The sequence below is a fragment of the Mustela putorius genome, unplaced genomic scaffold (genome assembly GCF_011764305.1).
Source record: "Mustela putorius furo isolate JIRA1106 unplaced genomic scaffold, ASM1176430v1.1 tig00000242_pilon_pilon_pilon, whole genome shotgun sequence".
Classification (NCBI taxonomy): domain Eukaryota; kingdom Metazoa; phylum Chordata; class Mammalia; order Carnivora; family Mustelidae; genus Mustela; species Mustela putorius.
The window spans coordinates 19,665,869-19,787,764 of NW_025421325.1; the positions used below are offsets into that span (position 1 = coordinate 19,665,869).

Sequence of the window (121,896 nt, forward strand, 5' to 3'; positions counted from 1 at the left end):
ATTTGAAACATACTTACACAGAAAGTTATTCATCACCTAACTGAAAGTCAAATTTAATTGACTGTCTTATATTTTATCTTGTAACTCTACTGGTAAGACTCCATAGACTACTCTTTCAGTGGACTTGGCTTATTAACATGGATAAGAGTAGATAATGATGTGGTTGGAAAGGAGGACCCCAGGGCTGTGCTACTTTGCCATGTTAAGAGGTCTTCCTTGCTTTGGAAGGCAGCTTATGGGGTACCTGGATAGCTAGGTCAGTTAAGTGTCTGACTCTTGGTTTCAGCTCAGGTCATGATCTCATGGTTGTGGGATCAAGCTCCATGTCAGGCTCTGTACTCAGTGCAGAGTCTGCTTCAAACTCTCTCTCCCTCTCACTCTTTCTCTCTCAAATAAATAAATCTTTTTTTAAATTAACATATAAAGTAATATTTAATTCAGGGGTACAGGTCTATGTTCTTCAGGCTTACACAATTCACAGCATTCACCAGGGAATAAATAAAATCTTAAAAAAAAAAAGGGGGTAACTTATCCAGCCATCTCCTACCTTGTCATTAAATAATTAAGCTTTGTGCCTTGACCTGTAGGACTGCTAAGAGCTGACATGATTGAGTCTTATCACTCTACACTCACGGTGAGGTGGATATTATGACCCTGTTTTTACAAAAGAGGAAACAGAGTGCAGGGAGATCAGAAAATGTGCCCAGTTCACCCCCAGGAGAGGTCGCTAGAGCAGGCCAAGGTCAACATAGGAACATGTTCTTCCTCAGGCCACCACGCTGGGCAGGATGGGGACAGAGATGGACAGCAGGGAGACAGAGGGACATCCAGATGCTGGTGGATACATCCAATAATATGACACTTACTGGGGGAGTTGAGGAAGCTTCAGGGCCAAAGGAATTTTGGAGAAAATCAGTAAGGTAAAAAGAGAGGATTTAATCGGAGGGAGGTGGAATGGGTGTCAATCTGATTTCTGAAAACTGTGATCCCGACTGCTGTCAGACCCTCTGCTTGGTAAACGTGTAGCCTCTCCCATTGGGTTTACACCCAATCTATAGGAAACTCAAGCTAAAATTTTAGAAACTCAATCTCCTCAACCTTATTACTGGAAAAGGACTCCCCACCACCCCTCCATTTTCTCACAGGACCCCCTTCAGCACAAAGCCTCCAAAATGGCTGTTCATCTCTGATTCTGTTCTAACATCAACATTGGTGTCATGATAACCTACAATGCACCAACAGGGGCGCCCGGATGGCTCAGTTGTTAAGCATCTGCCTTCGGCTTGGGCCATGATCCTGGGGTCCTGGAACTGAAACCCACATCCCCATTAGGCTCGCTGCTCAGCAGGGAGCCTGCTTCTCCCTCTCCTCTCTGCTCATGTTCTTTCTTGCTATCTCTATCTCTATAGAGATACTCTATAGAGTATAGAAGTAAATAAAATCTTTTAAAAATCATAATAATCCCTTCAGCTATTTCACACCAAGCACATCAGACAGGGGGCGAGATGCTTGGAATGTGAGATAAATAAGGCAAGGTCCTTGATTTCATCAGCACAGAACCAGGAAGACACAGAACCAGAGCATCTGCAAATGCTAGCTAGTGGTTGTGCACAGGACTGGGGAGGCAGAGAGAAGGGGAAGGACGATCGTGTTCCTGGAACGTCTAGGAGGCCTTGCAAAGGAGCTGTAAAGAATGAATAGGAGTTTGACAGCAGGAAAAGGAGGAAAATACTCAGGGAATGGGCCCACATCGGGGGCCCAGGGGCGTAAGAGTAACATGGCACATTCCAGAAACTGTGAAGGGTTCCATGCGGCTAGAACATAGCCTGCAGCAAAGCACAGGGGTTGGGCCAAGCAGGTGGGGAAGGGCTCAGTCATGTGATCACATTTTAACTTGAAAAATTAACTTGAGTATAGAGGATGTTCTGGAGCAGAGACAAGCACGAGAGGACACTGGGACTATAATGCAGAGGGAGAAAGTGGCGGGGGGGGGGGTTAGGACAATGAGGGGAAAAGCTGGGAGATTTCAGAACTTAGTGACTGATGCTCTGGGAGGGTAGGGGGGTGGGGAGTCCTGCATTTAGAAGTTGGAAGAAGTGGGCAAAGGTTGATGTGGTTGGTGATGAGGGGAGTCTGGAGCAGCTTTGCTATGGGAACGTACATGAGTTGGCTAGGCCTGCCATAAGGAAGTACCACACACGGGAAGGCTTAAACTTCAACAATTTATTTTCTCCTCGTTCTAGAGGCTGGAAGTCCAGAAGGAAGTCAGGAGGGTTGGTTTCTCCTGAGGCCTCTTTCTCTTGGCCTGCAGACAGCCATCTTCCCCCTGGTTCTCTCGTAGTTTTCCTCTGTACGTGTCTGTGTTCTAATCTCCTCTTCTTATAAAAACACTAGTCATATTGGATCAGGGCCCACCCCAATTACCTCATTTTAATGCAATTGCCTCTCCAAGGCCCTATCTCCAAACATAGCCACATTCTGAGGTACTGAGAGTTAGGACTTCAAAATAGGAGTTTGGTGATGGAAAGTCACAAATTAGCCCATAGCAGGACGGGAATGAGCTCTGTCTCCTTCAGCCCAGGGACCATCAGCTTCTCACTGGGCAACACACCCACCTGATGACAGGAGGACTGCAGCAACTTCCCACAGACCATGCTAGCTAGTTCTCTAGTCCAGAAGGGGGAAAAAAAAAACCCCACATTTATTGAGCAACTACTATGTGACAGGCATGTTATGTGCAGCATGCTTTTTTATCCTCACAGTAATTCCATGGGGAGCTACTGCTGTCCTTGTTGTACAGATGGAGAGACTGAGATTCAGACAGCTTCAAACACTTGCCAAAGTTCTCATCGCTCAGATGAGCCACAGTAGCCTGACCACTGCCTGGTCTTCCCCTGCACATCGACGTGCCTGCCCGCCAACCCCAGTCTCCACTGGAGGACCTGGCACCCAGTTCCTCAGGGACATGCTTGACCTCTGTGTTGCCCATCTCTTGGCTGGCAGAGCCCAAGCCTAAGGTGTCCCCACCGCACCAGAGATGTGGCCGTGAAAACAACAGGTAGCTCCTGGGACACCAGAGCCTCGGGTCAATATTTACCCAGTAATTCAAGCAGGCAATAAACAGCTTACAGGTAGCCTCCCTCACACACCACACAGCCCTTGGACTAGGCCCAGACCAGCAAGCCTGGGCTGGGGCCTCCTCGCTGTGGCCCCGAAACAGTGGCTTTCTAGCAGCTCCCAAGGGAGCTTTGAAAAATCCGAGGGCCCAGGCCATCCACAGACGGTTGAACTCAGAGCCTTGGGAGAGAGACTCAGGCGCCAGTAATCTTGTAAGCCTCCCCAGTGTGCAAGCAAGGCTGGAAAACTGCCGCCATCTACAATGTGGTAAGGGTTCCTCTTGTCTTTTGTCCCTGAGGGTCATGACATTCAGCACAGCGTCCCCTCCCCTCTGCATTCCCACCTCCAGCTCGTATGGACAACACACTGATGTGTGGATGACCCACCCCACTGCACTGATGTGTGCAGCCTGCATACACCAGGACCACTTGTCAGAAGCCCATAGGAGAAAGGGCCATCGAACACGAGCTCCTCTGGGGCTTCCCCAAGTGGGGGATCATGAATCACACACCCTGGCTTACCCCACATCACTCCAGCATTGACAGTCTCAGCAGAGCAGTCCCAGCCCTCACTGCCAGCAGAAGAAAGGGTCCAGCCTGCCCCTGAGATGTCAGTTCCAGGGTCTGGGAGGGTGATTCCCATGGGTGGCTGGCAGGGAACATCACAGTTCGGGGAGGACAGGGACCTTGGCAATGATCCCAGCCCCTATTTTCTGTGTGGGAAAACTGAGGCCCAGAGATGTGCAGAGATGTGCTAAAGGTCACCCACAAAAGGGCTGACCATCCCCAGGCACCAGCGCGTAAGATGAAACTAACAACCCTGGCTGCTTTTCTCAGCTGTTAGACATGTTGACACATTCAACCCTCATGTCCTTGAAGGTAAGGAGAGGTTTTGCCCAATTTTAGAAAGGAAGAAGTTGAAACTTGGGAATTTTTTCCCCTCTCTCTTCTTTTAACTACAAAATAACATATAACACGAAATTTACCACCTTAACCATTTCAAAGTATATAGCTCAGAGACATGAAGTATCTTCACACTGCTGTGCAACCATCATGCCCACCCAGCTCCAGAACATTTTTTTAAGTGAGGGCAGTGGGGGAGGGGCATAAGGAGAGAGAGAATCTGAAGCAGACTCCCTGCTGAGCAGGGAGCCTGATGCGGGACCTGATCTCACATCCCTGAGATCGAGACCTGAGCTGAAATCAAGAGTTGGACACTTAACCGACTGAGCCACCCAGGTGCCCCCAGAACATTTTCATCTTCCCAAACTGACATTGAATGATAACCCCCCCCTCACCACCTTCCCCCAGCCCCTGGCAACTACCTTTTTTTTTTTTTTTTTTTAAGATTCTACCTATTTGACAGAGAGAGAGATCACAGGCAGAGAGAGGGGAGGAAGCAGGCTCCCCGCTGAGCAGAGAGCCCGATGTGGGGCTCAACCCCAGGACCCTGAGACCTTGACCTGGGCCGAAGGCAGAGGCCCAACCCACTGAGCCACCGACGCGCCCCGGCAACTACCTTTCTATTCTGCCTCTATGAGTCTGACTACTCTAGGTACCTCATTTATGTGGAATCATACAGTCTTCTTGGCGACTGGCTTATTTCAACTCACATAACTTCCTCAAGGTTCAGCATGCTGTAGCCTATGTCACAATGTCCTTCCTTGTGAAGGCTGAGTAGTAGAATTCCATCGTACGTATATATCACATTTTGTTTATATCATCAACTAACACTTGAGTTGCTTCCATCTTTGGCCATTTTGGATTTTGCTGTGAACACGTTATACAATAGCCATTTGAGTCTCTGCTTTCCGTTCTTTTGTGTTTATTCCCAGAAATGGGACTAATGGTGATTTTATGTTCAATTCTTTGAGGATCCTTCACCCTGTTCTCCACAATGGCAGCCCCAGCCATTCCCACCAACAGTGCACAAGGGTTCTGATTTCTCCACATTCTCCCCAACACTGAGTTTCTGTTTTTTGGATAACAGCCATCCGGGCAGGTGTGAGTGGGGTGGCATCTCAGTGTCACTTTCACCTACATTTCCCTAATGGCTATTGATGTTGAGCGTCTTTCCGAGTGCTTGTTGACCATCTGTGTATCTTCTTTGGAGACACATGAAACTTAAGACTTTTAAGTTAACTTGCCCAAGGCTGCGGAACTAGTGGTGGGAGGGTGGAGTCCACACTGAAACATCTAACTGTAGGAACTTGTTCTTAACCATTAACACTGGGAGAACACACGGAGAGGTCTTGAACCAGTGCCTTGGATGCGTTAGCTCGATAACTAGCTATTGCTATCATTGATTCCTACTATTATTGCTACCATTAACATTGCCACTACTATTGTAACCATTAGTATTAGCGCTTCTATTAGTATCATTAATATTAGCATTACTACTGGGTGGCATAGTCTACGGAGTGAGTGACTCTTGGTTTCAGCTCAGGTTATGACCTTGGGGTTCTAAGATTGAACCCTGTATCAGGATCCATGCTTGGGGGGGGGGGAGTCTGCTTGAGATTCTCTCTCTTTCCCACTTGTGCTGTCTCTCTCTCTCTCAAATAAATAAATCTTTATTTTCTTAATTTTCTTTTTATTTTTTAAAAGATTTTATTTATTCATTTAATTGACAGAGAGAGAGACAGCAAGAGAGGGAACCAAGTAGGGGGGGTGGGAGAGGGAGAAGTAGGCTTCCCGCGGAGCAGGGAGCCCCATGCAGGGCTCCATCCCAGGACCCTGGGACCATGACCTCAGCCAAAGGCAGACACTTAACAACTAAGACACCCAGGCATCCCCAGGATAAATAAATCTTTAAGCAAATATTAGCACTGCTGCCATTAATACTGCCATTACTATTACTACCATTAATAGTACTATTGCTACTACTACAAGGCCCCTTAAGACTAGAATCAGCTAGTTCACTCTCACCACACAGCTGTGACCCCATCACAGTATCTGAGGTATTGCTAGCATGGTTGGCACTAAAAGAGAATAGATGGAGGACTATCAGGGCTTTGTGATGCACTCTTTATTTTAGCATTTCTCAAAAAGTAGGCTGTGGACTGCCTGGATCAGAGTTTCCTGGGAATATGGTGTTTTATTCTTCCCCAAGATTTTACTTCTGAGAGAAAGAGAGGGAGAGTGCACGTGTGTGTGCAAGAGTGCCTGAGCAAGGGGAATGGGAGGGCCAGGGGGAGAGGGAAAAGCAGACCCCCTGCTGAGCAGGGAGCCCAATATGGGGCTCGATCCCAGGCCCCCAGGATCATGACCTGAGCCAAAGTCAGATGCCTAACTGACTGATCCACCCAGACGTCCCCTGGTTTTAAACTCAGCTTCCAGATCTCCGTCTCAGACTTCCTGGGCCAGAATTTCCAGGTGGGGGAGCAGCTGGACATCTGCAGGACACTGGTGCTAGGGGACCCCACACTCAGTATGACTGAGCATCTTGGTCCAGTGATGCTGTGCAGGATCCCCGGTCACCAGTGAGCCTCAGGCAACAGTTGTGGGTTTGGTAATAATGATCCCGCCATCAAGAAACAAAAACAGATTGTGATTTGCTTCATTTTTCCTGCTTTCATGAATTTCTAAATTTCTCTGGTGATCCTGTATTAGTTTTACACTGAAAAAATAAACATGTTAAAAAAGCAACCCCAAATTTTGAGTCACCGATAAACTCTTTTTTATGGAAACATAACTCCTGTATAATAAAGCTGCACCATTTAAGTATACAATTTGATGAGGTTTTTTAAGATTTTATTTATTTATTTGAGAGAGAGAGAGAGCACAAGCTTGGTGGGGATGGGCAGAAGGAGGTGCAGATGCCCCACTGATTGAACCCATGGGGTTCGATCCCAGAACCCTGAGATCTTGACTTGAGCCAAGGGCAGATGCTTAACCAGCCAAGCCACGCAGGTACCCCTACAATCTGATGGGTTCTGAAACATGTATGAGACCATCATCAGACTTGCAATAGCATATTCAACACCCCAAAAAGTCTCCTCATGTCCCTTTGTAGAAGCACTGGTATTCATATTGTATGCTTTCCTTCCTTTCTGCCCACCGACCGACCCCCCACCCGCTCCTCCCTAAGACTTCAGCATCAGAATGCATAGACTATATAGGGAAGGGATGTTGGTACCCTTTTCTAGGGATCACTGCCATTGAAACAACCCTGGTAACACCAAAGGGAACAACAGACCAGGTCTCTGCAGCTGGCAGTAAAGTGGCAGGCCTAGGCTAACATGGGCTTCAGCGCTCAGTGGCATGGTAACAGGAGCAGAAGCAAGGGGCTAAATCACCAAACACATTAGCAGGCACTGGTCTCTGCGTCCAGGGTACCCTCCTCTGGCATCGCCACTTTCAAATTTCTATCCATCCTTCAGAACCCACCTCTTCTTTTGGGATGGCTCTCTTGGCCCACATCCCCACAACTCCCTTGTGTCAGGGATGGTGCCCAATGGCAAGGAGTATCTTTTGCTGAGCATTAAATAATGCTGAGGGACACCAACCTGGCCACCTCACAACAATGGGAACTGTGATTTCCGAACCTACACCCAAAGGCAGACATCTCTCTCTCCTTTTGCTTCAACTTTCCAAGGAAGATTCACAAATGCCCATCTTAGTGCCTAATAGTGTCTTCATTTCACTCCAGCTCCTTGCAGTGACAGCCTAACACCTGGTCATGCTCACCCACCCCAGATCACCTGCCAGTGTCTCCTGGCTGGTTCTGCTGCCTACCCAACCTCAACTCTTGAACAGTGTCCCTGGAACCAAGACTGGAGCCTCTCCAGCCACCCTACCCTCACTTCAGCCTCCTATGGGGAGAAAGCAGAGGGGAGGGAAGGGGGGCAGGTCTGCAGAGGAGGCCGATCTGTATCCTGCGTGTTCTCAGTAACAGGACGGAAGTGGTGCGGGGCCGATGGGCTGGATTTCCCTAATGACATGACCTCTCTGGCCTCCCTACCAGGCTTCACCTTCTTCTATCCAGGCACTTGGGCACAACTCCGTGATAACCATCATCATGCCTACATCTGAGTTTTGCTGAGCACTTCCTGTATACCAAAGGCTTTTGTCCACAGTATGTCACCGCCTCCTCACAAACAGCCCCATGACGTAGACCATTACTAACTCTATGCTTCACAGAAGACACAGAAGGGCTAACTCACCTAGTGGCCTAGCAGAGATGGGCAGAACCAGGATTCATGTGTCTACTTGAGACCTGACCTCCTCACCCCGAGGCTATGGCACCTCCCTCACCTTGAATCCCAGAACCGACAAGAAACAGGTGCAGAATCAGTGTCCTTCTGCACATGTGGCAGCTGAGCTCTCCATCTGGGCCTTCGGCTTCCACCCCAGGAACCCAGCCCCAGGCTTCGGTACAGAGCACATCTCCTGTGCTGCCTCAGAGTCCAGGCCCGCTGGGAGGGCATGGGGGCTGTCCTGACCCTGTCACCCATGTATGTACTCTGCAGCTATGGCCCCAGGGCCCCACTCATCAGGGAAGCAGCCCCCCAGTCAGGGCCAATGAGGAGGCTCATTGCTTGTGTCTGAACCTCATTCCATGCCTACATCACCTCCCTACCTTCTCAGGAGACACCTGACGGGGGCGTCTCAGAAGAGAAAGATGTGTAGCACCTCCCACATCCCCAACCCCAGCCCTCAGGAAGTATGGCAGCTAGACACAAAGCTGCCCAACCAGTCTGCCGCGCATGGTAAGGTCAGAGGAAATTCGCGTTTCTGTGCCATCTGACAAGGAGGAAACAAAGACTCTGGGCAGAAGGAAAGGTGAGAGCAAGAGGAGGGTCTGGGGAGAGGGGGTACAACATGGCAGTTGGTGTTAAATTCCCTAGTGAGAGAAAATTCTCTCATAAGGGAGCCACAGAACCCCAGAACCATACTGCCCACTGTCGCATTGAAGTGTGTCTGCCATGCTATCCTGCGAGATGAACTTCCCTTCCGTGGCACCCAGGCCTTCAGGAAAAGTCAGTCTCACAGAAAAGGGGGATTTCTCTGGTGCTCTGGGGCATGAAGGAAGAGGAACTGCATCCAGCAGGGGACAGCTGACAAGGGTGGCAGACACAAAGCTGAGAGGAGCAACACAGAAGGTGGGCCAGTGGGTGAGATGACGAAGAGTTCTGAGGGACACCAGAGAGAATTTAGACCAACGATGGCAGCATCTGCCCCGGGGCTCAGCCCACATCCTCCCCTAGCGCCCAAAGTCCTACTGAGAATCGCATGGGCGAACTCCTCCCTGGACTGGAGCCAAGGGATGACCCACACACCAAAAGTCTAGAGGACCTGTGTCTTAAGGACCATGGTTAGGAAGAGGGCTTGCAAACCCCATCCTCCAGATGAGGGAACTGATTCTTCTGCCCCTTTGCTCCCTCCACTCAACTACAACCCCCTCCCTCTACTTCTCTAAAACAAAGCAGTGGAACTTCAGGTCCCTCCCCACCCTGCCTCTGGCAAACCTCACCGACTTGCTCCCTGCCTGTGTCTACCTGCACCTTCTCTGGGGAGAAGACCCCCATCAGCCTTTCCTTAAGAACAGAGGCCACCCGTCCCTCAGAACCTCCTGAGTAAATTCTGCACCAATCCATGGCCACAGCTCTATTTTATTTTTAATTAACTGTGGTAAAATATATACATAACAAAAACCTACCCTTTTAACCCCTTGTAAGCATACAGTTCAGTGGCATTCACTGTTGGGCAACCATCATCAGGATCCATCTCCAGACATCTTTTTTTTTTTTAAAGATTTTGTCTATTTATTTGACAGAGAGAAAGAGACGGCGACAGAGGGAGCACAAGCGGGGGGAAAGGGAGAGGGAGAAGAAGGCTTCCCGCAGAGCAGGGACCCTGATGTGGGTCTCGAGCCCAGGACCCTGGGATCATGACCTGAGCAGACACCTAACTACTGAGTCACCCAGGTGCCCCTCCAGACTTCTTTTTATCTTTCTGAACTGAAACTCTCTATCCATTAAACAACATCCTCTCGCTGACTCCTCCCTGCAGCCCTGGCATTCACCATTCTATTTTCCGAATTCTATGAACTTGACCATTCTCGAAATGTCAAGCAAATGGAATCACACTATTTGTCTTTTCGTGGCCAGCTTATTTCACTCAGCATCATGTCTTTGAATTTCATCCACGTCGGAGCCTGTGTCAGAACGTCCTTCCTCTTCAAGGCTGAATAATATGCCAGGGTATGGCTGGACCACATTTCTTTATCTGTTCATCCACTGATGGACATACAGGTTCCTTCCACCTTTTCGCAATTGTGAGTGACGTTACTCTGAACATGGACACGTGAATATTTCTTTGAACCCCTGTTTTCAATTTTTTTTTTTTATATATGCCCCAAAGCATAATTTCTGGATCAAATGGCAACTCCACGTTTAACTGTTTTTGAGGGACTTTCCACAGTGGTCGCCCCGTTTTACATTCCCACCAATAATGCACAAGAGCCGGAATTCTTCCATGTCCTCTCATTATTTTTTATTCCCTCAGCTCTTTTCACCTTAGTGGAAAAGCATAAGCAAAACACTTATGCTCCCTACTTATGCTGGTGAAAAGTGGGAATGTTCAGCCTTCCCATGTATTTTTCTGCTAGATTCCCAACTGGATGGTTCCTAGTGCTTCGATGTTTTACATCATATAAAACAAAGTCTGGATGACAATACTTCCTGCTTCACCTCGTTTGGCTTTTGGCCTGGAGCTGGTTGGAGGTCACTTCGCCCTGACTGTGGGAAGGTCAGGACACCTGTTCTGATGGCTGCCAACTCTGGGCCTCAGCGGCTAAGGGCTGGCGGTGAGCCTGGGGCTATTGCAAGGTCTTCCCCTCAATAGCCAATTGGCTAAAAAATAAACTCGCTGCTCATTGGTGGAACGTGAGGTTTTCATAGAGACAGCCATAAACTCGATCAGAAAAATACAGTCCTGAAGAAGCCCTCACACACAGAAAAGCCACACCTGTGAAAATAGGATTTTAGAGTCAGAGGATCCACAGAAGATATCCTGTCCTTGACCCCCCCTCCAAAACTTCATAGCAGAAAGACATCTGCCCTCTTCTTAAAAATCTCAAGGGAAAGGAAGGTGCTTTCTGTGTAGTTCTTATATTGTAATGATATGCGTGTTTGTAGTCCCTCAAAATTCATATGTTGAAATCCTAAGCCCCAAAGTGAAGGTATGCCGAGGTGAGGCCTTTGGGGAGTGATAAGCAGGATTAATACCCTTGTAAAAGGGACCCCACAGAGCTCCCTAACCCCTTCAGCCATATGAAGACAAAACAAGAAGATAGCTGTCTATGAGAAAGTGGGTCTTCACCGGACCTGGAACCTGCTGGCACAATGATCTTGGACTTCCCAGCCTCCAGAACTGAGAGAAAGAAACCCCTGTTGTTTAAGACACTCAGTGTATGGTATTCTGTTACAGCAGCCTGAATCCCCTAAGACATACTCCATTAAAAAGTAGGGGAGGTGGCTAAGGAAGGTAAGGTGTCTGCCTCCCTCCGTGTTTTATATATTTTATACTACAGAACTCTCCAGATCCTGAGGGATTTATAATACAGAGACCATTTTACAGATTAGGAAGCTAAGGCTTACGGGGTTAACAGCTTTCCCATTAATGATGGCGATGCAAACCCAGACATGTCAGACTCCACCTCCAGCTGCTTCTCACCAACACTCTCTACTTCTGTTTCTCGCCTCCTTGCTGTGGTGGGGGTAGGGGAAAGGGGGAAAGGTGCTGTGGCTTCAGACCCTGGGCCTCTACTTTGCAGGTTCGGGCCTGGACTTCCACATTTCCCCCAGAGGTGAGCAGGCTCCAGAGGTTTGCCCGCACCCCCCACCCCCACCCCAACAGAGGAGATCGACTTGAAAACAGGGTCAGGTTTATCCACGTATTATGACCAGATGGTGACAGTTTGCCTGACTCCCCATCAGCCACCGTCCACTGGCTCAGAGAACAAATAAGGTCAGAACCAGATCGGGAGGAAGAAAGTCATGCTGAGTGATTTTCGGATTTTTTAAATGCATTTTAAAATGTAAGCGGGATGTCTGGTGGCTCCATCAGTTAAGGGTCTGCCTCCAGGCTCAGGTCATGATCCAGGGTCCTGGGATCGAACCCTGCATTGGGGGTCCCTGCTCAGCAGGGAGTTTGCTTCTCCCTCTGCCTCTGCCTGTCACTCCCCTGCTTATGCTCTCACTCGTTCGCTCTCTCTGTCAAATAAATAAATAAAATATATTTTTTTAATCCAATAAATAAAAATGTAAGCTCCCCGCAAGATGTACTATCTTAACTATTTTTAAGTGTACTATTCAATAGCATTAGGTACACTCTCATCATGGTACAACCCTCAGCGCCATCCATCTCTAGAACTTTCTAGTCTTCCCAAACTGAAACTCTGTCCACAGGAAACGGGAACTCCCCACTCCGCCTCCCACCAGTCCCGGCAGCCCCCATTCTACTTCCTGCCTCTGGGGATTTGACTGCTCCAGGAACCTCATGAAAGTGGGATCATGCAGCCTTTGTCCTTTTATGGTTGGCTTATTTCACTCAGCATGATGTCTTCAAGGTGGAACATACGGATTATAAGACCCTTCACACACCGTGTTGAAGCCTGGTAAGTCACCCGTCTCAGCTGGGAAATCCAACACCAACCGGCCTGCACTAGAAAACCACTAACAAACCCACACCACACCTCCAACAGATCTGTGAGGGGGACATCCTCTTCTCCACTTCTACACTTCCAGATCTTGCTAAAGTCCCTAAATGTCCAGATCACTTCTCACTAACTTGTTTTAGTGGGCGGGGAGGGAGGACTGAAGGGTGAGGAGGGGGGATGGTTCCCTGTCACATCTGCATGGGCCCTTCTTCTCCTCAGGGTTTAGCACATCCCCAAACTCCCCAGGGGCGGTCCCCCGGGGAAGGCATCCAGAATCGGCAGCCACCTCTCAGGAGGAGGGGCACTTGGCAGCTTCTGCCATACAGCTGGGCACCTGCTGGCCTTATTTGAGTCTTCTGCCCCCTGGTCCTGTCCACTCAACTACAGCCCCCAAACTAAAGCTCCTCCCAAATAAAGACGACCTCTGGGTCCCTCCCATTCTGCTTCATTCCAGCTACTCCACCGTCCTGCTCCCTGCCCATGCCCACCTGTGCCGACATGCCATTTGTCCCCTCACCGCTCCAGTCATTCCTTGTGGGTTGAGGCCACCTGTCCCTCCCAGTGACATCCTGGCTGCTCCAGACTGCCCAGGACGGCTTCTCCCTGACCTCCTGGAACACACACGGCCATGAGATTGCATCAGGCACACCTTTAGACTGCAAGTGCCACATGGGCAAGGACTCTGCTATTTGTCTTGGCTACACCTTTTTCTTTAATTCCCTGCTGCCCTCATTTACGGCCCCATAAAACTACAGGATTAGAAAGAAATAAATAACCAATTGGCCGTTGGTGCTCCCTTTTCAGGGAAGAGGTTGGGAGGGGTCCTACTTTCCAAGTTCAGAAGTGAAAATATCACCTTTCACCTAAACAAAGAGAGGAACCCAGGAGGCCTTGCAGAACTCCCCTCCGAGCCCTTCTTGTCTGCTTGCAAAAGGACTTCTCCCGAGTGAGATCTTCTGGACTCTTCTCCATCTCCCACCTCATCCTGCCTCCTCACTCCCAGCTGCCCCGTTACTCGTAAGTGTCCAGAGCTGCCCCCAATCCCTACCATAAACCCTCCCCACCATTCATTTTCCCTCCTGGATCCTAGACTTCTTCCTCCACCAAGACCTCTTTCCTGTTTCCCCAACAAATCCCTTCCGTGGGACCTCTCTCACCTTGTTTGTAAGTGAAGGAGAATCAAACTGAGGGCCCTTCCCCTGAAGCATCCTCCCCACCTCAGCACCTTGCGTCACCATATCCTACCTGCCCCCTCCATGGGAGGAGGTCCCACTGGTGGAAGGGCAGGACCAGTCCCTGGTGCCCAGAGAACCTCTCACCCACCGTCAGTCACTCTAGCTGACCCTTGGAAAGGCCCAGTTGACAAAACCCTTATCACTTCTCTCCCTGGTGGGAACATTCCATAATCCGCTTCCCACCTCCACATTTTAGAAACCACCTGTCTTTTCATCTTCCTCTCAGGCCTACTTTTAAGAAGTGAGAGCACCCCATTTTCACAAATATTTCATCCCACTGTTGGAGGTGTCTTTTACCCCTCACTCCTTCTCCACTCATCTCCAACCTACTTTTGTGACTTAAAAATTCGTAATAGATCAGGTCTCTTGCAGAGCATTTCTGCTGCGTTCTACAGCTACCTCTGCCACTGGGGGCCTGGTCCTCTCTGGCCGTGGCTGGGGCACCAACCAGCTAACAGCTCTCCTGACCCCCTCCCCACTGCTGCTAACTAACCTCAGCAAGCCAACACAGGAAGCCTCCATGCCCCTCTTCCTCAAAAACCCGAAGTGATTCCCCATCTTTTCTGGAATAAAGCTTGCGAAGCCAACCTGACCTTCCCACAACCTCAGTGCACTACAGCTGAATGTACCTACTTCTCCTTCATAGAATGTGCATGGTTTATCTCCTGCTTTCAGCGGACTGGACAAGTAAGAGAGAATTTAGTTTTGAAAGAAGGTAGCTCTTCTACCATGGCTGATGGCAGCAGGAATGAATCAGAAGGAGAGAAAGAATGCGTAAGTCAAAGGAGAGAAGGGGGGGCGTGTGGGTGGCTCAGTGGGTTAAGCCCCTGCCTTCTGCTCCAGTCATGATCTCAGGGTCCTGGGATAGAGTCCCGCATCGGGCTCTTTGCTCAGCAGGAAGCCTGCTTCCCTCTCTCTCTCTCTCTGCCTGCCTCTCCATCTACTTGTGATTTCTCTCTATCAAATAAATAAATAAAATCTTTAAAAAAAAAAAAAAAAAGGAGAGAACAGAGGTTTTGTACAAGCCACCCTTGAGCATCGGGAAGGAATGGGGTCCAGTCCACAGGGGAGGAGAGAGAGGCCTTCCAGAAGAGCAAGAGCAGTGAGGCCACATGCAGATGGGAAGAAGGGTCACAGGCAGGCCCTGAGAGAAGTAGGTGGGTGGATGTTGAGGTAGGAGCACGTGGATGTCTTCTGTTTTCTGAATGAGATAAGAAGCTGAGAGGTGTGGAGTTCTGGGGAGAGAGACGGAATGAAATATAGGATGACATCAACTATGAAAATATGCACCCCTTATGCAGCTATGTCTGTCTGCCTAACTGTCTTTCTGCATACCAGCCCACCCCTCCCTCTACCAAACCTGGAGAGAAAAACATTGGAATGCAATGTGAGGCTACATCCCAACAGAGGTTGTACTGCTGGCTTCTGCTCTCTTCCTTGTATGTTTCTATTTTCCACCATTTGTGGAAATTCCGTGTGCATGGAATTCATTTCATTGTTAAAATAGAATTTTTCAGAGTAAAAACAAAATGAGTTACAGGCTTGTATCTGAAGCTGAACCACAGTCAGAGAGTTCTCAAACAGAGTCAGCCTTGAAGGGAAAAGGCAGATTCTGGCCCAAATATGAACAGAAGGGTCTGCCTTCTCCCTGGGGAAGGAACAAAGTAGCTACAATCTTTCCCTTTCTCTCTCTGTCTCTCTCTCTCATACACACACACACAGACACACACACACACACACACACACACACACACATATGCCAGGACCCACCGGGCCAGAGGAGCACAGGGCTATAATGCTCTGTTCTCCCTCACCATCTGGGGCCCCATGTTCATGAAAATCCCTGCATCCCTGGCTCTCTGAGTCCAGCCCACGTCTCAAAATCCTTCCATTTGACACTGTAAGGACCCTGAAGTTGTCTCTGAAGTTGTGGTCTCTATGATGTGTCTTAAGAGTCAAAAAATCCAGAAAATAGTGGCTTTGGGATGAAAGATGACACCATAGTTGAAATAAGGCTGAGCTGGCTGAGCAGAAAGGAAATTCAACACCAAGAATGAATCTCAAATTTTGCCCGTGGCTTCGGAGAGAAGACAGTCCTGGATTGTCACCATCTGTCCCTCCAAGTACAGGACAGTAAATGTTGTGGAGATACAGGACAGAATCCTTCTCTCTCCAAGCTGGGCCAATGTTCAGAGCCCTGACTGCCTTCCCAGGACCAAAAAGAATGGCTTTAAACTAAGAAAGGATGGCACTAAAGGCACAGGCAACGAGAGAGAAAAAGAAATTGGACTACATCAAACTTTAAAACTTTTGTGTGCCCAAGGACACAATCCACAGACTGGGAAGGGAACCTACAGAATGGGAAAAATATTTGCAAATCCTATATCTCATAAGAGGTTAACATCTGGAATCTCTAAAGAATTTTGACAACTAAGGGCACCTGGTTGGCAGAGTCGGTGGTAGAGTTTGCGAATCTTGACCTCAGGGTAGTGAGTTCAAGCCCTACTTTGGGCATAGAGCTTACTTTAAAACAAAATCTTAAAAAAAAAAAAAAAAAAGATTTCTGCAACTCAGTAATAACAGAGAAAAAACAAATAACCCCATTAAAAACTGAACAAAGGACTTGAATGGACATTTCTCTAAAGAAAACATAGAGGGGCACGTGGGTGGCTCAGTCGTTAAGCGTCTACCTTCGGCTCAGGTCATGATTCCGGGGTCCTGGAATCGAGTCCCATGTCGGGCTCTGTGCTCTGAGGGAGGCCTGCTTCTCCCTCTCCCACTTCCCCTGCTTGTGTTCCCTCTCTGGCTCGCTCTTTCTCTGTGTCAAATAAATAAAATCTTTTAAAAAGAAGAAGAAGAAGACATAAGAAAGGTCAATAAGCACCTGAAAAGATGTTTTGCATCACTAACTATTAAGAAAATGCAAATTAAAACTAAGGAGGGAAACCATATTTAGACCAAGTGGCTGGAGGGAAGATTCAGACCAGCCAGCCTAGTACTGAAGTGGTTTCCCCAAGAAGAAAGAGGCATCTGTGTCACTGGGTCATCTGAAACACGAGATTAGACCCCCATTCTTTGGGGGAAGGGTGGGGGTACTGTGTAGTTCTCATAGGGTGCTCCTGGGTCATTCCAGGCTGCCCCAGGGTTTTCACTGTGACAAGCTCATTACTTGTATTCAAAAAACAAGTGCGCCTAGAAGCCAGAGAAAAGGCCAAGTCAAGTTGGATCAGTGGAAAAGACTCAAGGGGGAACAGCATTCCCCTGGCTCCCTGCACGCCCTGTGTGAGCTCCGGGGCCATCTACCTCAAGCCGAGCCATGCAGTCATGGGTTGCTGCCTTCCTGCACCTCAGGACATGGGGCACCATGGAGCATGGTCCTAAAAGACCAGTTCAGGAACCGAGAGTGGGAGAGAACCTTGTTCAAGGCTCCCAGCAGGTCAGGGGCAGAACTTCACGCAGGTCTTTGACGCCTCCACCTGAAGTCCGCCCACCACCCCCAGTGACTGCCTGACACCAAGCCTGAGAGGCCACCAGCTTCTTTGAGCAGGGGCCCCAACATCTCAGCAACTTCATCTTATCTAATGCACGTTGCTCTCCCCACTTGAACCCTCTTCCCTTTTCTGATTCTGTCCCCATCCCTAATGTCTTACCACCCAAAGCCTGCCCTGCCCAGGGCTCCCCATCTCATCACTGTTGCAGGCATTCTCATTTCTGGGTGCGTTGGTGGCGGTGGCGACCCACGGCCTCCTCTCCTCCTCGGAGCTGTGCTCTCTCCCGCCGTGGCCCTTGAACGTCACAGAGCAAGTCTGCAGATCTTCTCCCATCAGGCGAGATTCTACCTGTTCTTTACCCCTGGGGTAGTCTAAACAAGCATCTTAAGAAAAAGACATTTATGGTCCGGACAATTGGAGATAAGCCAAGATCATCCGTCTGCCCGAATGGCCCGAGCTGAGCCTGAGCTGCGGCGTTGTCAGAGTGATTTTAGCACAGACCCCGCTAGACGTTAGGCTCTTACAAACTCGAGATAAGGCCCTCGTTTTTATAAGGCTTGGAGGAGTAGAAGGGAGACGGGAGTTTCATGATAGTTGCCACTGTAGATAAGGAGAATATATATTTTGTTTAACCAAACCTGTCCTTTGGCTGGAGACTCCAATGAAGTAGTATCCATCAAATCCTTTTCTGATTTACACAAATACCTGATTCCCCCGATAAGGAAAAGTGTAAGTCAACACTGCTCTGTTGTAATTGGGTGTTACCTGCCCAGATACCGGACTTTTTATCTCCAGATCCTTCTGCAGGCTCCCTTCAGCTTTATCTGCCTCCTAGGTGTGACCAAATTGCTGTGTGTGTGTGTGTGTGTGTGTGTGTGTGTGTTGGTTCCAAGGGTCCATTCATGAATATATACCAAAGAAATGCCACAGAAAAAGAGTGACTTGAAATCTAAAGAGGAGAAAAAAGGGAGCTGACAGGACCATGATAGATCTATTTAATAATGACGCTTAAGCCGCCTGGTATTGTCTGCTTTTTGGAGATCTCGTCTGGGATCCATCACCCATAACACAAGCAACCGAATCCCAGGGCTGCCCTGATAAGAGACCGACACTGTGGTAAGTCATCCCACACCTCCGGACTCAGTTTCTCCTTCTACAAAAGTGAAAATTCTATCTACCACCACGTGTCTATTATGAGGATAGATGAGCCGCGTTACGCCAAACAATCTTACAACAGAAAGGCTGGTGGATTAAATAAAGATTTACAAAGAATTATGTCCAAAGGATCATTATTTATGACATGCTTCGTGGAGGTAACAGATGACACCTGGAAGGGACCCCAGAGAAAACCGACTTCCGATGCCTCATTTACCAGATGGAAAAAGGGAGGGGGGAGAACCCCCCCAATCCCTCCCACTCCCACTGCTGGTCAAGGAAGACAAGTTGGTGATGCAAGTCACTGGTAACTCAAAGTCCATCCTTCCAGTGACTCTTAGGATTTATAGCAACATAGAGAAACAGCTGTGATAAAATTTTGAGCACCATAGCAGAATACAAAGTAGCACACATTTTATGACTATAGCTGGGCCATGCGTGAGCATGGGAAATGCAGTATTTCAAAATGAATGAAAATAATTGTGTTTGGGAGTGGCTTCTAGTTTAGAATTTGGCCTCTAATTTTACCGCTTAGTTACTGGCCTATCAAAAAATCATTACATTTTCTTTGTAAAAAGATTTTTTTTTTTTTTGGCATGCAATACAAACGTGTATAAGGTATAAAAAGTACAAGTGCCTACCCCACTCTCACGCCCCAATCTCTTAATCCCATCCGCCCAGGTTCCCTAGCTTTGAATCTGCAGTGCCTTTCCAGACCTTTCTTAGATAGAAACCTAAAGCTCAATGTTTGTATTTACGGGTTGGTTGGTTTGTTTTAATTTTAATGAAAAGGGCATGCCCTTTGAGATGCTGACTCTCAATTGCCACACTATTTAACAACTGGGAACAAATCATCCTGTGACAATAGGCTGTCAGAGGGTGCACTCTCCACCAAGTGACCAGGAAAAGGTGACTTGTAGAGCAGGGCAAGAAAAGAGTTCATTCACCTTCCTAAGAGGAGACTTTACTCCCAGAAACATACCAACTCAGCATGGCTCCTCCTGGCCCAGCTCCTTCCCTTTCAGCCTGAAAGCAGCACCAAGTGAGTTAGTCTATGGACTCGATCCCCCTCAGCTTAGTCACAGACCAGCTTGAAAGAGGGAGGCTCTGAGGCATTGGTGAATCAGTGTGCATGAGTGACTTGAGAAAAACAAATCATAAAACAGGAATTATGGGAACAGTAGGTGGAGCAGGCAGGGATTATGTCCAACATTTTATGTTATGTACTTGGATAATATTCCTGAGAAATCCGCCATCTTTCATGACTCAATTCATAGGCCACTTTCATTAAATATTAATTTATTCTTAACTCTGGGTTGTCATAATGTACTAATCCAAATTCTGGAACTGGGTACTTCCATAATGCAGTGCCCTAAGTACCCCCTAACTATAAAGACACCCACATTTACACACCATGCCCATCAACACATGGCCCCATCTACAGACCCCAAAACAGTGGTAGTGGGTTCTCCATATTTAGAGTTGCCAGATTTAGCAAATAAAAGCACAGGATACCCAGTTAAATTGGAATTTCAGACAAACAAATCATATTTTAGTCTATGTCCCATATAGCCTGAATTTTACCTGACATCTCTCTCCAAATGCTATAGTCTCTGCTGCCCAGATGATTTGGTAATTTTATCTGATAACTTTAGTTTTTCAGAAAGCACAGTCTGCGGGTACTTCGGTGGTTTAGTCAGTTAAGTGTTCAACTCTTGGTTTTGGCTCAGGCCATGATATTAGGATCATGAGATCGAGCCCCCACATAGGTCTCTGCCAGGTAATTAAAACTCTGTATGGCAATTTTTATTCCTTTTTTTGTGTGAGATGTCTATTCATATCTTTCATCTAATTTTGTATCAAAGCCTTGTCTTGTTCTTACTAATTTGTGAGAACTTTTCATATACCTGTCATTCATAGGATAGTCTTTCCTTCCCTGAGTTTACATAAATGTTCAGTGTATGTTTTCTACAACTTTTGTGGTTTTATTTTTTTATATATTCCATCCAACTAAATTTTATATATACAGTGTGAGACAGCACTTGTCTCAAATGTTTACATTTGTTTACAAATGGTTAGCAGTTTTCCAAACACTTTTATTACATAATCTGTTCTTTCTGAAATGCCACATTTATAATGAAATGACACATTATAATATAGCAAACACCCATGTATATTTCTCGACTACCTATTTCTATTCCATTAATCTTTCTGCAAATTATTACATCAACGCCAAATTGCTTTCATTTTTATAATACCTTTTTATAATACTTTTATAATGCTTTATAATACATTTTATAATGTTTTATAATACATTTTAACATTTAGTGGTCCCCTATGATTACTCTTCTTTCATCACTATTTTTATTCCTTTAGTGTTTTGAATAAATGTCAATATAAATTTGTGAAGTTCTAAAATATCAGTGTATCTTTCAATATTGAGTTTTCTCATCTAAGAGAATAGTATATTTCTCCATTTATTCCACCTCTTCCTAGTAAGAGAGGATAATAGAGCAAGGCTAAAAAGGTATTTTTAAAAAAGTATGAAAATTTCCAAATTTGGCAAAAGACATAAACTTATATATTTGAAAAAACTGAGTGAACCTCAAAACAAGATAAATTTCGAAAAATTCATGTCAAATTTCATTATAGTTAAACTTTGGAAAAATAAATACAAAGAATAAAATCTTGAGAACTGTGAGAGAACAATGACACTCACCTGTGGGGAAAAACAACTGAAATGACAGCATATTTCTCAGCAGAAACCATGGGAGCCAGAAGAAAGTGGCATATTTTCTAAATGCTAAGAGAAACATATTGTTAACTCAGAATTCCATATTCAGCAAAAATATCCAATAAGAATAAGAGTAAATCAAAGCATTCTCAAATGAAGGAAAACTAATAGAATTTTTTGCCAAAGACCTACATTAAAAGAATGGCTAAAGGAAGTCCTTTAAATAAGATAACAGAGGAAGAAAAAAATCTTGGAACCCAGGAAGGGAGAAAGAACACCACAAATAAGGGTAAATACAACAAATTTTTCTTCTCTTTGAATATTTAGAATTCTTTTTTTTTTAATATTTTATTTATTTGACACACAGAGAGAGAAATCACAAGTAGACAGAGAGGCAGGCAGAGAGAGAGGGGGAAGCAGGCTCCCCACTGAGCATAGAGCCCGATGTGGAGCTCGATCCCAGGTCCTTGAGATCATGACCTGAGCCGAAGGCAGAGGTTTAACCCACTGAAGCACCCAGGTGCCCTGAATATTTAGAATTCTATTTGGCAAAAAATTAAAAAAAAAAAAAGAATTCTATTTGGCAGTTGAAGCTGCAATTATAACAGTGATATGATTGGTTTTCAATGTATGTAGAGGAAATACTTAAGAAAATACTATAAATGGGAGACAGTAAAGTAAGGTTTCTACATTTCACTCAAACTGGTAAAATGTTGATACCAGTAGATAGTGGTAAGTTATGTACATATAATGCAATACCTATGCAACTACTAAAAAAGTTGTACAAAGAGATCCTTTTAAAAACACAGTAAGGGGAACATGGGTGGCTCAGTGGGTTAAGCCTCTGCCTTCAGCTCAGGTCATGATCTCAGGGTCCTGGGATCAAGCCCCACATCAGGCTCTCTGCTTGGCAGGGAGCCTGCTTCCCCTTCTCTCTCTGCCTGCCTCCCTGCCTACTTGCGACTTCTCTCTCTTTGTGTCAGATAAATAAAATCTTAAAAAAAAAAAAAAAACACAGTAAGAACACCATTAACCAACAGGATATAATGAACACATACACAGCATCAAAATACACATTTTATTCAAATGTCCATGGAACTGATATAGGCCATATCCTGACTCATAAGACAAACTTCAACAAATTTAATAGAATTGAAATCATACAGAATGTGTTCTTTGACCATGATGAAATAAAAACAAGAAATCAATAGCAGAAAAATAACTGGAAAATCTCCATATACTTGGAAACTTGGCAACACACTTCTAAATAATACATGGTTCAAAGTGGATGTTTCAAGAAAAATCATAAAATATACAAAACTGAATGAAAATGCAACATAAAAAATTTGAAGGATAAAAATACTAATTCAAAGAGATACATGCAATCCCATCTTCACTGCAGAATCATTTTTAATAGTCAAAACAGGGAAACAATCTGTGTCCACCAACCGAAGAGTGGATAAAGGGGCGCCTGGGTGGCTCAGTGGGTTAAGCCTCTGCCTTCTGCTCAGGTCATGATCTCAGGGTCCTGGGATCAAGCCCTGTATCAGGCTCTCTGCTCAGCAGGAAGCCTGCTCCGCACCCCCCCAAACGCCTGCCTCTCTGCCTACCTGTGATCTCTCTCTCTCTCTCTTTCTGTCAAATAAATAAATAAATAAAATCTTTAAAAAAAAAAAAAAAAGAATGGATAAAGAAAGTATTGTACATGCATAATAGAATATTACCCATCCATAAAAAAAAAGAATGAAATCTTACCATTTATGACAACATAGATGGAGCCTGAGGGCATTATTTAAGCAAAATAAGTCAGACAAAGAAAGATAAATGCCATATAATCTTACTTATATGTGGAATTTTTTTTTTAATGAACTCATAGATACAGAGAACAGATTGGTGGTTGTCAGAGGTGGGGGATGAGGGGTAGGCAAAATGAGTGAAGACGGTCAAAAGGTACTAACTTTTAGTTACAAGATAAATAAGTCATGGGATGTAATGTATGGCATGGTGACTATCATTAATAATACTGGATTGTTTATTTGAAAATTGCTAGGAGTCTTAAAAGTTGTCATCACAAGAAATAAACTGTAGCTATGTAAGGTGATGGAAGTTAACTAGACTTACTTATAGTGATCATTTCACAATATAAACAAATACCAAGTCCCTACACTGTTCACCTGAAACTAATATATTTTATCTCAATTATATCTCCATGTTTTTAAAAAAAACACTGAGAGGGAGGCAAACCATAAGAGACATTAAATTCTAGGAAATAAACTGAGGGTTGCTAGAAGGGTGGTGGGTGGAAAGGATAATTGGGTGATGGACATTAAGGAGGGCACTTGATGTAATGAGTACTGGGTGTTATATGCAACTGATGAATCACTAAATTCTACCTCTGAAACTAACAACAACAAAAAAAAGAGTACACTTAACTTGATGATCACTAATTAACATAGAGAATTGTGAATCACTATATTGTTCACCTTAAACTAATGTAACACTGTATGCTAATTATACTTCATTTTAAAAAAAACAATTAAAAAGAAAAAAAGGATATAGCTGGGTGGCTCAGTTGGTTAAGCCACTGCCTTCGCCTCAGGTCATGATCTCAGGGTCCTGGGATCCAGCCCCACTTCAAGCTCCTTGCTCGGCAGGGAGCCTGCTTCTCTCTCCTCCTTTGCCTGCCACTCTTCTTGCTTATGCATGTGCGCTCTCTCTCTCTCTCTCTGATAAATAAATAAAATCCTTTTTTAAGTAAATAAATAAATAATAAAAAGAAAAAAAAGCACTGTGGTAAAGTAAAATAAAATCACAAGGTAAGCTGTAGAATACAGGAGAAATAACTAGTCCTGGAGTCAGAGGTTTCTCTGCCACTGGCTAGTTGTGTGCCTTGAATTGCAATCTTGTTGTGACTTAGTTCTTCAATTTGTAAAGGAGGATATAATTTTTTAAGAAAAATTTTGAGGGGCATAGCCTAAGTAGTGCTAAGAAAGAAATTTATAACACTAAACATTTGTATTTGAAAAGAGAAAAAGTTCTCAAATAAATAATCTAAGCTCCCACCTCCAGAAACTAGAAAAATCAGAGTGAAATAAACACAATGCAGGTTAAAGAAAGAAATTATGAAGGCAAGAATAGACTTCAATGGAATTTGAAAATAAAAAGATAACAGAGAAAAAAATCAATGGAATAAAAACCTGATTCTTCAAAAAAGTCAGTAAAATTGACAAAACTCTAGCAAAATTGAAAATTTTAAAAGGAGGTGAAGAGACAAATTGCCAAGATCAGAAATGAAACAACAAATATTATTTCAGACCCTACAGACATCATAAGACAAAAAGTGAATACTACAATCCATTCTACACACGTAAGTTTGATGACTTAGATGAAATGGACCAATTCCCCAAAAAACAAACTACCACAACTTACTTACTATTAAATATATCATTTAAATAGCCCTATAACTCTTAAGAATATTACCTTTGTAATTTAAATACCCAAAAAGGAAATATCCAGACCCAGATTATTTTATTGGATAATTCTACCAAATATTATGAATATGAAGAAATGGCACCAATTCTACACAATCTCTCCCTAAAAACAGAAGTGAAGGAGACATTTCCCAATGTATTTTCTAAGGCTAGTATTACCCTGATACCAAAACAACACTAAGAAAGACACAAAAAGAACATTACAGACTAATATCCTTCATTTGTATAAAAGCAAAGTCCTAAAAAAATAAATAGATAAAAGCAAAATCTTTTTTTTTTTTTTTAAAGATTTTATTTATTTATTTGACAGAGAGAAATCACAAGTAGATGGAGAGGCAGGCAGAGAGAGAGAGAGAGGGAAGCAGGCTCTCTGCTGAGCAGAGAGCCCGATGCGGGACTCGATCCCAGGACTCTGAGATCATGACCTGAGCTGAAGGCAGCGGCTTAACCCACTGAGCCACCCAGGCGCCCAAAGCAAAATCTTTAACAAAATATTAGTAAATAGAATACAGCAATATATAAAAAGAATTACACATCATGACCAGTAAGATTTATTCCAAGGATGCACAGCTGGTTCAATATTTGAAAATCAAAGCATAATCCACCACATTAATAAACACAAAAAGATAAATAATATTATCATATCAATTGGTACAGAAAAAGGCTTTTGAAAAAATTTGACCCCATTCACAAAGAAAACTCTCTGCAAACCAAGAGTTCTCTCCAAGGGGAGAATCCTCACTTTGATAAAGATCATTTATAAAAGACCTATAGTTAACATTATACTTAATGGTGAAAGACTGAATCCTTTCTCCTTAAGATAGAATAAGACAAGTATATCCACTCTTACCACTTCTGTTCAACGTAGTATGAGGTCTATCCAGAACAGTAAGTCAAATAAAGAAAACAAAAGGAATGCAGATCAGAAAGGAAGAAACAAAGTATGCCTATTTGCAGGTGACATGATCATCTACATAGAAAACCCCAAGGAATCTACAAAAATAATTTTCTAGAATTAAGAAATGAGTTCAGCAATATTATAGGATACAAGATCAACAATTATATTTTTATATGTGTTACAATGAACATGAGAACACTGAAATTAAAAGTACAGTATTGTATACAATTGCTCAAAAAATACTTAAAAGTAAGTCTAACAAAACATGTATAGACTGTATATTAAAAATTACAAAACACTGGTGAAAGAAATAAGAAAGATTTAAATAAATGGAGAGATATACCATGTTCATGGACTGAAAGACTCAACATAGCAAAGATGCCAATTCTCTCAAAATTCATATTTAGGTTTAATGCAATTCTTGCAAAAATCTCGGTAAGACTTTTTGTGACTACAGACAAGATTATTTTAAAATTTATGTAGGTAGGCAAAAGAATTAGAATAGTTAAAATAATTTTGAAAAAGTGGACAAACAGGAGAAATCACTTTACTTGATTCTCCCAATTTCTCTGCTCCTCCCCCTCACCCCTATGCACACACTCTCTCACTCTCTCTTTCTCAAAACAAATAAATAAAATCTTTTAAAATAAATAAATAAAATAAGAGATAAGTTAGAGACAGGAAAAACTTATTTGCAAGCCATATATCTGACAAAAGATTAATATCTAGAATATATAAAGAACACTCAAACTCAACAGGGAAAAAATGAAACTACCCAATTAGAAAATGGGCAAAAGACATGAAGAGACATTTCACTGAGGAGAATATACAAGTGTAAATAAGCACATGGAAAGATTTTTGAGAAACATCACTAGCCATCAGGAAAGTGCAAATTAAGACCATGGTAAATATCACTACACACTTATCAGAATAGCTAAAATCAAAAATAGTGTGATACCAAATACTGATAAGGCTGTGAAAAAACTGGATCTCTCACACATTGATGGTGGAATATAAAATGGTACTGCCACCCAGGAAGACAGTTTAGCAGTTACTTACAAAACTAAACATACAATTACCATGTGATGGAGCAATCACCCTCCTGGGCATTCATCCCAGAGAAATGAAAACTTATGTTCACACAAAAACATCTACACAATTACTTTAGCAGCTCCATTTGTAATGCCAAGAAGTTAAAACAGCCAAAATTTTTTTCAGCTGGTCAAATAAACAGTGGTGAATCCGTACTATGAGATTCTACTCAACAATGAAAAGAAATGAACTAATGATATATCCAACAACTTGGATGGATCTCAAGGATATTATGAAGATTTTAAAAAGCCCATCTCAGGGGCACCTGGGAGGCTCAGTGGGTTAAGCCTCTGCCTTCGGCTCAGGTCATGATCTCAGGGTCCTGGGATCAAGCCCTGTATAGGGCATCAGGCTGTCTGCTCGGCAGGGAGCCTGCTTTCCCCTCTCTCTCTGCCTGCTTCTCTTCCTGCTTGTGATCTCTCTCTCTGTATCAAATAAATAAATAAAATCTTTTAAAAAATAAAATAAAATAAAAAGCTAATCTCAGAAGGCCATATACTGTATGATTTTATTTATATAACATTCTCAAAATAACTGAATTACAGAGATGGAGAAAGCTAGTGGTTGCCAGGAGTTGGGGAGGGGGTTGGGTGTGAGTAGAAAGGAGTAGTAGTACAAGGGGCAGGGGGTCTTTGTGGTGATGCTATAGTTCCTTATCCTAACTGTAGCAAGGGTTATGTGATAGGATACATAGGATAAAATGACACAGAACAGTACACACACAACTGTCCAGTTTCATGGTTTTGATATTGTACTTATCTATGTGAGACATAATCATTGAAGGAAACTGTAAAGTATAAGGAACATCTCTGTACTGTCTTTCAATCTTTCCATGAATATATATAATCTTTTAAATCAAACATTAATATATTTATTATATTAATTAATTGTTAATTAATGTATGTACATATAATGTTTATATATTAAACTTATTAATTATATAAACTTATTATATTAAACATTATTGTATGTACTCCGTGGTGTATTAGCAGCCAAGAGACTTTCCTATGACCTAAGGCCTATAAAAGGAAGAACCTTTGGGTTATAATGAGTCCTTTCCTCTATTTTCTTTTCTTTTTTTTAAGATTTTATTTATTTATTTGAGACAGAAAGTGAGAGAAAAGATCATGAGCAGGGGGGAAGGGTAGAGGGAGAAGCAGACCTCCTGCTGAGCAGGGACCTTCCCCCCCCCAATGTAGGACTTGATCCCAGGACCCTGAGATCATGACCAGAGCCTAAGGCAGATGCTTAATTGACTGAGCTCCCCAGGCGCCCCTCCTCTATTTTAATTGTACACATCTCTTTTAATAAACTACAAAGGATGGCCAAAGATGAGAACAATGATGGCACTATCTTCCTTTTAAAGTATATAATGTCAAATGAGGCTTGATCACTTAGAATTTGATAGAAATTGTCATACAATGAAAAGAAAGGAAATTCTGTTTCTTCAATTCCACAACCTCCTCATTCATACAGGCTAGTCAGTTAATGAAATTCTAAATTATTCTGTGTGTGCAGACCTATGTTGGTACTCATCCCATTTCAAGTGTCTAAAAAAATTCCAATCTGCTTAGTAAAGGTGTAGTTGCATCTAGGGGTTCAAAATGAGTCATCAATGTCCTCATTACCTAGCAGACCCTCTTCCATGTGTGGACCTTGAAGATGCACATTCCACCAACTCTGGAAGCCCAAGAGACAGATGGCTTTTTCATCATTCACCCTGGCTGGAAATTCTCAGGAAAACTCTGAGTGCATCTTCAAATTGGCCAACTTGGGACACTCGTTCCAACTAAGCCAGTAAAAATAGATGTCCCATAGGAAAGAGGATTCTGCCACTTGAGGAAGGGAAGAGAGAGGCCAAGTACTGGGACTAGTCTTCCATAAAAGTCCTCTCCACCCTTAAAAAAGGAAATTTTCAGACAGTCCCTAACCCTGCAGACTTTATGTTCCACAAGGAGAAACAAGCAAACCCAAACATGCAATTTATATAATAAAGAGAGGAGCTTGCAAATATGTACACATTGAACCCCGGCTTTATGAAAAGACTGATCTGAATAGGATGTCAGTTACGTGAGAATAACAAAATGTTGCCTTGGTCTTGGACACAACTGAAACGCCTGGAATCTGATGGATCTAGTCGGGGAGGGGGCATCTAGTTTCCAAGGAGGGAAAGAATTTTGGCTCTTGTACATACAAGGTTAATGGGTCACATGAGAGAACAGAGGTGAGTGCTTGCCAAACTGTAAACTGCTACACAAGTATTACCTAGCAGAGAGCACGAGGCGAACATCCTTGAGGGAGGGCCCAATGAGGTTCAGAGTCCGCTGGCACGGCAAGAAGAATATCAGGGTTGAGGCTAGCAGTCCCGAGTTCAAGGCCCTTCCGTGGAGTTAGATAAAAGGGTAAGAGAAAATGCACACGAAGTGCTCAGCCTCATGCTTGGTACATGATGAGAACCCAAGGAACTGTCGCCATTCATAGGGACCTGGCTCGTCAAGTCAAAGTGCAGGACAAGAGGGAGGGAGACGGGGGGTACAGACACAGAAGATCAAGCTGCAATGAAATGAGACTAACAAAACCCCAAGGACTGCTCTAACTAGAGAGCCTGGGATTGTACTGAAGAAACTTTCAGTAAACATCTAGTGAATCCAGTTGAATTGCAGTAGGGTGATAGAAATGTTCTGGATTTAGATAGTGGTGATGATTGCACAGCCTGTGGGTACACTAAAAATCACTGAACGGTACATTTTATAAGAGTGAATTTTAAGAGATGTGAATTGTATCTTAATTTTTTTAAAATTGGAAATGGAGAGGCTAGAGAAGAGAGAGAAGTCAGAACAGGGTGGAAATGCAATTAAGTCAGAACCTGGCCCCGCAGACCATTGTTTTCCCATTGTCCTCCCCTCTGCCCAGGCCACGGGGACTGCAGGTGCTACTAGAGTCAAGGAGATCTTCTAAAGACCCAGGCCCAAATAAGGTACCCACCCTTACCAAAAGCTAGTCACCCTAGGGCCTCCTGGTCCCAAGGAGATACTTAGCAACAGTAATGTCATCACAGTAGGAGGAACTGCCTGGTAAGGACAGAGCAGCCATTAGCTCTCGAGCCTGGAAGGTTTCTTGGACAACTGGTCAGCACTTACCAGGCAACTGTTCACAGATTTCCTGCCTGGACACAGGTTGGCACATGTGGCCAGAGCAGGGTCACTGGGCTAAAGGCAAGCCTCCTCTTCTGCCCACAGTTAATAATATATATAATATTAATAACAATTCATTCACTCGTTTGTTCATTCATCCATCCATTCATTCATTCATTTAATGCCAGGCTTCACACTAAATGCTTCCCATCTCATTTAACCTTCATAGGAACCCTGGGGCGTCTGGGTGGCTCAGTCATTAAGCATCTGCCTTTGGCTCAGGTCATGGTTCCAGGGTCATGGGATTGAGCCCCACATTGGGCTCCTTGCTCGGAGAGAAGCCTGCTTCTCCTTCTCCCACTCCCCCTGCTTGTGTTCCCTCTCTCACTGTGACTCTGTCATATAAATAAATAAAATCTTTTTTTTAAAAAAAGAAAATATTTTTTGAAACCCTCATAGAAACCCTACAAGATAAGAACCGCTATCATGCCCATTGTATAGATTTGAAAACAGAGGCTTAAAGATGTTAATTAATTTACTCATGCAAGAGGAAGAAATGTAATTTCTGGAGATTGTCTCTTCATCATAAGTTCACTGTCAAATACCCCAGAGAAAGAACAGTCTTCAGAAGGGAAGTCAGAATTTAAGAGTTATTTGGTGAGAAAAGAGGGGCAGGTGGTAAGAAAGACTATCGCTCTCCACCTTCTAGAGTACTTTTATTTTTTTAAAGATTTTATTTCTTTATTTGTCAGAAACAGGGAGAGAACAAGCAGGGCAAGCAGCAGAAAGAAGGAGAAGCAGACTCCTCTCTGAGCAGGGACTCTGATGCAGGGCTCCATTCCAGGACCTGAGCCGAAGACAGACGCTTAACCGACTGAGCCACCCAGGCATCCCTACTGTCTATAGTACTTTCAATTTTAGCAATAAATATGTAACACTGATAATAAAAAGCTAATGAAAACTCTGTGTGTGTGTTTGCGTGTGTGTGTGTGTGTGTGTTTTGAAGAATAGGGAAAACAGATCTAAAAACAGGTGTTCCTGAGATCCTCGGAAAGTCTGTCTCAGGCTCTCTCCCTGGTGTAGGTCTTGAGTGATTTTTAGAGAGTTCTGGCTGCTCTTATTAGTAGTTCTGTCATCTTCTTCTCTGGGGTTACCTTCTGACTGAATAGGACAAGCACATGAGCATGTCTGATACTCTGCTTTTTTTCCAGATGTGCACACTGAGTAGTAGCTGGCAGGAGGCTTTGCTAATTCTGAGCCCAAAGCATAGCTGACTTTCCTGGTCCTGTCTCACCACGTCACCCTTCACCATTCTGGTCAGTGAGGGGCCAAGGACTCCTACCTCTTCCAGGAAAGGCCTGTGGTAGCCTGGACAGAGCCCCAAAGCAAGTCTCAGGACGGTGAAGTTTCAGGTTCCCCCAAATACATAAAAACCTTTGGAAAGTTTGAAACCACAGAGGACCAAAATGGGCTTTCCTCCACCTCACGCACACACACAGAAAAAAAATCAGAAATGGAGGGAGAAATTAAAACATGTGAAGTTTCATGAACTATCCCATGATTGTTTTTATTTTTAAAATTTCTGAACACACACAAAAACGTGCAGTCTATAGCTTGCATTTCCTGGGCATTGCTGGCCCCAGCGGTTATGCTGGGAGGCTCCTGGGTTCTTGTGGTCACGTGTAGAAAATCGAGGCAAAAAAGATTTCAGAGCTGGAATTCAAGCCCAGATGCTGTGGTCACTGCACCTTGATGTCAGAAGGCACGTCCCTTAATCTTTTAATAAAGAGGTAAGTGTTCTCTCTGCTGCAGTGTAATTCACAAGAGAATCTCATGCGCTACCTCCTTCTGTACTGCAAAATCCTTCCCTTTGACAAACTTCTGAGCAAGCAGGGCAGTCTGCCCCTGGACAGAACCCTAACTAGGATAAGTGGAAGCTGCTGCTTCCAGGTCTTTGCTGCTTAAAAGGATGGATAGCTCCTCTCCAAATTTTAGATCAGAACTCCATAAGGAGTGGGAAACAGTATAGCACTTCCTCCAGAAATTAAACATAGACTGTTTTATGGTCCAGCAATTCCACTTCTGATGATATGCCCATAAGAATTGAAAACAGGTATTTGCATACCCATGCTCAGAGCGGCATTATTCACAACAGCCAAAATGTCCATCCATGGATGAATGGGTCAACAAAAGCCATCTATTCATATGATGGAATTTTCTTCAGTCTTAAAAAAGGAAGAAAATTCTGGCACATGCTACAACACGATGAACCTTGAAGACATTATACTAAATGAAATAAGCCATTTATAAAAGGATAAATTCTTTATGATTTCACTTATCTTCCACATAGAATACTCAAATTCATAGAGACACACAGGAGAATGGGGGTTATGGGAGGGGCTGGGGGAAGGGGAATGGGGAGTTAAATGTTCCATGAAGACAGAGTTTCAGCTTGGGAAGAGGATACATACTTAAAAATGGTTCTGATGGTAAATTCTATGTTATGTATATTTTACCATGATGATTTTTTGAAAGTCCATTAAGGGAAGTCACGTGGGAACAAGGCAATCCTCTCGCACAGACACCCTGCCCCAGGAGAAAGAAGGTGGACCCAAGCTTCTGCATCTCAGCCTTATACTCTTCAGCTCACTCTTTAGGAATTTTAATGATCTGACACCACAGAGAGTTTTACACTAAAATCTTCCTGTGGCGTAGTTTCTACAAGCTATTTGGCGGGGGAAGAGTGTAAAGACAGATAACAATAATAGACACCTTATTCATCACTTACGAAAACATTCATAACGGAAAATTCTTAGAAGAGAAAAATATTCATTTTCCCCTTATGTTTTCCCTTTTTTTCCCAGGCGTTCATCTCCCTTATTTCTTTTCCACCGTACATGTGCTTTTTAACTTCTGGCAGTTCACTTCCCTTTTCTGTTTCAGGTTCCCTGGTCTCCATGTGGAAAAAAAAATCATTGCTTGCACGTTCTCTCCTCACTTTGCAGAGGATTGTTGTAAAGATTCTGAGAGTCTGGGAAGTGGGAAATAGGCTAAAATATAAAGGTGCTGTGTTTCTCCTTCTTATTAAGAATTGCCTTTGGGGGCGCCTGGGTGGCTCAGTGGGTTAAGCCTCTGCCTTGGGCTCAGGTCATGATCCCAGGGTCCCCGCATCAGGTTTTCTGCTCAGCAGGAAGTCTGTTTCCCCCTGTCTCTCTGCCTGCCTCTCTGCCTACTTGTGATCTCTCTCTGTCAAATAAATAAATAAAAATTTTTTTTTAAAAAAAAAGGAATTCTTAAAAAAAAAAAAAAAAAAAAAGAACTGCCTTTGGGAGATACCAACTCCACAGATGAAACTCACTCTAACTCATGCAAGGCCTGAGTGGGTAGAATTCTCACCTGGTTGCCTGATGTCTCCAATCAGGCCACAGCCACCACCTCATTTCTTCTTGTGTGACTGGCACAGCCCTGCAATCTTGCATCATTTGGGGGACTGGGAAGTGTGGCAGCCAATAGAGCTGTACCTCCATGCAATGTAGAGTGATGAGCTCCCCATACCGGGAGTATTCAAACAGAGTACAGATAATCACCTCACTGGGGATTCCTGCTCTGGATAGGAGACTGGAATTCTGAGGATTCTTCCAACTCTAAAAACGTAGTGATTTCTTTATGGCCAGGTGAGGAATCAATGAATCACATACCCCTTCCTTGCCGGGTGACTGGGCCACGGTCCCATTTCTAACCTCTCTGAGTTCAATTGTCTCAATTCTCTCTTACTGTTACATGATCTGCCCACCTGCTCCTGTTGTGAGGAGCTCTGGAAATTCTACAGGAACTAGTGCTTTGAAAATCTGTTATTTTGGATTGCCATACTAGGAAGAACAGTACTGCCTTTACTGTGATTTTGACCCTCAGGGGTCGGTGGCACCAAAGCTGGCCATGGGAAGCAGTCAGCATATACCTCAGGAAGGCAGGAGAAGCCTCTTGAGAGAGACTTGGGGTGAAGAAGCCTCCTGCTGTGAAGCCAGCACTTTTCCCCACAAATGGTGATTCCTTAAGTTTGCTTCCTGCCCGTCTCAGTCCTTCTGAGTGACCTTCCGGAAGCATCTCTGGAACCTTGTGAACATTGACTTTTTAAAAAATGTTCTACTAGGAACATGTTCCCTAACAGGGTTTCCTTCCACTTGTATACAAACCACCCCTCCCCCCCCCAAAAAAAATGCTTGCTGAATTAATGAACCACTTCTCTTATCTATTTTTCCTGTTATCTAATTCCGAGGGGAAAGCTGGGAGCTCTGAGGGAGCTGGGAGACGCAGCTCACAACGCCTCCCTCCCACCGGCTGAGAGCAGCCTGGAATCCCTGAGACTGAGGGAGGGAGACCGTTCCTGAGAGTCTGCCTTGCACTCGGCGGCGGGGAGCCTCTCCCACCGTGGGTAAGTCCTTTCCTGGCCTTCCTGGGGGGACCCTCCATCGGGGGAGAGAGGGAGATGCAGGCTACCAGGAGGCCACCAGGAGGGCCCAGAGCCGCTAAGCGGAAGGAATAGATGGTCGGTGGGAGCGCCGAGTCGGAGACTGTGGGGAAAGGGGAGGTGGAGGAAAGGGGGAGAGAAAGGACCTACCAGTGCGTGCCTGAGGATGAGCAAGAAGCCCTCAGACTTTCGAGGACAGGAAGAAAGGAGGAGAATATTGGCGGGCCTGGCCGCGGAGGCAAAGGCAAGGTTTCCTTTCCCACTTTTTCTCTTTCTCTTTCTCACAACCTGGTAGCATTTTAGTTTCTCCATTTCCGGGTTCAGCCTCCCACTCCAACAACCAGAAATCGATGGGAATGGTCCATCTCCTAAGAAAAAGTAAACAAATACATACCACACAATTAAACGCATTTGACCAGGTGCTGGGGGGGGGGGGGGGGGGGGCTCTTGCCTTTGCTTCCCCGGACACACCCAGATCACTAGGCTTCCCCCTCACCCAGGGGGCTGTGCTGCTGATGCTCTGTCTTGAGAACCCCTGAGAAAACTAAGGCAAACCTTCCTGACCCATGTCAGACCTGTCCAGTATGCTTTCGGGGCAGAAAGTCTCACCAGTGTTTCCTGTTGGCTTCATTGGCTAGATCGTGAATAGGCCTCAGAAGTTGACACTTTGCTTTGCCTCTTTATAGGCCAAGGGTCAGCCAGGATAGGTGTAGGGTTTAATTTTTCATTTATCCTGGAGCCAGGTATGTAATGGGGAGGAGGAGGAGTGGTGGGTTTTGCAAGTGAACTGCAATGATTGTACAAAGCCCACGTCATGCTTTGAAGAGCTTGGCTGCATATGCTTTTGCTCCCAAGTCAAAACTACCTCTGCTTCCTCTAAATCCAGAGCTGGGGCAAAGGAGCTTTGAATTCTATCTGGCAGAGGAAAGGGCTGAGTCCAAAAGAAAAGGACAGATGAGGGTAAAGACAAGAGGAGCAGCTTTGAGAAGACACAGTGGAGAAGGAGAAGACTGGGAGTCACAGTGAAGCATTACCTGACAGCTAAGGCTCCGGCAGAGTTCAAAATCAACTGCTTGTCTGATAGTCCTCCCCTTGCCCAAAGACTATGGCATATTTTAACTCTATAGGACTAAGCAAATGCTATTTTGGAATTGGATAGGATTTAGTGCAAAGCTTCTTGGTGTCTGTGCACTGACTACAAATACTAGCAGAGAATGGAAAATTGTTCCTTCATGTTTCCCTCTCCCAAAGCCTTGCTTCCAGCAGGATGAATTAAAAAGCTGTTTCAAAATTTACACTCATCTGCTTTACTTATCTTCCCCCGACATAGCTCCTGTTCCCCCTCCCTCTCCCCCCACTTCTCTTTTCTTCCCATGCAGACATTCTCACTCTTCTGCATATTCGCCAAAATTAAAGGAAATTGAAAGGTCTTTAGCTGTGCAAGATTAAGGAAGTGCTGATCTGAAAATAAGGGAAAACCTTACTGTGAAAGGCTGCTAGAATCTCACACTCTATCATCACAAAATCGGTTAGGTTTGTTTATTAGTAGTAGTGATCATTGTTTTGTTTCTATTAGTCTTATTTTGATAAATCGGCCTGTAGTAAATGGATATTTTTAAATCCCAGTTTATGAATTTTTTACAGAATACATTGCAGGTCATTTTTAGTGACATAGACATTCCCTCTGTCTTCTAAAGAATTTGTCTGTAAAAGTGATTTTGCATTGGCCCGTTCAATGCAGGGGGGAGGTAAGAGTTTTGTGGGGTTGGTATTGAGGAAATGGTAGTACATTGCTCTTTATCCTTGTTCTAGTTTTCAAGCCCAATAAAATATCCATTTCAAATGACTTTCTAATGCCTAGTTATATTTGCCAAGCGATTTATAAGACGTAAATTTACAGTCTGTATGTCTAAGCCCAGAGATGTTTTAGGGCTGGGGACAGTAGAGAAGAGGGTGTTGAGGGCTGAGGTAGGACAGATACTGAAGAAATTCAAACGATCAATCTCCAACTGTCTAAACACAGCACCAAGTGGAGATTCGAGACAATTATCCGAATAATTGGGAGGGAGGGAGGCACTTTCACCTGCCTTATCTAGATAAAAGGGCGACACGGGAAAATGTCCGTGGCCCTCAAAGCTCTGCCTCGGTTCTCTTCAGGATCACAAGAATCAGGCGATTTTTCTGTGGGTTCTGGGAACGGAGTCGGGATGGGGCGGCATGGACAGGTTTCTAGAAAAACTTAAGAAGGTCTCCCACCGTGCCTCTGGGGGTTGGGGGGTAGAGGGTGGTGGGTCGTGCGCCGCGGGACTCTCGGCCGAGGTTGATAAGCCCCGCAGCCGATCTAAGGTCAATAAACCCGGCGGCGTCAGGCTCTGGCGGAGGGTAGGAAAGGGAACAGCCCTCTTAAGGCTGCCGGCGGAATGAAAAGCAACCCCGGACTGCTGAGTTCCAAGTCTGGGCGCCAGCATCGGGCGCGCAAGGCAGGAGCCCTGGGCCACAGTACGGGAGGCAGCCGGAGCTGGGGAGAGGGACCCGGTCCAGCGGACTGGGTGGGATCCTCGTGGCGCGGCCTAGAGGGAATAACGACCTTGAAAATGTCCCGAGCGGGCCTTAATGGGCCGGGTCTGGGACGACCAGTCCTAACCGCGTCGAAAGTTTGGAGAGGAATTGAAAAATAACTTTTTTTAAGGGACAGAAGAGCGGGGAGTGGGTAATGGACACTCCCAAATAAGGTGAACACTCAATAAAGCTTCAGGGACCCCTCAAAGAGGCGGAGAATTGCCCCTAAAGCCAAAAAAAAAAAAAAAAAAAAAAGAAAGAAAGAAAGAAAGAAAGAAGAAAGGCGATGGCCGTATTAATCAGTGATCAGTTTTAAGCCCTTTTGGATGGTGCTTCAAAGTTTACAAATTCATTTCACATCGAGGTGGTGTTTCTCCCACACCTCGTTTGACGGGAGAAGTTACTCTGCCCAAAGTTACATTGCTGGGGTGTCCCGCAAAGGGCCTCAAATCAAGGACCCCTGATCAGAGACGACCTTGCCAAGAGCAAGCCCCAATGAGAAGTACGCAGCCTGGGATGGAAGCCCCAAAGAACGCTACTGTCCGGTCGGGTGCGTTTAACTTCCCTGAGCCTCTGGTCCCTCCGGCTGAGCCTTCCGTACAAAGCCCGAGTGACCAGATGGAGAAAGAGGCGGTGGTGGTGGAGAGGGCTCTTGGAACAACAGGAGGCTCAGAGGAAACCCTGAGCGCGCGACACTACCTTCTTGAACCAGCGGATCTTTGCAAATAAACAACTAGACCGTTTGAGCTCTTTGCCACTTAGCAGCGGAACTTCCTCTTATCATTTCTATTCCTGGCGAGGCCGAGGTTACATTGGTTTGAATGCCTTCAACCATCATGGCGCCGCATAGGTCAGGTCACCTCGGACAGGGATCGCTCCAGCTGTCTCCAGGGTCTCGTCTCCAGCCCCAGGATCCAAGCGGGATCCAACGTCCCCGAACAGGGCTAATGGCTGAGAAAGCCCAGGCCGCAGACTGCAGAGTCCAGGTCTCGATCAGTCTTGTGACCTCGGGCCTGGCCCTGGTACTGCTCAAAACGCGTCCGGGATCGCCCTATCCGCGGGAGCCCTTTGGCGGAGCTCAGAGCCCGGGGGATGCTCAACGCGGAGAGGGACCCGGGAGCTGCGGAGAAGGGGGACAGAGCATGCACCCGCCGCCTGCACGCGCCTTTCCAAGTGCGGGGGCTGGCGCGACCCTGGACCCGCTCGCCCCAACGTTGTTGCCCCCATTCGGTCAGGGCAGCAAGGAGGGAGCGAAGCCGCGTCCCTCTGCTGTCTTTCCAGGCGCTACCGCCCACGTAAGGTTCCAGAAGAGGCCAAGAATTACAACAGGAGTTTCATCTAAACGGGAATTCCTTACACACGCGCGCGCTCACACACGCACGCGCGCACACACACACACACACACACACACACTCCCCACGACTTAGGCTGCTCTACATTTCAACATCCCTGTGCAGAGAGACAGCTCCTTCCCACCCTAGTCGAGGGTCACAGCGAATCCGACTCCAGTCCGCAAGGCACTGGTTCAGTCCTTTCTCGGAGGACTACTAAGGGGCATGGATGGCACCCCGAGCAAGAGGGCTTAGTGGCTACAGACACAGAGTTCAGAGATTCTCCCTCAGCCCGGTTCAAAGAGCCTTAATATTTTCAGTTCGTCCCTGGCCAGCGCGGAGGCCGGAAGTAGCGATTCTCGACGCTTCGGGACCTGGGGCTTGTGCAGAAGCCACTGCATTCCCAGGCCCGGGCAAGCTGGAGTTCTGGGGAAGGACACTGTCTTTTTTTTTATCATTTCTCGGCCGCAAACTCGACAGCTCTCCAGCACCCGTCCTCCCGGTCTTAGAAAAGACTGTCCGCAGACCCTTCCCAAACCACACAGTTCGCTAAGCCCAGGGGCAGGGGCAGGGGCAGGGGCGGCAATCCCTGGAGCAGATGCCCGCGCGGGGGGCCGGGTGTCCAGGCGCCGGGTGAGGCGTTCGCAGGGGTCGGTGTTCGACAGCGCGGAGTTTGGAATGGCTGCGGCTTTTTTTTTTTTTTTTAAGATACTGTGTTGTGTTGTTCTCTCTCATCCAGCCTACGCAAGGGTCTTAGGGATTTTCTTTATTCGTTTAGTATTGTCTTAACTTTCCTCGTTTTCTCCTTTCCTTCGTTCATCCTCACCCACCCCCGCCTCCCTCTAGGATTCTCGTTCTTCTCCCTCTAATTCAATTCCTGCGTTTCCTTTCCTAGCTTAATCAAAATCCTTCCCCTTTACTTTGTCCTTTATCTATAAAATTTGCCCGCCCTTTCTTTCTTTCTTTCTTTCTTTCTTTCTTTCTTTCTTTTCTTTCTTTCTTTCTTTTAACCTGAGTGCCTTTCAGTTTCGCCCGGTCCTTGTTGGCTGCAGACCCTGCTGATTTTAGCGACTGCGGGATGATCCCGGACACACGTTCCACCTTTAAAATTTCCAGTGTCTCGTTTGTTCTTTTCTCATCCTAATTCTAGATGATTACTCCTCATGGTAAATTCGTTTTTATTAATTTGGATGTGCTGCTTCCATGTAGAACTTACTGGATATAGATGTCTTGTTGGGTGAATGAGAAGCCGTCCTGTTGGCAAGTTATTTTAATTTCTGGATATTGAACTAAACAGTAGCTGTGTGTTTGCCCTTAAGAGATTTCTTAAATTTCCACCTCTAAATAAATAGCACACTATAAAATCATTTTCCTATGACTAGGTGGGGTGCCACTGATTCACAAAAAATAATAAAAAAAAAAACCCACGATGCAGGGTTTTTTCTTTTAATGTAGAAACATTACATACTGAGCCAGAAGATTTGTCCTGCCACACCATTTATTATGGCTTTTCACTAACTGCAAGATTTAACAGGAAATTGATACGGTATAAATAGATAACTTTCCCTTGTTCACCAGCTAAGATTTTATTTGCTTTCTGTTATATCACAGTAATTCTATCTTAGTAACGATAGAACAATTAGTATATCCTTGTAGATAAATAATGATTTTGAGCATTTGTCATTGTTTTATGTAGAATTTGTTGTTAGAGCATACATGAAATTTTCTTTTTATAAGTGTTAATAAATAGATCTTTTTTTACTTTTAGATAATAACTGGAGACAGAAAAAAAATAACTCATAAGAAAAAAACTTAAGGTTTCTTTAAGACACTTAAAACTAAAGAAACTTTTCCTTAAGAAGCAGTCATTAACAGGTAAAAACTTGAGCACAGAGAATTAGGAAGGGAGATCAGAAAGGCAGCTATGCTTCCTCTGGGGTAATTTAAAAACAACAAAAAATTTAGGAGAGATACAGCCCTCCTGATGTAGTAGTCGCTGTGCAAATGCGCCTCTCTGATATCAAGGGTGGGGGGGATGTCTTCCAAGTGTTCCTAGCTTCTTGAAAGTTGACAAGCAGAATTCAGGAGTTACTGTCTTAGTACTCCCTAGAATTCAGATAGTAACTACTGACCACATCAGATATTTGCTTCCTTAAATGCTATGGGAGTGGGTACAGGATCGAGGGTCCTGGGCAAGTTCTGAGAAGAGGCTCTATGTGGAAACAGCCTTGGGGCCCCAGGATTTGTCAGCAGCTCTCTGCTCTCCTTTGGCCTCTGGATTCCCCCCAGGCTTCTCAGGGCTGCCTTAGAAAGCTCTCATCGTAGTGGCCGCCGGGGTTTGCTCCAGCCACGATAACGAAGGGGCTCGCTATCTAATCTGGACAGCGGCTTGAACAATCCATTAGACCTCGGCATTTATCGGGGCGGGGGTAGAGGGAGGGATGCGGTCTGGCTGCCCCACCCTGTTCTAGGAGGCTTTGAGTTGCCCCATTTGGCGACAGAAAGGATTAATGAAGTAGAGAATTTTGTGTGGACTCAAAACTGACCGCTGCATGGTATGCTTCTTGACACTGGTAAATAAAATTCTACCCATTGTCAGTATAAAGATGAATTAGAATCCCTTTGGGTTCAGGGGATCGCGTTTCCTTTTAAGAAGTTCAATATATTTTATATTGTCTCTTTCAAACTCCACACCAGTCAAAGGGCACTGGAAGAATCCAATATTCACCAGTATTCCTCGGGACTTGAGAGACTTAAATCCATCCACCATTCTTTCGTTCATTCATTCAGCAAACATTTACAGAGCTTTCCTCTGCGCCAGGCATTGTGCCTTGTACTGACAGGTTAAATTATTTGCCCAAGATGAGAACTCCACTGGCGACTGGGGTGGGACCCTAAATCAACTATTCCAGTCCCGTGACTGCTCACTTCTTTTACTCCAACACATACAAATCAGAGACGTCGGGAGCTAGAAGGGCCCCAGAGGTTATCTGCTTCAGCCTTCCATTCAATGCAGGAATCCCCTCCCCAGAAGGCCGGCAACAGTCTCTACCCTCAACTGGCTCAGTAATAATCACTCCTGCCTGGGTTTTCCACTTGAAAGTGACTCACTGGACTGGCAGGTCTCCCCCCCCCCACCCCCCCAGAGAAGACCTTCACTGCCTGCCCACACCTAAGCTCACAGTGCTAAGTCTCTCAAGCTGCTGCAACCCACAATACCCCAAGAACCCAGCTGTGCCACTTCCCCTTCAGAAGTCTCTTGGGAAGGGAGATCCCAGGTTCTGGACACCATCCCCGTGAAACTTTAAGGCTCTATGGGCCTTAGTTAATCCTCATTTGTCCAATAGAGGATATCTGTTAGCATGGAAAACAATATAGGCAGTAGCCAAAGAATCACCAGAGTCTGTTTCTGGTCCTGATGCAACCACCTGCAAACTGGGTGACATCAAGAGAGTTATTTCTCCTCTATTTCTGGCATATGCAAGAAATAAGATGTATGAATGTGCTTTTCAAAGTTGAGAGCCACCTTCTTCAAAGATAAACTTTCCCTTTGTAGATAATCCGAGATTATTCTCATTTGCTGGTTAAAAACATAAAGGCTATAAAAGGCAATTTCTGGACAATACGATCATGACAAAGAATGTCCTGGAAACTTTAGATCTGATGAAACACTAAGTGCAAATTGTCCCTGGGTCAGAGGTAAAAGTTTGGACTCCAGTGTTACAATAATATGATTTGAATCCCATCTGTACTACTTACTGGCTGTGTTATCTTCGGTAAATTTCTTAACATTTCTTTTTCATTTATGAATTCCTCATAAACTTTACAGTACAGGGCACGTGGGTGGCTCAGTGCTTTAACATCTGCCTTCAGCTCAGTCTGTCCTGGGACCAAGCCCTTGATCAGACCCCCTGCTCAGCTGAGATTCTGCTTCTCCCTCTCCCTCTGCCCTTCCTCCACTCAGGCATGCTCTTGCTCTCTTAGTCTCTCTCTCTCTCTCTCTCAAATAAGTAAATAAAGTCTTAAAACAACAACAACAACAAAAAAAAAAACTTCACAGGACAGGCAGAACCTCTCCCTGGTCCCGGAAATAATCTTCATAGTGGGATTTATTCATCTAGGCACCACTATCCCCCTTGGTTTCATGTGGTTTTGTTAGTTTTGTTTCTTGCACATAGTCTCAAAGCCCTTCAGAAATTAAATTTGTCTGGTAAAGGATGGAAATTTGCCTGACAAATTGATAAGTATATTTTTAAGTTATCTTACACAAAATTGAGTGCTGCTGGTGGTACTGGAAATTTTGGAAGCAACATTTCTAGAAGGCAAGTTTGCAATATGGATCCAAAACCTAATAAGTGTTCATATTCTTTGACCCACTTTTCCAGCAATAGAAATTTACCCCAAGGAAATAATCAGAGGCTTATAAGGTGCTCTACTTACCAAAATTTATATCAGTTTGACAAGGATACCTCAAACTTCTATTTATTGTAGCAAAAAGCAGAAAATAACATGAACTCTCAACAGTAAGAGCTTGTTTACATAAGGCAAAACCCATAGTTAGCCATCACACTGTTTCCTTAAAATACTTAATGACATAAAGGGACACTTGGGTGCCTCAGTCGGTTGAGCCAGCCTTGGGCTCTCAGTTTCAGCTCAGGTCATGATGTCATGGTTGTGAGATTGAGTCCTTCATGGCAGTGGGCTCCATGTTCAGCGCCCAGTCTGCTTGTGCCTCTCCCCCTGTATTCCTGAGCACAATCTCTCTCAATCTCTCTCAAATAAATAAGTAAACAAAATCTATAAAAAATAGTTAACGATATAGAAATGTTACATATTTAAAAAAAATAAAGGGGCACCTGGGTGGCTCAGTGGATTAAGCCGCTGCCTTCGGCTCAGGTCATGATCTCAGGGTCCAGGGATCGAGTCCCGCATCGGGCTCTCTGCTCAGCAGGGAGCCTGCTTCCCTCTCTCTCTCTCTCTCTCTCTCTGCCTGCCTCTCCATCTACTTGTGATCTCTCTCTGTCAAATAAATAAATAGAATCTTTAAAAAAATAAAAATAAAAAAAATAAAAAGAAGATTGCAAAAACACTATGCAGTGTGAAACTGGTGGAGAGAGGTGGGGGGAGGGAAAACACTATTGTCAGTGGGTGAGTGGTGAGGGATAGTTTTTCTTGTTCTTAATATGCTTTCCTGTATTTTCCAAATGAACTACAATGAGTTCCTGTTTCTTTGAAATTAGAGAAAGAAATGTTTTGAGAGGGGTGGGGAGGATTGATCAGATTCAACATATGTCTCTTCCTAAGATTTCATGACTATTGTGCTTACAACATAAGTTTATCTATTTTAGAAAATTCAGGGTTCACTTTCCTAAAACTCAATGGACTCAAACTCCAAGAATAGTTCTCCACACTTGATTCCTGGCTGAAGACATTTACAATTAGTAGGAGTGATTTTTCCACAAAGAGATCTCCCCTCCCCCCTTTAGAAAATGTTTTCACAGCCATCCAGATTGTCTCAGAATTTCACTTGTAACCTTGAGTGTTTCTAAAATTGAAAACATAGTCTAAGTTCTTGTAACTTTTTGTCTTCTCAAAACTCCCTTTGCTGGCAGAAGGATGTGCAGGAATGTAAGGCCAGGTGCTGGTCCAGCTGCAAATAAAAGCTGATTATTCTGGAAGAAAGGGAGGAGAGTTTGAACAGGGAAGGGAAGTCCGACCTTTAGGGGTGGCCCAAAAGCTGGAGAGGGTATTCAAAAAGAAGACCTTTGTGGAAGCAAAGTTAGCCGCTAAGAATGAGACTGAAGACCAAATGAGTTACAAGACAAGTTTTAATGAATGTCAGGTGCCTCTATTGAACTGAAATAGTTTTAATTTGTAGGTAAAGGAGTAGTTTATAAAGGAGCAGTTTATAAAGATGAAGGCTGCTTTCCTCCCGCTTTATAAGCAGAGTGTGAAATGGAGTTGGAGGAAGAATGGTAACAAAATAAATTTAAATTTAAGGAACCATAAACTTACGGAACCTTCTAGATGTCTGGGAGGCTCAGTGGATGGAACACGGAACTCTAGATCTTGGGGTAGTAAGTTTGAGCCCCATGCTGGGTATATAGAGTTTCCTTAAAAATAATAATTATAAAAAACTTCAAAAGATCTTTTACTGAGATTTTTAATTGAATGTAACACATTTGGTCAACAGAAGATAAACGTAACATCAAACTAGAGGTCTGTTTCATTGTTGTTAGTTAGCCAATAAACATTTAGCAACTAAAAATTGTAGTCTGAGTACAGCAGGAAATATAGACTTGAAATACCACTCCTATTCTCTTTCTCCACACTTTTTTTTTTTAACACCGATGTCAGCCTTTGTGTGTAGGTTTAGTTGGCTGGTTGGTGGTAAGGGAATATGAATAGAATTTTGGTGGAACCACCAAAATTAGTTTTTGTAGAATTACACTTTTATAGACTATTCATCTCTTCCCTTCTCCTCTACAAGGCAGCAGAACCCAGTCAGTCACCATATTTATCTTCATGTCACATTTGCTAGCCCCTGCACATTACAGACATGGTGGTAGTTCTGTCTTGAAGAATAATTCTCAGAAGAGGGATGTTCCAGGCACTTTTGCTCACTGAATTCACTATGACAAAAATCTTCCACAGTTACTGTCTTCTCCACACTTGTCTCTGAAGGAAATCAAACCCAAATCCTTGGGTAGAACTTATGTACTCTTGACATGGCCAGGGTGCATCCCAGACCAAAGGGTAGGAGATGTGAGGAGAACCAGAGCTGGGAAGGGCACATATTTTCAAAACCTTTGGAAAATGCTTTATTTTCTACTAGCTGGGAGTTCCTAAGTCTCTAGGCCAGTAAGATATTGACTGATTTTCTTACCACTATGACTATCCCAGAAATTTCCCATCAGACACCAGTTTTTCTTAAAGACTCAACCTTTCTATATTTTTTATATAAAGATTACATAATCTCCATATAATTTTTAAATAATTTCAATATGTAATCAAAGTAGAATAAAAGAAGTCAAACAATTTTTCCCTTGACCCTGCTACAGACCAAACGGTACCTCAAATGGTTCTCTCATATGTAAATTTGGGGAGAGTGAATAACATCTATCAAAGTGCTTTCACACACAGGTCACACTTATCTTCACAGTTGATTGCTCTCTGGAGTAATCCATGTGTTATTGAAGTATTGTGTCCGTTTTATAGATGAGGTCACTGAGACTCAGAAGTGTTGCATTGCCAAAGGTCACAGCACTAATAAGTAACAGAATGCAACTGAAAATGCCCTGCTCTAACTACCAAGCGCTGCCTCCCACACCCACCAGGGATATGCCAAGGATTCATGGGATAGTCCATATAAACTGATTTGTAATTGCTCTAATAGGTGTTCCCAGGATCCCTTAATTTCCTCATTTGAAAATCATGGAATAAAGGAATAAGAGAGCTGCACGTCTCTTAAAGCTGATCTAGCACATTGCCCCCCTTGCTGCCGCACCCCCTCCCCCGCCTTCATTCTGCAGGTGAGCCCCAAGGAGGTTAAGTGATTTGCCAAAGGTCATCCCATGAGTTAGTGGAAAGTGACCAATGTAATTTTTAAAAATTAGTTTAAAAAACTGCCTACCAAGCCCATTTTTATGGCTTATTTTAAGCAGGTTAATAAGTATACCAGACATAGCTTTAAACCCAACTGAGTAAATGCTGACACTAGTTTATAGATTTAGCAGATAAGTAGCAATAAGGAATTATTCATCTCTCATTTATCATCCAGCCTCTCCAAGGTGCAAGGTATAAAGTGAAGCAAATAGCATTTTAAGAGCCCCCACACACGTGAGATCAAAACAGTAAAAAATAAAGTGGTTTACAAAGTCCTATGTTTACAATGTGGCTCTGCCTGAAATGTGAAAAAAAAAAAGAAAGAAATTGAGGCAAATTTTTGCATTTCACAAATAGGCAATTTCTTATACAGAACTCCAGATTCGGACTCTAGATTTCCTCAAGCATTAATTCCTTCTTTTACGCATGTACTGAGTACCTACTATGTGCAGGGCATTGTGGGAGATCTGGAGAATTACTATATACTCTTCCAGGCATCAAGGACTTCTTAAGCTTAATGAAGTGACAAAATAAAGCACACACACACTTGAATTTCGAAGGGAAGAGTCAGTGGGTGTAAGGGGAATGTTTATATGGGAAAAGGAGGAAAGGGGAGATGGCTGACTGCTGGGGTAGCCACAACAAGGAGCACACTGAGGTGGCCTTGCCACAATCTTGTCCCCAACACCATTTCTTTATCATGAAAACAGGGTTGTGAAACCACATGGGCAGGGAAAAAAAAAAACAAAACAAAAAACAAAATATGAGACAGTGAATTGACTATCCCAATTAAGAACCAAATCAGAAAATCCTGTCTCTTCCCTTTAGCTGGATATTAAATACAAACAAACTGGTAGGGCAATGGAAGAAGGACTCACAGGGGGCCGAGAGCAATTATAATATTTGTAACATATGCCAAAAATGAATGAAATTAACATGATTTGTTCCTTCAGAAAGTGAGCTCTAATGAATTCTCACAAATTATTCAGAAGAGCTGGTTTATTTTATTATTTTTAGTCAATCCCAGGTTGTCAATGGTGAACCTGAAGCCCAAAGTTCAATGTCAATAACAGCAATCACCAATCCATAGGTGACTTTGCTCTCAGCTGCCCAGACAAAAGAAGCTAGGAGGGTTCTTTTGAGCTCCACATTCATACAATTGAAGCATTTTCCAATGAAAAGAAAACAAAAGATATTTACTCAAAACCTTTTACTTTGTAGATGGGGAACTGAGGCTCAGAGAGTTCAAGTGACAAACTGATTATGTATGCTACTAATAACTGCTCAGGATAGCTGGCATAAAGTGGAACACAGGATCACTCTGTGAAATGATGAGACTCAAAACTTGATCGTTGGATCAAGTCCAAAACCCTGCCCATTACATGGCCTCCAACATTGCTGTCTTATTTTCTTTATTGTGAAGCCTGGAATATTTGTAAGTCCACAGGGTATTTGGAAGATACTCAATTTGGAAATGTAATATGTATTGAGAGCCCCTTTTGTCTTGATTTATCCTCAGTCAAAAAGAGGCTTGGAATGACTGGAGTTTGAATGTCTATGATTCCTTGAGACCCTGGACCACATCCTCATACCCCCTTCTCTCCCCACTGCAGCTAGGCCAGACTCACTCCCCTTTCCAGCAAAGGGCAAGCCCAGCAGTGCTACCCCAGAGCTCAGGGCTGCCTTATCGCTAATCTTCTCACCCAGGTGATTGTATCAGGATGAGGAAAGTGTGGCCTTGGGGTTCAGATTTATAGAAAGGGCAGACAGCAATTCCTGCAGCAGCATGTTGAAATGGAAGAACAGGGCACATGACCTGGGTTTCAGAACTCCTGTTTCCAGCCCTGCCGTGAAATAGCTGTGTGACTTTGGATAAGTCTGTAGCCCTTTCTGAGTTCTTACTGCCTCATATATTGAATGAGTGGTTTAGACCAGAATCCCTGAGGTCGCCTGCAACTCCAGCACACCACCTCAATGTTAGTGTCAGAGAGAGGCTGTCCTGTGACCAATAAGTGAACCAAGGGTATACACGTGGAGCCATAGTCACCCTACCAACAGGTACACTGGGCATCTCCTGCACATGAGCTTTTTTAATGTTTTCACTGAGTTGCTCTTCTTCAGTCATAAAGGAGAGGGATTTTACACTATGGAACAACAGTTTTCCCAGTTTAACTCAACAGACCTCTTAAAACATCAGCTACCTGTTAGGAACTATGGAAAATACAAAGATATCAAATATAAGCTTTCTGTCCTCAAGAAGAGTGAAATTTGAGGAAGGGGGGATGTGGAGGCAGGCCAACATGTGGAGATAGTAAACTGAAATGCAGTATGTAAAAGGTTGTGAAACCAGAGGGAAGAAAGGGATTGATTCTGGGAATAGACGTTTAAACTATTTAGAAAAAAAAAAAAAAATTTTTTTAAGATTTTATTTATTTATTTATTTGACAGAGAATACAAGTAGACAGAGAGGCAGGTGGGGGGTGGGAAGCAGGCTCCCCACCGAGCTGAGAGCCTGATGCGGGGCTCCATCCCAGGACCCTGAGATCATGACCTGAGCCGAAGGCAGAGGCTCAACCCACTGAACCACCCAGGCGCCCCATAGAAAAAAATTTTAAGAAGGATATATAAGGAGGAAGCCCTTGCTTTTTGCCTTCTGTGTCCCTCACAGTACCAGTGCCTTGTTCATATTGACGGTGTTTGAATTCTGAAAGCAAATTACTTGCCTTTGAATCTTGGCTCTGTTATCTATCAAGCTGGATGAGTTAATAGCTTTGTGCCTCAGTTTCTTCATCTATAAAATGGGGGAAATGGAGTGATCGTGTGGATAAAAGAGCTAATCAATCCATGCAACAGACTTGGCACCATGCCTGGCATATAGTAACAGCACAGTGTTAGCTGTTACTCAATAAATGTCTGCCTAGTAAATGGATTGAAGTTTTCCTCTGCAGTCCAAGCCTTTTATCATACACACTCAGACGGGTCTCATATTTTGGGTTCCTTGCTCAACATGCTCATTATCTGTGGCTAAGATTAGGTTTAGCCTTAGAGGCCTGGCATACTCACCCTTCTCCTGTGCAGGATCAGGAATGAGCCTCCTGGTATCAAATCTTTGGGGGGCACAGAAGGGAATGTTTTGGTGATCTCTACTCCAGAAGCCTTTTATGTTACAAATGTTGATGTAGGAAGGGGTTCAGTCTCTTCATCTTACAGACAGGAAATTAAAGCTTGGACAAGTTATGTGATTTGCCTGCAGTCTGGCTGCTCACTAGGTGGCAGTTACCCTATTTGAACTCAAACCTCAGGACTCCCAGAGCAATGAGCTTCCACTACCTGCTGCCTCGACTTTGCTTGACCCTGGCCTAAGGGGCATACTCCAGTGAGTTTCTTGGGCCACATCAACCTCTGCTCTCTCTACTCTCCCGCAGAGAAAAGACTACCAGTTTTCCAGTTCTTAGGTCACATCTAATCTGGAATTCGGGCCATTCACCTGTCAGCCTAGTCCTGCCTCAAGGTGGGGAAGACAACAACTTGTGCCCTTTAGTACTTCAGGTTAAGTTGTCTCCAGTGTTGACTGACTTCTTTAATTCCCATTAGCTGAAGGTGCTTTGCAGGTAGCCTGTCCATGATCCTCACCTTCCAGACAGAGAAGGTGGCCTTGGGCGCTTTCACTAGAAAGCCAAGGGGCTAGGGCAACCTGCCTGTCAGGCGCCTGTCAGGCGCCCACCCAAGAGCCTGGCAACCTTTCTTCTCTTCTGAAAGGGCAGTGGGAAGAAAAGGAGGCAGAGCAAGATGGAATAAGGAGGAACTGGGAGAAATGAAGCCGTTGGCCTGAGAATGAACGAAGCTCGGTCGTATCACAAGGACAGCCAGGGAAACGTCTTTGCTATTGTAAAAGAATACTTGCTCAATTAGAAAATAAGTGTACAAAACATGGGGGGGGGTGCCATGTGGGAACATTACCATCTTTACGTGTAGATGTACTTACTTTTATTTATCTCTGTATCTTCTTATCTATCACTGTATGAGTGTCTACTGAGCTCTTGGAATATTCGCGGGCGTCCTGACGTCTCTCCACCCACGCACGGCTTCATTGCCATGAAACTACTCGCCTCCTAAATTGTGTCGCCTTTGAGACGTGTGGCGGCGGCCGAGTCCCGCCTCGCTGGGCGCGGCCCCTCCGCTTAGGGAAAGCACTCTTCTCCCCGGGCCGCGCCGGCGGTAACCGCGGCCTCGGACGCCAGCACCGGCCTCGCCGCCCGGGGTAAGAGCGGAGGTCCGGGCGCGGGCCGAGCCGGAGAGGGGGCTCCGCCCGGGAGGTGCCGGCTCCCCGACGAGGCTGCGGCCGCGGCCCCCGAAGAAAGGCTCGCGGGCGAGCGGGGGGCGGGAAGCGAGGCGACCGCGGGGAGGAAGCGGGCCCCGCGCACCGGGGCGCCAGGCCCCGGGAGGCGCTTCCGCACTGGCCGCCCCCTCCGCGGAGCCGGGCCGGGGCGCGCCGGAGGGGCGGGCGCGGCCGGCCGGGGGCTGACCCCGAGCGCCGCCGAGTCTGCGGCCGCCGGCCGCCCCGCGCTCGCCTCCTGCCGCCTCGGGTTACGCGGCGGCCGTCAGCGCGCACCTCATCAATAAGGCCTGACAGGCCGCCGGCTCCGCGGCCATCCATCACGCCCGCCCCGCGCGGGCTGCGCGGGCGGAGGCGCAGGGCACCCCGCGCGGGGGGAGGGGGCGGGGAGGCGGTGCGCGCGGCCCGGGAGCTGGCGACCCCCTTGGAAGAGCGAGACCCGGGAGAGGCTTGCGTTCACCAGGGGGCCGGGCCACTCTCTGTGCGCCCCCGAACAGCCCCGCGTGGCTCGGAGGAAGCATTTTTCTATCAATCAACAAATATTTGACTTTATTCCACCTCTTAATCCTAGTGTCTTTTAAGGATGTGTTCATTTGTTTTTAAAGAGCTGCAAGGGAGCTTAGAAATGATCTAGCACAACATAGGACATTTCACAGATGAGGAAACTGAGAGCCAGATGGGAAGTGTGTGGGGGGGTGGGCATGTCTGAGGTCACACTACCAGGTGGTGATGGAACCTAGAGCCCACATCTTGGGACCCCGACTCCCAGCCCTTGCGCTGGGGACACTGACACTGTGCAGGAACCATGTCGATAAGCATGTTTGACGTCAAATGTATGAAATGGGCGAAGTCGTGCAACTTGGAAGTTTTGGATGTGCCTGTCAGTGCATGAATTGTGCTGGGTCCTCATAATCCCTACTCCCAATTCAGGACACCGCGTCCCTAGGTCTGGAAAGACAGTAATTAATAAGGAAAAGTGTGGGGGGGGGGGGAGGGGAGAGACACCTACACAGACAAATAATACAGTTCCTTGATTCATTCACTTCCTCCTCCCACCTCCTTTCCTCCCACCTACAAAGAGTTTACATGGTTTCTCTCCATGCACTTATCTGTTTCAGAACTTTCTCCCGTTGCCTGTTTGCTGGACTGTTTCTCACTGATCTGAATAGTTCGAATATAGAGGCTTGTGTTCATCCTTACATCTCTCCAAAGTTTGCAGGGTGCCTGGCACATAGTAAGTATTCAATAAATGTTTGCTCTATGAATTGCAACATTTGTAAGAAAATTCAAATAATTCAGATGCAGAAAACATCGAGGCTGAATGCACTATCAGATCATGGTGTCCAATTTCATTTCATAAGAGGAAGACTGTGACCCACAGCCCAGTCCTTGATTTACCCAAGGCCTCCCAGGGGGTAAGGTCAGATCCTTGGTGGTCCCCAGGGTTCCTTTCCTTGTTTCTCAGGATGCTGCCTGCCCTCATGCTCTTCTAGTTGTGATTCCTGCATCCATTTCACATCTGTCTTTCCCTTCCCACCTTTTGGTTCTTCCACTGATTAATTAGCAAGCTCTGCAAGGATGGGGATGAGAGTAACAGGGAAATCGACAAAGCCAAACTGTTTGCTTTGTTTCTAACAGGAAACACGGTATTTTGTGGGGTTTTGTTCTGTTTTTGTTTATGATGGTATTTTGTTAGTGTTGGTATTTTGGTTTTTTAATTCAAGTGAAAAGGATAAGCTAATGACCAATGGGTGCCTGTTAACCTTAACATTCATTTTCCTTCCATGACCACAGTGGTTTGGGAGTTGGAAACAATGATATTATCAACAACTCTGGGAAAGGGTAGAAATCAACACACACACACACACACACACACTCTCTCTCTCTCTCTCTCTCTCTTATATTGAGCAGAAAAGGTAGCAGAGCCATCCTATGGCCCAGGCAATCAGTGGCTTTTGGGCTCCCCTGTGATGACCACTAGACTATGATTTCTATAAAATACATGTCCAAAGTGTGGTTTTATCTGCCACAGGCCACACTGTCTTCCCATCACCACCCACTCAATGGTTGCCCATCCCTGCGCACTTCCCAAACTGCAGCTGGGTGTAATGACAATGGATGTAAGAATCAGAGTCAGTATCACTTACTCCGCAGAACTGTTGTGTGGGTTGGGTAGAATCGTGTACCAGAAAGGCCATGTTTCAGCAAATACGTTTTCTTTAGTCCATTCAGAAATATAGTCCCACTCTCAGGGGTAAATTCATTTTTTTCCAAGGCCATGCCTTGGCTTATTCTTGCCTCATGGGAACCGCTGGACAAAACCCAGTCTCCCTAGAAAGACTGGGTTCTGGCCAGCTGGGTCTTTTGCTCTCCATCCTCCACGTCTGCAGGTTCCCTGGGGAATGGTGGTGTTGCTGAAAGTGACTTAGCAGTTTCTGAGCTTCTGATACCTAGCTCCAGGACTCTCCAGATGAGAGAACAGAATAACCCTCCCTCACATATCACCCTCCCTGCAGCCCATGGTGAAACATGAATGCTCGCATGGGACATGTGTGAAACAGGCCCCGGAGCTGTGTCCAGGAGAGACTGCAGTAGAATTTCCTGCTGGCCTCCAGGAAGGATGAGCAATAGGGAGAACCAGCCTTGGAAACTGGATCCTTCTGAAAAAGATGCAAAGCTTTTTTTTGTATATAAATCACTCTTCTGAAGTATTTTAGGTGGGAGTTGAACATGTACCAGGGATGCAGAGTCTCGCTAAGGACTGGGGATGGGTGCATGCACAAGGGTGGGTGGGGGGTGGGGAGAGAGAGAGAGAGAGTATAGGGCTGAACAATCTTATCCTACCCCAGCAATACTCGATTTTGCCCCTGCTTTTGAAAAATCTGATTTATTGAGATGAACTTTCCTTACAGTAAATTCACCCTTTTTAGTGTACAGTTCTTTGAGTTTTGACACACACGCAAATGATGTAACTACCTTCACAATCCAAATATAGAATAGCTCTAGCATGCCCCCACATTCCCTCCTCCTCCTTTGTAGTCACCCTTCCCCCCACCCCCTGCCCCTGGCAACAACCTCTGATCTGTTTTCCATCCCTATGGTTTTACCTTTGTGGCAATGTCATATAAATGGATTCATTTAGTCTTTTGAGTCTGATCTCTTTCGCACAGCCCTAGTGTGTTTGAGATTCATGTGTTTGCTGTGTGCATTGGCATTTCGTTATCTTCTGTTCCTGAGTAGTATTCTGTTGTATGGACGTATACCCTTTTATCTATTTCTTAGTTGAGGATCGAAGGTCCTGAGATCAGTCTCATATTTCCCAGTTGAGAATCATTTGTGTGGTTGCAAGTTTGGGTCAGTTTTTGTAGGTTTTGAAGATACCAGCAATCCTCTTTTATAGATTAAAACACAACTTCTGTTGAGCTTTTTCTTATCCTGAAGCAAACTGCAAAGAATACATCTCCTGAGCAACCACATTCAAAGAGTTTGGGGTGAAGATATCGGAGTCCCTGACAATAGTCGTATATGGAGGTTGGGGGGAAAGAGGGGGGGAAAGGTATGAATGAATGAATCTGGGGAAGAATGAGTGTGTGCTAACTGCTGAACCAGAGAGGGGTAGAGAGAAAGGTGGTGGGGGGAGATGATAATTTAGGGCTTTTGAAGTGGAGTGAAGACACTTCTCACAAAGGGGTTGAGAAATTGATCACTCTTGACTGATGAGGCTCTGTCTTATACTATCTGCTCTCAGCCCTCCAAGCAGAGTGTGGGCGTCTCTGCAGACTTTCTGGAGGGTGAGTGGGAGATTCTTCCCCTGCCCAGGGAAAGGCTCCAGCTCTGGAGGCGAGGTGGCATGAGATGGGCGGAGGGAGGGTAGGAGAAGGTTAGCAGAAACTCCTGGAGTTAGCATCACACCTTCATGAGTGAAAAGCTCCCCTTTATCTAGGTGCTGATTATTCATTACATTTCATTCAGACCTTGGCTTCTGGCTTTGCCTCCCAGTACTTCCTTGCCATGTGGCAATTTGCTGTTTATTAGCACCTCTGCAGAAGAGGCCCTGGGGTTTTGGAAGAAAGCAAACTTTAAAGGTAGAGCACCCCTGTCTTTCAAACACACAGATACTCAGCTGAAGACGCAGGAAAGTTGAAACTGGTGGGAAAGAATTGGAATGCCAGGGATCTTTCGTTCTTCTTTTTCTCTCAGGTCAAGGTTTAGAACATACCCTTGGAGAGAAATATGTCCCTCTAGTTGTTGCAAGCTCCATGCACTCCTTTCCTCCAGCTGGTGCAAGAAACCAATTATTCCCAAACAATAAATACCTCCAAGCCGGGATGGGTGTTAGAATGAACAAGCCACTCTCTATGGGCACCTGCTACAACTGTGGGGTGGTGGCGTGTGAAGCGAACTTTTGTCCCTTACAGGAAAACCCAGGCCTGTGTGGAGTGGGTCCTCACAGGCGTTAAGGACCTCAAGGCCTCCAGCCTCCAGCACCCCCTGCCGTCCCTGCCCCCTCCCGGTACCCGCCCCCCTCCCCGCGCTGTTTTCGCACTTGGGCTTCTGCTTCCTTGACACTTTCCTGTCTCTCGCTCTGCCGCGCCAGGTCGCGGCGCCTGCCTGGGCGTCTTCTCCAGCTCCGGGTCACCTCGGGCTCCGTGGCCAGGGGAAGGGTGCCGGGGCTGGCGGAGGAGGGGGCAGCCTGGGCGGAAACGCGCGGGAGCTGGCGATGGGAACATCATGTGTCCTGGTGGCCCCACAAGTCCCCCGATATGTGTGTCGGGGTCTGACGACTGGAAGCGCTCCAGCCGCTGGTGTCCTCGTCACCACCACCGCCCGCCCCGGGAACTGGGCAGGGTGGGGGTGGGGGAGCCCTCGACTCCGGATTGACCTCGTCCCTATCTGGTCCCTCCCCCCCACCTCCAATCGAGCTCTGGCGCTTTCCTGCCCCTTTTTCTTGCTGGCTTTCTCCTCTCCCTGGGGGTCTCGATCTCTTTCTGTTTCTGTTGCCCTGTCTCCTGACTCCTATCTTGATTCTTTCTCTGAATTTGTGTTTTTCTCTCCTATCTTCCCCTCTTTCTTTCCTCTGGTCTCCGTCCCTAATTTCTCTCTCTGCATGTCCATTCCCTGCTGTGTTCTTCCCATAAGACTTCACCATTTAACACTACAGATTTGACTTTTTTTATTGTCTGGCTTCCTCTTCTAGAATGGAATCTCCTGGAGACAGAATTTTCTCTATTTTGTTCCATGCCAAATCCAAGCTCCTGGAAAGTCCGAGGGCACAGAGTAGGTGCTCAGTAAATAGAGAAGGAACGAAGGAAGGAACACATGAATGATTCCGTCCCTCTCCGGCTTTCTCAGCCTGCCTCACTCTCTACCTGCTCCCTAGGTTTTTCTCTGTCTTCCTTTCCGCCTGCCTTCCTCTGTCTCTCCCTTCTTCCCCTCCTTCTTCTTGTTTCTGTCTCTCTCCGGAAACCCTCTCCTTCGTTTTTTTCTCAGTCCTAGTGTTTGACTGACTTCCTCCATCTTTTCAGAATTTATGGGTCTGGGCTTCCCGTGCCTGGGGAGACGCCGCACCTGGCGTCCTTTGTCAGTCCTTGGTCTCTGTTCTGGGGAGCCCCGTGTCTCCCTTGCCAGCTGCCGCAGTCTCAGTGCCTAACCCGGGTTGTCTAGGCCAATTTAGCTTCCAAAATCCTGACTGCATGCCCGCGCTCGGAAATCCCTTCTTCTGCACACTCCAGAGTCCGGGGACTCCGGGGTCTCCTTAGAGGCAACCTAGATATGGACAGGAGATTTGCAGTCCGCCACGGTGGGGCTGAGCCGTGCAGATAAACGCTCTTGAGTGGCCCAAATCTTGGTGTCTAGCCTGGGCCTCTGTGTCCTGGTGGTGACCCTGGGCACCCACTGTGTGCCAGGAGACCTATTCCCCTTGGAGGGGAGTGTTCCATTCTCCAACTCCCATTACCCTTGAGAAATGCCGTTAGCAATCCCTTTTGTAATTTTAATCCTTCAACAAACATTTATTGAGTCTCTACTAGGTGCCAGCCACAGTTGCTGCCCTTCTGGAGCTTACCTTCTGGGGTGCGTGTGGGGAGTGAAGTGTATAACCAACCACAGATAAACGAATTTATAATTCCAGGGAACATAAGGACTGTGGATAAAGCAAATTAACATGTTATGGATGCCCAGAACATTTATCGAGCTCTTGCTGTAGACCCAGCATGGCCAGAGCTGCAACTTCTAAAAGTTCCTGACAGGGAAGGGGGAGGGAGGACCCACAAGTGAACATACTCCGGCCCGGATCACCAAGAGATATCCCGGAGGTGACAGTTTTTGTCCCCAAAGAGTAGGTGCCCTCGTGACACTTCGGAGAGTCTGCAGGCCAGGAGTCGGTCTCCCCACAGCTTGGAGAGCAGCGGCAGGAAGCTCCCATTTGCTGCGGGTTTCTTAAGGTTCTTGGGTAAGGAGGGAGAGAGAGAGCCAGGATGGGAAGGGGGAAAGGGGCATGTACTAGAGTGTCAGTATGGCCACAGCAAGCTGACATTTCCCTGCTCCGCACCCGCTGGCCCAAGTGTCCGGACTTGCGGGCGCCGAGGCCGGGTTTCAGTTCTGTCCTCTGCTGCCCCGGGACTGAGGAGCGTGCTCCCCATTTAAAAAGCCTCTGGCATCCTTCCCAAATTTAATGAAAATGTGGAGCCTCCTTTTTGCTTTTCTTTTTTTTCTCTTGGGCTCTTAGATTATGAGACACGACCTGCATTATTTTAAATGGATTTTAATATTTTTAAAATAGGGAACAGAATAGCTTTGGGATGTATTTTTTAAATATTTTATTTATTTTGACAGAGAGAGATCCCAAGTAGGCAGAGAGGCAGGCAGAAAGAGGGGGGGAAGCAGGCTTCCTGCCTAGCACAGAGCCCGATGCAGGGCTCCATCCCAGCACCCTGAGATCATGACCTGAGCCAAAGGCAGAGGCTTAACCCACTGAGCCACCCAGGCGCCCCATGTATGGGCTTAAAAAAAAAAAAAAAAGATTTTATTTATTTATTTAACAGAGAGAGACAAGGAAAGAGGGAACACTAGCAGTTCTGTTAGGCATCCTCATTAAAGGAAATTTAGAGATATTTGAAAAACAAAAGGCAGGTTTAAAAAAGTGTTTCAGGGGCCCCTGGGTGGCTCAGTTGGTTAAGCTCTTGATCTCAGCTCAGGTCTTGAGTTCGAGCCTCACACTGGGCTCCATGCTAGGCATGGAACCTACTTTTTTTTTTTTTTTTAAGATTTTATTTATTTATTTGACAGACAGAGATCACAAGTAGGCAGAGAGGCAGGCAGAGAGAGAAGGGGAAGCAGGCTCCCCGCTGAGCAGAGAGCCCGACGCGCTGGATCCCAGGACTGGAGATCATGACCTGAGCTGAAGGCAGAAGCTTTAACCCACTGAGCCACCTAGGTGCCCTGGAACCTACTTTTAAAAAAATTAGAGAGGCGCCTGTGTGGCTCAGCCGTTAAGCTTTTGCCTTTGGCTCAGGTCATGATCTCAGGGTCCTGGGATCCAGCCCCGAATCAGGCTCCCTGCTCAGGGAGCCTGCTTCTCCCTCTCCCACTCTTCCTGCTGTGTTCCTGCTCTCACCATCTCTTTCTCTGTCAAATAAATAAACAAAATCTTTAAAACAAAATAAAATTTAAAAAATAGAAAAGCATTTCATTATAGAAACTCAATATTAAATAAGAATGGAAAAAAGAACTAAGACTCAGGAATCTAAATCTGAGACCTACTGTCCAATGCACTGGATTTGCCACCTCAGAAAACTGTCTTAACCTTTCTGGGTCTCTGAGTTCTTGTTCCTGTGAGATGGTAACGCCTCTCTTCCTTCTTCTAGCTCCCCAATGTTGTTGTTTCCTCAAAAAAAAAAAAAAAAATGGAGTTTGAGAGTGGTAATATGGAAATGACTATAAAATATTAAGGGGTGTGCCAAAAACTCGGGTCCTTAGGGCCAGAAGCACCGAGGAGGCTTTAAAGGAGGTCTGTGAGCAAGACTTTGGCTTCACTTTGCAACACCGAATAGTATTTTTAAATTATTTTTAGAGAGGAGGAGGGGCGGAGGGACGGGAGCGAGAGAATATTTAGTGGGCTCCACGCCCAGCCCGAAGCGGAAGAGGGACTCAATCTCAGAACTCTGTGATCAAGACCTGAGCCGAAATCACGAGTACCAGGCTTAACCAACTGAGCCACCCAGGCGCCCTATGGAATAGTATTTTTAAAAACAAGACGGAGTAAAAGAGCGTTACTGCCTTCTCTCCTCACATCTGCCAGCGGGAGGCTGATTATCACTTCCTGGGGTGCTGAGCTCATTTGGGTGGTAGGGGTTGGGTGTTTTTATGTCCTCGATACCCCCAGCCCCACGCCACAAAAAATTCTGGGTGTTGAAACGCCAGGCACAAGGAGGGAAAAAAGGTCTACGTAGTCGAGCAGCTCAATTCATTCTCCAACTTTGCGTCAGCGGGGACTAGCCCGGCTCCGCAATTTGGTTCTCCCAGCTCCGCCCAAGGCGGGGGTGGCACAGGGGGCAGGGTGGGTCACGCGAGTGAGGATTAGGAGTGGCAGAGAAGGAAAGCCCAGGCCCGGTGGGGAAATTCGAGGGCCGTGTGGGGGCCAGACCCAGCCTACGTTCAGCGCGGGTCACTCTGCATGTCTGTCATGAGCCCTTGCGCTCAAGTCCACAGAGAAGCGTCTACATCTCAGAGAATTCGTTACGAAAGACTTCCTAGTCCCCTCTCTGGTTCTCCCTCTCTCTCTCCGAGGGTCTCTTGTTCCGATTATAAGACTGAGCGAGCCCCATGTTTTTCCAGGCGTTGTTGGCTTTTGTAAAGGCGGCCACGGAGGCTGATTTCCGCGTGGTGCTGAATGGCTTTACCAACCCAGATCTGAGATTCTGACACCTAAGGTTGCGCTGCGTTTACAATAAGCTGGCTCGGGTCCCGCCAGGAAATCCGGTTACCCCGCGAGGGGAGACCCTGGCTGGTGTCTTCGTGGTTTCCATCGTCCACAGTTTATTAACTCTTTTGTTCAGGGAACTAGAGTTCAGATTCCTCTGTACACCAAGTTCAGTCTACAGTTGGGATTTTACTAGGGTGTGGACCAGCTCAAGTCCCCGAGGCCTTAAGGGAGCAAGAAAATGCAGTTTATTCTTGTATCCTGGGGAGTTTTTAAAAAAGTGTGCAATGCATCTATGTAATTCTTATTTGTCTAAAATTTCATGCCATGACTCTTCATTAGTCCAGGCCCTTAGTAAAAAGAGATCAAAGATTTTTACAGTATTAAAATTTCCCTGTTGATTATGGGAAAGAAAAGAGGAAAGAGGACGTGAGTGGGGTTGGGCCACCATCCCAGGCCAGCCCAGGGACACGTCCTTAAAAATAGCCAAGAATCCGAACCTAAAAGCACCCCCCCCCCCCCCCCCCCCCCCCGGTTTCCCAGCGGCCTCCTGAGCGAGGAGAGAAGCCTGGGAACTTAGCGGCAGCCGATAAACCTCCTCCAGCCGGCGGGCCAGGGAGGCCTTGAAATGCTCCGTGCTCCTGGCAACAGCGCGGCGGACGCGGGGGCTACTGCCTTGCCCGAGCGAGGGAGGGGGCCGACCGAAAGAGGGAGGGAGGGAGCGAGGAAAAATCAAACACCCGAAGAGAACAGACCGCTCGCCAATCACCTTCTGGACAGTCTTTGAGCTAAACGCTTTGGGAAGAAAGTTGGGGCGCTGGGCCCAGAGAAAAGAGCCGCAAGAAAGAAGACACAAATTTCTCTATCCCAGGCGCATTCCTAGAAGGAGCGAATCTCTCAAGGCTCCCAGCCCTCAGCCCACCTGAACTGCTCCAGAGTGGGGCGTGGATAAAAGGGCTCTGTCGGGTCCCTTGCCAGAAGAGGACTCCGGTGAATACGGGGTTCCTAACAAGCAAGCTCATAGAAAAACCAGGCTCTTCCATCAGGGGTCTCACAACATCCACTTAGAGCAGGCAGGGCCCGTTCTGCGCCCCCCCCCCTCAACCCCCTTCCACGGAGGAGGAGACTACGGTTCCGGGAGGCCTTGTGGGGGAGCAATAGACGGGGGAGGCTCGTCCCAGGGCACCCAGCTAAAGCAAACCTCAGCACACGCGCTCTCGCGCCGTGGGCCATCCAGCACTGCTAATAGAAGCCCGCCTGGGAGTGGTCTGTGTCCTTGGCTTTGGTGAGGACGCTTGGATGGCCACTCCATCAGATGCTAAGCCCCAAGCCCTTGGCGTGTTGCTAAGAACATCCTCAGGGCACAGGCTCAGCTCTGAGGGTCTCGGGTGCAAGGCGGATCTGAGACCTAGGGCTTCGCTGGAGCCACAAATCCCCACCGAAAACAGAGAGGCTACAACATCTTGCCGCTTGTCCAAGCCCACACGTTTAATTCTCCAGAAAGTCCTCATAGGCCAATGGGGATGTCCTTTTAGACCAAGCAGGGGTCGCGTACTCTTAGCCGCCATTCCTCTGAAAGTGCGCCAGCTGAGTGTCCTCTACAAACCTCTCCAGTCTCCCGGGTCCCCAGGACACCTTCCCTCTTAAGTTCCCAGACTTCTGGGATCTGCCAGGGCTAAAATCTGCAGAGGCGCTGGCGAGGAGTTGAAGGAAGCTGGAGCAGGGTCCCTAAACAGACCGTTCCAAGTTTCCGGGGCGCGAAGGGGCCTAGGTGAGCAGGTGCCTGGGGGCCGGGTGGGGGCGGCGAGGGTGCGTCCTTCGGCAGCTCCACGGGGCGCGCCTCAGTTTTCTCTCCTGCCCTCGGGCCCCTCTGATCCTCCGCACATTTCGCTCAGGAAAAAGAACTCCCCGCGCAGCCGCGATCAGTCCTTCCTCCGGGATTTTCCTGAGAATCCCCACGAGTTGGCCACGATCCCTTTGGGGTTTTCCTTCCAATCAGCCCCGCGTACTAGTCTTGTCCTCTGCGCCCGGGTTGCCCTCGAGCAGGCCAGGAATACACTGCTGATTACCAAAAGCGGAAGCTGGCGTAACCCCTTACCCTTCCTTCGCAGCTGCACCGGTTTCGTGTAGGGTGGTATCCCGGCCCCCTCCCGACCCCTCTAATCCGGTATGAAAAACCTGCTCTTGAGAGAAAATTCGGCTTTAGGAGAGGGAAAAAAGGTTTAACCGAAAGCGTGAGAGCCACCGGCCGGCTGTTATCTGGGGCTGAAGGCTGCGGTAATCGATGGGTTATTTTTACGCGGTAATAGGGCCCTGTGATTGCTCTATTAACCTTTAGACCTGTCTGAGGGACTCTCCGGCTCGCAGCCCCGCTGCGCGGGGGCCTCTAGGCACTGACGCTGACTCCAGACTCAGGCCTACCACCCTTGCCGCCCCCAACTCTGGGTGTGTTGGGGCGGGGGGGGGGGGTTGCTGAGCTGCCTGGAAGACTCCTGGTTTCCTGGGGCACTGCCAAGCTCCCCAAGCCCCTGCCACGTCCTTTGGATTAGTGCAGCTGCGCGGCAGGCTGCAGGGAAAACGGAAAGGTCTGAAACTTAGAGGCCATACGAGATGGGAAGCATCGACAGGAAAGGGTGAACGTTTTGCATAGATACATAAAATTGAGGGCTGCAGAGGCCGCCTCGCGGACTTCCCAGGCTGCTGAGAAGGCGAAAGGGAAGCTTCCTTCACTGCGTTCTGACTTCAGTGGGCCAGTCCCAGGTTTTGTGTCTTTTCCCCTAGCAGTCCGAGGCTAGCAGGATCCCCGCTGTCCACTACCTCCCGGAGACTCGCAGCCACCCGGGTTCTCCTGGTGACCCGGTGCTCCACAGCCAATTAGGGGTCTCTCTCAAGAGGTCACCTTTCCTTCTATCAGCCCCGCCCCTTGTCCCGCGAGTCCAGGGCTGCGGCAAGACCCGGACCACCCGGAGGCGCGGGTGGGGGATGGGGTGGAGGGAGGAGGTAGGAGAAGGGAGCTCCTGAATAAAGCTGACCCTGAGCAAAACTGCAAACCGAATCGACCTCAGGCACGGCGGTGGGTGAAGCCCCGCGCCCCGGCAGTGGCGCTTTAGCATTTTCCGAGATCCGTGCGCCTGGACTTTGCCTGCTGGGGGAGTTTTTTGTACAGCCCCGCAGCCCAGCGCCGAGCGGAGGTGCAGCCTCTGCGGCGCACCCCCGCCCCTCGCCCTTGCACGTGACTCCTACAGGCCAGTCAGCGCCCGGGAACGCGAGCGCAGGGGCGAGGGGACCCGCGCTGGGAGCTGGGGGAAGCGGAGGCGGCCGGCACAGTGGCTGCGAGAAGCACCGCTGCTGCGGTAGCTCCCGGGGCGCCCAGGGGAGCGCGCGCCCGCCCTCCAGGAGGCTCAGGTCCCGGCAGGTACGGCTTTTTCTTCCGTCGCCATGCTCTCTCCCGCAGTCCGCGAATCCAGGGCTCCTCTACGCTGTTTGCCTAGGAGTAGAGAGGTAACTGGTGGATGGAAAGGAGACATTGGTCACCCCCTCCGCCCCCCAATTGGTCAAAGACTGCTCAACTTCGGGCATTGGCTTAATAGCGTCTTTAAATCAAAGATTTGGAGGGAAAGCGAAGAGGGATGTTCGAAGTGCTTTTGGGTGTGTGTGTGTGAACTTGAACGTTTTTAATCCCCGCCACCGCGTGTATACTCCAGCCCTTGTTTCTGCACCTCTCAGGCAGGTCCTGGATGGGGATGATGGCCGTGCGAAATCACACTGACCACCTGATCCGGGACAGGCCTCACGGAGGGGCTCAGACGGAGCTGCGTGGCCCGTCGGGACTCCCGGGACTCTAGAGTGGTGGTGGGAGGCAGCGCGACTGGGCCTCGGGCCCCAGGGAGGCGCTTCCAAGTCGGGAACGGCTACTGAGCGCCTGGACCTTTTTTGCCCTTCTGGTCAGCCTCCTAGCCCTCCCGACTGGGGTCTAGGGAGTCGAACACCACCCACGAAGCTAACAACCCCACCCACTCACACTACTTCTGGGCGAAAGTAGCGGAGGGCCGGAACCCGAGAGGAAAGCAGTGACGTCCCTCCTCCAGCCACGGCTAGCTGCCGAGTCGCTTGGCTTTGAGCTGGGAGTCAGGGGGTCCTTCAGGGAGAGCAGGATGCCTGGGTGGTAAACTGCCACCAGGCTGAGGGAAAGAAGAGACCTTTCGGTTGGGAAACGGTGGAGAGGGACCTAGGGCTGGTAGGATTTGGGGCAGCGCTGTGACCCTGAGGGGAAGGTTGGGGAAGCGCTGCAGGAGAGTATTTCCTGGGTTCCTCAGAAGAGGAATAGACAGCCAGGAGCAGGTTTCAGGCTTTTAAAGAAAGGTTCCATTGGGATACCACCCCCCCAACTTCTGAGTCTCCACCTTCCCCAGCAGCGGCCAATTTTATTATTGCTGGCGAGTGTGTTGCGTTGGTGTGTGACAGTTTTCTGCACAACAGGCCGAGAACGGAGACGCGAGCTGAGCTGAAAGAGCTGGAGTGACTTGTATATAGACGGGGACATTAGGGCAAGCTTTCAGTCCTCCCGCAATCAGAAATAAATCGGAAAAGGGCTGTCAGCTAAATCACTAAGAAAGCATTTCCTGTTTGGTCTGTGATTTTGAGGTGAACTGGAATTCGTGGCCAGAAAGGGAAGAAAAACCGGGGAGCAGGCCTGAGCCCCCATGGCGAGGCCCGACCTGCCATTCTCAGTGGCTGGCGCTGCTACCTCCGTGGATGCCTGAACCCAGGCTTAATAATAGAAACAGGCAGAATGATTTCTTGTCTTTCTAGAAAGATATTGAGGGGTATTTTCTCCACCTTCTGTTGTTAAGTAATCCAACGCCCAGGTAATGTACCAGCCATTTAAAAAAGGCAGAGCATGTAATAAAGACAAATGCTAGATTTATGGCATTTTTAGCATTTACATTTTAAAGCTTGTAAATTAGCGTCTGTATGTATATTGGAAGTTGTCTTACAAAATTATAAATCTTCCTTTCCTGCAGTTATGTGAGAAACAATTATGATGTTATGTTTTAGAACTGCAGAAGTTGAATATTAGAGAAAATACAATGAAATAGAAAAACTATTTGATGTAAAAATTAAATACTGAATATTTTATCAAAATAAACCTATGTATTTACTTATTGAAGCCCAGAGATTTTTATAAGTTACTATTTTTTATCTTCATTTTCAAAGAGTGAAGTTAGTTAAAAAAGTTAGTTAGTTAAAAAAAATTTTTTAAAACATTTTATTTTTAAGTAATCTCTACACCCAACAGTGGGGCTTGAACTCACAAACAGATCAAGAGTCACATCCACGGGAGCGCCTGGGTGGCTCAGTGGGTTAAAGCCTCTGCCTTCGGCTCAGATCATGATCCCAGGGTCCTGAGATCCAGCCCGGCGTCGGGCTCTCTGCTGGGCAGGGAGCCTGCTTCCTCCTCTCTGCCTGCCTCTCTGCCTACTTGTGATCTCTGTCAAATAAGTAAATAAAAAAAAAAAAAAAAAAAAGAGTCATATCCATGGACTAATACCGGTACTCCTCAGGTCAAATTTTTTTGTATCCACTGTCTAGCCAGACTTCTTACTGGAAAGAAATGTCCAACAAACCAATAATTTGTTGTATAGTTTTGAAAGCAAAAGACAAACCATCTAGGAGTTAACATGTGACTATAGAATACAGTGCTATTAACTCCATTATCATTAGTGATGTTGCAAAAATGGTTAAAAACATTATATAGTGTGTATTAGAAATTCCATTTTCAGAATTTTTTACATTAATTAAGATGCCCATTTATTATAGTATGATTATATCTGAGGCACTGTCTTCTGGCACACTAGAAATCTGTAATAATAATAGCCAACAATTGTATAGAACTTTGTGCCTGTTATAACTTTTATAAAAACCCTGTTATAAGTGCTTTATATATAATAATCCTCACAATCCTCAAGTGACTCTACAAGATAGATGCCTTTAACATTTGCATTTTTGCAAATGAGGAAACTGAGGCACAGAGGTTAACTAATGTGTCTAAAGTCATCCATTCAGTAAGTGATGGAGCCTGGATTTAGTGTAATAAGGGTCAATTAATATCTTTAATTCTACTATTGCAATGAAAAAGAAACTACAGCTAAAAGTGACTACCTCATCTTAAGGAGTAAAGTGGGAGTGTCTCAGTCAGGCGCAAACCCTGGAGGCCCACACATTCTGTCCCTCACCCCCCTTAATTGTATTTTGATCTTTTGACAAGTTTCAAAACTCTCTAATGATGCTTCAGTTCTATCTTTTGTAAATGGAGGTGACACACTTTTCCTTAGTGAAGCTGTGACAATAAGGACCTGGAACAAAGCAGGTGCTTCAGAAAGTAAAGCCCTTATTTTATCAGAAAAAAATGGCCTGGGAAAATAAAAACACAGGATATAAGGATATAACCAAGTCCCATGAATGGTTCTTCCCCCTCAAGCAGTGTCATTGGTGTTCTGATTCCCTACGTGGGTGAACCAGGGATTCTATATGGAAAAACCCATTCAGTAAATCCAGATGACCCAGGGAGTAGTTCTGTAAAGTGAACTTGGACATTCCTTTCACTTTTCTAGTTTGGAAACCCAATCTGCAACATTGCTAAAATATTGTTTGCAGGAAAAATATCTTGTCTGATTTGACTTCCACATGGTAAAGTGTGTGGATGGATAAGAATTTTCACAATCCTTTTCACAGAAATTCACCAGACACTGTGCTCATATATAAACATTTAGACTCTACCTCTACTTAAGGAAAAAAAAAAAAAAAAAGATTACAAAGAAAATTTTCCTTGGTTGCTGGTTTTTATAGAGTTTGTCTTTGTCTTTCATGGGCAATCTAAAGTTTTTTTCACGCCCGGGACACTTGGGGTTAGGTGGGACAGAGATATTTCTTGGGTCCCAGGCACTGCCCTGGAAACCTGAAACCCTTGAACTTATAAAATACAGTGACTAGAATATGCTTGAAAAATAAGGTAAAATTAAAGACGTTCCTGACAAGCAATACAAAAAAAAAAAAAAAATGACCTGGGTCACTACCCATAATTACAGGTCCAATAACCATGAAGCCCCATGTCCCTAAAACTGCCCTCCCTAGGCTTCCACGAAGCAGCCAGATTCCCGGGCCTCCGCACGACAAAGACCGCAGCTTCCTTGGGAGCCGCAGGCTTCTTTGAGAGAGAGTGATGTTTTCTTGGGTTAGCAGTTCGAAAGAAGCAACCTCGAGCATAACGAGGCTCCTAATGAACTTCCTCTTTTTGTTGTTCCCCTTTTAGGACCTGTAGAAGGACGCAGCCGGTCCCTCTGCATTGGAACCAGACTATTGCACCCAACGCCGGAGTCTGCGGTGTCCTGTGGACTGTGCGCGGCGACAGCCGCCGGCGTGACCCGAAGGCCCGTGCCCCACGCAGGCGCCCAGGCACCATCCCGCGTCTTCTGCCACTCGTAGGCGCTCGGGACCTCTAGGCCCAGGGGTAGATTCAGCCTCTCCTCCAGCACCTCCAGGAAGAACCAAAATTTCAATTTGGGATTTTCCTATAAACAAGAGCCTAGAGTCGGTTTTGCTCGATGCTGGATTTAATACGTGTATGTTTTTGAGAGATTGGTTTTTCTTTACTTTTGATTTTTGATCTGCGTTTATGTGACAGACTCTCACCTGTACCTTATTATTATTTTTTCTATCATTATTATTATTGTGTCTTGCTGCATCGCGCCTTGACTCGCGAGTGACGGGACTCCGAAGCGTAGAGCTCGCGGGGGCGATGTACCAGAGCTTGGCCATGGCGGCCAACCACGGCCCCCCTCCCGGGGCCTACGAGGCGGGCGGCCCCGGCGCCTTCATGCACAGCGCGGGCGCTGCGTCCTCGCCAGTCTACGTGCCCACGCCGCGGGTGCCCTCATCTGTGCTGGGCCTGTCTTATCTCCAGGGCGGAGGCGGGGGCGCCGCGTCCGGAGCCACCTCTGGCGGCAGCTCTGGTGGGGCCCCGTCGGGTGCCGGGCCCGGAACCCAGCAGGGCAGTCCCGGCTGGAGCCAGGCGGGAGCCGAGGGAGCCGCCTACACGCCCCCGCCGGTGTCGCCGCGCTTCTCCTTCCCGGGAACCACTGGGTCCCTGGCGGCCGCCGCCGCCGCCGCCGCGGCCCGGGAAGCCGCGGCCTACAGCAGTGGTAGCGGAGCTGCGGGTGCGGGCCTGACGGGCCGCGAGCAGTACGGGCGTGCGGGCTTCGCAGGCTCCTACTCAAGCCCCTACCCCGCCTACATGGCCGACGTGGGCGCGTCCTGGGCCGCGGCCGCCGCCGCCTCCGCCGGTCCCTTCGACAGCCCGGTCCTGCACAGCTTGCCCGGGAGGGCCAACCCCGCTGCCCGACACCCCAATCTCGGTGAGTACTGAGCGCAAGCACCCGGGCTGGGTACTGGAGCAGGCTGTCGTGAGCACTGTTGGAAACATTGAATTTTTCACAAGTGTGCGTGTAGGGTGGCGGGCGGTAGGGAAGGGACAGACGCGTGAGTTTCCAAGGAAGACCCAAGCTGGAGGCTCCGAACGCTGGCGGCAGTGAAAGTCACAGCCCCTGGGAGCCCAGATTCTGTTAAGCGGGAGCGAGCCTACTCTCTGGTGCTTTTCTGAAAGAGAGAGGACTGCAGGGTGGCAGGGTCTGAGTGTGTCCCCGTTAAGCCCCAGACGTCGGGTTCGTGTGACCCCGCCATGCCCATCTATAGGTGACTGCGGGAGGGTGACAGGCTCACTGGAGAGCTGGGAGGGGCAGCTCCGGGAGCCCTTGGTGGACAGCGTTCGCGATCGCGGGGTTTCTGCTCCCATTTCCTCTCGGCCCTCCCTTGGTGTCCCCAGCAGGGAACTGATTACATTGGCGAGGGCCCAAGATCTTTTGGGCCATTTGTCGGCCCAGTTGGAGGATCCTTCCGAGTGGCAGATGATTCTCCTTTCGGGATTTCACACCTGGTACAAAGGAGGGACTGGAGCAATGGAGATGGGTTGAACTGAGGCTGGCACCTTGTGGGTGCCCCGGGGCCAGAGCGCACTGCGCCCTGCGCAGGTCTGCGGGGGCACGTGTGCTGGGTGTATCGAAAGCGCATACCTGATCAGCGTCCAAGGGAGCCACGGGAAGCCCAGAAGGGCTTCTCTAATATCTGACTTAAATGGAGATTTTGCAGCAGTTTCCCTAAGTTGAGCGTCCTCTTGTCCTGAGGGCTGAGGTTAGAAATAACAATCCTAATGGGCACCATTGAATATTTTCTGTGAAATGGCAAAACTGGGAATTATGGCAAACGTGGGCACTCTGGCTCCGATTTACTGACTGAACAAAATGAAATCTGAGAAAGGGTCTGCTTGCTTTGGAAAGGCAAGTAAGGGAAGTGGGAACCACTAGTTCAAAATGCAGACGACCTATGGCCTGTGGAATTTCAGGAAGGGCCAGTATTGGGTTTGGTTGGAGATGGTTTTTGCGGGGGAGGGGAAGCGTAGACCTGAGAAACAAAGTTAACATTTATTGACTACCTACTAAGTGCTAAATCCTTTCACATTTGTTCTCACTTTGAAGAGTAAAGCTTGTCCCTCCCAGGTTTCCAGTCTTAGGCTGGCTCTGAGAAGGGCCCTGGCTTTGAAGAGCTTTTAAATTATCCTCTGACCCTGGGTGGCCAGGGAAGGTCCCCAGGGGGGTCCAGCCAAATACACATCCCAGGTAAACTGATTAACCATGGAAGTGGCGCCGGGGCTGGGTCTGTGGCTCGTAGTTTCCCCCTCCCCTTCTCAGGGGAGCCAGACGGCACCCCCCAGGGGAGGAGGGGCAACTGGCTCCGGAGCCTCTCTTAGGGCCTGAGCCAGATAGCTTGCTTGAAGCATCTCCATACAATGGCAGCTGGGAGTGGGTAGTTGGGTGTGTGTGTGTTGGGGTTGGGGGTGGGGCGTGAGTTTTGGCTCTGTTTTCTCAGAACTCCCCGTTGCCTCTAGAACTCTCTCCCTGGACATTATGTTTTAAAATAGGGAGAAATGGCCCCAGAGTTCCATTTCTTGTAACTTGTGGTGGGAGTGGAAAGGTTGCTTCCTAACCCCTGTAACCTGGAATGAGAATTTGGTGTTTGGTTAGGGAAAAAAAAGTTCAAAGTCCAAAAATGGAGCATATGCTTTTCTGGTCATCAGAATTACAACCACAACAATGTTTAAAAAAAAAAGTGCTGGGTGAGTGCACACAGTATTTAAATTCTAACATGTAACCCATACTATTTAAGAGGATGCTGGAGTAAGTAATGTTTCCCAAATTTCAGGGTCAGCAGATGACAAGCTAAACTCCAAGGGGCATCTCCTTGCTGAGAAGTGTGGCCTGTCTTCCCAGTACTCTGCTCTGTTCCACTAGTTCAGGAAGTCCCACCTGGCGTAGCAGCTGGATTATCTCCTCTATAGAGAGCCAAGTGTGTTAAATGGTCTTCATGAAAGCTTCCATGTTATCTTTGTGAGAGAACTTGAGACATGTGGAACCTGCTGGCGTTCCCATCCTCAGCATGTTCTGTAGGTGGCACTTACCTAAAAGCAAGTTAATTACAAAAACAGTGCATGTAAATAAATATATATTTTTTAATCTTTTCATCCTATCCCTTGACCCCTCCTATAAATGCCTGCTAACTTTATCGAGGACCAGCTCCGACATATTAGCTGATGCTGAGGGATAGAAACATGATGACAAGTGATTACTGATTCCATGATATTTACTGAGAGCCTGTTGTTTGGAGTGGCCACTGGGCCCCCAGATGGCAAGAGAGCATGGTAGAATGACAGGCAAATGTTCATTCAATCTCAGTAACCCTGTGATCTTGGGCAAATTACTTACCTCTCAGTCTCCCCTCTTTTTCTGTGAAATGGTATAATCCTAACTACCTTCAGTGTTGTCTTATATTAGAAAAATAATGCAGTGTTTGTGAAGTAGTTGGTTTGGGCCCATAAAAGATGGCTATTTTGTTAAGCAGCTACTCATGGTCATGTAGAGTGATCTATTTTTTTCTGATTTTCTCAGGACTGAGGGGTTTCCCAGGACTTGGGATTTTTAGTGCTAAACCTAGGGCAATCCCGAATACACAGGGATGGTTGGTGACCCTAAACAGACATGAAAATGGGTAGATGACCCAGTAGCATGCTGCAGTAATGAGCTGAGAGGAAAAGAGAGAAAACAGAAGTGGTTCTTTCTTCTGCCTAGGAATCTGGAAGTCTTCACCTAAGTGGTGTCATCTGCATTTGGTCTGGAAGGGTAAGTAGCAGGAGTTGGCCAGGGAAAGCATAGCACCTACAATTTAAAAAAAAGAAAGAAAGAAAAAAGACAGGAAAAGTTAAACTCTCATTTGCCATCACATTTTGTGGTACTGTGAAATGGTACAACACAGCTTGGCTTTCGTGTAAATAATATATTTACAGCCATAGGTAAAACCACACAGACTAACACACTCTTCATCTCAGAAACTAGTTTCAATTTCAGTGAGAAGAAAGAAGAGAACAGCTTTATTTTTTTATGAAGTATTAACTACCTTGTTTTTAACAATAGTTAATATCTTGCCAGAGTTCTTATGTTGGTTATTGGAAAAGACAAAAATCAAAGTACAGGAAGCTAACAAGGGCCTCTGTAAGGCCGTGCACTTAGGTTGGAAGGAGTTATTCCACCTTGACTGCAATGTATATGAACTTAAGTTCATTCCAAGTTCAATATGAGCCTGACCCTGAAACAACCATTGACATCATTAATTAGGCTGCATTAATGGAATTATGTGACCTTACTGAGGGCAGGTAGAGTCTTAGTCATATTTAAGTGCCAGGCACATGCTGGGCACTTGGCAAATATTTGAGTAGAGATCTAGGAGGTAATTGCCACAGTACTCTGCCCAGGTCAAAACACACAGAGTGGCTGCTTTAAAGGCCCACTGGGGAGCCTGGGGACAGAGGGAGCAGGGTGGGAGAGCATTCTGGAACCCTTGAGAAACCACTGAAGTTGTTTTAGGTCAGTTAAGAAGGAGAGAGAATGACTGTGTAAAAATAACTGATGTGTCTGGGTGGCTCAGTAGGTTAAGGATCCAACTCTTGGTTTTGGCTCAGATCATGGTATCAGGGTCATGAGATTGAGCCCCATGTCCAGCTCTGAGCTAAGTGGGGCATCTGATGGAAACTCCCTCTACCTCTCCTTCTACCCTTTTCTCTTAAATCAATCAATCAATCAATCAATCAGTCTTTAAAAAAACATCTGAAAGGCAAAAGCCTACGTCCTCTCCTTTCAACGTTGTGTTGCTCCAGGTGAGCGAATATTAGGTTTGGCAAGAACGCTTTCTCATACATGATTGTAGTTGTTGAGTTGGAATATGGAATATGGCTTCTCTTAATAATAACCTCCTGGGCACTGAGAGTGCTTAAGGGGATGTTGGTTATCCTCTGCCCGAGTTGCTGGGCAGGGGATTCTTGCATTTCAAGGGCTAGAGCCCATGTTTGTATGCCCAGGAGATAGCTAGAGGGGGGTGGGAGAGCTGTGTCTCCTTGTGAAGGAACCAATCAGAATGGTTACAAAGGTATATCAGTTTGTCAAAACTCATGGAAATGTACTTTTAAAACAGGAGTCTTTGACTGTATGTATGTATAGCACGATAAAGTTGATTTTTGTTTTAATTAGTGCCTGCAAATACTTAAAGCAGAAAAGGAGGCAGTGGAAATGATGTATACATATGCCATGAAGGAAATAGTATTGTAACAGATGTGACTGGAAAAGCAAAGAAAATATGCTTTATGATGCAATAACAATTCTTTTTAGGTAACAGAGAAACAAGCAATTATAATGCTGTCAAAGGATCTCAGATTTTTAAAATAATTTTAAGGGTTGATTAAAAAAAATAACGCAGTCAAGTACATGTATATTATCCAGGGTCAGCGGGGTGATCTCTTTAAACGCTTTGCTTCATTCGTGGGGTCATGGGAGTTTGTTTATGGTACAGGTCAGTGGAAAACTCTCTCAAGTGTTTTCTGGATCTTTGGGGAACTGCTTATCAATGAAGCCGTTTTCTTTCAGAGCCGGTTCATTTATATAGGGAACTTTGCGAGATCAGCTCTGAAGTAGCTTGTTTGGCTAGAGAATGATTTGTCAGTCTCCGAGAAAACCAAAGTTGTTTGACTTTCCGGTTACCACCCTAAGCAGGTCAGTCAGAGCTGGGGCTGGTCTGTGGTGCTAGATTGAGAACCAATGAAGTGGGGCAGGCGTGTGCGGGGTGGCCAGGGGTGTGTCACTGCTTCCAGTGAAATCTGTCACCAGCCCAATTGTGTCCCATCAAAAGGTCAGGCTACATTTGCTAGGCACTTTATAAGCACTCAGGTAGAATGATGCACAGGAGACAGTTTTAGATAACACTTTCTTCTGTATCCCTTTCCATTTTTTTGTTTTGTTTTGTTTTGTTTTCTAACTTAAATGAGCTAAGAAAACAAACATACTCTGAAATGTGGGGAAACAGGAACTTTGATACGTGTTGTGGGGAGTGTACATTGTTACAGACTTTACAGACGGCCCTCAGTGATGTCCAACAAATTATAAAGTGGCTATCCTTGATCCAGAAATTTAACTTCTAGGAATTAATTCTGGCCCAGTTGTGGCCCAGTTTGTAATAACAAAAATTGGGAATAATCTAAATGTTTATTATCAGGGGACTGTTTGTATACACATCAGACATAAAATAGGATATCACATAGGCTTAAAAAATAGGGAAATTCAGGGGCTCCGGGGTGGCCCAGTCATTAAGCATCTACCTTCAGCTTAGGTCATGATCACAGGGTCCTGGGAATGAGTCTCTCATCAGGCTCCTTACTAAGTGGGGAGTCTGCTTCTCCCTCTCCCACTCCCCCTGCTTGTGTTCTCGCTCTGTCAAATAAAGAAATAAAATCCTTAGGAAATTAATTATATGATGGTATAGAGTCCTCTCCAAAGATACTTATAAGTACAGGATATGTATATTGCAAGTTACTTGTGTTGAAAGAAAGAAAGGAAGGAAGGAAGGAAGGAATGAGCAGGGCACGTGGGTGGCTCATTTGGTTAGGGGTGTGACTCTTTTTTTTTTTTTTTAAAGATTTTATTTTATTTATTTGTCATAGAGAGAGAAGCGAGAGCAAGCACAGGCAGACAGAGTGGCAGGAAGAGGCAGAGGGAGAAGCAGGCTCCCTGCCAAGCAAGGAGCCCGATGTGGGACTCGATCCCAGGACGCTGGGATCATGACCTGAGCCGAAGGTAGCGGCTTAACCAACTGAGCCACCCAGGCGTCCCAGGGGTGTGACTCTTGATCTCAGGGTCCTGAGTTCAAGTTCTGTGTTGGGTTGTATGCTGGAGCCTACTTAAAAAAAAAAAAAAGAAGAGAGAGAGAGAAGCGTATATGTATTTGAAAATGTTTAATTTATCTCTGGAAATACAAGGAATTTGTATTGTCAGTTACCCATGGAGAGGATAACTGGGTAGGTGAGAATAAGGATGGGGAAATGCCTTGGAACCTTTTGATTTTTTTTTTTTTAAAGATTTATGTATTTTCATTTAGAGGGAGAGCAAACAGCAGGAGGGGCAGAGGCTGAGAAAGAATCTCAAAGGGGAGGGGCAGAGGGAGAGAGAATTTCTTTTTTTTAAAGATTTTATTTATTTATTAATTTGTCAGAGAGACAGAGAGCACACAAGCAAGCAGAGTGGCCGGCAGAGGCAGAGAGAGAAGCAGGCTCTCTGCCAAGCAAGGAGCCTGATTCCAGACTTGATCCCAGGACTCCGGGATCATGACCTGAGCTTAAGGCATTGGCTTAACCGACTGAGCCACCCAGGTGTCCTGGGAGAGAGAATTTCAAGCAGACTTTATGCAGAGCTGGAAGCCTGGTGTGGGGCTTAATCCCATGACCCTGAGATCATGACCTGAGCCAAAACCAAGAGTCAGACGCTCAACCGCTTATGCCACCCAGGAGGCCCTGTAGAACCTTTTGAATTTTTAAGCAACTCAGCATTTTTAATTTTAATTTTTTAAAAAGATTATTTATGTATTTATTTATTTGAGAGAGAGTGCAAGCACAGGAGAGCACAAACAGTGGAGAGAGAGAAGCAGGCTGCCCATCCAGTAGGGAGCCAGATGCGGGACTCGATCCTAGAACACTGGGATCATGACCCAAGCTGAAGGCAGCTGCTTAATGGAATGAGCCACCGAGGCACCCCTTAACCATTTTTTTTCCCCCTTAACCATTTTTTAAATAGTCACTTCTATGCTTCTTTATTAGCCCATTAAATCATAAAATACTTTTAAAATATAAGGAGGTTAAGGTTAAGTTTTATTCAATTTTACTCTTTACCATCTTAGCCATTTTTAAGTGTATAGTTCAATAGTGTTAAATATATTCATATCAGGGGCGTCTGGGTGGCTCAGTGGGTGAAAGCCTCTGCCTTTGGCTCAGGTCATGATCCCAGAGTCCTGCTCAGCAGGGAGCCTGCTTCCCTTCCTCTCTCTCTGCCTGCCTCTCTGCCTACTTGTGATCTCTGTCTGTCAAATAAATAATAAATAAATAAATAAATATTTTAAAGATTTTATGTATATAATATATATATAAATAAAGTATAATAAGTAATATATAGTATAATAAATAAATAAAATAATATAATATATATTTTCATATCATTGTGAAACAGGTTTCCAGAACTTTTCATTTTGCAAAACTGAAACTCTGTACCAATCAAACAATAGCTATTTCCTCCTCCCCAACCCGTGGTAACTGCCATTTTAATTTCTGTCTGTGTGAATTTGACTACTTAGGTACCTCAGGTAGGTGGAATTGTATAGTAGTTATCTTTTTGTGACCGGCTTATTTCACTTAGTATAATGTTCTCAAGGTTCATCCATATGAACCTTGAGGTAATATGTCATATGACTTCCTTCCTTTCTAACACTGAGTAATATTCCATTGTATGTATATATCATATTTTTAAAATCCATGCATCCATCATGAATAGTTGAGTTGTTTCCACCTCTTGTGAATAATGTTGCTGAGAAAATTGGTGTGCAAAGGGAACCTTTTGAATTTTGAACCGTATGAATATATTACCAATTAAAAAAAACATATTGAACCAATTAAGTTATTAAAGAGACATACAGCACTCATGAAGTAACTTCCTGAGATTCTCCCTCCCTCTTTTTGCTTAGAACAGGGTTCTATATTTAGAGTTACGGATGCACAGGAAAAGTACTTTGTAGTATAAATTGTTGTTTATTGAATTTAGCTTTTGGTTTTTGCTTATTTAACAGGAGATTGCTTTACCAAGGGGACAAAAAACCCTTATCCTGTGCTCAGTAATGTCTGTGGGTAGCACATCTCAGCAATTGTCAAATTGCTGGCGTTGGGGGCACAGACACAGGTGCCCTTTCCTAGTGTGGCTGCTGTCCCTCAGGTTATACTGGGGCTGGAACCAGAAAAAAAGGCAGTGAAAGGATGACGTTAGAAAAACAGATTATCTTCCGCCAAGGCAAAGTAAGTCTTTTAACCAATTTTTTTCAGCCTGTCCTTTTTTTGTTGTTGTTTTGTTTTTTAAGTTTTTATTTGTTTATTTGAGAAGAGAGAGTGCGAGCAGGAGCAGGGGGAGAGGGAGAAGCAGGCTCTCTCCACTGAGCAAGGAGCCCCATGTGGAGCTTAGTGTGGGGCTGAATCCTGGGAGGATGAGATCTGGACCTGAGCCAAAGGCGGCCCTTTATCCACTGAGCCCCCCAGGAGCCCCTCAGCCTGTCCTTTTAAGGCAATTGAGTTGTACCGAATTTAGAGCTGAAGCCTGTTGCAAATATTGCTGCTTTTGTTTGCATACGAAAGAGGAAGGACTGCGGGTTTTTCCATTGCCTTGCTCTAGAGCAATTCTTGGAGGCCCCTGGATGCTGCTGCTTTAAGAACTTGAAGGACAAGGGGAGTTAGAGAGGAGAAGGGAGTTGGGGGAAATTGGAAGGGGAGGTGAACCATGAGAGACTATGGAGTCTGAAAAACAATCTGAGGGGTTTGAAGTGGGGGGGGGGGCGGGGAGAGTTTGGAGGAACCAGGTGGTGGGAATTAGAGAGGGCATGGATTGCATGGAACACTGGGTGTGGTGCAAAAATAATGAATACTGTTATGCTGAAAAAAAAAATTAAAAAAAAAAAAGAACTTGAAGGAGCCTTTTTGCCATCTGAAAGTATTTGTCCGCTGGTGACTTTTTTGATCTGCACATCCTGAATAAGGTGCAGGTGACAAAGCCCTCTCATGGTTTGGGAATAGGTATTCCATTCTACTGACTTTCTATGGTTGATGATTTGGTCTCATGTAGCACAGTCCCTGAAGGATAATTTTTTTTTTTTAAGATTATTTATTTATTTGACAGAGATCACAAGTAGGCAGAGAGGCAGGCAGAGAGAGGAAGGGAAGCAGGCTCCCAGCTGAGCAGAGAGCCCGACGCGGGGCTCGATCCCAGAACCCTGAGATCATGACCTGAGCCGAAGGCAGAGGCTTAACCCACTGAGCCACCCAGGCGCCCCCCTGAAGGATAATTTAAACATTTTATTGGCTATCTGTAGAGCTATTTCTTTGTCTCCTTCTAAAAAACGTAGGAATGATAATATGGGTGGGATTATAATAGGAGTAACTTCTGATCTGTTTTAGTTTGCACAAGATATATTTACAAGTTTGGATACATTCGTGTTGGGAAACTAGCTAACAACTTTTTAGGGACATGAGCTTCTATCTTGTGCTATATATGTGCCTGTATCTTGCTCTCTGTAATGTAATTTATATATAGTAAGTTAGATCCTTTATCAAGGGTCAATGGGGAAGTTGTCAGGTGATAGGGACTTTTAAGTCCTTCTGGAGAGGCAGATATGATCTCCATTTTGCCGAAGACGTAACTGAGCCTCAGAAAGATTAAGTAGTCTGCCCAAGTTGCCAGTAAGCAACAGCTCTGGCTTAGAACTCAGGTTAAGTTCAATTTCCAGGACTTCCATGCTTTTCTTTCATTTACCTCCTTTTGCCTTTGCCAAGCTTAAGATGAGGATGCTTATCCCTTTAGGACCATAAGGTGCAGGGTGTTTGAAAGATTCAAACTTTAGGATTTTTTTTTTTAAGATTTTATTTATTTATTTGACAGACAGAGATCACAAGTAGGCAGAGAGGCAGGCAGAGAGAGAGGGAAGCAGGCTCCCCGCTGAGCAGAGATTCCGATGTGGGGCTCCATCCTAGGACCTCGAGATCATGACCTGAGCCGAAGGCAGAGGCTTAAACCCACTAAACCACCCAGGTGCCCCAAGGATTTTTTTTTTTTTTTTTTAAGATTTTATTTACTTGAGAGAGAGCATGGGGCAGAGGCAGAAGGAGAGGGAGAAGCGTACAGCCTGGTGAGCAAGGGGCCTGCTGCTGGCTCCATCCCAGGACCCTGGGATCATGACCTGAGCCTAGGGCAGATGCTTAATGTCTGAGCCACCCAGGTGCCCCTTAAGCTTTAGGATTTTCTATTACTTGGTCTCCACCCGCTCCTTCTCCCCAGTGGAGTTTTCCCTCTGTGTTCCTACTTCCCACCAATGCTTCTTCGGGTGCCCTATTCTCTCTAGTGGTCTTCCATCTCATTCTGATTTTGCCCTCCCTGTACTCCCTGAGTAGGACATTAGGAATCCCTGCCTTGCTTCAGCTTCCTTTTCAGCCTCCGGATTCTGCTGTGCAGAGAATTAAAGAGAGGCTTCCCAGAATTCAGACCCTCCAAGCTAGAGGATTCTTTCATTCTGGGGGGATTGCTGGCTGCAAAAGAAGGGCGAAACCATATGGCTCTATCAAAAAATCCTTTTCCTCTGAAAATCCTTTCCTCTGAAAATTCATATGTATCTGAGGTAGGAGCCGAGAAAGGAGGGGAGAAAAGCATTGTAGTAATTATGGTTTTAATGAAGATGAGAATAGGGGTGTGGATGTGTGTAATGAGGATAGTGACTGAGCCCCATGGAGTTGAGCTGAGCTGAATACAGAAGCCATGGATGGAAGCTTTCTTGTTTCTGGCAGGGGGCCTATGGTTTTATCTATTACTGCTCTGTAATCAGAATTGAGCCAGGATATTCAAACCTCTTATCTGAATGAAGGGAATTTGGTTTTCTGGCCTTCAGCATTTTGCAGAAGTCTCCAGACTGACTTCATGGCTCTAAGTATCTTTTTTTCCACCAAAGGAGGAATATAATCGAGACAGGTAAGCCGTTCCATACCTTTAAAATCATGGAAAAGCCTCTGCAAGTGGAACATGAGGCTGTCTTTCATCTGCCTGCATCGAGTAGTCACAGATGTGCTTTGTTTCAGGAGGATGAGAAATGAAGGCGAAACCACCACAGTTTGGTAGATTATTTAAACCAGAGGCTTTGGGATTCCCTCATTGCAGATCTTCAAATGGAATTTGATTGCTAAATTACTTTTGTAGCCTTCCTTTTTCCCTTCCGGTTTAAAGCTCCATTTTTACTTCTAGAAATCCAGTCAAACTTTATCACCTCTATTCAGAATTGATCAATAGCAACTGGTGAGCAGGTTAATTATAATCGCAGAATAAACGCCGAAGTCTCAAAGTTCACCACTTCTGCAGTGTTTCCAAACCCCACGGGGACCGTGCCAAGAGACTCTCATTGACCCATTCAGAGCAGGTGTGGGAGTTTGAACCAGGGGCAGACAATCGGATCTGATTCAAGACAGCTCACTTTGGTTTCTTATCTGCAGCTTTTCCTATCTTACGATGTCTGTCATTTCAGATAAAAAAAGTTCAGTCAATTGAGCTGGGAAATGGCAAGTTACGTGTTCTTCTGATAAAAGTTTTCAAGTTGTTGTTTTATCAGATTGGGTTGAAATTGTATGTTTCTGTCAAGGTCTGCAATGACCTTTTCAGATATTTTATCAGGTATTAGGTGGGGAGATCTTTTTTTTTTTTTCATTCTCTCTTCGACCTAGCAAAGAATGACCTGACTTCCAAGATCATAAATCAAACCAGGTAAAGAGAGGCAATAATACAAGTTACCCCTTGAAATTGACTAGGTGGGGGGAAAACAAACAACAAATAAAACCTTTCCCTAGCCCATAGAAAGAACTTAACTTGACCCTAAATAAAGAATGTGGTTCTCATAGAGTACACACTTAATAGGAAAATACTGCTTATTTGAAAAAAGAAAATGTTTTCCAGGTCAAAGATGGCTTCAGAAAAGCAAATAGTATTTTTTTTTTCAAATAGTATCAGTAACACTTAATTATCCTTCTTTTATTAAACTCCACGTATGTTTAATATGGAAAAAATAAAACTCATATACACCAGTACACAAATAGTTGGTAATCTTACCACCAAAGATAACCACGGTTAGGCATTAATCCTTGACTTCTTGGTTACCATACATATAGAGGCATGCATATATGTATGTATTTAAACAGTCGTAAAAGATTGTTTAGTTATTTCAGCACCGAAGAAAGTTTTTAAAGATCAGTGGCCCAGGCTGGCTCCTGAAGTTAGATCCCTTAAGTAGAGCAATGATGGGGAATTGGCAGGAGGAACTGCCCATAAAAAATAGCCAATCAGATGGGAGAGTTGTATATAAAAACACAGTTTTCCTGCCTTTCAGTTTATTGTGTATATAGCCTATTTAAGGCTAGAACATATGTGCGTTTGACGTGGTTCCCCCTCAAAGTGAGGCAGCCAGTTGCAGGGTATGTTGGTTTGTGAGCCCTGAGCAGTAGCTTTCAGCCCACTTTTCAGAAAGGGAAGTCAATGAGGTGAAGGACCCTGTGCTCTCCTTTTCCTGCTGCATGACTTTGGACACCTTAGCATGCCTCTCTTGGGTCCAGGGCAAGCATTTGTAAGGTTCAGATGCCCATCCAGGAGCAGAAATGGTAAGAAGGGGAAGGGCTGCTCCCTATAAGGCCCTTTGGGGTATTTAAAATCCAGGGTATTATACATCTTCCAGGATAATAGTTCATGTTGGCTTTGTCTTCCCTCATACCAAAGCTATCATAGTAACTTATAACCTTTCAGGGCTTGCCTGAGTATCAGACTCAAATTTGTGCAGTCTCTGTAATGTTGGTTTCCATGGCCACCTGCCTCATTTGAAGCAATGGTGTCTGTGAGATTCGGGGTTTGATGGGCAGTTTTATTTTTTATTAGACATAATAAATTACTTAGCTCCTAATATGTAAGAACAACTTTTGGAACCCTTGGGTTGTGTTACCTCAGAGCTGGTCTCAGTTTATTGTTCCTTTGGTTTTGCTTTTCTGTTATTACCAAATCCATTTGGTGTCTGAGTTTCTAGGAGCCCATGGAGCTCCATTCCAAACACCAGACCCAGACACACCACTTGTTTTGTCAGTCAACCAGCCAACAGGTATTTTTGCCTGCCTCCTGTGAGCTGTGTACTTATTAGGCTTTGGAGATCAAAAATGAACAAGATGGCCTCTCTATCCCAGCAGCTTACAGCGTGGGAGGGGAGATAAAAAGTGAATGTGCCCTCTTGGTGCTGGCAGGGTAAATCTGGGTTCCACGGGAGCCCTTAGCATACTTACACCGGCCTGCCACCCCAGACCAGGCTTCCTGGTGGAGGAAATTCCTATGTTGTGTCCACAAGGTGATGCCTGCCTCCCCGCTGTATTTTCACACCCATTTTCCCCAGTCAGAGAAAGAACTTGGATGGAAAGGAGGCCGCATGCTAGAAGGATATTTGGGAGGAGTTAGCGTATGTGTGTTAGCAGTAAGGCACCACATGGCTGTGTGGTTTGCCTCTAGGCTGAGGTGGAAAGAAGATGCAAAATTCTAGGCCAACCCTAGTTCCCACACCAGATCTCTGCCCTAGGAAGAAGAGAGACCTGGTTAATCCAGGAGGTGGAGTCCTACCCTGTTTTGTAATCCCACCTGCTTCTGGCACTGCCTCTCAAGGTGAGGTGGGTGCGGGGAGTGGCCTCGATGAAGAATATAGATAATTACGGGGGGAATTATGGGGGGAAAATACTGTTTATGCAGGTGTGCATCCCTAGACCCAGAAGATGGATTAGCCAGAGCATCTACCTCCCAGGAAGTTTAGAGGTGAAAATAAAGATTTTAAGGTCAATACTCTTCATTCCCTAGCTTCAACAAATAGCAACTCATGACAAGCTGTTTTCATCTATATGCTCCCTTCTGCCATACTATGTTATTTTGAAGGAAATTCCAGAGAACTTATCATTTCATCTATAAATATTTCTGTATGAAAAGATACAAGGACACTTAAAAATATATATAGCTTCAATGCCAATGTCACTCTGTTATGAATTATCACTCCTTAATATCATGAAATGTCCTCGGTGTTCAGATTTTCTACTTGTCTAATTTTCTTAGATTGTTTGTCTAAACCAGGTCCATATTTTGCCTCTGTAAAGTCATATTTGCCTTTGTTAACGTGTCTCTCAATTTTTTTTTTTAATCTATAGGTTCCCTTTTTACCCTTCTTTTTTTGTTGCAATATATTTGCTAAAGATAAACTAGGCTTCTCCTGTAGACTTTTCCTATCCTTCAGCCTAGATTCTGTTGATTGCATTTCCTGCATGATATTTAACATGTTCTTCTGCCCTATTTTTTTTTTTAGATGTAAATCTATATTTGGAAAGATAGAATTAATCACATTGAGCAGTCAATGATGGACATTGCCCAAATCTATTATTCCATTAGGGGTTGCAAATGGTGATATTCTAATGATCTCATTTATTAGCTGAAATATATCCATAACAGTAAAAAATGCTTCAGTTACCAAATATTTGGTTACCCTGAGATACAGTTTGTAAAGGAAAGGCAAGGTGAATGCTTGCTGCCTTCACCTTACTTTCCAAAATAATGAATTCGTTCCCTGACATCCTTCAAATATTACCAATGACATTTTTTTTAGTATTGTTAAGAACTCAGAGATTTAAACATATATGATATGTTATAATCCATGTAGCTATTATCCTGTTTGAAGCTCAGATTGTTCTGTCTTTGCCAGTAGGAACCTGTCCAAGTTGGCTCCTGTATTCTTTTGACAAAAATCTAAGTCTGATCCTTTCCGGCTTTCCACATGACAAAATATTCCAAGCTCTTCTCTTAGCATCTTCTCCTCCCAGAAGCTAACTCTGCTAGCTGTGCTTTTTGCTCTTGGGTTAGTCATTCCATGTGGAGTGAGGGAAAACTTCCCCATCCCACCCAAAGATAAGATAAAAGACTGCATGTGACGATACCACACTTCCCATTGAAATTTAGGACTCAAATGCTTTTACTTTCCTTTATGCATCTTTTTCTTTTTAACTGTGCTAAGATGTACACAACAGAAGATTAACCAAATAACTATTTTAAGTGTACAGCTCAATGGCATTGAGTGTGTCCGAATTATTGTACAACCATCACCCACCATTCCTCTCCAGAACTTCTTCCCCATCTGAAACTGGGTATCCATTCCCCCTCTCCCTAGCCCCTGTCAGCTACCCTTCTCTTCTCTGTCTCCATGAATTTGATACTATTTATTTCACGTAAGTGAAGTCATACAGTGTCTGTCCTTTTGTGTCTGGATTATTTCATTTAGCATAGTGTTCTCCACGTTCATCCGTGTTGTGGAGTGTGCCAGAATGTTCTTCCTGTAAAGGCTGAATAATATCCCATTGTATGTGTAGACCACATTTTGTTGATCCATTGTTGATCCATTTTGTTGATCTTCATTCTGATGGACCCTTGGGTTGCTTCTGCCTTTTGGCAATTGTAAACAAGGCTACTGTGAACAGGGGTCTCCTCAAAATCTGTTTGAGCCCCTGCTTTTTGTTCTTTGGGGCATATACCTGCAAGTGGAAGTAGAACTGGATCATATGGTAATTCTGTGTGGTTTTGAGGAACCACTTTACTGTTTTCCGTGGAAGCTGCACTTTTTTACATCTTTCATGCATCTTTGCAGCTATAAATCTTTCATCCACACCCAAAATTACATTCTCAACAGCCCCATCATAATTTCACATTTGCTATATGCCATAACATCCATAGAGTCTCCAAGAAACAACATCAACACTTTGACGAACAGTCTGTTCCTGAAACCAGTTTTGTGTGTTTGTTTTGGTCATTCCTTGCCTTTTGATTTTGGGGTTACTGCCAATGTTTCCGGCTCTTGGCTTTGTACCCCTCTTCTACGACATGAGCTGGGCTACTCCTAGTGGACAACCCCTGCCTCTTGCCTCGTGATGTGGTGCTCCCCCTCTGACGGCCACATTGGGCATTTTGGATGTTATCACCCGCTTCTCAAAACTTTTCCCAGCACACCAGCAGCCTTGTTCCATTTCAGGGATTGACAAAATTGACATGGCTGGGGACAGATATGCAGGGCCTTGAAATTGGGCAGAGGAGTTTGGGGCTTTATGAATAAAGGGCAAACATATTGAATCAGTAAATTGGGAATATGTACACCCAGAGAGGTAGGGGTGTGTGTGTGTGTGTGTGTGTGTGTGTGTGTTTTGGCTGCCTGGCATGGAGACAGAAAGCAGTGGCTCAGCGATAGGCTGTCAGAAGTATTTTCTAGTCTGGAGAATGAGTAAATAAAGTAAAAGGCATGGAAGGAAAGGCAAGAGAAAATCACCAGGACAGATTGGCCAAAGAAGGGCATGGGTGAAAACCATGGTCATTACCTTTCTTTTGAGTCTCTACAGCCTTCATTTGAGGACAAAGTGGTGTGGGAGGTATGTGGATGACTACTTTCATATACCTCTCATTCCCCCAGTTTACACAGGCCCAGAGGTGGTCATTCTGAAGCTGCCCACCAGGAAATTGCATTCAATTTGCTTCATTTTTTTTTTTTGGATTTTCAGCTGTTCTTCCATGTTGTCATGGAGAGTGAGTCCTATTGTATAGCTCTCCTGCTTACCTGATAATCTCCTGGTGGCAGCGGAGGTGGGAAGGAGGGGACACACAGTAGCAAATGGGACACAAGATCAAGGCAGGAACCCAGGGTTGGAGGCCTCACATCACCGTCCACTCACGTGGACCAAACCAAGTCATTTCTTCATTCTGTGGGATTCCACTTCCTGTCAGGAGCTCATAACCAACCCCCCCTTTTTTCCTTTTGGTCCACTACCTTAATTTCCTGGATTGAAAGAATCTGGAGTAACTTTTGAATATGGAATGAGTAAATTGGAAAGTCATTTACTTACCCCACATTCCCTCCATGGCCTAGGGATTAGGGAATTTGATTAATCACTTTCCCCTTCTGCCTGGCAGCCTCTGACTGCTGGGTCAGCCTGGAAAATAAATGGCACTTCTAGGAAGGGCACCAGGCAGGAACTGGGAGTCTCTTATTTGACTGCTTTCCTATGGAGGGAAGAGCACATTCTGTATTTCTGGAAAGTCCCTTGGGTTTTACCGTTTAGGCTCAGTGGGTCTTGGTCTTTGACAGGAAGGCCAGGGTAACTGGAGCTTCCGAATCTAGCTCTTGACTCCAGAGGGGAGAGTTGCTGCTGTCTGTTATGGTGGTGAGGAGCGTGGACCCTGGAACCCTGCACACTGAGTACCTCCTGATTATTACCCAGCACCTTGGCAAACTATCTAATATCTGATAGTCTCAGTTTTTTTCTTAATACCTTGATAATTCCATAATGGCCTTTTTATGCAGATAGCTTTTTTCCTCTTGTTCTCGCTCACTTGACTGTAGAAGAATTGGAAACAGACAAGGAAGAATCAAAGAATACACGATCACACTGCCTCTTGGTATCAAAGAGGGCGCAGAAGGTGGATCTTGTGAAAGCAGGAAAGTTGGAAATGGGATCTTTCATTGGAATCTCTGCGGTGGGCTTATCTCTGCAGGCAGCCTTTGACATAACTCCAGGCAGAACTCCTGAGAATCAAACAGGGCCAATGTTCTCACTGTATCTTAAGGTGCTATCTTTTTCTTGTAGTTCCAGTAGACTGGAAGTGTTTTCAGGGTATACCTCATTCATTTTGGGGTTCGAGATATGTTTACATGGTAAATACTAAATAGATGTTCATTATCTGAAAAGATAAGGCCTGGAGTTCATACTAAAGTATATGTATATGGGTCCTTGGGCTCCTGTACTCATACCTGCGGTCTGGCCCGGCGGTCTGGCCCTGCTGAGACATTGAGGGGGAGGAGAGGATGCATCCTTGTAAGAGGACGAACCAAGAGGCAGAAGTCGAGCGATGACTGTGTCCCCATCCATGACTGGTTGTACAGGGAGAGGGACCCAGCATGGGTTGGGGGGAGAAATGAGGAGATTGAGGGGTTGTAAGAATCTCGAAAAGGCAGCCCAAACTTAGAAGGCAGGAGGAGAGAGAAGAGCATGGAAGACCCCAGGGGTCTTCTCAAAGGTGACGACAAGGAAAGAGGCAGCTAAGGGTGAGGGACATGCAGGTGAAGTTTCCAGGGCACAGGTGGCATGGGCTTGAGTCTGTAGGCTCATCACCCTGATAGAAGCCTTGGGAACAGGAGAGAGCCCCTGGTGTATGGGGGAGAGTGATAGGGGCAGAGGAACTCTGCAGAGCTGGCCTCTGCTGAAGGTGGAGGGGTGGGTGTGGGGCAGTCCAGGTAATAGAAGCTGGGTAAGAGGAGCCAGGAGAAGAAGCTAAAAAAAATGGTTAGGTGCCCTCCAAGTTCTACCTTGTGAAAATCACCTGGGCTCATTCCATGATCCTATGGCGCTCTGCTGGGCCCTGATGACACACCCTTGGGCTTCCTAAGCACCACACACAAAGTCTTCACATCCTATCAATGTTCTGGCCTCAGAGCCAGATCGATTATAATCTTTCCCTACTAGTTTACAGAAATTTGTGGAATTTTGCTCATCGAGTTTGTCCTTTCCTACCTATGGAGTGCCCAAATCCACTGTTTTCCTTCCTCCACACTTTGAACAGATTCCCAAGATCCATCTTAGAGAGCCTCTTGAGGCACCAGGGAGAGTTTTGTGTATGCGAGTTACTGCCTCTCAACCTCATCATAACAGACAGGCTCAGGAACTCCAAGAGTCTCTGTAGAAACAAACTCTCCCGTCAGACTCTGTTTAAAGGGTGTAAGTGCCTTTTGATTTGGGTAGGAGGCTGGTCTCCCCCTGCCTGAAGTGCTTCACAGAGGTGACAAGACACTCTCCTTCAGGGAATGTTGATATTAAGTTTCCTGCCCTGTGTAAACACAGCTCCAGGAATGGCATTAATAAAGGGGACCCTTTCCCCAGGGCTAGGCAGAAGGGGCCGTCAGGGGGAGAAGGACAAAGAAGACGGATCTGCTGGGGAGGGGAGAGCTGGCCATCTCACCAGCTGTTCATGGTGAAGGCAGAGCGCATTAGCCAGACTTTCTTCCATCATTTTCAAAACTTTTGCTTCTGTTCCTTGTTGGGACCTCCAACTTTTTACTATCAGGCAGCTGATAGTCGGAGGCGCAGAAGAATCTCATGGTTGAGGTCTGGAGTCAGCACCTGATTTATACTTCTAGCTCTTCTTGTGGTGTTCCCCAGTTACCATGTGCACATGATTGACTAGAGCCTACTTCATAACATTAGTGTGAGTAATAGGAAATAATGTTCATCAACCATTGTATTTGACATGCTGGGAGTATCTTTAAATATTAGCCATTAGTCCCCTGTTGATAAATGTTCGCTATTACCATTAAAGGGATCAAATAGGATCTGTTTGGTCCCACTAATAAAGGGTTAGCTTGCACAGGGTTAGGTTGCTACCAAGTTGAATTGAATGAGGGTTTTAGAATTTGCCCTCATTCCATTATCAATCTACATTTAAGGACAGAGACCCCACATCCAAGTTAGGTGTGTCTATAATTCCTTCCACGTAGGGGGGCATTTTACATAAACAGAGGCTAACTGGGGTTGTAGGTACCCAAAGAGTGACTTTTGTCATAACTTTGGAATATTTTAAAAATCTTTGTAAGGGGGTTGGAAGCAGTTGTCTGCCTCCAATGAGATCCAAACAAAATGAAAAAACGAAACAAAACAAAACAAAACAACAACAACATTGAGTTGTGCTCAGAAATAAAAGGTTGTGTGTGGCTATAGCCACGGAGGGGAGTGTGTGTCCTCTGGGAAAGCCGTCATGGGGTCTGTCTCTGGGAATCTCCAAGAATAAGTGAGACTCCCCCCCCTTCCACCGTGAACTGCCTCCTGGAGTCTCTTCTAGGGTCTGAATCAGATAGTATTATGGTTAATGTGACCATGGCGCTACTCTGTGTTTGCTGAGAAGCAGGGGGGCCAGTCGCTTGGATTGTGGATTTCTGCCAGGAAATGCATTGAACCCATGGGGGCTGCCAGACTGTGAGGGTTTGGAGAAAGATATGAAGAAAAGGAGGAGTTGCTTATTCTTCCATTTTGCAGTTGCTCTAATAACCCAGTGTATACCCCTGCCTGTGCATTTGTCTCTGACGGATACTATGGGCTGGAATCGGGACCTTGGTCTCTTTGTGCCTTTGCCTCTCCGAGAGGAGTGATGTGGACTTGGTGTCGCATCCTGCCTGTCTTCCTAGGAGTACTGGTGGAAGCTGCACACTGTCCAAATGGGCTTTCTGGGCTTCCAGTTCTTTGGCAAAAATGAATGAATGGAAACAGGAGGGTGAAGACTTGTGGGAGTGTTTTAATGACTCTGCTGAAAACAGAAGAAGGTGAAAAATAGGAACTAGTGAATTACTTGTGCTACAGTAATCAGGAGCAGGGCCTTTTGTCTGGCCCTCCGTTTTGGACTGAGGACAGCAACTGGTTAGAAGCACAGGCCGTGAAGAGGAGCATGGAGCCTGGGTCTGCACTCACAGCCATGCTCAGCCTGGCTAGTTGCCAGGCACTTCAGAGAGATTTGGTGGCAGCACTGAGGCCTGGCAGGCACTCTGAGAGCATACAGTGTCACTGCTCTCTTCTGTCATTGTTTCATTGTTTCATTATTCCCAATGCCTGTCCTGGGGGCAGGAGTTGCAGTATCCGTTAGCAGGGGAGGAGACTGAGGCTGCAGGATGCCCAAGGCCACAAAGGGGCTGAGGCTGGCGGCCCTTGGGGGCCCTCCGGGGCCACTGTCTATCCATTCCTGGTGGCGTTGGCCGCACTGATGGCGCACACCCTCCCATTTCAAGGAATTGTCCATGCTGAGGCCACCACAAGTGCTCCCAAGCCCCTCTAGCAGGGCTGAGCCACTTGGGTGGTCTTCCTTTCCTCAGGATCTCACTGCCACAGGATCTTCCTCTCATCCTGGCTTTTCTGTGGCTACTGCTGCCTCTGAGTTTCTTCCTGGAAGAGTTAGGGAGACCCTGCCATGAGGACTGTCTCTCCCCAGCGAGTTCCTCTTTTTTGTAAAGATGAATACATTACTGACTAAAAAGAGTGAGACACAGTAGCCAAAAGGTGGGAGCAACTCAGGTGTCCCTAGATGGGTAAATGGGTGAACAGAACGTGGTATAGACATACAGTGGAATATTTGTTCAGAAAGGAAGAGGATTCTGACATAGTCTACAACATAGGTGAACCGTGAGAACATTATGCCAAGTGAAATAATCCAGCCACAGAAAGACAAGTTCTGGGGCACCTGGGTGGCTCGGTTGGTTAAGTGTCTGATTCTTGATTTCGGCTCCAGTCATGATCCCAGGGTCATGAGATTGAGCCTCATGTCGAACTCCACTCTCAGCACCAAAGTCGGCGTGAGATTGTCTCCCTCTGCCCCTCCCCACCCCAGCTCACACACTCCCTCTTTCTAAAAATAAGAAAAAAAAAAAAAAGACAAATTCCATATGATTCCACTTATATGAAGTGCCTAGAGTAGTCAAATTCGAAGAGACAAGATGTAGAATGGGGGCTACTGGGGCTACTAGAGGGAAGGGAGTTCTCTAATGGGTACAGTTTCAGTCTAGTAAGATTAAAGAGTTCTGGAGGTGGGTTGCACAGAAGTATGAATATACTTAACACTATTGAACTGTACACTTAAAAATGGTTAAGTGGTACTTCTACGTATGTTTTACTGTAATTGAAAATAAAAAATAAAGAGACGATGTGTAAGCTTAGCAAATAGAGAATAAACTGTAGAACTTCTCTCTTCTCAAGACCACATTCTGTGTCCTTCTCCAAAGGCGTGAGCAGTATGAATGTCTTAGTTTGTAGTCCTTCCTGAGTTTGCTGTATCATACTGCTGTTCCGTAGCAGCTTCACACTTTCCCCTAGATGTCTGCCAAGTAAGCGAAAGTTGTGAAAGGATGCATTGAACGACTAGGTCTTTGTCATCAAACATGCTTCCGGAGTGCTGGGACTCAGCCATGGTGTTTTGGATGGGAGGAAAAAAGGCCCAGAGCTGAGGTCTCCACAGCCTCCATGCAAGGAATCTCCACTTCTAGACTAGAGTACAAAAGGAGAGAGAAGATAAAACCTACCCAATAAACAAGGTGTGAAATATATCCTGATCTCTATGTGCTTATAATCTGGCTTAGGATCAAAATGTAGATTGGTAGAAAAGAATAAAATAATGCTGAATGATCTAGACGATACTCCATGACAAGGATAAAATAGGTAATTCAGTATCAATGTGATTAATGGTCACGTAAGCCCATGGAAACCCTGGGTTAGTCTAGGAAGTCTAGTGAGTGGAAGAGAGCCAGTGATAGGACTTGAGAAGGATGTATTGTGAAAAAAGGAGTGGACACTTCATGTGAAAGAAGCTGAGGAAAGGCTTCCCAGGCCTCCCTGAACACCAATAAATCAGGTTTAAAAAAAAACAAACTGAATCCCCAAAAGTAAAAATTTTATCCCCAGTGAGAGTAGGAAACAACAACTACCCCATCTACAGAAATACTATCAAATACAATGGAAATTCAGACCCCTTTGAGGATCCATACCTCTCAGCTCTCCAGCAGCTTGTAAATTTCCCAGGTAAGAAATTTCCCAGGTAAGCGGGGTTGGAAGGAAAGAGCCAAAGTTTTCATTATCTGCAAATGAGAGAATGGTCAGCTTTGGTAAACAGATCTGCAAGATTGCTATGGAGAAAGCTATCAAAACTTTGATAAAGGATGTCAAAGAAGACATGACAGAATGGAAAAAGACACTTTGTTCTTGGATGGAAAATAGAGCAGTTTTCTTTCTTCCAAACGCCGCTAGCAAATCCAAGAATTTAATGCAGTCTCAGCAAACATCCCAACAGGATTTGATTTCTTTCTTTCTTTCTTTCCTTCCTTCCTTCTTTCTTTCTTTTTTTAATTTTATGTATTTATTTGAGAGAGAGCAATAGAGCAAGCAGGAGTAGGAGAAAGGGGCAGAGAGAGAAGCAGACTCCTCGAGTAGCAGGACACCCTACCAGGGCTTGATCCCAGGACCCCAAGATCACGACCTGAGATCATAACCTGAGCCTAATGCAGCTGCTTAACCAACTGAGCCACCCTGGTGCTCCCCAGCAGGATTTCTTAAATGCAGCCTGTCAAGCTGATTGTCAGATTTATATGGAAAAGTTAATGTACAAGAATAGGCAAAATAATTAAAAAAAAAAAAGATTAGTTATTTATTTGACAGAGATCACAAGTAGGCAGAGAGACAGGCAGAGAGAGAGGAGAAAGCAGGTTCCCTGCCGAGCAGAGAGCCCAATGCGGGACTCAATCCCAGGACCCTGGGACCATGACCCGAGCTGAAGGCAGAGGCCCCAACCCACTGAGCTACCCAGATTGCCCCTAGCCAACATAATTTTTATAAAAAAGACAAGAAGCTAGAAGTTGCCTTATCAGAAATCAACAGGTGAATATATCCTGGGGCAGGAATTGATGCAGGGATGTTCATTACAGCCCTCTGTGTGCAATAGTGAAAAACTACCTGCTAAAATAGGCCAAGGCATAAGAAATGGGGAAGCTGTGGCATAAAAAGACGGCCATTGATCACTGGATCCTTTCAGATACCAAAAGTACAGTGAAACAACTGTGGGAAGTAGGGAATAGAATTTAAGCGGCATGTACCTTGTTTTGTTGTATTTTTTAAGTGAAGTCTACACCCAGCGTGGGGCTCTAACTCACAATCACAAGATTAAGAGTTGCATGCATCACTGACTGAGCCAGCCCTGTAAGCATCATTCACTTTAAAATGTAACTAATAAATCTTCTTAAAAGAGTGGGGTAGATCTGTTTGATATGGGAGGATGTCTAAATGTGCTTCCCTGAAGAAACTAAGCTGCAGAAGAGTTCTTATGGTATGATCTTATTTGTGTTTAGGCAAATAACACTGTTCTTCCCAGAAGTCCCTTCCTGGGGGAGGGTTTTATCCTCCACCTTGATCACACAAGCTTGCTTATGGTACCTGCTTTGATTAATGACATGGGACTAGAAGTCACTTGTACAGCATCCAAGCAGAGGTTTCAAAAGCCATCATGACATAACTTTTTTGCCCCCTGCCATGAGGCTGGCAAGACCCAGATAGAGGTTGGACCTTTAGCCTGGATCTCAGGGTGAAGCACACACATCTGATAGAACTTCAGCCAATTTGCAGCTGACCTGTCCTGTGGAACAGCAAAATGTAAATCTTTAATACAGTAAGCCAGTGAGATTTGCAGGGTAATTTGTTTTAGCATAACTCACCAGAAGCTGACAGATATGTTGTTAAACAGAACCAAAACCAAACATAAGTGTTTTGTAAATTTTAAAGATTTTATTTATTTACTTGACACAGAGAGAGAGAGAGAGAGAGAGAGAGAGCCAGCACAAGCATGGGGAGTGAGAGAGGGAGAAGCAGACTCTCCACTGAGCAGGGAGCCCAATGAGGGGTTTGATCCCAGGACCCTGGGATCATGACCTGAACCGAAGGCAGATGCTTAACAACTGAGCCCCCAGGCACCCTGTAAATGTATTTTTGAGCATGTCTATAGCATGTCTAATATATCCTAGAGAAACTTTTCTTAAGTATATAAACAGATATGAACAGGGATGCCTACTGCAGCATTTGCTGCAACAAAAATTGAAATCAACCTGAATATACATCAATAAGGAAATGAAAAATTAAATGATGTTTAATGGAAACATTAGTGGAAAACTATAAAAGCAACTCAAAGTACCTCCCATGTTTATCAACATAATTAAAACTCAGAAACATAATAATAGGCAAAAATAAAACTTGCATGTTATTTCTATGAAGTTTAAAACACAAAAATATTACATATTGTTTAAAAATACATATATTGCAAGAATAAAAACATTCACATGAATCATAAACATGACATTCAAAATAGAGGTTATTTCCACTGAAGGAAGGAAGAGGCTGGGTTGGTGGGATGCACAGAGGAATGAACTGTATTCGCAATGTTTTTTGTTTTTTTCTTTAAAAATATCTGAAGCAAGTGTGGTAAAATATTAAGATTGACAAAGCTAGGTGGTGAGTTTAAGAGTTTTATTATTTTTTTCTGAGTTACTGACACACTTCATAATTTTTAAAAAGTGAATTTGTAAATGTGATGGACAAGTGTGAAGGCATTCAAGTAAACTTAAAAAACACAAAATCAGACTTACGATGTTCAGAGGTGCAGATAAATGTGTGTAAAAATACAAAAATGAATTGGAAGGATATAGTCTAAGTTTAAAATAGTGACTGGATAAGAGATGGGGACAATGCAATGGTAATTATTTTATTCTTGGTACTTTTATGTAATTTCTAAATTTCTAAAATACAAATTATAATTAATAAGATACAAAATGTCTGAAAAGATAGAAAAATTATTAGCCACCATTGCCTATAAGGGAGTGTGATATTGGAGTGCCTGGGTGGCTCAGTGGGTTAAAGCTTCTGCATTTGGCTCAGACCATGATCCCAGGGTCCTGGAATGGAGCCCACATCCAGCTCTCTGCTCAGCACGGAGCCTGCTTCCCCCTCTCTCTCTGTCTGCCTCTCTGCCTACTTGTGATCTCTCTGTCTGTCAAATAAATAAATAAAATCTTAAAAAAAAAAGGGGGGGGGTGTGCCTGGGTGGCTCAGTGGGTTAAGCCTCTGCCTTTGGCTCAGGTCATGATCTCAGGGTCCTGGGATCTAGCCCTGCATCGGGCTCTCTGCTCAGTGGGGAGCCTGCTTCCTCCGCCTTCTCTGTCTGCCTCTCTGCCTACTTCTGATCTCTGTCTGTCAAATAAATAAATAAAATCTTTAAAAAAAAAAAAAAAGGGAGTGTGATATTAGTAATGGGGAGACTTTTTATTTTTCATGTGACATCCTTCTGTACTGCTTCAATTTTCAAAGCAGTTAAACTTAAATTAAGGGGGAAGTTTTTTTAAATACATAAATGAGAAGGGTGACAATGTGCCAAATTGGATGATTTCAAAAGTAGGGAGCTGGAAATCATCTTTTCCAAATACTCCTCTTTTGAGTTGTGGAGACCAGAGCAAGAGAGGTAGAATTACTACTGGTAAGCATTTCCACCCCTGCGTGCTTGTGGAATTGGTTCTCACTGTTCCCAGCCTTTATATTTGGTAAATGTGATATTGAAGAAATGGACGGACCCCAGTCACATCACTGGTAAGTCCTGAGTGACGCTCCAGCAGCTATGCTCCTGCGCCCTCTAGTGGTTGGAGGACTTTCCTCAGGGCCATTAGGTGTGCGACTAACAGTATGCAGAGGGGCATTTGAGAAGAGTCTGGGACTTCGTTTCACCTCATTCGCTTTATTCTTCCGTTGTTTTATGTCAGACTTCCTCAAATAAAATTTTCTTTGAAGAAAGGGTTCCACAGCTCAAAAAAGCAACTGACAGAAAAATCACTGGAGCAGAGTAATTCATATATTTGATCTGACATTAATCTGGGTAATTTTCAAACTAGGAAGGACCTAGATTATCTGGTCTCACACCCTCATTTACAAAGCCGATCCTAGGCATAGACAGGTAAAATGAAGATAGCCCAGGCCCGTTGCTAGGGAGGCATAGTTTCCTAGCATGGCTGTACGGGGTCTTCATCCTGGTTTTCTGTTGTTTGTCTTAACTGAATTCAAAGCAGATCCCTCCTGATTCTCCTTCGACTCCACACTTCATGCAAAAAGCTTGTAGGAAAACTAGGTGGATTAGCAGAAGATGTAAAGTGGTGGTGACTAAATTGAACATTGGTTTGATCAAGTAATCCTCAAGAAACCCCCAGAGGGGAAGATAGCCCTCTGTATATGTTTCTACACCTTGGCTCCCCTCCCCTTCTAAAAGGCGTAAATCTCCCCTGAAATGCCTCCCTAGCATTCAGAGCAATAAAGAGGTCACATTATAACTCCATAAATCTCCCTGGCTGGCTGGCTGGCTGGCTGCTGCCATTCCAGGAGGCGAAGGGGAAGTTGTTTCCTCTTGACAGCCGCTGGGCTGGAAGGAAAAGCCTTTTCCCTCCAGACCCATTGTCTTGGTCCCTGAGGGAGCTCGTCTGGCAATTTGTTCAGTGTTTCCTTTTTATCCTGCCAGCGTATAACAAGCCGGAGAGGGGTTTCAGAGTCCAGGGCCCAGACTGGCCTGGTTTAAGTCTACTCAAATGGCCCTGAGAGAGGGTCTGGCCAAAGCCCCTGCTCAGTCTTCCTAATTATAATAAAAGGAACGAGGTCTAAATGGGTGGTGTACATGTGTATAATTGAGCTTTAGAAGCCAAGCCAGATCCAGTGGGGCCTGGAACCTGAGCCTGCCTGTGGAAGACTGTCTGGGGAACCCCTGAGACAGGAACCAGGGCACAGTGTGGGACGACAGTGGGTGGTGAGACTGAGAACCCACTTGGAAAATGGGAGGCTACCGCTTTTATGGGAAATCAGAAAATGGAAACTGGCCTAAATAGAACCTGCTCTACATTAAAAATAATGCTTCATGAAACAGTGGTGATATTATGGCATATTTATTTACTTAACAATTTTACATACAAAAGAATTATTTATTGCAAATAGAAAATAAATGAACATAGTTCAGTATTCAAAAGAGTCACAAGAATATAAGAATAAAAGCATCCCTAAGCCACCTGGAGGTTCCCCTTAAAGTATTATCAGGGAAGTATTATCAACATTATCAGTTTTTTTGTCTGTCCTTCTACAGGTATTATTATATATGCAAACAGTGTGTGTATAGACTCCTCTTTTGTAAGAGGGTATCATATGCACTGTTCTGTACCTCGCCTCTCATATTTCAAAGCATATTTTGGAAAAGATTCCATATTAATACATGACAGATCTTTATTCTTTATGGCTACATAGTGTACTTTGAGTAAAACAGTTCCATGTTGATTAACATATAAGTTGTTTCCCAATTCTCTGCTATTGCAAAAACAAAACAAAACAAAACCCACAATAGATATTCTCATATATGAGCCATTTTACACAAATGCAAGTGCATCTGTAGGATAAATTCGGAATGAATATCCATCTGAAAATGGAGTTTCTAGATCACTTGGCCCATGCTTTTGCTAAGATATTATCCAGTTGCTACTTCCTCTGTCCCCCAAAACCAGGCTATACTATGTCACACTCACCATCAATGCGGGGACTGCTTGTTTCCCTACAACCCCACTCCCAGGGCACATTTCAATGACTGACTGATGCAGGTTGGCAGGAGGCCTAGAGAGGGACATTGACGCACCCCAGGAACCTGGAGGATGCAGGACCAGTGTTGGCCAGGCAGCTTTTGATTAGCTCTTTATATACATCCCCACACTTCCTCGTCCTCCTTGGAAAGAGCCTTTCTCTTTCCTTCTGTGGGGTGGAATGAATAGCTGGTGCTGGACTGAACACTTGAGCCCAGAGGGGGCTGATCCTGTCCAGGAGAGGCACTTGAGCCCAACATAGAGAAGGCGTTTTGTCTTTGGAATGAGAGGATCCCAGGAAATTGAAGACATTAAGTAGACATCTCCAATCCTCCCATTCCTAGGCAGAGATGCTTTTTTAAAATTTAATTTAAATTTTTGTTATTCATTTTCTAGGCACTTTATGTTCTGTAAAGTTCACTCATTTAAAGTGTATTCTTTGGGGGGGGTGGTGGGCTGCCTGGCTCAGTAGGTGGAGCCTGCGACTCTGTCTCTCTCCCTCTCTCTCTCTCTTTTAAAGGATTTTATTTATTTATTTAACAGAGAAAGACAGGGAGAGAGGGAACACAAGCAGGGGAGGGAGTAGGGAGAAGCAGGTTTCCCGCTGAGCAGGGAGCCCTATGTGGGGCTCGATTCCAGGACCCCAGGATCATGCCCTGAACCAAGGGCAGATGCTTAATGGCTGAGCCACCTACGCACCCCTGAACATGGGACTCTCGATTGTGGGGTCATGAGTTCAAGCCCCATATTGGGCATGGAGCGTACTTAAAAAATAAAATGAAAAGTGTACTATGCAGGGGATTTTAGTATATTCAAGAGTTGTGCATTTATCTCCCAAGCAATTGTAGACCATTTTCAACAGTCCAAAGAGAACCTCGTACCTAGTAACAGTTACTGCCATTCCCTCTCCCCACTGCCCCTGGCAACCACTATCTATGTCCTGTGTGTGGATTTGCCCATTCTGGATATTTCGTAGAAATGGAACCACACACTCAGTGGTCTCTTGGTGTTATTGTTAACTGTCCATTTCCCCCCAGGCTCTGGATCTTTGCCCTGCTGTTCCTAGTGCCTCCTGTGCTCCTCCCTAGATACACAGATGCTTATTTATTAATTGCTTCATTAATGAATTTAAACTGTGTTATGGGAAGAGAAAATCTTATGTATTGTCATTTTAAAAATCAACTCAAATTTTCCTATTTTTTTTTCTTTTTACTGCATCTCAGTTTTCTTACTCACTTCCCTATCCATGGACCTTGGGGTTGTTACCAGTTTTGTGCCATGAACATCTTAAAAATAAACATTTCCCTCTGTCTTTTGTTGGGGGGTGCCTTTGGTGTGATCCAGGGTATTATTAGAACAGTTTCACGGAGTTCTTTTCTGTATCTACCCATCCATCTGTTATATAATTATATAGACACACATTATATACATATGAGAACCTCTGACCCTGTGTATTTACCTCAGTTGAGTTATTACGTGTGTCCAGGAGTACGGCCAGACTGTCAGGCAGAGCCTTAGATTTATAGCATTATTGCTGTCTTGTTAGAGACTTCAGGATGCTGGATTTTCTTGAAATCTGATCGGTCAATGTGCACTGGTTTCTGCTGTATGCCCAGTGCTGCAGATAGAGTGAATCAGCGTAAGAGTGGTGTGGTGCTGGGGAGGGCAAGGATCAGGTCACAGAATGTTCTGGAATCTCAATCTCACGTGAGTCACTCACCTTCTCTGGACCTTGGTTTTTTCCCTTGAATGTTCATGAAATCACCCAAACATCACTTCCAGTTTTTAAGACCCTGGGCCACCTGCCCTCCAGGAGACTTAGAGTTTAATGGAGATGAGTCAGCCCAAGGGGACCAATGATTAGGGGATGTTCAGAGCTAACCGATGGCCATAGCCAATGAAGAAGGGAAGGGAGGGTACAGTTTGGGCTCAGGACCCAGATTTCAAAAAGTGGCAGACGTTTTCAATTGCTGATGCCCACTCAGCCCACTTTTGGCTGAGCTGAGCCTAAGGCCAGACCCAGGGAGCTGAAGCAAACCAGAACCCTTGGAGCTGTGAGATATCAGCAGCCAACTAGGGAGCCCAGCATTTTGAGTATTTTACACACCTCTTTCCTTGCATTCTGCATGCACCCTTTGTGGGAGGCAGTAAATCAGCCCAGTGATAAGTCACTCGGTGACACTGGGGGGAAATGAGTGCAGGGACTACAGAGGGAATAAGTGAGATGGTCTCACAGCCAGCAATCTGCTGAGACGGGCCACACATCCTGATTTTAAATTTGTTGTCCCAACAACAACTCCTCTCCCTCAGAAGTGTCCCATTCTGGAGGACGAATGATGTGGCATCCTAGTCAGACCTGGCAGAAAAGAGGCAAGCCAGTGGTTCCAGATTTAAGAGGGTTGGTGTGTGGGGCGGGCATCAGGACTGGGTACCCACTGGACACAGCAGCTTGTGGAGACTCAGGCTCTTGCACGCTAACTGGTCTTAGCTCACACTCCATGGGCCTCTTCCCGAGGTCCCACAGGGAGGACTCTAGACTTCTCATCCATTGGATGGCAATGGGCAGGAAGCAGGGAGAGTGAAGCCCAGAGAGAGAAGCCCAGAGGAGACAACTGGGCAAAACAGTGTTAGAAGGACAAAGTAACAACATTAGGGAAAGTTTTACAAATAGGAATTACAACACAGTCTTTGAGTATTCTCTTCTTTGCTTTGTTCATTGGGCTCCTTTAAAGATGGTATCCCACCTCATGGATCACCGTGAGAAGGGACCATGGAGACCCTCTCCTGGGAGTGTATGAGGGTTTAATTTCCAGATCTGGCAAATGAAGTCATATGTCAGTCCCTAACACCATAGAGCTTTTTTTAAAAAAAGATTTTATTTATTTATTTGACAGAGATCACAAGCAGGCAGAGAGAGAGAGAGAGAGAGAGAGAGAAGGAAGCAGGCTCCCCGCTGAGCAGAGAGCCTGATGCGGAGCTGGATCCCAGGACCCTGGGATCAGGGCTGGAGCCAAAGGCAGAGGCTTTAACCCACTGAGCCACCCAGGCGCCCCCACCATAGAACTTTCAATAGCAATGTGGCAGTCTCTGTCATGAATGGATTTAATTTTGAACAATGCCAAAGGCCCAGGACCCAGTCATCACTGAGGATCAACTTCAAATAGTACAACACCAAGAAATTTCTTCTGGGGCTGGAGAGTGACCCTGCACTTTGTGGGGAAATCTTTATGCTGTAATTCTAGTCTCACATATAGGGATTCTTGAAGGTCTCAAAATCTAATCACAAAAATGAAGGCTAGGGAGCATTTCCTAATTTGGTGTGCTGAAGAGCATTGAAACAGATGTGCCTTCAGATGCTTCTGTGATCAGATGAGTTGGGAAAACAGAGCACCTGGTCCTGGACTTTTTGAGCCCCTGCTGCTAGCATGTGATATTGTGACCTTTAACTTTCTTCCACATTCCGATTTTTGGACTGTTCATGTTGACACTGCTGCTGGGGGAAAGGATTGTGTCCCCAACAGGATGGTGAAGTCAGGAGCTGGAGCTCGTGGGATTCTGGGCCCACGGTTAAGAGACCAGTCAGTGAGTGTGGGTTTGCAATCCTAGCTGTGCTGTTGATTCAGCAGGATCTTCTCTGAGCCACGTTAACCACATTAACGTTCTTCATTGCCTGCTCTCTGGCTCAGGTTCCCACTCTGCCCCTGCTAGGAGTGTAGACCACATAGGACTGGGGACAGATAATCGGGGGCTTAGTAGATCTGCAAGGGAGGGGCAGTTGGTCACAGAAACGAAAGACAAATGGCTGACTCTTTCCATAGTCCCTTCAGGGATGGGGCTCTAGTCACAGATTGGAGCCTTCGTCTCATCGTTCCCTTATAATTTGTTAGTTCTCTTAGCGTGTTAGGGGCTTTCAGTTCTTGGCAAGGGGCTGTAAATGTTTCTTTCCAGTCTCATTTGTTCTTTTACTTCCTCCTTTTGCTTTCTTTTTTTTCTCTCTTCCTCCCTTCTTGGTTTTGGCGCTTTTTCCTTCCTCTCAAAATGTTCGTGCTTCTTTGTGGGTGGTTTTTTTTTTTTTTTTTTTTTTTTAAACCTGAGTCTCATGCTTTAACTTTCCTTCCAAGCTTGAAGCTGGGCTCCTAGATGAACGCCAGTATTTTTTGTTTGTGTGCATGCATGTGTGTGTGTGCATGCACATGTGTGTGTAAAGGTTAAAGTTTATTTCCATTACAATGACAATATTCACCTGGAGAAAAGTTTAAAGGTCTCTCGTATTATTCAGTGACTATTAAGAAATATAGCATGCTCCATGTTTCAATATAGATCATTCTCTGTTTCTTGATTGTAAGATACTAAAAATGTTCTGCATCTCAGGGCACCGCGGTCAGAATGGAATGGATAATCTCCATGAGGCGCTGCCATTTTGTCCCTTAGCACCTGGAAGCAGAGGCCATGGGCTCCGGGCTGGGCCACTCTGGCCAGGCCTGGCAGGAGCCGCTGCTGTTCAGTGGCTGCAAGAGCTTTCAGATTAGGTGCACTGATCCTTGCCAGCCCAGACGCTGCCTGAGCTGTGTCCGCCTTCTCCTTGGCAGCCCCTGTCACAGGCCAGGCCTGACAAAGCCCAGAAGACCAAAGGCTCAGGCTGCCAGAAAAACCTCAGGATTTGTTTGCTCCTTGTGCCCCAGCCCCAGGCGCCGGCCTGAGGACAGAGCCAGGGTTGTCAGGAAATCCACGCACAATCTCTGGTGAACTTTGGATGGGACATGGGGCTGGGGTTCAGCAAGGGACATGTGGGTGGGGCTCGGGACTTTGATCCTGAAGCCCCTTTGGCTCTGGGGAGGTCTCTGGGCAGGTACCTCCCCTTTCACTGCCCAGGCCTTGCATCCCCTCTGGCCTCTGTTTCATAGCCTTGAATAGCTAGCTGCCCAGAGCATGGGCAGTTTCCATTGTGTTTATGTGTCTTCCCTCCCCAGATAGGTCGTAGCATGGTCTTGGGCAGCGGAAGGTGTGCAGCCAAGGGTGGAGGAGTGGGGGTACGTGGTGGACCCCAGGAGCCATTGCTGCTGTCAAATTTCATGTAATTCTTTGAGTTGTGTATCCCCAGCTAGACCAAAACAACTTGGAGCAGGGATGTTTGCCCCAGTTTTGTCTGATATATCTCTGTGCCCAGCCCTTGCTGCAGGGGCAAGGAGAGCAGACACATGACAGATGTTGGGGCTTCAGTGCCCCCCCAAAAATAGTGAAGGGCCTGAGGTCAGGTAGTGTCAGGAGGGTGAAGAGTGAAGGTGGAGGAGAGGGCTCGACATGGGCTCCGGCTCGAGACCCAGCTTTCCCTAGTGAGAGCAAGCCCCTCAGAAGACAGAGGGCCCGAGGGGCGCCTCCATGACTGAGCAGAGCTGGGCTCTGTGGCACCCACCCGGTGGGTTGGCACTCACATTGGCAAGGTCCAGCGGTTGAGAGACAAATCCAGCTTTCAGGCAGTGCCCAGCAGATGTTGCTAAGCATGACCCTGGCCTCTGACTCCTTTCCCTTCTTTCTCCTCCTTTTCTCCTCTCCCTCATACTCCTTTCCTTCTCCCGGTGTAGCCGGGGCGCAGGGGTGCTCTTGTACCTTTGCTCTGCCCCGCCCCCCCCCCCCCCCCCCCCCGCACAGACCAGGTCCAGCCACGCCCCACAGACAGAATCCAAAGGCAGAGAGATGGAGTGGTGGTAAAACAGAAGGGCATTTATTTGGGTGAGGCTGACAGCAAGAAACAGTGGACTGGCATCTCAAAGACTGTCTCAAAGGCTCAGAAAATACTCTCAGGTTTAGGTAAGGAAAATGGGGAGGGGGCCAACATGGGTGGGTGCGTGCAACGGGACAGGGAGAGTCAAAGCCATCATTGTCCCGGCACCGTCAGGGTCAGGATCTTGCTGGCCTGGGGGTACTCCTCCTTATGAAAGGGGCTAGTTTTGATTCCCAGCATGGGATGCTTTGCCCTTCAGGTCTTCCGTCTTTCCGTCTGAGCCCAGAGACAGGCTGGAGAGAAGAACCCACCTGAAAAGTGTGAGGTCAAAATGGAGGCAGCCGAACTCCTCCTTCCCCTGCCCTGACTTGCTTGTTAGCCCTGCCTGTGGGTGGGTTCCCCAAGATGGATGGAGCAGGTCAGGGGAGAGGTCGGAGTCTTGCCTTTGATTGCGTCACTTCTCTGTGGGGAGGTCAGGGGTGGGATCCTTCAACCTCCTGGCCCACATTTTTCTTTGCAGGCACTTGGGTAGAAGTAATCTGCCATAATTCTTAGGAACGTCCCTACGAAATCGGATGCCTCAGAAATCAGGCTGTGTTTGCTTCCTTCTTTAAAAACAGTGTTTTCCTAAGTGGCTCATGGATGGAGGTGAGGTGTTTGATCCCCATTTTCAGTTCACTTTGTGTGTCTGATCGCTAAATGTCATACATTACAACTTCCCATGAGCAGCAGCCTTGTGGCCTCACAGGGATACGCCGTCAGCCGTGTGCTGCCATTCCTTCTCTTCTGCAAGTCTCCAAGTTGGCCAGGTCTGAGAGTGGTACACAATTTACATTCTGAGCCCGCATGGCCCCCACCCTGTGCTTTGCTTTGCGGAAAGGTCAGATTCCCCAATCTCCTAGCTCTTTTATCTCTCCCCTCCCCCTGCAAAAATCCAGCACCAAGATTTGTCCTGGGTCTTCCAACTACCTCTCCACCCCTCCAAACCTAACAATAATCCATCACTGTTATCTCATTTGGTGTTTACAAAGCACTTTACAGCCATTGTTGCGAGTTTTTCCTCTTATTTGCAAAGTACTTTACAACTATTATTACAAGTCTGTCCTCGGAGATGGGGTAATGCTGACCCATTTCCGAGAGTGTCGGGTTCCCACTGCCTTCTAAGTGGCTGGACCCATTCCTATGATGCCCAGCAATGGAAAGGTAGGGCTTTCATAAGTGAAGGTCACAGCTGCACCCTTAGAAATCAGGCAGAGAAACTTGTTTCCGGGCCCCTGCCCACTTGCCCTTTGGGAAGCTCCACCCAGCATGTTTCTAATGAAGGCATAAGAGATGATGGTTACCAGGGTTCACACTGGAGGATGTTCCTGCCGCTGGGGCTCACTGCCTATTACCTCCCACTTCTGGCAGCCTGGCTGCTAAGCAGCAGGGTTTGTACTCCCCTTTCTTCTGTCCAGGGTAGGGGTGTATGTGTATGATGCAAAAGAGGAAAATAGTCCCCCCATAGCGGACTGGGAGCTGCTTAAGGTGATCAAAAGTCTTTGTTTTTGTTTTAATTTTTTATCAGATTTTTTTTTTTTAAAGAGGCAACTATGGCATTCCAGAATGGCATTTTTAAGAAAGAAAAGACCACTTTATAATAGCTAGTCTACCAAAAACCCCCTCCTCCCTGGGGGCCTTACCTGCCATCAGGGTGGGCCTAGCAGTTTATGCGTTGCCCTTTTCATTTAAGGTGAGGGCTAAACATTTTCCTCGATTGTTACCCTGTCTTTGTAATAATCATTTAAACTTCTGTAACATGTTGTTGAGTAGGTTGGATGGCAAGCCTTTCTGATAGAAAACATGGAAACTTCTGTAGATTTGGAGGGGTAGTTGACTGTAGAGAGACTGGGTACATCTGACAGGGTGCCTTGAGGAACCATGGCCTTGACCTCCTATCCCATTTTTTCCTTTGGCTACTGTCATTCACAGCAGACCCTTTAATATGGGTCTGACTTCTGCACTTCCCACCCTAGACAAGAAACATCTGCCATACAAATCCCAGCTTGGTTAAGGTGGGTTCTGAAAATGAGTTGAGCCTTATTATTAACTCATTATTGGTATTTTGGCCCAATTTGCCCAACTCGGTTATTAGCCTTCTGAGAATAAGTTTCCCTCTTAGCTTTTGGGACATCTATCAGAGTGCTTTAATAGCAGATGCTCAGTAAATATTTGTTAGTGACAAATACATATTTGCCAACCTCCAGGGCCTTTTCCTGGCCAGTAAAATAATTGCCTTGAATGTAACCTATTCTGTGAGGCAAGTGTGAAGGAGTTTCTAAGGCAAACCTTTGTGTCGGGGTTTCAATAAGGCCAGTAAGTAGCAGAGAAACCTGTAATTGCCAGGATGGCTTCTTCGATGAGATTCTGCCCCTGCATATAAAACCAGAAGTGTGAAGAGAAGAGGAGCTTTCCCCTCCAAAAGAGGACCAGATTATGAGGTTTTTGTCTCTAGGGTCTTCTTGAGATAAACCAGAACATGGGAAAGAAGCTGATTTGTCTCTCTCTTTTTTTAAAAGGTATTTTCAAAAAGGTTTTATTAATTTATTTGAGACTTAAGAGAGAGCATGAGGAGGGAGGAGGGGCAGAGGGAGAAGCAGACTCCCCACTGAGCAGGGAGCCCAATGCGGGGCTTGATTCCAGGACCCCAAGAGGCAGATGCGTGACCGGCTGAGCCACCCAGCGACCCCTGGTTTGCTATCTTTAAGAGGAGGAGAGTGTGATTCTTTATCTGTGAGACCTACATACTGGAATATTTATGAATGAAATGGTAGAGCGTCTGGGGTTTCCTTCAGTTATTCAGGACGGAGGAAAGAGGGTGGAGAGATCCATGGGAAAAGACTGGCCACAAATTGTTGGAGACTGGATGATGATTAAATAAGAGTTCATCCTGTCCACTTTTGAGTGTGTTTAAACCTTTCCATAATTAAAAAAAAAACAGAAACAAAACCAACCAACCAACCAAACAAACAAACAAACAAACAAAAACCCAACGGAACAGGAGGGTTGCATTAGCTTTGGCCTGGGAAAATGATCTGAAACAGTCCTCCATCCCCAAGCACGATTTAGGCTGGAAGACCATGTATTGGTTCAATTTTGAGGCTGGAGTGCCATCTAGTGTTCATTGCAAACACCCATCCAAAGGACGACCTTGCAAGTAAGTGCCTCTCCTTGCTCTAAGGTCCTTCTGTGAACTCCGGGTGAACAGGGTTGACTGGCTCCCGGCAAGGGCAGCACTTGCGGGTTTGGAGGTGGAGGTGGAGGTGGCTATGATGGTGGCGAGGGTGGTGTGTGGGCTCATTCCTTGCCTCACCCTGGCTCAGAGCAGCAAACTCGGACGGGACTTGTTTTGTATGCGGCTCTGAAAGCAGGTGACCTTGCTGGAGTGTTCTCAGTGTGACCCAGGTGCAAAAATAGCCTCGTTTGTGACCGGTGTGTGCTCAGCTCCCTGGCCTGAACAAATAGCCCCTCACACCTGCACATTGTTGACTCGGTGTGGACACACAGCTACTTGTTTGCAGGTGCAAATGACTGTTTGTGTACCCAGAGTTGAGGGAGGGCCCCCCACCATCCTCTTCTTCAGCCCACGTTCCCTTACAGCAAGTAACTGGGCCACAGTACTAGGAGAATGTGTGACCTTAAAATCCAGTGCTAGGTCCTGGTGGAGGGAGAGCTCTTAAAACCCCTCCTCTCCAAGTATCCCCCGCCCTGTTGTGAGAGAGGAATCCACTCTTGCCTCTGGTATTAGGACAAGAATGGTCCAATTTCCAGGGTAGCTGCATTTAGGGACAGAAAATATGGGTGGAATATAAAATATTCTTCAAAATAGGAAGCGGTGTATATGGAGTCAGGGAGATTTCTGGAACTTCTGAGCCAGGCTTTGTACAGATCATACAGAATAAGAAACCTGGCCCAGCCTATCTCAGCAGGGCAACTGCAATGGGCATGAGTGAAATTTGTCAATTGTAAAACTCAGTAGACCTGGACAATAGAGTTGGGGGGGGTGAGTGAGTGTAGGAGACTGAGAGTGGTGGCAGTGTGTCCAGGGAAGTGAGTGACCCTAAGTCACTGTTGCTTGCAATATGGACCTATATTTTATGGACCAAGAAGCAGAAAAATCTGTCAAACTCTGATACAGCATATCATACAGATGCACTGAAATGACAAAAATGAGTGAAAATGAATCACAGCCTTTTTTGCAGGGAAGTTTGAAAATTTTGAAAACTTTCCAAAAATGTAGTCCCTTTGGTTAATTCCTTAGGAGACTCCCCTAGGAGTAGAATTACTAAGGAATAGGCAGAAATGCTAAGAATTGTACACAAAATGAGCAGAAACTGGGTAGAGATTAAATAAAAGTTTAATGATAACGAAGGATGGCACATTGGTATGATGGGATTCCGTACTATGCTGAAATGAGTTGATGAAAAATTTCTAATTTGGGAAAAATACCTTGGTATCATGTGAAATAAATAGGCTCAAAATTATGTAGCTTGACCTCGACTAGGCAAAGTATGTGTCAAGACATGAAGTATTGCAAAGGTTAGAATAGAACAAAAGGTTAATAACACTGGTGATCTTGGAATCAGAGGATTACATATCATTTATATTTTCTTTTTTTTTTTATTTGACAGAGAGAAACACAGCAAGAGAGGGAACACAAGCAGGGGGAGTGGGAGAGGGAGAAGCAGCCTTCCCGCTGAGCAGAGAGCCTGAGGTGGGGCTTGATCCCAGGACCCTGGGATCATGACCTGAGCCCAAGGCAGAGGCTTCATGCCTGAGCCACCCAGGCGCCCCCATTTGTATTTTCTTTACACATTTTAATTTCTAAATTTTATGGAGCAAATCTTTTGTTTGTTTGTTTTTTTAATAATTAAAATAAAATAAAATATTTTTATTGAAAGCGAAAAGGAATCTGAATTTTGAAGGGAAAAAAGAGAGGAGAAAGGTCTGGGTGGAATTCAGCGTTGGGTGAGAACCTCAGGGCTAGGGGCTCTGAAGAAGAGAGAGGGACAAAAATGCAGGCTGCTGGTGGTCGCTGGCCGAGTCTTCCTTTCCTCGTGACCAGGGAGAGCCTTGCTGCGATTGCCTGCGATGCCCAGAGTACAACTGTCTACTTCCCCTGACAGTCCTGTGAGCTGAGCCTCCAGTGCTTGAGGTCCGAGCCCAGAAAATGGAGCCCCCCCCCACCTGATCCTCCTTGTACTCCTTGCAAGGAGAGGGCATCATGTCCTCGGCCTCTGGATTCTCCGATGTCAAGTTTTCTGGGCACAAACAGAAAGAATTAATCCTCCATCTTCTTTTCCACCCAGTAGATATGTTTGATGACTTCTCGGAAGGCAGGGAGTGTGTCAACTGTGGGGCCATGTCCACCCCGCTCTGGAGGCGCGACGGGACGGGGCATTACCTCTGCAACGCCTGCGGCCTCTACCACAAGATGAATGGCATCAACCGGCCCCTGATCAAGCCCCAGCGCCGGCTGGTAAGCACGGACCCCAACTAGGCTCAAGTCCCCTAGTCATTCCCTCTCTCGGCACCTGGCAGCGGGGCTCACGCTTGGTGGGAAATTCCCAGGGTCTGAACTTTGGACTTAAGTTTGTTTGTTTGTTTTTTTAAAGATTTTATTTATTTATTTGACAGAGAGAGATCACAAGTAGGCAGAGAGAAGGAGGAAGCAGGCTCCCTGCTGAGCAGAGAGCCCAATGCGGGACTCGATCCCAGGGCCCTGAGATCATGACCTGAGCCGAAGGCAGCGGTTTAACCCACTGAGCCACCCAGGCGCCCCTGGACATACGTTTTTACAAAAGATTTTATTTATTTATTTGAGAGAGATTGAGCACAAGCAGGGGGAGGGGCAGAGGGAGAGGGAGGAGCAGACACCCCACTGAGCAGGGAGCCCCACAAGGCAGGGCTTGATCTTGGGATTCCGGGATCGTGACCTGAGCCATAGGCAGAAACTTAACCGACTGAGCCCCCCAGGTGCCTCTCAGGTCATCTTTAAAAAAGAAGGTGTGGGTGGGTGGCAACGCAGTAATTTCTGATATCTTTAGAGTTAGCTCCAGTAGCTAGGATGTTCCAGACCGTCTAGTTTAAGCCCTTCGTTATGCAGAAGTGAAAAGTGAGGCTCAGCACAGCCAACAGCCTCGCCCACGGTCACAGGAATACCGAGTCTCCCATCTGGAACCAGAGTCCGGGCTTCCTGGTTCCCAGTCCAGCCTTGCCTTGGACATCTCCTGTTTTCACATCAACCCCACAAGGAAGGGGAACTCTTCCTTACCCTGTTTTCAGCTGAGGAGTTAATAAAACCCAAAGCAGAGGGGGAGATTAAGCAGAGTGTGCTGGGCCCTACAGCTGGGAAGGTTTGTAATGGGGTTTTTGGTTCTTGGCTCTGTGGTCTTTTCTAGTATAATTTGATTTGGGCCAACACAAGCTAGGCTTCATGTATATTAGGGAGGGAGGAACAGAGGGGTTAAGCCCTGACGGTTAACTTTCTTGGGGTCCCAAGGCCCATCCAGCCCCTGATGACACTTGAATGCAGTAATGCAGTAATTCTTCCTCACATTTATTCTACTTTTGAGGAAAGCTTTTCTGCCTCAGGGCCCTGCCTGAGAAATGACTGATATGCCACTAATGCCAGTGAGGATTAGAATTCACTGTCCGCCTGCCGCTGAAGTCCCTGTTCTACCCCGCTCCCAGCCAGGAGGAGCTAACGTGAGGGGAGAAACCGGTCCTTCAGCTGCTCGGAGGTTCTTCAGGGCTCTGCTTGATGACCTCGCCACCCACTCAGGGCGGGACAGCCCCTCGGGGCTCCCCCTGACGTAAAAGCAGCAGCGGGCCTTCCGCTTGGACATGAAGGGTCTGCTTCTCTGTTGCAGTCGGCTTCCCGCCGGGTGGGCCTGTCCTGTGCCAACTGCCAGACCACCACCACCACGCTGTGGCGCCGCAACGCCGAGGGTGAGCCGGTGTGCAATGCCTGCGGCCTCTACATGAAGCTCCATGGCGTGAGTAGCCCATCCCGCCCCCGCCCCCCAGCCGCACCGGGGGTCCCATCCCCTAGCTCTCACTGGTCCTCCCACTTGCAGACATGACGTCATTGTTGCCCTCTCTGCCAAGACACTGAGATTTGGAAGGAAACTTACAGGCTGTCTTGGACCGTGTGGGCTGCCATAAGCACCGCAGACCCAGTGGCCTGTATACAACAGACATTTACTCCCACATTCCTAGAAGCTGGGAGTCCGAGCTCTGGAGCCAGCGTGGTCAAAGGCTGGTGTAGATTTAGAGGATTGCTCTCTTATGGAATTGATTGGCATGTGACTCTTACTGCAAGTGTTCATGGGGAAATTTCCCTCAAAGTAACTTTTTTTTTTTTTTTTAAGATTTTGCTTATTTGATACACACACACACAGAGAACACTCAAGCAGGGGGAGTGGCAGACAGAGGGAGAGGGAGAAGCAGACTCTCCTGCTGAGCAAGGAGCCCAATGTGGCGCTTGATCCCAGGACCCTGAGATCATGACCTGAGCAGAAATCAGGAGTCTGATGCCCATGAACTGAGCCACCCAGGTGTCCCTGGCAGTACTTATTAAGGATAAAAAACACATGTATCTTTTGACCAGCAGCTCTGCCTTTGGGAAACTGGCCTATAAAACAATAAAAGAATCAGTATGTAATGATGTTTGAACTGTTGACTGCTGCAGTATTTGTACTGGCAAAAACTAGAAACCATTTTAAAGCATCATAAAGGAATGGTTGATTAGATTGCGGCAATACTATGTTGGGGAATATTGTACAGAAATTTAAAGAAATACCAAATTAGAGCCATGTATCTTGACTTGGAGTAACAAAAAAGCATACTGCAAAGTAATATACATACTATGCTCCCATACTATGGGGGTGTGGGTGTGTTAAACACAGACAGATACAGATGGATGCATGGATGTGCACACATGTACATACATGTGTAGATCTGTATGTGTGCGTACATGTTGGCAGATGTTTTCAAGTGTAAGAAACATAAGAGGCCGGTCCTCCAGTTGCCCCACAGGACAGGATTGATAACAGAGGGAAGTTTTCTTTCTTTTTTTTAAATTAGTTTTCTTTCTTTTTTTAAATTAGTTTTTTAGTTTTAATTCCAGTGTAGTTAACATATGGTACTATTTTAGTTTCAGGTGTGCAGTATAGTGATTCAACGGGTTTGGGTTTTTTTTAGTTTATTTGAGGGAGAGGAGGGGTAGAGGGAAAGGGAGAGAGTATTAAAGCAGACCCTGTGCTGGGCAGGGAGCCTGCGCCAACACAGGGCTCAATCTCACAACCCTGAGGTCATGACTTGAGCCAAAACCAAGAGTCAGACACTTAACCCACTGCACCACCCAGGTGCCCCAGTGATCCAACAATTCTGTACGTTATTCAGTGCTCATCATGAGATGTGTACCATGTTTTCTTGTTAGTGAGAAAGAAAAAAATAGCCAAAATATAGTTAAGACCAGTCATAAGAAAATATACTTCTTTCTGCAGAAAAGTTTATCAAGGATGTTTGTTGAGTCACTTTGATAGAGAGAATGGAGGGAAAAAACCTTCAGTAGGGAAATGGTTGAAGAAACTCATGTTCTTCAATAGGGGAATGGTAGAAGAAATGGGGAAAGGAATATTATGCAGGTATTAAAAAGATTTTGTCCTTAAAAAATTAAAAAATAGAATTAGCATATGACCCTGCAATCCCACTTCTGGGTATAGATCCAAAAAGAATGGAAAGCAGAGCCTTGAACAGCTATGCATGTCCTCATGTCCACAGTAGCATTATTCACAATAGCCAAAGGTGAAAGCAACCCAAGTGTCCACAGTTGGGTAAGCACAATGTGGTCTGTCCATGCAATGGATTACCAGTCAGCCTTTAAAGGGACATATGTCCGGATACACAGTACCAGGTGGATGAACCTTGAAGTCATCATGCTAAGTGAAAGAAGTCAGTCACAAACGGACAAGTTTCATGTGATTCTACTTCCACGAGGTACCCAGACTAATCAAACTCATAGAGACAGAAAGTAGAATAAGGGCTGCCAGGGGCTGGCAGACGGGGAAATAGCAAGTTTGTGTTTAATGAGGACAGAGTTTCAGTTTTCAAGATGAGAAATGATCTGGAGAGAGACAGTGGTGATGGTTGTATGACATTGTGAATATCCTTAACACTACTAGAAAGGGTTGAGATGATAGATTTTATGTTATGTGTATTTTACACAATTTTTTTTAAAAGTATTGAGGTTGGTGGGGATAAACATGAGGGCTATATTCTTCTGAGGTCAGGATGGGCTTCAAGTGGGCCAAAGTCAGGGTGGGGGGCTAGAGAGAAGAGAGGACACTTTCCTCTAAAGGTGGGAATACTGTTGGATCCAGCTCTCAGTTGACCAGGAGGCAGGTTCAGGTTCACCTAACCGGCAGTAATTCTCTTAACCATTCCATTTTTTTTTAAGGTTTTATTTATTTATTTGACAGAGATCACAAGTAGGAAGAGAGGCAGGCAGAGAGAGAGAGGAGAAAGCAGACTCCCTGCTGAGCAGAGAGCCCGATGTGGGGCTCCATCCCAGGACCCTGGGATCATGACCTGAGCCGAAGGCAGAGGCTTTAACCCACTGAGCCACCCAGGCACCCCTTAACCATTCCATGTTTAATCTCTGAAGTGGGTAATTACTTTTCATTCAGTATTTCAGGCATAGCCTTTATGAGTCCCATCCAGGAGACAAGCACAGACCAGGAGTTAAAAGATTTGGTTGACCTGGCCTAAGAAACCAAATATGGGGAAGGCATGCTATTTAAAAATACTTGAAAGATGATCTAACAATTCTCTTCCCCAGACTGTTGTCTAGGCACCTGTGCGTGGTTCAAGAGCATGACACTTGACAGTCACTGCTTGTTTATGAGAAGTCAGTGCAATAAAAGTGTTGTCCATGGACAGTTTATCTCAGGACCTGGCCACAGGGCAGTCTCCCCAACATGATCTCTTGTTGCTCCCCACGGAAAGACCACATTTGGCTCCAACCAGACTTAATGCAGTGCTGAACTGCTCTAAGTAGAGTGACTTGAACTCTCAATTCACGGGGGCTGGCCCAGTGTCTGCCTATTTTCTCGGCATAATTATTAATAGCACCCCCCTTGTCCTTTTCATTGTGTCCTGATTTTGCTGATAAACTAAAGGTTTTTGCAGAAACTGTTCCTGCTGCCTGAAATGCCTGCCCCTTGTCTACTTGCCGACCTCTCACAACTTAGGCATCACCTCCTGAGTGAAGCCTTCATTAATATGGTCATGTACCACTTCCCCTCCTCCCCAGCTGGGAACACAGTTTAGTGTTTCTTCTCCATTCTCCCACACCACCTATGAGTTTGGTTGTTTCCTGCTTGTCTGTCTTTCCCAGTCAACTGAAACTCTGGAGGGAAGGAATGGTATCTTTACGCCTCTATTTCTCTAGGTGAGTGGAACACAGCACGTAGTATAGGAGCTCAGTACATATTTGATTCCTTTCTCCAGGTGTGCCGGGGGCTGACTTACCTATTCCCAGCCCCAAGGTTGGTAGAGGAATTGCTTAGATGTTGCCTTCTCATAGTGTGTGTGCATGTTTAAATACTGTAGCAGATCATGTATAAGTGGAAAACCATATATATTGACTTGTAACCCTCTAGGTCCCAAGGCCTCTTGCAATGCGGAAAGAGGGGATTCAGACCAGAAAACGGAAGCCCAAGAATCTTAATAAATCTAAGACACCGGCAGGTGAGGAAAAGAATTATGTGTAATTGTATGACTAACTCCGTAGCCCCCGGAGTATGTGAAAACCAGGTTTTCTTGGCTGGGTGGGCCAGCCCAGGCTAGGGAGACATGAGAGCATTGTGCAGCCCCCACTATTCAGGACAGAATGATAACTCAGGGAGAAGTAGCATCACCATGCAACATCTGGGGTGCTTTTAAAGCAGGCTCAATTCAAGGTGCGTGATGACTGCCAGTTGCAAAGGCACTAGTGGTCCAGCTGGACCAGTTGGGGGCCAGAAACAGAAAAGAACACTACTTTTCGCTCCATCTTCTGTGCTGCAGCTGGCCATTCAAGAGCTTGGTTCCTTTATGTTCTCCTTGAGATAACTGGGATCTAAGAAAACAGGACCCCATTAGTAAACCTTGATTTGTAAGCCAATGCACAGTTAACATCATGCAGTACCTAGCATTTTAGAAAGCTGTTTCACCATTAGTAGTTCATTGGTCCTTAAAGTTCCCCATATGACTCATTATCCCCATTTTACTCCTGAGCAAACTGAGGCGCAGAGAGGTTAGTAACTTAGCTAGAGTCACACATTTGTGCGTGGGTAGACCTGGAATTAAACCCCAAGTTTTTACACTTCCGGGTCCATATTCTGTCGCAGGTACCACTTTACCATCTCAGTTTCTAGGTGAAGAGTGAGGACAACTCATGTTTCTATCAAGAGTGCTCCCTCTTCAACACTGCTACCCAATTAAAGTTTTCATGGGAAATACTGCCATAGAAAGTAAATCTGCATAGAAAAGTAAATCAGTAAATACTGCCATAGAAAGTAAAATACTGCATAGAAAGTAAATCAGCTGATCCGATGGGAACTTTATCTTTTAATCTAAGGCATGACAAACAGATAGATTTCCCCTTTCCACTGCTGAGACCATAGCCAAAGTTCTCCTTTCCCAAATTCCACAGCACTTACCCCTTCGGGCAGTAAGTCTCCCTAGAATTTTCCATGTCTCACCCCAGTGGCCCTCTGCCTCTCTGCCTGTATCCGTACTGTCATAGAAGTACAGCACCATGTCCTGGGGAACGTCATCACCTTATATGCCGCAGGGACAGGGAGAGCAATCATTTAGTTCAGGGGAACAGCCCCATCTTCGAAATACCAGATCCAGGGAGCCAGGTTAGGCAGCAAAACCTCATGTGAACAGATTCCACTATTTATTGCCTTTATTTATCTCATGTGTGGAGATTCACATCTTTTGCTGCAGAACCGTGAATGTATTTCATTAAGGGATGTTGCCTCCGGCACCACTGGAAGCATTCTATAACATACAGTTATGTTATAGAATATAACATATATAACATATAGAATGTAACATATAGAACATACAGTTATGGATTTTAATACCAGACACTTTTGAATCCTGAGACAAATGTGGTCTCAAGGGTATGGAATCCAGGGTGGTGTGCCTGTCCCTTGAGAAAGTTCCCTTGACATTCTGGTATTTTCATGGGTCCCATTTGACAACCGCTGCCCAGCACTCATGAAGGACCCTGCCTCCCTCCCTGGCAGCTATAAATAACGCCATTAGCATGGACCTACCCTGGCTGTCTCCAAGGACTGCCATCCGTTTGCCTCTGCCCCTGGTCTGGGTGTCCTGACTCGGCCTTATTCTAGGTCCCTCGGGTGGTGAGAGCCTTCCTCCCGCCAGCAGCGCCTCCAGCAACTCCAGCAACGCAGCCACCAGCAGCAGCGAAGAGATGCGTCCCATCAAGACAGAGCCCGGGCTGTCGTCCCACTACGGGCACAGCAGCTCCATGTCCCAGGTACCCCCTTCCCCAGGCAGGGGGATAGGACCGCAGGTGGGACAGTGGTACACCGCCAAGGACCAGGTGTCTGGGTCAGCACTGGAACACGGGAGCTGTAGCTGGGCCCCAGCAGGTGGCAGCAGGAGCTGCTTGGTGGCCTTGGGGCCCCACTGAGGCTAGGGGTTGTCTGCATGAGGGTCTATTATTTTTTTTAATTTTTAATTTTTTTTTTATGAGGGTCTATTTTAACACATCTGGTCAAGTTAGGATGATTTGGGCACACAGCTATGACGCACAAATGTTGAGTAGCTCCTCCATGCTGGGACCTTTGGATACAGGGAATGCGAAGGGACACATTGGGATACAACCCACAACCTGAGTCAGGCTGTGTGCCTTGAGGGATGGCCATATGACTGTAGCGGGCTGTGTAAGGTGGCACATGGGCTTTCTGGGCAGGCTGTCTCCTAAGTGAGAGGTGGTTTGGCCTTCACCTTGAAGGATGGATAGATGTTTTTTTAAGATTTTATTTATTTATTTGAGAGAGCGAGAACAAGCGCAAGAGAGAGCACAAGTCTGGGGGAGGGGCAGAGGGAGAAGCAGACTCTCCACTGAGCAGGAATCCCAATGCCGATGCCGGGACTCGATCCCAGGACTCTGGGATCATAACCTGAGTGGAAGGCAGATGCTTAATGACTGAGCCACCCAGGGGCCTCAGGATGGATAGATTTTAACAGGGGGAGAGGAAGGAAGATGACCCTCCTGGCATGGGCAAAGGTGTGGAAACTACAAGGGGCAGGGTGGGTGGGCACGGAGGTTTGGTGTGGAGGTCGTGGGCAGGGTGCCATTTAATGAGGGTCAGCTACAGCTCCGGCCTCAAATGTGTGTCCTGAAGATGGGTCAGCAATACTGTCATTTCCCTCTTTCGAATATGATGGCATTCCTACTCCCCAACCCCTTCCCTCTTTGGTTCCCCTGTTTGGGATGAGGATAGTCCCACACTTGGTCACTGTTTCCTATTAGTCCTGATCTGTTCTCTACGTGCACTTGAGGGAGGCTATATCCTAAAAAGCTTTTTACTGTCAAGGTAAAGGAGCTGGTCTCATAGAACCAGGAGAGCCAGGAGCCCCTTCTGGGTATGGAGATCCGATGGTGATAAAACCATGGAAAATGTCTCATGTAACTATCAGAGACTTCTGAGAAACCACAATATCCACACCTCTACTGGGTCCCAGTGCTCAGAAGCAGCAAATGAATCACACAGACCCTTCACATCCCATGGCACAGGGCTTTGGAAAAACGAGACACGTGCTGCTTGGTTTCTTATCCTGACCTTGTCCTCGGGTCCTCTCCCCTCATCCCTTTCCTGGCGGGGGAGCCAGCCTGGGGACATCTGTGTCATGGGGCTCCCCTCCCCAGCCCAAACCCTCCCCATCCTGAGTCCTGAGGAATGATCCCATTGAGCTCATCTTATACTTTTTGCTTACAGACGTTCTCAGTCAGTGCGATGTCCAGCCACGGGCCCTCCATCCACCCGGTCCTCTCGGCCCTGAAGCTCTCCCCACAAGGCTACGCATCTTCTGTCAGCCAGTCACCGCAGCCCAGCTCCAAGCAGGACCCTTGGAACAGTCTGGCCTTGGCTGACAGTCATGGGGACATAATCACTGCATAATGTCACCTCCTTCCCTCCTCAGATTCCTGCATGGACTTGGGACTTGGAGGATGGCAGAGATGAGGCTCTGGGGCCCCAGGAGCCAGCCCGTTCTGTTGGAGAATGACTCCAGAAGAACAACTGGGAAGAAACTTGAAATTGACAGATTGGTTAGGGGAAGTGGGTGTTGGATTATATCAGATGCCTTTCAAGGGTGGACTCCTGGGAAGAGCCCAGACTCTGACCTGGAAGAACCCACCCTTTACCATGAGCACATTTAAGCCCCTTCTGTGGACTAAGAGACTTCTCTGTTGTTTTCCAGCCCACCCCTCCCCCGTAGGGGACTCGATGTCCTTTTGCCCTGCCCTTTCACCACCGTGGCTGGAGATGGTGGTTTTTCCATGGTGTTCCCAGCACTGGGGTTCTGAGGGTTGGTGGAGGGGGCTAGGCGCTGGGACCTCTGGTCCAGCCTGAACCAGGGCACCTGTTTGACATGTGTGTGGATACAACAAGCCCCAGGCTGCTGCTGCCTCTGTCCAGCACTCCCCCTTGAGGCTTGGCACACCCCTGCATTCCTCAGTACCAAATCTTGACCCAGGAAGCCTCAGCTGTGGCTCCGATGCCACTGAATGCTTCATGGGGACACGGAGGAGAGGGCTGCTTCACCCACTGCAAGGTGTGCCTTGGCCGAATCACACCTTGGCAACTTCACCTCTCCCAAGTTCCTTTCCCTGGCTCTCGGCTCAAACCTCCAGTCCCTTCTCCTCACCCCCCAAGGCCTCTGAAAATAAAAATCCCTCCACTGCTGAGTGATTCAGCTCTCCCTTCAGCTTGAACAGGTGTCTCGCTCTGCGAAACAGGAGCTCGGCAGTCTAGCCACAGCAGCCTCCCCCTCAGCTGTGCCCCAAATCCTTCTTCCCTGTCACCCACAGTCAGGGTCTGAGGAAGTACAAAAAGGTTCTGCTGCTAAAGCAAGTTTGACAAACACTCATCTAAGACTTGAGATCCTTCCGGAGAGCATGTCTGGTAGACACCGTCTCCCTGGGGCTGGGGCCAGCCCCTGGGCCGGGCAGAGGCTTTCCATGGATTCTGGCTCTCTTGTACTTGGATTTCGCCAGTGCCGCTCTTGTTCTGTGGAGATGTGCCTCTTGGTCAGACAGCAGGCCAAGTTCATCCAAGGGGCGTGGAGCTCCAGCACCCACTTCCTTTCCTCAGCAGGAAGTCTGAGTCTCTTGTCCGGGAATCAAACAGCTCGGGATGTTGCAACATCAAAGGAAACACAACAAAACCGAACTCAGATGGAAAGACGATGACAGAGAAGACACCGAGGGTGGGCCCTGAGGGAGCCTCCGGCCCTGTGCTCTTCTGGAATTGGCCTTCTTCTGTCCATGTTGCTGTTCCTGCCCGTGATGCTGGGGCTCACAGAGACTCCTCTCTGCTGGGCCTCCTCAGCAGCAGAGCTATAGCTGACTGTGGCCTTCCTACATTCTCCCCCCAGAGGCCCAGCTCCCAACCCCCAAATCCTCCTGGCTGTAGCAGAGAATATTTTTAAACCAAGATTCTGTTTTAATCATCATTTACGTCGCTTTCTTCCGTGAAGGCCACCCTCGTGTACCTTCCTAACCCACAAACCTGTTAACATTGTCTTAAGGTGGAATGGCTGTAAAATCAGTATTTAACTAATAAATTCATCTGTACTCCTCTTTTCCTTCTCCTCCCTCAGAGGTCATTACTGGGAGGCTCGATGCTGCCCTCTGCGAGGTAGTCCCGAGTCACAGAGGCCCCTTCGCCGATCTGCCCACAGACTGCACAAAATCGTGTTCTCTCTTCACTCATGTATGGCAGTTGGCCAGGACTTCTTTATGAGACGCTGGCTAGTGAAAAGAACCCTCGTCCCAGCCCTGCTACTGACTAGTTTGCCACCTTGCCCGGTAACCTCTAGGCTTTGGTTTCCTAACAGAGGGTCGGGCCAGCCATTAACTAAAGTTCCTTTCACCCAACGGTTGCTGCCTGATGAAGGGGGCCATTTCTAGAGCTTTCCTCAGGGCCAGCGGGGTTGGGGGTGGGGCGTGAGGCAGAGCACAGAGTGGTGGTCTGTCCAGCCCACCTGGCTTAAGATCACCCTAACTTGTTCTTGCCCTCGTCCACTTCTTTATGGTTTGATCCAAACCAGCTTCTAGAGGGGAGATGAAAACTTGTCCCTTATCCATTTGTCTTCACCTGCTTAGGCGACAGAATGGCTTAATCACTTCATTGTAAAAGTGGGCTAGGAGTGGGGGTAGTGGGCCTGAGGCCACCCTCTGACTCAGTACCTGTGGGATGGAACCCACACAAGCAAACCCGTCCCAGTTCAGAGCTATTCGTGGTGGCCGCCTGCTGCTCTCACCTGGCTTTTGCCAAACCCATGGGCAACTGTGGCCTTGGCTTTTCAGAGCACCCCCATTATTTCTGAGCAGGTAAGGGGAAAAAAACTTAGGACAATCAAATTTTATGCAAAATTAGAAAAGCTTTTAAATTTGCTAAGGAACAGTTAACCTACTAAATAAACATAGGTATAATCCAGAAGAACGTGTAGTGGATGACTGACAACTACGAGTAATAAGAGATTCAAAAACATAAACCCTAGCAGGATTTATGCTGGTTTTGGGAAGCACACGTTTTCTGATGACTAAGTCTTGACTGAAGACATTTGCCACTTCCCTTTAGGAATGGCTTTTCTTTTTTTTTTTTTTAAGGTTTTATTTATTTATTTGACAGAGACACAGCAAGAGAGGGAACACAAGCAGAGGGAGTGGAAAAGGGAGAAGCAGGCTTCTGGCCAAGCAGGGAACCCGATGCAGGGCTCAGTCCAGGCCCTGGGATCATGACCTACACCAAAGGCAGATGCTTAATGACTGAGCCACCCAGAGGCCCCTAGGAATGGCTTTCAGAACAACCTCATTCTTTATAGAGACATAACTTGCTCTTCAGCTCAGATGGTATCAGCAAGCTGGATTCAGCTTTCCTGCTCTCCAGACTTGGTTGCTTCCCCAGATCGCGTCCATCCTCAGAAGAGGTCAAGTTGCTATCAATCAGGATATTCTAAAGGATGCAATTCCCCGAGGGGCAGGAAGTGGCTGGTGTGGGAGGATTGGAGGTGGGGAGGCTCTCTCAACGACAGCATCATTACAGTGATGTGGTGAGTGAAGCAGACAAGGCATGTGTCCAGGTTAATCAGTCCTTCACATTCTCACCTCTTGCTAGGGCGAAACCTTTGGAAGTGCAATTTAAAGTAATAGTCGGAGAGCATTTTTGAATTTTTGTAGCATGTTTAGCTGTGATTATACCTGGCTTGGGATGGTAAGAGTGAAAATATGTTTGTATTCACTGGACATGCACCTCATGGAACTGGGTACGGGTTATTTGGAGGAACCTCCCACCTCTTGAGCTCCTAGAATTTGACACACCTGAATACTGAGTGCATAAGAAATAGCCATTTGGAAAGCTGCTTTTGGAGTGGAGGGGTTTTTTTGTTGTTGTTGTTGTTTGCTTTTTAATCATTTTCTGACATTGGAGACTACTCTTCAGATCGTGTCCTTGCCCTGCTTGAAGCTAGAACCAAATGCCATCTCCCGTAACAACCCAAATAGGTGTGTCATCCCATAACCAAGGACCAGCCTCAGAGCTTCAAAGTTTAGCCTGGGAGGTGGAACCTGGATTCCCAAGGTCTCTGCTCCCTGACGCTTCTTTCATTTCAGCCACTGAGGCCTCTGTCCTGAAGCCTCCTGGGGCATGCTGCTATTCTAAACCACACTGGGTCCAGGACGATTTTACTCTCCCCTTTAGGGTCTGTGGCATGTCACTCGCAAACAGACTGTTCAGTAACTGTGAGAACTAAACAATCCAAGTGCAGAGAACATGAAAACAGACCTCATTTTTCCAAGTCCGGTTCGATTTTGGTCTGAAGCCTGGGAGGGCATGAGTTCAGTTTTGCAGAGGTGATCTACAGTGGTGCTGGCAGTTACCAGGAACAGAGGAGTTCAGATAAAGCCTGCAAGGCACCCAGCGCTCGGGCCCAGCCTCTAGAAGTGGTTGCAGGCTCTTTGTGGGGAGGTCTTCAGATGGACACAAAAAGGGAACTTCTGCTGAGTGAAGGGTGATAAATGAGACCCCCTTGCCTACACTTCATACACACACACAGGCACGCACGCACGCACACTCACACACATACACACACTCCATCCCCTCCTCTTCCTGCTCTCTGGTGATTGCCTTCTGTCCTACAACTGCGGTGGCCCCCTTTCACCTGAGAAACGAGGATGGGCCCACCTCCACCTATCCTTTTATAAGGATTTTATAAGGTTTAGAAGAGGTTTTTAAATAGGGGCACCTGCTGTTCTAATCATGGAGCAGTGGCAGGTTTCTAACCAGTGAAACTCTGATTGCGAGGAGTTACTCAGAAGCAGCACAATACTGGTACATAGACCATACTGCAGACCCTTTACAAGGGCTGCAGTCTCTCGTGCAGCCTCTTCTTTTTTTTTTTTTTTAAGATTTTATTTATTCATTTGACAGATCACAAGTAGGCAGAGAGGCAGGCAGAGAGAGAGGAAGGGAAGCAGACTCTCTGCTGAGCAGAGAGCCCGATGCGGGACTCGATCCCAGGACCCTGAGATCATGACCTGAGCCGAAGGCAGCGGCTTAACCCACTGAGCCACCCAGGCGCCCCGAGATGTAAACAATTTAGACTTCTCATTTCCTCCCTTGTTCTTTTCCTTTGGAACTCAAGAAAATAAAAAATTGGCAATATCTGTTATTTCTAGGGTTCTTGATTATCTGAGACGGTTGAGCTGGGATGGGGGATGGGTATAGTAAGAAAAGACTGAAGTAACAGAATCCTCAATAGGCGGAACAAAACAATAGGTAATGTGCTTTTCATCCTAAAGACAATGCTCTATTATTCAAAGAATCCCCCAGCACTGCTCTAGTCATATGGGTGGGAAACACTTCCAGGAGGTCAATACCACCCCCCACCCCCCCACCCCCGCCTTGACATCCTTGACAGCTGTTTCCTGGGGCAGCTTGCCTTGCAGATATCCTTAATATGGCTTCCAGCCTTATCACAGCCAAAATCCCCTTCACCCCATCCCACACCTGTCATAATTCTCATGATTTGAAACTGTTTTATTTACATGATTATTTAGGCTTTTCCTCATTTTTCACAGATCAAAGACAGAACCACATGTAAGTGACACCTCCATTTTCAAAAGAAGGAAGACATAACTGCTAATCCCTGCTAACAAGCGCCAGATAGTTGATACACTGAGCTGGTTGACCTCCCATCCATGGCAAGGACATCCAGTTTGGTTAGCTTTATGATCCCGGTGTGGCAATTAGATGGATGGTTACCTTGGGCCGTTTTGACTATTTAAAAACAGCTTATGGGTTCTTACTGGGTGAATCACAGGGCCCCAGAGGTTCTAGAAGGGGACCACTGTTGTATACTCCTGCAATGAATTCCATACCCATCTCTATCCATGCTTCTTCCTCAAACACTGAGGGAGGAAGTCTACCAGAAAGAGCCAAAGATGGAACCTGCGATTTCAGAATTATAGTTCGGTTTGGCTGTCATCTAGCTGCAATAGTTGGGGGCAGTTCACCAAAAGGCTCTTCCCCTTAGCATCTTTATCTGTGAAATGCTTTGGACCTAGGAGATCTTTAAGGTCCCTTTGAGTTCTACGCAGTCATGATTGCTCCAATAACCTGAAATCATCCTTGCCATGCTGCCTTTCCTTTTTGTCATGTTGTGAGAATGGTCAGGAAAAGACATAAAGACATTATTCCCCAGACACACACTGAACTTGGTTTAGCATCCAGGATTGGGCCAATGGCTCTGAAATTATAAGAAAGGGGCTCAAATCTCAATCTTTTTTTTTTAAGATTTTATGTATGTATTTATGTATGTATTTATTTATGTATTTATTTATTTATTTAGGAGAGAAAGCACAAGCAGGGGAAGGGGCAGAGGAAGAGGGAGAAGCTGAGTCCCCGCTAAGCAGGGAGCCCAAAGTGGGGCTCAACCCCAGAATCCCAGGATCCCGGGATCATGACCTGAACTGAAGGCAGATACCCAACTGGGTCACCCAGACACCCCACCTCTCTCTCAATCTTACGTGCTCTTGTTGATACAGATGAAACCTCAGCGTC

The 121,896-nt window shown here is 46.1% G+C and overlaps 1 protein-coding gene across 6 annotated transcripts; it reads left to right on the top strand.

Annotated features, from left to right (window-relative positions):
• Positions 1–34,299: 34,299 nt before the first annotated feature.
• GATA4 (GATA binding protein 4) lies at positions 34,300–117,415 on the top strand. Of its 6 annotated transcripts, none has more exons than XM_004766074.3 (8): positions 34,300–34,442; positions 51,428–51,543; positions 66,542–67,643; positions 106,831–107,000; positions 108,394–108,519; positions 112,189–112,276; positions 113,932–114,080; positions 115,549–117,415. In XM_004766074.3, exons 3-8 carry the CDS (start codon positions 67,028–67,030, stop codon positions 115,729–115,731), a joined length of 1,332 nt encoding a protein of 443 aa, XP_004766131.2. In that variant the 5' UTR covers positions 34,300–34,442; positions 51,428–51,543; positions 66,542–67,027; the 3' UTR covers positions 115,732–117,415. The 6 variants fall into 6 exon arrangements, with proteins under 6 accessions (XP_004766131.2, XP_004766132.2, XP_004766133.2 ...); XM_004766076.3 differs by lacking the exon at positions 34,300–34,442 and adding an exon at positions 50,132–50,234; XM_004766075.3 differs by lacking the exon at positions 51,428–51,543 and having other exon boundaries at positions 34,305–34,442.
• The last annotated feature ends 4,481 nt before the right edge of the window (positions 117,416–121,896 follow it).

Excerpts from the sequence above, each read along its gene's own strand:
- GATA4 (XM_004766074.3), top strand. The coding sequence starts at position 67,028 with ATGTACCAGAGCTTGGCCATGGCGGCCAACCACGGCCCCCCTCCCGGG. Across the intron at positions 107,001-108,393 it reads TCAAGCCCCAGCGCCGGCTG|TCGGCTTCCCGCCGGGTGGG; the intron begins GTAAGCACGGAC and ends TCTCTGTTGCAG. Across the intron at positions 108,520-112,188 it reads TCTACATGAAGCTCCATGGC|GTCCCAAGGCCTCTTGCAAT; the intron begins GTGAGTAGCCCA and ends GTAACCCTCTAG.